This window comes from Salarias fasciatus, chromosome 4 (genome assembly GCF_902148845.1).
Source record: "Salarias fasciatus chromosome 4, fSalaFa1.1, whole genome shotgun sequence".
Classification (NCBI taxonomy): domain Eukaryota; kingdom Metazoa; phylum Chordata; class Actinopteri; order Blenniiformes; family Blenniidae; genus Salarias; species Salarias fasciatus.
The window spans coordinates 4372645-4514600 of NC_043748.1; the positions used below are offsets into that span (position 1 = coordinate 4372645).

Consider the following 141956-nt stretch of genomic DNA (forward strand, 5'->3'; position numbering starts at 1 on the left):
GCACATGAACAATATTACTTTTCCTTGCCTCTGGTGGATTGTCTGGTTGAACTGTCTTGTACTCCTTTAACAGCAGACAGCAGCTTCAGCACGCTGTGTTAAAGATGAATCCAAAGGTCGGTGTCATATTTGAAGAGCGGCTGATTTGGCTGGGTGCCGTTTGGACGGACCGTCGGCGTTGCATACTGATTATTTGTCAGCGAGCCTCCTGATTATGCAGTGATTGCAATTAGACTGCCTGTCGCCGCCGCCTCTCTCCATACCACCACCCTGCAATGCCTTCCTGCAGTGAGATGTGAACATTAAAGTGAATGTGGAGGAGGAGTTCCCCACCGGAGGGAGGATGGAGAGGAGAGAGAGGGAGGGAGAGCGGGGGGGGGGAGGCGGAGAAAGAGTAAGACAGCAGCAACACAGGCAGACGGAAGATGAGCAGTGGAGGAGCAGAGGCTTCAGTGGGAAGAGTATGAGCATCTTAACAGAGCGGGTCCGTTGGGAGTGTCATCCCTGAGCCCAGAGCAGCGCTGAAGCTTTGGATACTGTCCGCCCGTCAGCATCAGCATCAGCATCAGCATCAATCTGGTAGGTTCACAGTGTATCTGACTGATCTGCATGCTAATCCTCTCAGTAGTGAAAATCAGCACCTTTGCAATTCAGATGTGTGAAACAGATTCAGCATTGTTATTTTGGGTCACTTGCTCACAGGAGGCAGAGATTTTGACGCGTCTTTGCTTTGATCCAAAGTTTTCCTTTTGGGCTTCCCCCCCCCCTGCGACTGAAGACGCAAAATGTGGCTTTGCAACATCCTGTAATACCGACACTGTTATCGCTGAGCCACATGCCGAAGCCTGCCTGTGGTAAAATGTAGATGTTTTCCCACACATTCAGATCTAGTCTGTGCTACACTGTGCTTAGCTCGCCTTCCTCTGACTCTGCCGTTTTCATCCCTCATTGTTTCAGCTCCTAAAATTCTAATAATGCTCTCCTGCGAGCTCAGATCCGCAAATTGAATAAGCTGTCGGGCTCTATTAGCAGATCATAAAGCCTCTGTGTGTCAGCCCTGTGTTTTCTCTGATCAGTCCCCACTGAGACTTAAACATGTTCGCTGCAGACTTAAGCCTCAGCTCTGATTCCCTGCTGCAGCTGGAAATTTAATATCAGTCCAGATTGGCTTTCCCTCGCGGGAGCAAAAGCAAGAAATCTCAGTCACGCCATGAACAAGGAGACAGAACAGAAAGGAAAATTCCTCCGCAGCAGCCACCTGATGGTACGACCGAGCTTCTTGATCATTTTAACTGAGACGTACTCCTCACTTTAAGCGTAATTTACTCGCCGTTAAACTGTAACTATGACTTCCTTCAATCAGGGGCAGTTACTGTTCTCATTATGCAGAAAGACAGCCAGCGCGGATTAATAGTCAGGGGATGTTAAAAGTTTAATGCTGTTTAATAATTAAGTCAGAACTGTTTTTGCTTTGAGGTGAACGGCCTGAGGACATTTTTTTAACGAAACCCCTCTTAAATTCAGCATCTATCATCTGGAAGCTTCATGCTCTCAAACAGCTGACTGATTCCTTCATAATTTCAACATCAAGATAACATCTGTTATATATTTTTATATATTTTTTTTTTGCAGTTTCAGTTTCCACTGAGCCTATAAAATCCAAGCACTGTGAATTTCTCCTAGCCATCACATTCGTCCTGCTGGAGACACAAAGCTTGCAGCATGACTTCCACTCAAAACACCAGGCTGATCACGGAGTCACATCGTTTGCAGCCTTCATTCGTGCTTCTTCACTTGAGTTTAGATCAAGCTGTTCTCCTCCTTCAGGGTAATTTTGTTAGAAAAAAGAAATGGCATCTTGTCCCCCCCTCTTCTCTCTCTGAGGGTTGTGTTCTCGACACTTGGAACAAAAAACGTGGGCTGTTTCCCTTGTCTGTAATCAGTTTCATGAGTAGAAATTAAAAACGAAATGTTTTAGGAGAGTCATGACAGATCAGCACTCCAGCTGTTTCTTCGAGTAGCGTGTTTCTACACAAAAGTGCTGCGGTTGTGATCTGATGTGGATTTCTGTTGATCCTAGTGATTCAGATGCCGCTGCCAGACCCCCATGATCAAGTAAACAAGTGTTGCTTTGAAGTCTACTCCTCTGAAAAAGAAATTAGCTCGTCCTCATTGCGGAAATAAAAAACGGTGAGAGCTAATCGGAAGGCTCTGGAAAGAGATGCACTGCGTCTGCTTCCAGCTGCCCGTCCTCAGGCGGAGAACATGTCAGAGCAGGACGATCAAGAGTCAAAGCACAGACGTAGCATGGTAACACGTTTCGTACATATATGAAGAGATTTATTGTTTTCGTATAGCTTTTTGTCTTCTCCTTGGACGTGTGAGCAGGGAAAGATGGGGGATCGAACCACAGTGATTGGGTTTGGAATATGACCCATTCTTCCAGCTCAGCCAAGAAAATTAGTATTGCTCATCAGAAACATGTTACCATGTAAACACAAAAACTCAATCATATAAATGCAATCAAACATAACAAAGCCATGGCCTTTGGTATCATCACTCCCTGTGGCGCCTTTTAAGTAAACAATATTCAAAGCGTTTATTCTATTTCACCCTGGATGATTGATGGGGATCAATAACATGTTTATGGACATTATCTTTCCCTGTGTGTCGCTGTGACTATTCAGAGTGCCTCTCTACTTCCAGCCCACTCTCAATAGCGCCGTACGTCTTTCTGACACACACAAAACAGCGCCCGCTGGCGCCGTCGGAAATAATCTGTTTTCATGAAGCGGAACACCTGCGAAGCTCAAGTGTAAGGTCAGATATGGACATTAACCAGCCCCTCCACTGCAGCTCATCACAAATTTCTAATGCGATTCTGGCTGCAAGTGAAGGTTCCCCATGAAGTGGAAGTTTTTCCATTTGGTTTCCAGTAATTGGATCCAACTTGAGTGCTGCAAAAAGACCGTCGAGAGCCGGACGCTCAGAGGTGGGATCAGAGAGCAGAGGACCTGGAGGGGTTACTCTGAGTGATGTCTGTTACAAAGCAACAGCGAATTATTGTCAGATTATAAAGCCAAAAGAAAAAAAAGCTCCTCTCTGTTTGTTTGTATGAGGCTGACAGCACAACAACAAAACAATCCACTTATGAGTGTACTGCTGCTTTTGCAACCTTACTTTCAATTAACTAGCAAATTATTCGCACTACGTTTCACAAACAACTTGAGCCAATTAAACTATTCTTGTCCTATTGCAGTGCATGGCCCCACTCCAAAGGGAATTATTTGTCTTTATGTGTATGCAGGCCTGTCACTGATGATGAAAAACTGCTAATGATTTAGCTAGAAGCTCTTTGAATTCATGTTTTTTGTCCTTCTGTCAACACTGAGTGCCAGAGCATGAAGCACAACTCCTTCAATCCCCAGAGGTTTCGATCTCTATTTTCCCGATATGAAACGTCAAACGCTCCAAATGCTCCAAATGCATTTTTCTGATATATGAATCCTCTCTTTTCTCTCACTCAGTCCAGACCTGCAAAAATGTCAGACTTTGAGGATTTCAATTGGCCCGGAGGGCAGACCAACGTATCTGAAGTCTACCAGCTGAACCCCACCAGCGTCATCGTCTCGGTGGTCTTCTCCCTCATATTCCTGCTCGGCACTGTGGGTAACAGCCTGGTGCTGGCCGTGCTGCTGCGCAGCGGCCAGGTGGGCTACAACACCACCAACCTCTTCATACTCAACCTGAGCGTGGCCGACTTCTTCTTCATCATCTTCTGCGTCCCGTTCCAAGCCACCATCTACTCCCTGGAGGGCTGGGTCTTCGGCTCCTTCATGTGCAAAGTGGTGCACTTCTTCATCAACCTCACCATGTACGCCAGCAGCTTCACGCTGGCCGCCGTGTCTGTCGACAGGTACTTCAGTAATCCCTGCATTTCACTGCAAACACAGCAATTATGTGCTTTTATTTTACATTTATTCTCATGTGTCTTTGCTAGAACCTGTTTAATTTCTCATCATACTTTACTCTGACTAAATGTTTTGACACTTTTTCCTGAAGCTGCTGGTTGTCAAGTTTAACTTTCTTATCATCTTTTGTCCCTTGAAGAGCGACTTGTTACGCAGCAGTTACAAGAATGGAAACAAACAGTAAAAACAATGAAATATCCCACAAAACATGAGGAAGCAATCTTGGTCATTTATTCGGGTGGAGTTCAGTGCAAACTGTTGCTTTGTCAGCAACGTAAAGACAAGATAACATAAAGTACAGCAGCGAACAGGATAAAGTGCAGCACAACACAGCACAGTACACGATAAAGAACAGCTGGAAAAACACAGTGCATCACCTCCTGCTCCTCTCGGATGGAGGAGAACTTATTCCTGTTTTTTTGTGTCCTGGGGTGCAGCCAGATGAAGGCTGCAGGGGGAGCAAAGATATCGCATTCACTGGATGGAAACTGTGCATTTTTTTTTGAAAAGCCTTCATGGGAATATAGTGTAATGTATTCCTGCTTCTGTAGAAACGGCTCCAAACGCTAAAGCTGGCTTCCACCCTGCGTCAGCCTGGTATTTTGAAACATGTCACATTGTTCGAACATGTCCAGGCTCAGGACCCCGGTGAGTGACTCACACAAGGCAGCGGCGGAATCACGCCGTTCATTCAGGCCGGAGAAAAACAGGGTTCAGTCCAGAGGAAATCAATCCAACTGGCAGGAACAAAATGAGACTTGGTCAAAAACAGTCAGAGACGAAGCACTTGGTAAAAAAAACTCGAGAAGAAACTGGACTTCTGACTATTATATTGTTTGTTTGTTTTTTATTGACTCACAGGTGATCATAAATGTTGATTATTGATTGGAAACGACTTCCTTCATTGACTGATCTATTTTAATTGTCACTTGATAGTGACAAATAACTCAAATCAACTCACCTTCAACCTTTATTTTTCTTATAACGCTCATGTTTCGTCAGTTATTCCAAACTGGGATCTATACAGATGTAGTAAAACCCAAAATGAAATATGTATACATTATTTAACATTCGTGAGCTCTCCATCTTGGTTCCAATAAGCTGATATCTCAAAGGCATTGCGCATTTTCAAAGACGAGGGGAAAACAAACATTTCACTATTCAAGCACACGGGTCGTTAATTTAAGAAAATTGTGTTAGTTTGCTCCAGTGTATGCCTCACTTAAGAGAGGAAATGAGAACAACGCTGAAGGCGCTAATTTGTGGGGAATAAATAGTAATTGAGGAGGGAAATTTAAAGGTTTTTATTTGGACTAAACAAAACTCAAAGTCAAGACTTCTGCTTTCTGCTCATGTGAGAACAGAGAATGTTGTCATGAATATAAAGCCACTCCAATTTGTCATCAGACATACAATCTCACAACAATCATCATCATCGTCAAGGTCTCCAGCTCCAGGTGCTTTATTTTTGCTTTTTGTCGTGGCGAGGAGAGGAGCAGGGTGGCGAGGTTAGCTGATGACAGCGGGAGGCGACTTGTGTTTATCCGGCCATAATGGACGGACGTGTCAGAGAGTCACAGCGGCTGACCCGTGTTTCTTCCCTGATGTGTTTCTGCTCAGGTAAACAAATCTGCCAGGCTCATTTGCATGGAGAAGCCCTGAGCTGTGCGGCTGCATGTATTTACTTGAATCTGATTACAAACGTGATCAGATTAGCCACGACTTCTTCTACGGCACCATTAAAAAAACATTCATCGAGGGCAAGAGTGTGCAACCTGCGGCCCTGGAGCCACATAGGTGACCATAGCTTCTGGATAGAACTTAAAGTATTGATAACTTAAAGTATGATCAGTTCGACTGCCTCATCAAAGTGAAAAGAAGATCAGTTTGCGCCTCTGGTGGTCAAATCCATGTATTGCAGTGAAGGTCATCATTCCTCACAGTTTGCAAATTTCATCTTTCAGGTTGGATTGAACTCTGGTGGGTCAGTCGTGTCCCCTGGTTCCTGCGTTTAACACCCCTGCTCTAACTGAATATGCCTGCCGGTGAATGATTTCCCTCAGAGAGTCAGTGCGAAGCATCCATTGTCCTCGTTTGGCAGCATAATCATCTCGGTCAATGCGGCCGGTGTGCAGCGGGCTCACTTTGCTCACTTTGACTATGTTGACTCTCCGGCGGACGCACGAGTCGTTTCCTCTTCACTCTGGAACATATGAGTCAGGGAGGTTAATGAATTTCTGTTGTTTGTCCTTCTCAGTTCCTGAGTGAAAACTGAAAAAAGGAAGGAAAAAAAAAAAGGAAAAGCAGTAGCACACAGTCACACTTTACACCAGGAATTCCCAGCAGGGTTGAAATCACAGTTCAGCCTGAATGAGCAGCATGAAACGCTCAGACTGTGCAGACGGGAAACATGTGACGCTGTGCAGAACCTCATCGTGTGTTTAGCGCGGCTTTGATGCGGCGAAGAAATGCTGTTTGGTTTTATTCAGGGTTTCCATTTGCATAGCAAGAAAAGCAATATTCAAGAGCTGATGCACGCATCTTAGGATAATAGTACAAACAAAAAACAAAAGAAAAAAAAAAACACCCACACAAGATTATAGTGGGTATTCATGCATATTTTGATTTTTTTTTTGGTGGTTTTTAGGAATAAAAAACTCCAATCCTGATTCACTTGTGCACAAGGGATGCTTTGAAATGCATTCATGCTGAAATGCTGCAGACACTGAGAGAAATCTGTCTCGCATTCAACAGATGCACCAGGCTGCCTTTCAGCAGCTTTAATTGGTCCCTGACTTAATAAAGCACAAAGGAGAATTCCTCCTCTGGATTCGACACATTGTGTTGACACTAACAGGCTCCATCCTTTCTTCCATACCTGCTTTGTCCAGCTCGGCGGTTTGCAGGGAGCTGCGGCGGATTTGGCTTGATTGGAAGGAAAAATGGACGTTATGCAACAAGTACAACACAGAGAGACGGAAAAATCACGCCGACATTCAGAAACGGCAAATAAATGACCAAGAATGATAAGAATACATTCTTTTATTTGCTGTGTTGGGGAACCCACAGAATCCACCCATGATCCTCTTGTTGTGACAGAGAATGGCGACCGCTACACCACAGTGTCAGCCTTTTTCTTTTTCTGATTTCTTTCAGTCAGGGTTCTACGCCTGCTTCGCCACACATCGGTTTGCAGTTTTCAGCAACGGCTCATTCTTGTGTTAACGTATTCCAAAAGCTTGACTCCGTCTGAGGCAGGGTCACTGACGCGCTTCCAAATCAGGTTTTCTCATAAGAGATTTGCAATATTCTCAAAACCAAATGAATCGCTCACCGTGTCATTTCAGTAGGGAAAAGAGGGAAATATTTGCGTCCGGACAAATTACAGAGATTTCAGTGATGCGCACGCTGAAAGCGTTTTGATTTTTATATTTAATATGAGTGCATCATTTCATTTTGATTGCGATGAGCAGAGAGGCTGATTCCTGTGTCTTTGGAGCGTGGGCTGGAGTGTCCATGAAGTGCTGCGACCAAGGATGTGGATTGACTGCCCCGGGTAAACAAGGCCGTAAGCCTCCACTATCTGCCCCTCAGAGATCAAACTATGCATGTCAAACAGAAGAAGAATATCATATATTTGACCAGAAGAAAAAAACTATGTGAAATAGTGTGTGTGGCGTCACTTTCAAGAAAATTGCTTCCTGTAAATGTTTTTTTTTTTTTCCCCCTTTGGATTGGCAGCTGGTGTCTGCAGGGTTCAATCGAAGCGCACTCTGCTGTGTTTGTGTGTTTATCATGCACCGCCTACGAGATCCGATCCCACTGAAAAGCCCAAAAACCCCTCTGTTTATATTGCCGGCAGTTTGACATATTTCCCAGAGGTGCTTCCTACTCAATAAAACCAACTAATACCTGTAGAGTGAGTGATTGTCAGTGTAGGAACCTCCAGAGTGAGACATGCTAATAGTACACAGAGGATCCTCTTCTCAGCCTTATTATCACCTTTTTCATCAACAGTTTAGGATTCTGGGTAAATGGCATTTACTTTTTAAACCAAAAAAAAGAAATCTAATCCTGCGATCCTCATATTATTTATTTGTGTGTTGCTTGTTTTCAGCATCTGAGCATTTGTTACTCAATTTTTTTTTTATTGTCATCTGTTTCTAATAAGGTCATTATACATTATATAATAGCAATTTCTGATTCAGTTCAGTTCTATTCTACTCTATTGTTAGATTCAGTTTTGGTTAAGGTCTCATTAAATCAATCAGAAATCCAAATTTAAGAAAATTGGCCATAAAGACAAAACTTGAAATGAAATCAGCTTTTAAGGATTTTTCACAGAACATCTATTTTATATCCAACACCTATATTCTTCACCATTAAATCAAGAAGGAATAAATTATTCAAAATAGCTCTACAGTAAAAATTATACATGAATTTATTAATAATAAATACTGAATATTTGATCATACAAAAGCAATGTGGTTTATCATTCTTTCGTAATTACTTGATTTCGATATTTTACTCATGTTCACGATGCCTATATCTTTAACCTGTTAGTTATGTGGTGAAGAATTTTTTTTCCGCTAAAGTTGTGCAGCGTGCCGCAGCAGCGTGGTGTCAACACTCGGAGTCACGGCTAATGAGAAGTGAGCCGTCTCCCTTTTCAGGCTTTATTACAGCAGGCAGCGCAGTGTAAACGCAGATTCCAGTCCGGGCCTCGTTGTGACACGTCGGCTTGATTTTAATGAGGCTCCTGGAACACCTGTCACGGTGTCTTTTGCGTACAGTCGTCACCTTTTAGCGCGCCGGCTCAACGTGCTTCAGCCATTAGCGGCCTTCATATGTTCGGCACGACCAGACGCCGTCCTCATTCTATTCTCCGTCTTTCAGGTACCTGGCCATCCGCTACCCGCTGCGCTCCAGGGAGCTCAGGACCCCGTGCAACGCCGTGGTTGCCATGGTGATCATCTGGGGTCTCTCCCTGGTCTTTGCCGGCCCGTACCTCAGCTACTACGACCTGGTGGAGTTCTCCAACAGCACGGTGTGCATCCCCGGCTGGGAGGGGCAGAACCGCAAGGTGCTGGACACGTGCACCTTCCTGTTCGGCTACGTCATCCCCGTCCTGATCGTGAGCCTCTCCTACACCCGCACCATCAAGTACCTGTGGACGGCCGTCGACCCCCTGGACGGCATGTCGGAGTCCAAGCGGGCCAAGCGCAAGGTGACCAAGATGATCATCATCGTCACGGTGCTGTTCTGCATCTGCTGGCTGCCGTACCACGTGGTCATCCTGTGCTTCCTGTACGGCGACTTCCCCTTCAACCAGACCACGTTCGCCTTCAGGCTCCTGTCGCACTGCATGGCCTACGCCAACTCCTGCGTCAACCCCATCGTCTACGCCCTGGTGTCCAAGCACTTCCGCAAGGGCTTCAAGAAGGTGTTCAGCTGCATCCTCAGCAAGAACGGGAGGAACAAGGTGCACGTGGTGCACGTGGCCAACACGGTGCCGGGCTTCGAGGCCGCCTCCACCGAGGTGTCGCAGATGCATGAGGAGCACGTGAGACAGAACGAGTGCGAGATGATCAACAGGCCCGTAGCCGAGCCCAGGGAAGCCACGGTGACCCTGAATCTGCCCTTTCAGCCGCCGAGCTGACGAGTGATCCCGCTCCGCTGACGCGCCCGGAACAGACTGCCCTCTGGGAGAGACGCTGCAACCTCCAGACCCCCTCCTCGCTCACACGTCATGACAAGATTCCACCGTGTTTGCAAGAGACAGATTATTAAAATGTTCATCTGCTGCAGAATGTATTTATTCTATAATCCATACATTAGATTCCATCACACTGGCAGAGGGACTGAAAGGTTGCTTACAAACAAAAAAATCTCATTTTTTTTATTTGTTTCCACTGTTTGCCTTACTGACGGCTTGCACTTTGGTTCAAAGTCAGGTTTTATAAAGTATTCCAACAGCGCTGTGTCTGTCCCATAACGGTTGAGAAGTTTGTAGAAATCCACGTTTGTCAGCATCATTGACTTCAAACAGGGTTTAATGTTCAGGTCTTTCCTCCACTTTAATGATAATTACATATAATTGTGTCTTATTAAGCTGTTTTTCAATCGTCCCGCTCGCTCATTATTAGGGCTGTAATGTCTCCAAGCGGGACTCAGAATTAATCGGTCTGCTTGTTCTCTATCTTGCATGCAGATCCATTTCTGTCCTGCCAAGACATTGTTTGTATTATCAACATAAATACAGAAATGATGTAATGCTTTCAGAAAGAAATGTACAAAACATTTCAATCCCATTAAAAAAAAAAAAAAAAAAGACTGGCGGAAGAACTTTAAGAATCAGACGGAAACAGGAGGAAAAGGTTGAAAACGCTGGATCCACTTTCATGTTTTACTTGTGTTTTACATAGACGGTATTTACGGCATGTTTCTGTTTTATGTAAATATTATATATTTGAATTCTATATTTATCAGTGAGTGCTCTTCTGAGCTGATGCTGTGTTTTAAAATAGCGTATTTTGTGTGTTTCCGTTGAGTACTAAAACAGCTGATCTGATCTGTTTCCTGTGAAGTTGTGTCCTACCTCAGAGCTGTAATAAGGACCTTGTTGTGTTCCCTTCGGGTTATATAAGACATCATTTTCTCTTCAGAGAGCACTCTGCGAGCAAAACATTTTCCTTTGCACAATTTCCCTCCTGTGTGTTTACTGTAATTTTGTCCATCTCATATATGCTGTATATTGAGTATCTCTGTTATGCTTTCGAAAACAGAAATTTACACACACACACACACACACACACACACACACACTCACATATATATATATATATATACAGAATGTTTTAGAAACAAATGTATTCTACACTTATTGCCAAATAAACTATTTTCTGTGAACACATAACTGCAAGATTTGATTCTGAATTCTGTATAGCAGTTATTTTCGGAAAAACTGTTGTTTTGCTGGCCTTTTTTGTCCCTTTCAGTGCGTCTTTAGGATAAATCAGAATGTTATTTTAGATTTATCTGAAAGTTACCGTGTTCCAGTTAAAGATACCGTTGAGGGCAGTGAGGCAGTCGGTAAGATAACCAGACTCTGAGACCCTAAAGAAATCCTGGGAGAACTGCTCATGTGCAGCAGCTGTGTTTTCAATCAGTTACATTAACCTGAACCCTATACTATTTGAAATTGATTTATTCTTAGCACTGAAATGCATTTTGTGCTATAGATTTAATAATTCGAACAATAACAAAACAGGAAGTGTACAGATACACTTTTGAAAAACTGCTCCATCATTCAGTTTGAGTGAAATGTGTGTGATAAATGCGTTAAGAGTGAAACTCGGTGATCGTGACTGTGATAAATGGGTCCATTGCTTGCAGAAACGCAAATTGTAGTGAATCATTTCACTCCAAAGCACAATCCTGTCACCACCTCCGTTCACAAATGATATTCATTGGCTTTGGATCGGCTGCCGACAAAAAAAAATCAATCTGAAAATACAGAAGATGAGGTTGTGATTTAAAATCCACGATTTGGTGTGAGGTAAATGTGTCTGACATGAGCTTCAAGTTAATAGAGTTTTCTTCTTGAGGTAAAAGCTCTGCTTAATTTAAATCCTAAAATACAGTGATTTGATGTGTTTTGTTCAGTTTACTGAACAAGTAGCTATGATCGCTCAGCAGGGGAGATAAACTGTAAGAAAAGGAAGGAAAAAATGAATCAGAAACGCAGATGTATGCATATAGAGTGTCAACTTCATAAATATGTGTGTCCACAACATGGATCAGCTGTTCCTCTAAATGACTCCTGTCTGTCTGTGGCAGTGGTGGAGAGAGAAAAATACACCACAGGAAAGAGGTAAAAACGTTCGGCTGTGAGATTTATTCAGAACACGTTACTGATTTTAGGTGTTTTGGTTCTGAATAAATGCTTTTGTGTCTGTAATTGTGGTGCAGCTGTGCAGGGATCCACTGCTGAGCCTCATATTAGTTTTAGATAATCCGGAATTGCAGCTTTAGTTCAATAATCAGAAACTGTGGAGACAAGACAAGATTAAAAACAGTCCTGTTTTTTTAAATATTCAATGGAGAAATTTGTAAGTAGTAATTTCCAAAACTCCAGCTTTTGTTTGACATAATAATACATATTTTAAAGCTTGGTTTGTACAAACAGTGATAATTTGAAACCAAACCTTCAAAATGGTTTTAGTCACAAAAAGGAAAAGTATTCTCTTGTCTTTTTGTCTGTTAAATAGATCGTTTGGCAGTGAAATGTGCTGTTATATTGATTCTTTCAAACAAAGTTGATTTAAACCAAATTCCTGCTGATGAATGAAGTTAAATGTAACTTCTGCTCTTTTTAGCAGTCCCATTTTAACTTTTTAATTCAGCACAATCGAAGCAATCAGACAGTGCTGATAGATTTCAGGAGGTTTTATCAGTTCCTGGTTCACGATGCAGCTGATGCAGCTGCTCTGCATCTCATCTGGTTTTAAAGGGACAGACTTTGTTTCATTGCTGTGTTTAAAGTGCAGTGTCTTTCATTTGGGGACACCCGACCTGAGGGACCGTCAGTCAGATCAGGTCCATATCGGCCACACACACGCACACACACACACACGGGAGAGATCAGGAGACATCCACTGCATTTACTCGGCTGCCTTGTGTTGCCAGCCGCTGCAGAAGTAAGACGTGGTTTTTAACGAGCGCATCCTGCAGAACAAAGGAGATTCCTGAGAGACCGCCGCTTCTCTGGGAGGCCAGTGCAGAGCCAGAGGCGGAACAGACAGCAGAGAACTTAAAAAAGAAAAAAAAGGAGGGTGGGGAGGATGCTAATGAATAAACTACAAGTACCGTAAGGTCAATCAATAACCCGGGATGCTGCACTGATATCTGAGCAGCAGCTGCATGTGGACGAGGTCTGGTTTCAGACATGTGACCTGACAGCCCTGACAGGTTCATAAATAGCAGGAGGTGAGATGTGAACCACGACGGTGAAAACTTCTATAAAGCTGTCGGTGCCAGAGTCCAGAATGGAAATCCAAAGAAAGAGACCGGAGAGAAAGCTCTGTGATGAGCTGGAGCAGGAATTAATGCTGCAGTAAAGGATATTTTACCCCACATCTCCCACACGTCCCTAATGACATGCCTCAATTAAATGTTCAGACAGGAAGTGAGTTAAAACCTTTTTTCTCTTAACGTCAACTTTGTCTGATGTGTGGGATCCCAGCCGAACAAACAGAATACTTTAGATTTTTCGCTGATAAAGATGTTTATGTAACACTGCAGCACTGGGTGCAGCGGGCAGAGCAGCCTCGTTACAGATGGTCGCCTGGTCTGAACCTTCCTGAGTGGATGTTTGTGGTTTTCCTCTGTCACTGCTGCAGCTCCCCAACACAACACAGCGGCTACATGTTAGGTTAACGCGGGTTTCCTATATCACTTGGTCGTTAAAACCTGTCCGCACTTCTCTCTAGAAATACTCACTTTTTTCCAACATGGCTTCTTGGATGAAGTCACTTTGGGTCACAAGAACCTTACTCAGTCTTTTGATTATGAGCTTGATAGACGATCCCTCACGTTAGGATGATAACAGGAGGGGAAACGAGGATCCACAGCTGTGTGTGATCATAATGAGCTGGAGATGAGAAGCTTTGATCCTGTTCTGTTAAAAGACGCTGAAAACCGCCTGAACACTGATATGTGGCTAAGATTCACAGAATGGGAAAGAATAAGGAGATCATGGAGGAAATCACATCAGTGGAGGACTGTTAGCTTCTGCTGGTACACCAGTTCGATATTGTACTGCATCCATCCGTCCATCACAAAGAGAATTTTAATTTTGCGCTGCACACATGTCCTTTTCTCCATATAAATGTGAAGGAGATGAACTCTCAACGCACCTTCTTCTTTGGCTATTCAACGTTTGGATTTTAAAACTAATTTTGTATTATGAGATTCATGATTTCATATTATTCAGCTCCAGGAGGGGCCGAGGAGAGGCCGCCGAGGAGATTACTGTGTGGCGAGTGCTCATCCGGCTGGTTTGATTTGCGGATTTTGAAGAAATAGAAAGGCTTCTCTATAAATCTGAAAAATAAATAGAACAAAATTTTCCAAAGAATATTTTGCCTATTGTTACCTCTTGGCAAGGATGACATTAAATTCTACTGGGTACATACAGCATACTGTGTTACAAAAGTGAAGAAAGAGTACATGTACACATTTATTAAAGTTGACACTTGATGTGAAAAAGCCACAGAAATGATTAGCCCCCCTCAGTCAGGAGTGATTCCAGGAAATTCACACTTGCGTCACTGCAAACCTTGACCAGGTCTGCGGCTGTGTTGTTGCTCTGGAAACCGCTGTGCAATTTGCCCCGCAGAATGTTTAAAGGGTGCTAAAAGGCAGCCGGCGCAGCTGAAAATGAAAAATAAAATGACGTGTGGCGACTTCATCAAGCTTTACAGGGAGGAGGTTTTTGGGGGTTGATTATTTCAGTAAATTTGGTTTATTTTTCTGTGTGAATGAGAATAATTTTGTAAGAAATAGTGGCCAATATTAACAAAAGTCTTCTGACTTAAGATTATAAAACACTGGCAGTATGACTCCTGAGGATTCATGGTGTCCCTGATTGTTGTGAAGTAACTGTTACTGAAGCTCATACACACACCGCAAGGTGTGTTAACTGTATGTACTACAAACAGAGTTAACTCCAAAACAGCGGAGTCCATGGGTGTTTCCTTGGTCGGACTCCAGGAGGTGATTTTCAGCCTGATAAACTGGTGAGTTAGTTTCTCCAGAGGAGCTTTGTTTCCATCCTCTGACGCAGAGACCAATTAGGAGCCCACTCAGACCTGTGGGTACCGACTGAGTGGCATGAAGGAGGGGGGGGGGGGGGGGGGATAACACAGCACTGCTGATACGGTCATTTAGCTCTAATTGGCTCAACTATTGTGACTTTTTTAAAAGTAGGAAGTGTGGATTAATTGGCATGAGTCCATTTGGAGACCAGAGACACGGAGAGTTCTGATCCTGTAGGATTTTTCGGGTCACTGCAGGATCTTTCACCAGATTTCGCACAGTGTGACTTTCCTCTCTTCATTTTGAGAATCAAATCTTCTCATTTCTGTATTTACATCCAGAACACACACCGATCCATGGCTTCTTTTTCTTCTTTTCCTCCCTGTCCATCACTCCACATGCACAGCCCCTACCCACCTCTCTTCAGAATCACCAGGATAACCTCTCTACATACACAGAGAACAGGAAGAGCTCCACCTGCAGGCTGCAGACAGACACTGCATCTGGCCTCCAAATGTATCACTACTCATCTTCTTTTTCTTGTTGTTCATGCAGTGAAAATACATCAACTAACAGACGACTCACAGTCGGAATGCTGGTTTATTGCATGTATTTATTGTCTAGGTACCGTTAACTGGTTACCATGCTAGTTAGTGAGCAGGAACAGGTCCGGGGCGCTGTACGTTACGACTGGGCTGCTGGTCGATGACAATGGAAAGTTGTACATATTTACATAAATAAAGTGGAGCAGTGACAGAACATTACAGTGAAAACACATAATAAAAAAAAAACAAAACAAAAAACACACATATAAAGCTAATCCCTGGCATTTATGTCCACATATATTGTCTGTAAGTCAAGACATCATTAGCATAGTAATAAAGGCACTCTGCTGTTTATTGTCCGCATTTCATTGATTTTAAATAAGACACGTTCACTTTTGGGACTTTCACAGTACAAATCATAACAGACATGACAAAAAAAAATCAACATGACGCCTGCCAGATATAGCTTAGGATCACTGGATGATACATATATTAATCTCATTTAAGTTAGGGGCCTAAAAAAAAAAAAGCAGCTTCTCAAATCAGAAAAGATCATTCGCTGGGTTTCTATGCAAACGACACACAGAAAACGCCATCATGCACTCAAGGACAGCACAGCCCGTCTGTTTTAAAGGGCTGCATATTTACTACACAGCTCCTCTCTGACGAGCGTCTTCGGCACAATTATGAGCCGCAGAATAGAAAATGGATCTTCTCGTCACCCGGCGATCCCCGCCGACTGTCTTCACCGAGAGCCGCTGCGGTGCAAACGCCTCCATTACATTAGTGAAATAAAAGGAGGCGGCGAACGCAAACCCACTGAACCATGTCTTGTTGTTTTTTTTTTTTTTATCTTTTCTGAGTTTGTTTTAGTGCCATCAGGAGACGTGAGCGCACGTGAGCGAATCACGAGCCTGCTTTCCATTCAGCTCACGGCCTTCCTTCCATATGGGAGCGTTATTCCTTTAATATAAAAGGAGGAATAAATAGAAGGTTCCACGTGCGCGCCGGAGTGGACTGGAACAGGAAAGGGGCTCGTCGAGGAGCGCGTTAACCACCTCTTTGGTGTAATGAGATCTATCATAAATAGATCATTTGCACTAAACAACACCTGTCAGGCACAAGGTGTAGCTGCGAGAAGCTGGAGAAGGCTACGGATTGATCGTCAGCTTCGCTCGAGAACGGACAGCGATCACAGGGATGAGGCGGTGTGAGGAAAAAAAAAACAAGAAAAATAAAAATTAGTACGTGTCTGCATCATCAGCTCTCAGAAATACAATCTGTATGTTTTCAGTGCACACACACACACACACACACATGATCAGTAGCAACAGGATGACATTCATGGAACAGGTTGAGGACCTCTTGACCTGCTGTGTGTAAGTCACCAGGTGGAAAAGCTGCTTTTTTTTTTTCCTTTTTATAGCTTGTCTCTGATCATAATGAAGCTCCAGACGGCGTCCAATGAAATGTTCCTCCAGAGAGCGGCTTGCTTTAGAAAAGGTCAAATTATTAATTTACAATCAGAAAACGATCAAAGACTTTATAAAACCCCATCTTACCACAAATTCAACTCAATTAAGTATAATCAAGTAAATGATTTATTCATAATAGTCTCTAATGTTACTTATTTATTATACTTGTAAAAACAAATGTGGTTTTTGGATCGGGGTGACTAAATTATCAATAATTTTGCATAGATATGTTCACAATTCAAATTCTGATTTCACACAATGGATTAGTTTGAGTTTCCAATTTAACTCCAAGTCGCTGCTACATATATGTGGAGGGCAAACAGAAACATTATACAGTGATGCAACCCAGGAAATCTCAGCAGGAAATAATTAGGTACGAATGAAGCAGGAGTCAGAAAGTGAACTGTGAACAGAATATACATGCCTGCAACAAACATATATATGAAATAATAAATAATGAATCATCCACATGTCTTCCAACAAGCACGCCTCTCATTACTGAGCTCAACTATTAAAAAAAAATAAATAAAAATTTAATGGCAAATTGTGCCCGGGTTGCAGTACTGGAAATGTGTTTCTGTTCACTCCTGATTCAGTCCTTTTTAAACAATGTATGCTGAGACCTGGTCAGTAGTATTACAATATGAGCATTCTGACTCAATGGCACAAAAAAGAAGCATTAAAAGCACTTAGAAGAGCAAAAACACGAAGCAGGAATGAAAACAATAAAATAAAACACACACAAAACATCCAACAAAAATCAGCCCTATAAAAAGATTTTCTTCAAACAGGGGAAACACTTCAGTAAGACTGAAATTCTTAAATACTTAAATAGATATAAAATTTAGTTTTCTTTTAACACAAACTGTACACATCTGATACCAATACATAGAAAAATTGCAAGTGCTGTTACTTTAAGAAAGGACGCTTTCTTTTACATCATTATCAAAAATATGTAGCTTTAGTAGCACTTTTGTTCTTCATTTATCTAGTAAACTTTACAATGCTACATCTCACTCCACATGAGTAAACGAGTTCTTTTTTTTCTCCTTTTCTTCCTCTTCCAGTTCAGCAGTAGTTAAAGTCACGTCTGTCTCCGTCGGCCACGCCTCCGTTCCAAATCACTTCCTCTTCTCCATCCGATCACTTTATTTTTTTTCCCCAACATCCAGCTCCAAAACCTGTTCAGTCCACTTTCTCCACTTTCCCGATGATCTTCTCCTCGAAGATCGGCAAGACGGCGTCATCTTCCCGTATCTCCTCAAACACGACCCCGCACTCAAACTCGTCGCTCACCTTCTTGAAATAATACCTGGGAACGGAAACGACGGGGTTAGGGGCTCGGATGTGCTGATCAAAGCTGGCAACCTTCTAAAAATGATCACTTTTAGTCCTCAATATACATAGAATATGCAATAATGTTAACTGAAAGAAACTTTTCCCGAGAAATCTGTGACTTTAGGTTTAAAATCTGAGATGTGATGTCGATCAGAGGGATTCTGGCTCGGCTGTCTTCGTGTTTGAGTGATCGGAGACAGCCGTCACCCCGGCTATAGCGACTGATATGCCGGAGAAAAAGGTGTGAACATGACAGCAACGCCAACGCTGCAGCAAACTGTGAGCAGATTTCAGACATGCCACTCTGCATTGAGCTATTTCCCTCTGCATAAATACTCATCAGCAAATCCATTTCCTGTTTATTTATCTCCTGAAGGCAGCAAGTGCTGTGCAGAGATGGCGCACACGCACCATAATGTGTAGTTTTACAACAATTGTAACAGCTAATAAACTAAAATTGCATCGTCTACAGCAGTATTTATATCTAAAACAGTCAGCTTAGATTATTGTGAAGGCTGCAAAAATATTAATCCTGATTACCAGAGAGCCAAATTGTGACCAATTACTATAAAAAATTCAAAAAGGGACAAATCTTTCAACAAAAATGCATTTGATTGTTTTGACATTTTATTTTTACCATTAAATAAACATAATAATGCAGTAATTTGAGATCATTTTAAATGACATCTAATTCAAATGTCCTGAAAAAGCCCGTCATCCTACTATGACTTGTGATATTCAAATTTTTTTGAAGCTCACCTCAGCCGGAAATACACTTTACCATTTGATTCAGCCTTCATTTAACTGGCTTCCAGCTAACATTCAGCCGCACACATCTCTCTGTGGATTATAGCTCGAAAAATACAATGATTCCAATTTTCTTTCTTTTTTTTAAAATTCTGATAGACAAGACCATAAATTAATACCTGTAATTTCCTTTCTTTGTTAGCAGTTCTTTGAACTGTCCCAGCGTGACCACCCTCCCTCTGACAGTCGTCCTGTACGGAATCAGCTCCTCGCAGAAGTAGTACGCCACCGTGGTGTTTTCGCACGGCTGCTTTTTACTGGCTTTATGTCTGCGAAATGGAAAAGACATTCAACAAATTACGAAATGTGAGACTTATTCAGTCCATTAGCTTCACATCTTCTGTGGTGAATGAAAGAAGGGCACAAAACAGGTGGATGGACCGATGAGAAAACCATAAAAACATTTTTCAATGTAACGGTAAGAAACACAAAAATGCACATTTTGAAAATACAGAAGTACACTGAGCATTCTTGCCTCAAAGGCTTAGACCTGTTTTCCTGTGTGAAGAGTGCATGTTAATGAGAGAATGAAAATCGCTCGTGGGGTTCCTCAAGGCTCCATCCTAGGGCCTCTTTTATTCAACATTTAGGTGCTCATTTACGTGCTCCATAGTAGCTCTGATCATAAATATGCAGATGACACACAGCTCAAAGGACCACATCCTCTTACGCCTGCTGAGTAAGTACATAAATGAAATCAATGTGAGGATGTGCCAGAACTTTTAACAACTTAACCCGCAGAAGAAAGGTTAAAAGTCAGCGTTCATCTTGATTTCAGATCACTTAAAGGGGACATATTATGCTATTTTTCAGTCATGACACATAGGTCTCAGAAGCCCAAAAACATAATATTTAGGTTTGTTTGCCCCAAATTCATCCTTTGTTCAGAGTTTCAGCGGTCCAAAAAGTGGCTCTGAGGATCCCTCCTCGGAACAGGCTGTTTCTGAGCCTGCTTCCCAGTATGCACATGAACGCATCTGTCCACGCCCACTCTCACACACACACACACACACACACGCAAACACACAGAGGGTGGGGGCACAGTCAGGGGGAGGAGTAAAATCTGCTTGTTTGAGGATAAGCCGACCAAACTCAAACTCCGACCGTTTCAGCAGGCATTTTCACAAAATGTGGTGTAGCAAGACAGGGAGGAAACAGACAGTTTTTAAACCTGAACGTCATAATGAGGCTATGACAACACATACTACTATAAGAAACTCTTCACAAAGTGAAAAAAGCATAATATGTCCCCTTTAATACAACAAAACTAGTGTAATTATTGGCTCTAACATGAAATTTAACAGCCACATTAAGACAATAACAAAATTAGCCTAATACTCAAAAAAATATATATATATATTAGTTTTGACTGAACAAGATTCAGAGAGACTTGTTTATGTATTGATTTTCAGCAGGCTGGATTATTCTCAGCAAAAAAACTGCAGCTCACCTCGAGTCCTCACCAACACAAGGAGAATGGAGCACGTCACACCTGAGCTTTAATCTCTGCACTGGCTGAATGTGTGTCAAACTTCAAAATGTCACTTTCCGAATACAAAGCTTTAAATGGTCCTGGATCTGAATACAGCTCAGATTTACTTGTAGAAACTGAAACATTGAGATCTGAGGAGCTCAGGAAGAGATTTACTAAATACTCCCAAGGTCAGGAGAAATGTGAAGCAGCTTTCAGTTCTGACATTCACACTTCTTTTAATTCAGGACTTAAACCGTTATAATTTCCTCAGACTTTCAAATAAACAGTATATTTCACTCAATTAATTGTCTTTGTTTTAATAAAGTATTTGCTTAACTGTATTTCTGTATCTAAACGGTGCTATATGAATAAAACCTGCCTTGCTTAAGGTACCTGCTCGCGTCTGTTGGGTTACCTGGTGGCTCTGAACGGCTCGTGTGTGTGTGTGTGTGTGTGTGTGTGAGAGAGAGTGTGTTTCTCTGTTTGCTCTGTGCTGGACTGGCCACCCATCCGGGGAGCAGCTGGGATTGGCTCCAGTCCGCTGTGACCCCCAAATTGAAAAAAAGCAGGTAAAGGAGATTGAAGGATGGATAAAGGGGCTAAAAACAAGTTAAGACCCAAGAAAACCCACAAGTGCCACACAGTGTGTGTTTGTGACACTGACAGGGTGTAGTTTGTGGTAAAAGCAGAAGAGGGAATGTTCTGGATGGGGGGGATAATTATTGTCCCACCCTGCAGCGAGAAATATATATAGCGGAGGATGGAGGCAGGGAGGAGACATCCCTCCTACGCCCCAAAGAAATCCTGAGAAAACCAAAATACAAAGAAAAACACATCTGAAAGGATTTCAGAAGGACTGAATGTTCATTGTGTTTTTGAAAGCAAGTCAGGATTTTGAATGTAATCATTCTGAGCCTTCGAATTCTCTGGAGCTGGATGAGTCACAGAACCTTGAGTTCTGCTTCATTCCCCTCAATATGAATACATCGGTTAATAAAAGCAGTGCGTTACACACTTTAATGATCCAAGGCTCCAGTCAAGAGCTTGTATTTCTTTGCGTCTTTTGTTTGATAAGAATGTTTCAAATTGTAATCTTTCAATACATCTTGTAATTACATTCATAATTTCGGTCAGGCAGGTCGGGGACGACCAAAAAGCCGCATGTGGATGCCCGACACAGTGACCGCTGCCCGGCAGAGCGCCGCACAAAAAGACGCAGAAGCGTTGTAATCAGATAAGGTCTATAAGTAGTTGCTTATGATCAATCAGTAAATATACGATTCAGCTCATTAACTTTCTTATGAGTGAAATAATCTTCAGGCTGAACGGATCGATTTTGATTTTACAGTTTCATAATTGTCAGATTTGTATTAAGGGTAATTACCTTCCCTAAAAAAGAAACTTTATCTGAAGGGATTTCAAATAAAGGCACAAGCACTTAATAAATTGACTACTACCCATCAGAAGCATTTAAACTGACCAACTGCAAACTCTAGCTCTCTTCTCTGACTCCTGCTCTCTAAAAGGAAATACAAACTATTCATAACATCGAAATGTTAATTTGAAAACAGCCTTTACCCCAAAACAGCCAAACGCTTGATTTACATAGAGTCCCCTGGCTATTTGCACAAGTGATTATTTATAGTCTGTGTCGTTCTTCTTGCAAATTTTCCTGTTGTTCATACAAACATACTTTCTGCACCAACAAACAAAAAGACGCTAAAGTTTAAATTTAAAGGTCGTTATTAACATCATTTTACCGGTCTGATCCATTCAAGACAAAACTGAGCTGTACTAAAATGCATTTGACACTGTTTCTATTTAATTTCCTTGCCTCCTGCTGAGTTATGAATGATTCAGATATCTTGAATAGTTCAGGAGTTCAGGGTTTATATGTGAGAAATTCCGAAACCGGAATAAAAGGGTGAAAATCTCCCGTTGGCTCATCGGCGTTCTTCTGTCAGCGGTTAAATAACAAGTCTTGACGGCAGCTGAGCTCCGGAAAGTTTCACATGTAAAACCCGTCGTGCACAGCTGAGCCGTGTCGATACATAAACACTCCCCGGCACGTCGGCGTGGGCGTGTGCTCACACAACACTGGCCCATCTGTCCTCCAGCAGATGGCAACAGACACTACGCCAGTGTCTCCTCTGCCAAGACAAGCGGGGAATTCTCATGATGAAGCATGATAAATGTTGACAAGTTCATTAAAGTTTTTTGCAAGTTTTGGATCTGAGTTTGTGTTCGATGACTACAATGTGAATCACAAGACAGGAGCATGATCCACTGTCGCATTTCATAAAGATATCAAATCTCAATGAAGATGCATAATTTTACTCAAAAATCTGACTTTAATTGTAGTAGAAATTTGCTAGAAAGCAAGAAAAAAAACCCTTTTATTTGTAGATTACAATCTAAATCACTACATCCACAAAGGCTTTATGTTTCCCTTTGACATCCCAGACTGCAGCCTGACTCCTGCCTGAAGGCATCAGACTTTGATCACAGCTGGATATCAACACATCGCAACAATAAATCACTTCGACGCTCCACAGCTGGAAGCCAGCTTTAACTTCAACCAGCCAGCATCCTTTTTTCTTTTCAGGATTCCAGCGCCGCGGCTCGAAGCGTGGACACTGCGGGCGCCGGAGAGTTCAGTCGGTAAGTGCAGACCGCTGCGATGGAAGCACACACCAAATGCCGGAGTCCTCCGCCGCTGGAGCCATAAAACCTGCCCTTCGGTGCTCACGCACCAGACAGAAACCCCAAACCTGACCCCGTCCTCAACGCTCCTACTGGTCTGCCTCGGCACAAACAGAAAGCGCTCAGTTCCCCGCGTGAGCCTGTTCTTTCTGGTCCTGACGAGCAAAAAGACGAGATGTTTTCAGCCTTCAAATCTGATCTGACATAAAAGATTTGGCAGCACGCCCGCTGAAAACAATATCTTCTTGTCGTCTTCAATCAATATGATAAAATATTTCAAACTGAGAGGAACAAAGATAACACTAGTTGCAAACAAGTGCGAACTCTGCCTCATGTTTGATTTGGAAGAACATAGTTTTGTCTGAACGAAAGAGCTTTGTGGTTCATATTCACAAATGTCGCATTTTATTGCAGGAACTGTAGACTGACGGAACGACTGACGGTAGATACTTACTCCGGCTCGGAGAACTCGCTGTCCGACACGGCGGGCACCACGCTGAGCGGAGGACACTGAGCGGGCCTGACGGCGGTGCGACCTCTCTGGATCACCTCCATCACGTACCTGAGAGAGACGACCACAAACCGCTGCGGTTAAGACACAGACCGACGGCAGGAGGCAGCGAACGCTGGAGCAGCCACGACAAACGGATCTCGCCTTTGCTTCGGCTGAAGAGTCCCGGTCTTAATCTTCTCCTCTTCGAGCCGCCGGCAGACCTCCTCCAGCTGGATGAGGGGGCTGGGCGCCGGGTTGGGGGGCATGGTGGGGTCCTGGATGAACGGGTGGGACGGCTGCACGTTGTTCCGCAGCGGGCCGCCGATGCAGGGGTGCATGAAGCCCGAGCGGTCTGCCGAGCCGAGGCGGGACGCGTCGTGGCCCGTGGGCCTCTTGGATCCCGACACGCTGCTGGAAACGTAAAGAAAAGGCAAATAAAATAAAATAGGAAGGGACGACCGATCCGGTTTTCCCCTGAGAGAACAACATACGAGACCAAATGTAATTTGATTATGGGATTTGATTGAAAGTTGGTTCTGAAATATTTTCTAACAAGTGTTGAAGTTCTCAATTTCCAACTATTTCAGCGCTTGTCCTTTACAGAGTGAAGCCATGTTAAGCTTGGATCGGAGAGAGTGTATATCGATGACGCCTCCAAAGGGTGTTGAGTGTGATCACTGACCCGTACGGGCTCCTCTTGTGTTGAACCATTTCTTTCTGTCCTTCCATCAACCACAGCAAGATCTTCTGGTTTTTCTCCATCTCCTCCACCGACCCCGGCACGTCGTAAGGTCGCGCTTCTTCACCTTTCTTTAACGCCCGTTTACACTGAGAGCCACTCTTGTTTCTGTTTAATTGAAAAGACTGACAGTGAGCAGCAGAAAGAAAAAAAGAAAGAAAGAAAAAAAACATTTTAATGTGAGAGAATTTCCTCACCCGTACCCGGCGTGCTCCATGGGGTTGGATCCCATTCCGTCTGCGTAGCTGCGAGACTTTGAGCCGTAATGACTCGTCTCCACGCTCCAGGGAGAGCCGCCGTGCACGCGCACGGCCGCCTCGGCCTCCGGCTGCTCTCTGGGCCTCCCGGCGCCCGGCTGGTGAAGGTGATGCAGGTGCTTGTGGTGGTAAAGGTGGCCGCCCTCCCCCTTGAACCCGTGCCTGGACTGATGCTTGCCCTGGCCCGGCGGCCCCGCCCCCCTGACCCCCGAGAAGCCGTCCGGCGAGCGCGACCGGGGCGAGTGGCGCCCGGTCCCCGGCGACTGGCAGCCGGGCGTCTTCATGACCCGCTGGACGTGGTCGTCCAGGATGCTCTCCGGGTTCTCCTCGTGAGCGTCGCTGAAGAACGGGGCACTGTAGGTGAAGTCGGCGTACCGGGAGCTGTAGTTCTGCGAGTAGGCACCAGGGGGGAATCTGTGACCGGATAATGAAGTGGCTGCAGACGCCGCGACTTCGTCACCTTCCTCCTCCTTCAACACAAAGACACACACACACACACAAAGCATGCATTTAGAAGGAACAACACAAAATATGCAGTTTCTAAATAGTGGACAACAAAAATGAGGATTTTATTCTCCACTAGGACAGTTAACGCTCTGAGGATGGATTTATTATTCCGGCCTACAGATGGCAGTTTTTCATCATATGCTAATGCGTCTCCCCCCTCCTGCTGCAGAGGCTCGGAGACGGGCGGCGGCATCAGTATTCATGCCGCACATGCTGCTGTTTTGTGTCATGACAAGTGCCGACTGGTGCGGCTTCAGCTCTGACTGACTGGGACAAAATCGCTCTGTGACAGGATCTTATCTGAGGGGGATTTACTGGGCGGGGTGCTGCTGTGGCATCAGTAATGGGTTTTGATAAGCAGGCGCCGCGGCGAGGGGGGACGACACGCAGAGATGAAAGGAAACACAGCAGAGAAGAGAGAGAGTCGGCTGCGACCGGGAACGGACGAGGCGTGATCATTACAAGGACCTAAATAACTGTAAATAAAAGAGGTGGGCTTAAAAGAGCCGACAGGGCAGATAATATATTCTTGGATGAACACTCGCTGGTATCAAAACTCGCACCGCATACTGTTCCCAGTTTTATTTCACGGTACAGATTTAAACCACAAGGAACTGTTTTAATGTAGTTGGAGGAGCAAGCACCATACGGCCGGACTTTCATCTCTCATCTCCAGTCCTGTATAAAGTTAGGAGGATTCTGGCAGGGAGGACGGGGGAGAGGAGAGAACAAAGATGTATAGTGGAGAGACAACAGTAGGTAGGAGTTCTACTTTCATTCCTCAGCCAGCCCAAGTTCAAACTTTTTATGTCAGTCGTTAATAATGAAATAAACCTTCAAACGGTCCTCTTCCTGTAAACTTGCCAAACCATCTGAGTGTTGTTATTGCCCCGCACTCACCGTCCATTTACTCCACACCGTGTGGAAGAGATTCTCAGCCTCTTTATGGACGAGCTCCTCTTTCTTTCTCCGCTCCGCAGAAGATACGACGCGCGGCCAAAAACAAAAAAAACAAAAAAAAACGCTTTTTCAATTGGCACATTTTGAAATCGTTTTGTGCGTCTTTGCATCTCTGCACCTGATCCAGATATGTGTGTCAGCTGAGCCTCCACACAGAGCCGTGACATCTTCAAGTGAGCACTTTCCCACTGGCTCGCTCTTCCTCCGTTTCAGAGTCGGAAATCTTGGCACGCGATCGCACAGGTTTGACTGCCTGAGAGCTGGCCGTGGTGCTAAATGGGATTTTTTTTTTTTTTTGCAATTCTTTGGTCTCTTCTTATGAAGAACGAGAGAGTACACGATCGAAGGTTTTTACCATCCTGATTGGAACAAAATGAAAATCCAACACGAATAAAGAGAGTATCAAGGATTTTATTGATTGAGATGTGCCGATCTGCTTTATAGTGTGTCCACGTTGTTCTAATGATGGACTGTGGCTGTGTTTACGAGTGTGAAATGAGTCAACACTGGTTTACAATGGTGTACAAAAATGTATAGAAAATAAAGGAAGTTTATGTGACTACTCAGCATAAAGAAGAGCAATGAGTCCAGGAAACACTGCTGTGGATCCCATCGTGGTCCAACTATCACGGATTCTTTGTGGCCTTGAGATTAGATCTCCACAAGATATTTAGAAAAACTTCCCTGAACTACGAACTGATCAATATGGAGAGCTGTCATCGGTGTCTGCCCCTCACCAGCTGCAGCCGTTTACGCAAAATCAATGCATTTTCTTTTTAACTTTTCCTCTGACGGCCATCTGACTCCTTGACTCTTTCAGGACAAGTTTCATTTAAAAATTCCTGGATTCATGATTTTTTTGCATGAGAGCTTCCCATCTGACGGGATTTCCTGCGTGGATCTACAAGCAGCTTGCAGAGCAGAAAGCTCATTTCTCATACGAAATGAAAAACAAGCGTAGAAAGGTTGCGAAACACACCGAGCGCAGCTGCATCACAACCATGCCTGGTGTAGAGGAGGACTTCATGTCTGCTCACATTGAAGAGGCCACAAATCACAGCTTACGACGTAAATTACCAGCATGATGCACTGAATACATTTCCTCTTTTCAATTTGACTGAACTGCCATAAATTCCATGTTTCGACACGCTGTGTGTGAACGCTCTACATATCTGGAGAATCTGGAGCCCTGCTGCCTCCGGTCGTGTTGACAACATATTGCATTTCATTATTTCAACGTTGCATCATATCTGGCAGCATCAGGCCAGATGTCAGGAGCAGAAGGAAAAATGACCAGGAACAACAAAGGATCAACACGCTGCAGCTGCATCCTGTTAAAATCATGTCAGAAAAACACATATTTCTATTCTGAAGTACAAATCCCAAAGATAAAAGATCATAAACCTGACTTTATTTATTCATACTGTGTGTTTAACGAATGCAGTGTGCTTTAATCACCGATATGTAATTCTCTTCCTGCTTATACAACATTTCAAGTGAAAATGCGTTTTTGTTTCAGAAAAGTTTCGTGTTTACACTGCAACGTTTTGAAAACGGTGGAAGTTTGCACTGAAAATAATGCATCTTTCACATTTGGCCACTAGCTCAAAACGTAAAATGAACAATCAATAGATATACATAAAAACCGCGGCGCTGTAGTTTCAGTCCTTGCAGAAATGTGACTGAGAACCTTTTAAACGGAGCTCTAAGGGAATGACATCCATTATGAGCCAGATGGCGGGTTTTTAAATCAGATTTTATGCTAAAGACGTTCTCCGCACATTAAGACCATTTCAGTTTTATTACCTCTGATATCGTACTTAAAATGGGAAAAAAAAAAAAGTTCACGTTTCCTTTTTCCACAGACCCGGAGTATTAGCAATCATTTCATCCATGCCTCTAGGTTTCATAAAGCAAAGCTCGATCTGTGTGTGTGTGTGTGTGTGTGTGTGATGGCAGCTTCCCTCCTTTCGGGGGCCAGCCACATAAATCGTCTGCCTTGAGACTTAATACTTGGCTGCGAGTACTGAGAGCGATTTCATTTGTGGTAACAGCGACCATTTCATCACCGTTCAAGTGACATCAAACGGGCGGCTCGCTGTTCCAGGCTTACAAGCGGCCGAGCGCGCAGGTGCTCCATCCGATTCATCGACAAAGCCAGGCTGCTGACAGGGAAGGACACAATCCTCCAAATGATTCATGACTCCCGTTTTATTCCCCATTCAAATGGCTGGCCTCATTAATTTCATTAAGCTCAGGCGGATTCAAGTCTCCTTTTGTTGCTGGAAACTTGAAGTCCGAGCGGCCAGACGCTCCCTCTCACTCGTCTGGCCGGGAAACAAGCGTCGGTGGCATCTACTGATACTCTTCAGCCGACAGCCGGCTTCTCAATGTCCCATCCATGGTCACTGTTTAGTGAATCACTCCTTTATTAAAGTAAATCAAAGTTGCTGAAGAGAAAGAGAACCTCTGTGATGTTAGAATTTGCTCCATGAGAACTTTGAATGAGCTCCTTAACGGCTCCGACTCACTGCTGGAGCTTTAAACTCATATTTCAATATTGTGTGTGTGTTTTTAAAGATTCAGGAAAATAAAGCTACATCCTGAGTCTGGCTAATCAGGTTTTATGGGTATTACTGTGTTTCTTTAGAGTTTTAATAATTTAAAGTCTAGATTGACAGCACTGTGTGTGAAATATTCACATTTAAATAATTGAATTACCGGTATTTTAATCTAACTTGACGAATCAAAGATAGTGAACAAAAATTACATGATTCATAAATCACGTTTTATCCACACAGTGCTTTTTGTATAGTGATTTTTTTTCTTATTTAAATTGAATGTAGCTGTCATGTTCAATAACTGACATTGTGACATATGTTTTATAAGGGGGTAAGTCTTCCTGTTTCTTTGTGTTATACAAATAACACACAATTTATACAATACAGAGAATAAATGTGCTGCAGTGACCAATAATCTGAAATGTTCTTGAATGTATTTGCGGTTGGTAAAAGAGCTACTCATGCTAAATGACATCAAAACATAAAACAACCTCACAGCAGGTCATTTTTACGTGTCTCAAACGAGAAAAGAAGCATTCAGATAAATTTGATGCTCCCAAATTGCATTTATTAACACTAAGCATTCAAGAATATGTAAAGCAAGCATCTTTAGATTGTTTGACGGTATTTTTTTAATCTTAAATTTTACTTTTCAAGTAAAAACAGAAAACTTCTGTTGCACTTTGAGTGTAGGTTTACATGTAAACGGCACCCAGAGCCACTGAAAACACCAGTTTTCGAAAACGCTCAGACTCCGTCTCCATGGAAACGGGGGGGGGGGGGGGGGAACGGAACTTCTCTGAAACACTGCAACATACTAAACGCAGCAGAAAAACCAACAACCAAAACACAGCAAATTCAAGTCTTTTTTTTGTTAGCACTGATACGCCTCTTGTCCTTTCGGTTGCTCTCACTTTGGTGTAATGAAGCTAATTATGACCCACGTGAAGCGAGCGTGGGTGAAAGCAGCCCAGACGCACACAAACAGAAACTGCTCTCCGTTTAGCACCCTGTCACTCCGCATCAAGCCAGAGTTCAGCCGGCCGAGCACAATGCTCCCCCGTCTCTTAACCTCAGCAGCAATTCCCCGAAGACGCTAACTCGCTAAATCGAATCAACCGAACACTGTGTCCGCTTGTGCTTCACTGTGGAGGAAACAAAAAAAACAAAGCGGGACATACCAGCCGTACTCTCTTCAGCCGCTCCTCCAGCTTCTCCTGAGCCTCCCGCTCTCTCAGCACGGCCTCCAGCCTCCGGATCAGATCCGCCGCGAACCGCTCCGGCTCCACGTGGATGTCCCTGGGAGCCCGGTTCGGCGGCTGGGGGATAAGAAGACGATGAAATTATTCATTAACGCTGCTGTCAACAGATTCCAGGGGAGTGAAAAAGAGTGTTTTACTGCCGCCTGACCCCCGAAATCCTGTCAGAATTTCATATGAAAGAATTAAACCAGACAGGATCCAGAGTTAAACCTGCAGAGGGACTGTTTATTCAAGTTCCTGCTGCATTTTTTGTGGAGCTGTTTGCCAAATTGACTTATCCACAAACTAGAACCTCTACCAGATTTCACCCGTGTAAAAACTTAACTTCTGCATCAAAAATGCATGAACTACACTCAATTGGACCACTTTGATTCTTTATTAGTCATTTTGGCTCACGTTATCTCCTCCAATTTATTGAAAGATAACTTAACGTTAACGTTAAAGAAATCCTCACACTCATCTGCTCTCCTTAATGAGGACGTGTGTGATATGCTACTGCGCTGCCACCATGTCTGCTCACAGTAATTAACCTCTGATTTTAAAGCTTTTTACGGACAAAAAACTGGTAAGAAAAGTTGACATTTCAAACAATAATCATCAGAGCCCTGTCGCTTTCCTGAAAGCGGCCCTGATTAATTTGTTGGGGCAGGGAAGTGTGTGCGCTCCGCTTGAGGGATTTGTGCTTTACCATGAAGTCGATTCACACATCCTAATAGGATGTTTTAATTTGACTCTTTACTCCGAGGCCTAATTAGGGGGGCCGGGGTTTCTCCTGCCGAGAGACAGCGGGAGGAGGCAGCCGGCTGTCACAGCGGAGGATTCATGTCAGCCAGGCTTCAGCGCGCCGAGCTTAGGCAAGCATCAAGCTGCATTTAGACAGTCTTCTCTTTCACCATCAGCTATTCTTATACTCCATCACAGGCCCTGTGACACAGCACGGCTTAAATATGCACATCTCCAATGGCGGGGCGGAGGCGGGGAGGGAGGAAATAAGGTAGAGACAGGCGGTTAAAGAGAGGAGGAAGGTGTAGAGAGGCAGGGAAAGTGAAAGAAGCCATGAATAACTCACTGGGATATGAGGTAGTGGCACTCGCCCATTTGCTTTGGCGCTTTCGTGCATCTCTCGGCGATGCTGTCTGCGGTATCTGTAGGGTGGAACCCCATCTCTGGAATTAACAACAAAGACATTTTCTCTTTATGAAACATTCTCATGAATAAACAACACAGGCGGCTTTGAAGTTGAAAGAGTTTTTCTGCGATTTTTTTGCCTAAAAAAAAAAACGAACACCCAGCGAGTCCCGATTCATCGGTGCAGCAGGACAGGTATTCTCTCAGGCCCGCCGCGTCCCCGCCGCACCACAAGTGGTCCGGCTGATTACGGCCACATGGCGGCACGTGCACCAGTCTGCAGCTCCGTGAGGTGTTTGGAGGGGCCGAGTTTTAACTCTGAACCAATTAGCTGAGAATCCACACTGCGATGTCCAGTTGTGGAGGTTTTGAAGGAACTTGGGATTCTTTCCCCGCCGTGCCATCCCAGCACCTTGAAGACATTACTGCTCAAATTCTCTTAATAGAGTATATAATTTACTCATCAACACAAATCCTGCTTCAGTTTTGGTCTTCAGATGAAGCGGTATTAAAATGCTAAAGTCACAACGTACGTAGATGTCAGAGCTGCGACATTAATGTTACAGGAATATAACCCCACAGAGCCTTAAATTGAAAAGCGTCTTTAAATCAGTGTCGTGACGGGGAATCCCCTTCACGACGACTTGTGTGTGTGTGTGTGTGTGTGTGTGTGTGTGTGTGTGTGTGTGTGTGTGTGTGTGAGGATACGTACACGCTGCTGTCTGTGAGGGAACGCGTGTCTCCGTCGCTGGACATGCTCTGCTGCTCGCTGTCGTTGGCGCTGGTGGCAGGAGCCATGACCTGCTCAGGGTTGACGGGCTGCGGGAGCAGCGCATGCCTGGAAATATAAAGAAACGAAAAGCGGAGCGGCTGAGAGAGTGTTTAAATTTGTCCGATTGCATCATCTGAAACAGAAAAACAAATTTTAATCTAGCAGGAAGATGCAACGTGATGTGAATGAGTGAGAAAATCACGATTATTGTACGCTACGACTCCACTGCTGCTCCTGGTTAGCGGTCTGCATCTGTCCACACCGTCCGATGCAGAGACCAGGAGACTGCAGTTGACACCATTTACATTCTCAGTCAGACTTTGCTGAGCACACTTCTTGAAGGGCTTTGTACACATGAATTATAGATGTTAGGCATCATTACTTTTTATTCAAATTGGAATTCCCCGAAGCATTTGCCCGAGCTTTCTCCCTGTTTGGAATGCAGAAGCAGCCCGGGTTCAAAATGAAACCTTTGTGACCGACTGATTTTCATTAGCATCTACATTCAAAGGCGAATAATTACAGCTCGGTGAAGAGTCAGGACAAATATGGAATAAGAAAAAAAAAAACCAAAAAAACACATGAGAAATGCAGCAGGGGGAACGAATTTCAAATGATCATATCCACACATGGAACAAATCAAGAACAAAACACACAGCTGTTTCAATAAAGGGCCAAAATTAAAGAAGAATCTCTCATTTAGCAATAAGAAATAATAGTTTAGGGAAGACTCAGTCACACAGAATTTCTATTTAACGTTTATCAGTCATACAAATGCTGAAAACAGGGTACAGTATATACTGTATGTATATATAGATGCTCAATTGTAATTTGTGAACAGCCTGCCACCCACCAAGACACAATGCATCTGTCAACAATGCATAATAACAGGTAGCTCATCAAAACAGAGCTGCATTAGATTTCCTTCCAGGGAGGACAGCCACATTATTCACTTAAATAAATAATCATATAGTCTCTCTGTTTATTGTTATTTATGTCTGGGGAAAACCTACGAGGAGCAGCACGGCGCCAAACTGAAGGGAGGACCACATGGCTTCGCTGAATAAATGCCTTTTCATTGAAATGTTGTCATGCCTTCAGACTCTCGGCAGACGCATGGCCGTCACGCCGCGGCGGCGCTCCGAATGTGGCGTCCGTTAGCGTCCTCCTTTCAGGACAGAATGTACCCGGCACGCTGTGCTGAAGTGATTCGTTCCAAACCTGCGCTGTTATCCTTATTATTATGGTTATTAGTGAGTCTGTGTGTGTGTGTGTGTGTGTGTGTGTGTGTGAGAGTGTGTATCTGAGTCTTCACACAAGCTCCCTGCACATCATGACCCACCACATGGGGTCCCAGCCCAAGGTCCTTCAAGGACATCCGCATGGATTCTAATGAATTCAACTCACAATAACGTTTCTGCTCTTTAACCAGCAGCTTCTTCAGATTAGACACACTGATTTATTTAAAGCGTGTGTGAAACCTCTACATTAAACTCCTTTTCTTTTTGCTTCTATTCTGCCCGGTGACTGTTATATAAATGCGAAAAAAAAAGTCATTTCAGGTCAAACCTCAGATTCCGAAATATTATTCAGCGGGTTCGAGTCCCAAGATCTGAATACAGATGATTCCTCATAAAGTGAATTTGATGTTGTTGACTGTTTTGCGGCAGGATTTTTCTCATGTGCAGCCTGTTAGGGAGCCGTTAAGATTACTCCAGCAACAGTGATTGAATTCACAAAGACAAGCCTCGCCTTTGAAGTTCACATCTCACTCCAATGAGAACAAAACGGGAGCCGTTCCCGTTTCAAAAAAAAAAAAAATCTCCTCCGAACATTAATGAACATAAAGGCCATTCTCTTTCAAGTCATCTCCTTCCTTAAAGCTGATCTGAAGGACTATTTAATGCCTTTTGTTGGCCTTCTCTGAAGAGATCTGACAACTCCTGTGAAATTTACTTCCCCCAAAAAAAAACCCAAAGAGCGACACTAAAAGGCTATTTCTAAAAAAAAAAAAAAAAAAAAAAAAAAAAAATGAAGCGTGTCTGTCAGTGATTCCAGCCAAGCGCCTGAGTGCTCAAATAACGATGTGAAAATCAGCTCAATCACCAATTAAAACAGGTTTTTTTATTGCTTGCCATGCAGATCTTCACACGCAGGCTTGAAGCGCCTGAGGTACTTCGCTGCAAAGATTTTTTTCACCCCCCCCTCTTTTTTTTTTCTCAGTGATATTTTGGAAACGATTTCAAACATTGATCTCAAATAAAAACGCCTTTGGTCATGTTTTAAAAGTCTTATTAGTACAAACAAGCAATCGGAGTCTGCAGAAATCAACCACACAAGCACAAACGCTGGAGGACGTGGCGAAACAGAACCAGGAGCTGCCGCTAACACAGAATCATTGTACTCGTGTTTTTTTGTAATATAGGGGGTTTTAACTGGAAGGTATTGTCTGTGTCTCAGCTGATTTGAAGTCCTGCCCTGCATCATTACGCTGCAGCGGAGGTCAGACACAGGGAAGGCCTCTGTGTCGTCTGAGCAGTGACACCGAGAACACCGATCTCTGGTGTCGACGTTAAACGGTCACATGCTGCATATCAGATGCTCGACGGCATCACTTCGCTTGTTTTTGTGCAGACTGCTGCTCTCTGCATGCGTTTTTGACCGACTACCTCCAAGGATCAGGCAGAGTAGTTAACTCACGGCGGTGAGAAATTGGTATTTTATTCTAGAAAAAGACTAATTAGAAGGAAAGTTATATTTTATATCAAGCGTTCGTATTCTAGAGTGGACAGTTTTTAGGTTTCACACTTGTTCAGTTTGATTTGTTTGGAAAAAAGACCATGATGATCCATTCATTGAAGTTCTAACAGCGATGCTCTGAATACAAGCAATTACAACTGTTTGAAAATCAGTTTCCGGTCTGAACAACCTCAGGTTGAAGTTCGATTCATGTCTGATCACAGCACAAGGTTCAAACAAAACATTACGTGACGAGTTTCAGAAATACTGTATCAAGAAGATTTCAGCGTGCATTTTATTAAATTGTCGGTTCTGTGTTAACAGTGTGGGTTATGATACGACTGCGTAACAGCAGAAGTCTGCTTTAGCGAGTCAATATGTGGGAATTAGAAGAAATACAAAGCTCTGAAATAAATTGCTACTTAAGCATCTGGAAGAGTCTACAAGTAGCTTAAAGGACAAGTGAACAAAAACCAGATGATCTCTTTCAAATATGAATCACGCTATCGAGAAGAGGAGGAACAAATATGATCCTTTAAAATCATTCATGGAGGACTGATCTTCAAAATCATTGCTGAATGTTCTAATCTATTTGTTGAGCACTAATGTGTTACTGGACTGAGTAAATACAAGGAACAAGTGTATACTGTGTAATATAGCCATTTAATTTTGCCAAGGTAAAGCAGGGAAACTCATACTGAAGTAAAAGAGAAAAATTAAAATGATTAAATATTTAATAAACCAGTAAATCTACAACTTATGTAAAGTAAAAGTATTAGCTCGAAATGCTCAAACTGCAGGAGAGGAAACAGCAAAGGAGAGAAGTGAGGCTGGCCACTGCTGCAATTAAAAACTTAATATATTCAGTACAGGTCTTTAAAATATGGATCAGTAGGTGCTTTAAATAGACTAAAAGCTAATATTTCTCGGCTTTAAACAGCGGGCTTCAGCAGAGCATTACAGAGATTACAGCAACATCTGGATGGCTCCACTTTGACCTGGTGGAGGGAAAATGGGAAGCGTTTCAAACGCAGAGGACACAAAAAAGCCCTTGAACACAGCTGAGCCTCACACTGCAGCAAGAAAAGGAAAAAGAAGCGAGTGGAGCCGCTACAAAGAAGACTGAGACTGATTCAGAAAACCACCACACTGATAAAACCCTGGGTATCAGTTCTGCTGCATCATACGAAATAAGATCACACAACGAGTCGGTCACTGAATTTAGACCATTAGTTGTTTACAACAGTGGCAGAAACAGCGTTACTGTGTTTAATTTCACGGTGCTGTCTGGGCGTGTAGTGGTCAGCACTGTATCCACACAGAGAGAAAAGCCCCAGTTCGAGCCCAGTCGGGGGTTTTCCTGTGTAGCGTTTCATTGTTCGTCCTGTGCATGTGAGGGTTCCGGCCACGTTTGACCTCTAAGTCCAAAACATGTGTCTGAGGTCAATTTGTGGTTTAGAAATTGCTCATAGAGGTGAATGTGAATGTGTTGTTGTAATTGAAGAGAGTTACATTGGTGACCTGCCCGAGTGTAACCTGCCGTCATCCAGTGAGCCTGGACTCGATGTGAAGAAATACATTGGAAAAAAAAATCATATAAAGCAACATGTTTGCATATTATGACAATTTTTTTCCAGTTTACAACACATATTAATCGTGTATGAGTTGATTCAAGCTAACTGTGAGCGAGGGCAAGATAGACCCTGGACAGGTCAGCAGTCTGTCGGGGCGAACACCCACACACAAGTCAACAATTACCCTCACATGCATGTTTGGACTGTGGTTGTAAACCTGCATACCTGGAAGAAATCTGTGCACACATGAGTAGAACGTGCAAACTCCACGCAGAAACGCCCAGCTGGCACTCCAACCTGTGGCATTCTCACTGCAGTGCTACTGCTGTATGTGGTTATTATGAATTTAAAGATCTGTCAGACCAGATAAAACGGCAGGAGGAAGCAGAGGCTCACAGGTCTGATGATTTCACAAAAGCTCGTCTCTACACGAACTCAGGATCCGAAACAGTTCCTGCACAACTGCCTCTCCAACTTCCTACAACAAACGGCATCTTTAACACCTAACACTGCCTCATTCATGCAGCAGCGCTGCTGGCCTTTGTGCTACGCTGCCTCTGTTTCAATCAGACATCGTGTTGGAATGAGGCTTCAGGTTTGTGTCTAATTCGGCGGTCTGCAGAGGGAAGCAGTGTTGCTGAAGCTCTCTAGCTGGCTGATGGAGGATTTACCTGCACTTGTCACTCTCCTGCGACCGTGCGCCGCCGACAGCCCGGTGTGACTCCGTGTCGTGAGCGAGCCCGCCGCTCGGCGCCGGCTCAAACTCGGGCTGCTCCTCCGGCCCTTGGTCGCACCGCCAGGCCTCGATATCTGGGTTGAATACATGATCCTGCCGTCCCTTCCCGCTGCCGGACACAGGGCTCTGGTCACTGTACGACTTTGGGCTCTCCCCTCCTGTCCGAGTATATTCCAAATAGATGTCAGACTTGAGGAACAGAGGATACGTGTTCTCCTCCATCATCGTCTGGATCTCTGTTTGGGCCTGGTCAAACATCGCAGGATCGATGTGATGCTTCATCACACAGTCTTTGATGAAGGACTTGGTCGCCGGTTTGATCTGTCTGGAAACAATCCCATTGCTGTCCAGGATGTATTTCTTATAAATAACCTTTGCGAGTTTCGCCGTCTTCTCCCCGTTGCCTTCGCTAGCTTTCGGCTTCCGGAAGCCGCTGCAGGCGAACCAGAAGTCCAACATGTCGGCGCACTCCTCCCGCTTGAGGAACGTCCTGAACAGGGAGATGCCGTCCTCGTCGTCCAGCAGGGAGTGAAGAGACTCCGCCCACTTCAGGTAGGGTGGTGTTGGGGAGGCGCTCCCTTCTGGCTCGTAACCCAGGTCCAGGTCGGGCCGCCTGGGCGTGGCGCCGGACGCCTCGCACTTGAGGCTGCCGCTCTTGGAGGGGAAGCCGGCGTGCTGGTGGCCATCGCTGCAGACCAGCTCTCCCTCCTCCCCGGGGACTGGAGGTCTGGGCGCGTCCTCAGTGAAGCTGCCTCCCAGGCTCGGTAAGTAGCCCCGTTTGTCGCTGATGCTCATAGTCCCAGCATCCATAAACCACGTCCCCGTAGAGCCCACACCGCACTACTATGCGATCCAGAATTACACTTATGCCACTGCATAAAAACTCCTGCAGGGAGGAAAAATACACAATGAGACCAATTTCATCACATCACTGAAAAATAAGCAATCTCCCTTCACAGGGAACTACAAAATACTAACAACGAGTCTCCCCCTCCTTCCTGAAAAAAAGTCAAACTAAGTCCTGTGGGGAACTTTATTGACAACGATAAGCACAAAGGAATTCCGGCGGATCAGCAGAGGACTGAAGCCTCTTGGGAAATCTCTAGAACTCAGCACTGTGGGGTTTCTCATGACATTTTTCATGGATTCGCAGGGAGCCTGTTTCGGGCTGGACATTGAAATTAATGCAAATTCTGCGGGAATGCAGGAGACTCGAGAACGAAACAAGAGGCACTGAAAAGCCTGAACGCATCCTCTGGTTCACCTCTCAGCGCAGAACGGAGGGAACAGCAGACCGGTGAACTCAGCTGTTTTCACACTTTCATTATGGGAGCATCTCACAGAATTTCTGGCAGCTGTGGCACACAGGCTCGGTACAGCCTGTGACATTTGAATAAGTGATTGAATATGAAAAGAAAAATGCAAAAATCTTTGAGTCAAAATTTAAAGGGGGAAAAAAAATACACATTTGCTAGCCTGAGCAGAAATCTGAAGTCATAAAATTCAAGAATAGTTTGGTAATCTTTGCCATGTTTTTCCTCTAGACAGCAGTATGAATACGGTTTAGTATTAATAAAGTATGCAGTGATATCCTGCTGATTTATATGCACAGGCATAAAATTACTTCACACAGCTATTCCAGCTTCATCCACATTAGTATTAGAATGTCATCACAGCCGTAAACTCACTTGGGGTTTACAGTGGGAACTCGGTAATGAAGCAGTCGTTCTCTTTGCACTATCCGCTATCATAAGCAACACTGAAAATAATACTTCATTGATCCCAGTGCCAGAAATTCCATTTTATTTTGTTTCCCCCTGCTCCGAGTGAAGATGCTACATCAGCCACAAAACAGTGTGCCGAATGCGTTTAGGGGATTGGTTGTCTCCATCAAGGACACATTTCGGTCCTTGTGTATTGTCACAGAGCTCTTTTTTGCTGAGGGAAGAAGCGGCGGCGGATGCATCTCCATCTCTACAGACTGCACAGATTATGACTGAGCTTCCCTGACACCCTGCACAGTGTCAGGATTCAATTTAGGAGCTAATGTCGCCTCAGCTGAGGCTTTAAAAATCACACAGATCACAATCAGGGGTAAAGAACTTTACGCTGCACTTTCAATCTAAATGGCTTCTCTATTTATGGCTCCAGGCACTTGTTAAGTAATAGGATTAAAGAATAGGTTAAATGTGGCAAAAGCATGTCTTTATGATCATAGCTAGGGTGTTTTTTTAAGGTTAATTTCCCAAGAAAAATAAAATACATTTAAAGGTTGTGACCGCCTTCCCCTGTAGGGCACACCCACTCCCTGTCTAGTCCAATGCCGATTAAAAACAATCATTTATCCGAGTAAACAAAGGCTCTGCGAAGACAAAAGTGACGACAGTGTTTATGATCTGCACGATCCTGGAGCGTGAGCAGCACGTGCACCGTGCGTAAGGACAGATGTGCGTGAAGGAAAACCCCCCCCCAATGCTGAAATATAGGGCGCTTCACGTCGAGCCCGAGGTGAGAACGGAATGAATCATGAGGGAGAAGCGGGATGTGATCACTACCTCTGATGATGCGCGAGGTGATGGGATCGCGCACCGGTGTTCGTTCGTACGCACTGGATGTGCGCTCACAGGTGTGTGTGTGTGTGTGTGTCTGTGTGAGTGTGTGCGGCACAGCGGCGGCTGGATTTGGACGTGCGGGCGAATCACAGCCGAATTCATAGGAAATATCCCAGAATTCTCTGTTTTATGATCATTATGAACACGAGCTCTTTATTTGAAGTGAGGCTGTGATCACATCCGCGTCTTGGCCTTTCCAGAACGAGCAGAACAGCAGCGGAGAGTGGGGGAGGGGAGCCCGAAACAAACTCCATACACACATACACACACACACACACACACACACACTGACACTCACACACACACACACACACACACAGAGAGAGAGAGACAGGCCTTTCAGTAGCCGACCGACAAGTGCACAACTTTGTCACACTATTAATATCTGGCCCGTTCGCTCACGCGGCCGCACAAGTGAAGGAAGGCAAAGCACGGAGCGCAAAAAAAAAAAAAAACATCCAAATTACGCGCACATCGAGGGAACCCCGCGCCGATTCCCGAGCAGGATTTACAAACCAGGCAAAGCGATGGTAATATTTCCCGAGCAGGCTACCGCAATCCCAATCTCAGAGCAAGGAGGGAGAGAGAGGGAGAGAGAGAGGGAGAGAGAGAGGGAGGGAGCGGAGGAAAAGTGACAGATACTTCACCGGCGGAGATCTCCTTGTTGCTCTCGGCTGCATCGGGCGTTTGGACCGACACGCGTGACAGCGGGCGGTGTCATGGTGACGGGCTGCAAGACTTTAGAAATAACAAAGAAAAGAGTCCGCTGTGCTGTGCCTCTCCATGGCTGTCTCTCTCCCTCTCTCTGCCTCTCTCTCTCACTGTCTGTGCGGAGCTCGGGCTGCACACAGCAGCGGATGACGCACAGCGCCTCGCCCGTTCACTACACAAACTGCCGGTGTTTGGTTTCGGTACATGTGGTGCTGCCTCCTCCTGCATCCCTCTCTCAACTCATCAAATTAGGAGAAAATAGGCCGAAGTGATCAGTTTCTTTCTTTTGACTGGCAATCCTCAAGAGGACACGAGAGATGAGGGTCAGCAAAAAAATAGTTGATTTTTTTTTTTTTTTTAACATATACCATCCATCTTTATCCAATTCAATATACCTATCCAATTCAATGCGTGCACATGGGAAATATGCAATCTCCACACAAAGAGCCTGCTCCCTAAGAAGAGTGCAAACCACTACCATGCTTAAAAGAATCCCTCTTCCACTATAAATGAAACAAAATCATCTGTATTAAAATACTATGTGACAAAGTACATCAAGAAAATAAATGCTTTTATTAAGTTCATACCTGACATATTAACAATTGAAATGATGTTCTTAAAAGCTCTTCCATTTTAGAAAATCCATCTTCCACAAACTATCCATGCTTGTCTTCAATATAATAATGCTGTCGCCTCATAAAAACACTATATTCACGATATCACAGGCTGTAAATGCAGACATGTCCAGGCCAAAAAAACGTTTAAAGAGGGTTATGATCTAATTACACATCTGAATTGTTTCTGTCAAAGACAGTTTCCACCTCCACCAACGGTGAAAATAACTATTTATCCATCACACGGGAAACACAGAGAATCAGTCACACTTTTTTGTTCACACGTACAGATAACTCTGAGATGCAACTCAAGGAAGGAAACACACACTCAGAGGACATTCAAACTTCCCACAGAAAGTCGAAATCACACTTTATCACACGGGGAAGAGGTGCTTTGGTGTGGAGAACCTTTTTCTTTACTTCTCTGCTGCTTTCAGGCAAACATCTTAAGGAAATAGCTGCGCTATACTTTTATGAATATGTGACTCATTCTGCTGCTATTTACACACACAAACTGGACAAATATCCACGAATAGACCATCCTTAGATAAATGCACACGGCGTCCTTCATGTTTACATAATTTTCTGCTTCAAACAAACTTCAAACGCCACTAAAAATGGCGTATTGGCAGGTTCAACTCCCACACAGGCTTAACTTGTCTTGCGCGTGTTGACACGACTCGAATACAGAGGCGTCAAACATAAGGCCCGTGGGCCAAACCGGGCCAGCAGGAGGCCCCAATCCAGCCCAAAGCCATGCTGTTGGGAGGAGTTTCTAATAACATGCATCATTTCTCTGTCCATAGAAAAAGTCTTAGAGAGTATCAACTTCCGCTCGTGAACAATGTGGAGCAAAAACAAAAGTGCTGCATTTGCATTTTTGTTCAGCGTTCAGTCACTCTCTTTATGGCTTCATAGTACAAACCCATGCAGCACGAAATGCAGTTATTTATCTCTCGGCTTTGAAACCAGGCGACGATTCGGCATTCAATCAGTTCTACAGCGTCTGAGATTAAAGTGTGTGCATTGTTGTAATTACAGGAAACCCATGCGAGAGCATTGCAGTGAGCATTTTCACACTCCGAGCTCTCTCGTCACCTGGAATGACTGCTCAAACCTGGAAAGCTGTGAAGGCGTTAACTGCACACAGTACTTACAACATTCATGGCAGCAACATAAAACATGGAGAAGATTCGACACGCTGCGGGTTCCTCCGGGCAAAATTGATTTTGTGCAGAAGCACTTTAAGCTTCCTGATCCACACACTCTGCTTTTCACTTTATTGCATTAATTGCCTTCTTTGGCTATGTGCTGCATCGCTTCGTGATATCTGAACCGCTCGCACTTCAAAACACAAACAAACACCAATTATTCAACAATCCTCACACATCAGCGATTTTAAGCAGGTTAAGTGAAAAATGTTTATTGAGAAAAAGCTTCTCGTCCATGAATTAAGTATTTATTTTGAGACTCAAGCAGGCTGCCACAGCTTCACGAGTTTCACTGCTGTAAGCACTTTTCAGCGGCTTTCTTAATAAATGTGTGAGAAAGCACTGAAGCATTCTGGGTATTGTGAGTGGTCTTTTTTTTAATAGTGTAAATTAAAGAGGGAGAGAATACTGATTGGCGATTGAATCCACATGTTTTACCGTGAGTGTGATCGTCTTCTTCGCACGTCCCCCGGCCGTGCACGCTCCTGCTGAAGGGTCCATGGCGCCGACGTTCATCACATGTTGCTGCTGCGATGGTAAAACGCTTCTCACCCCCGTGAAAAGGGAACGCCTGAAAGGGGAGCGATATGGCCGGAGCTGTTTGTCTTCACCATCCATTTGTTTCTGAAAGAAAGAAGAGAAAGTTCTTTAGTCCATCTGAAGGAAAAAGAAGCCGCTTTGCTTCATCTCAGGTGAAAATTAAAGGCTTCAACCGGACAATGGGTTTTTCTTGCTGCTCTACCCACTTTGAATGTACAGGACAAACTTTTCTCTTATCTATGAAGCAAAAATAAGATGGTTTACTTTGCTGATTATTTCTTAAGTTTCATAATAAAGAAGGAAGTTTTTTTTCTTGTATCTATATAAGGATATTGTTATGTCTTGCTCCATACAAAATCATTCTCAAACCCTAAAACCAACACTAACATCAAGCACGATTTTGTTTTCTTTTAACAAATTTGACTGCATGTAGTTGACTCTGTTGTGATTTATAGATGCTGTATGACTGTTAAAAATCACCAGGAGCTTCAAAGATCAAGTTAAAACAACAACCACATGTAAAATCAGTCTTATCTGAATCATAATAGAATAAGTTTTACAGGGATAGTAAATGTATTGAAAAAGCATGACAGGAAATACAGATTCTACCTTTTCAACAGTCAAGCTAAAGATATGTCCATTTTTTTCAAATAGTGATAGTTTTCCTCAAATCTGAAGATTCAATCAAGACAAAAGTTGCTACAAAAGGTTTAAAAGTCAGCCACCCCTCTACTTCAGTTTTAAAATCAAATTTTACTCATCAGAACTTTTCATTTCATCAACACTTGTCTTTAGATCTTGCAGAAACACAACAGTTTGGGCAAAAGTAACCAAGTCTGTAGAATATTTGTAAGACAATCTGTTGGTGTGACTTCCCATCATCCAACAAAAACAACATTCAGAAATGGCAACTTCTGAAGTTTAGGAAATCCACATATGAGTCAGTAAATTTAGAAGCAACTGCGACAGACAGCTATTGTTAAAATGAGCAACTATCAACATTTGGACAAAACAGAAGCAGCATTTAAAGAAAGTCAACCATGTGGATGACTTTCATGACTACTTCTCAACACTTCCTGCTTTTTCACCTGTGGCTCATCACATGAAAGACAGTTTGCTCCACTTTGTGACATTTAATCAATCAAACTGAATTAAACTGGGACATCTTTCTTTCTCCTATTGTGCTGCAGCTGACCACAGAAACACTGATTCAAGCCTACTGACAATTTAATGTCACCATTCTGCTTCAAATGAATATTTTGGGCCGTGAAAGGAAACAAGAAGAAGATGCAAACTCCAGACAGAAAGGCCTCCAGTCCTGTACTCCAAACTACGAAAAAGCCCAAACCACTACACCACAGAGCAAGAATCAACTCTTAACTTTTTTTTTTTTTTTTTTTTCATAGAAATCAATAATTTTAAAGAGGGGTCACTGCCGTGCGCATGCAACAGTAACTGCTTTGACAGAATATATTTTTATGAAGGCTGTTTAGTTGGTGCAATGAAAAATTGTTTTGGTTTTTCACACAAATTAAACAAGAATGATCCAAAATTCACAGTTGTAAATATTTCTCTCCAGCAGGAAAGTGTAACACATTTAGACTTCTACTGAAAGGCTCCAGTAACACAAAATCCAAAGGTCCTGTAACCAGAAGGCTTTCAAACTCAATCCCTCACTTTAGCTGCAAACGGTTGAGAGTGGAAGGTGAACGGAAAAAAAACAAAACAAAACATATCTTCTCTTCTTCAGGAGCAACAAACAAAAAGCCCAGAGCTATTGGCCCCGACAAGCTGCTCTGCACCCAGACGAACAATGGAAGGGGTGTCTGCGTTCGGCTCCGAGGTGCAGGGGTCTGAAATCGGTCAGACTTATGAAAAAATAACTGTGAATTGTTAAAGACGTGCAGTGAGAGGGAGAGCTTCCTGTGTAAGGAACACCATCATGGATATAAAACCTTCAATATGCACGTAAACTGATAAGAGTTATCAAGATTGTATTGAGATTTATTTCTATTTCAAGCATGAGAAGCAAAGTTCCACATGTCCAAGCATCCAGCTGTAGCTCAGTGTGACCACAGGACAACTTCATGTCTCCCCGTTCGCTCCTTTCAGCCTTTTGTTCCACCTGTCAGCGTGGATTTAAACTCACTGGCAGACTGAAACAGGCTTATCTCCACTGAAGACTCCCTGATGGACAAAAGCCCATTAAGACGTTTAAACGAATGCTCCCATTTAGCCTGCGCACAACGGGAAAATCCAGATTTCATGAAAAGTTACGAAAAGAAAACAACAAACAAGACAAAGCGCATTCGCAGGCAGAACGAAGACAGGAAAAAAACACTGAAATGTGACGGACAAAGTTCCTTGGAGGCGGAAGTAAATAGCGGCGCAGCTATTAAAGCCTTTCAGTGTTTGTTTTAAGTTCTGAAGAAAAGGGAAAAATCAAAAGACTATCAGAAAATGTATTCTGGAGTCCTGCTGATGTCCTTTGTCCAGGCTGAATAGATCATGACTAACAGGTCTTGGGCTGGATTAGGCACACAGGATTGAGCAATTTGGAGAATTGAGTTTATTTTGCTGGTTATTACAGCTTTGAGAGCACCGTGCTCCCCCGAAGAAGAGGGAAATCTTATTAAAAGGCCTACATTTCCTATGGCGATAATACCAAAGACATACATACGGAAGCATGTAGCAAACGGCGAAAGTACACCAGCAGACATCTGGCGGCATGAGAAAATTCAAATTAATCTAAGTGTTCATCCTCTCATGGTTCCTCGGTCGTCTGGTCATGGGATAACACATTCACCAGTCGAATCAAATGATGTGCTTCGCTTTTGATGAGAGGGAGGACACAACAAAACAGCATGGCACTGACATGAAGGGAAAAAAAAAAAAAAAAACGGCAGCAGACATAATAGAGCGATGCACAATACAATGGAAAGTTACTGGTAACAGCAGTTTTTCCAGCCTCGCACACAAAAGCAGACGTCGTACCTGCTGGTTTACCTTCCTGTGAGATTCTTGGTTTTGTTGTGCTGAATCGCAGGCTACTCCCGCCGCTTTTCTAGCCGTCGAATACAGTCCATCGTAGTCTGCAGTAAAGACTGCCGCCATCTTTAATCACAACAGAGTCCATCTGTCGATGGTTCTTCCCTTTCTAGCCTCTCTTCCTCTGTTCCAGTCTCTCTGTTCCAGCCCTCCGTTTGTTGTGGGGGGTTCTTATTTTCCATCCAACATCAAACCACCATATCGACAGGCTCATGGGCCGCCCAGTGGGGGGGCAGCGTGAACATGCTGCATTGGCTGTTGTCCATTTCCAAGCCGCAGATTAACTGACCACATTTATTTTTTTTTCTCAGAATCGTATGGATAGCCGGCGAAAATAAATAAATAAATGAATAAAAAAATATTTCAGCTCTTCAGGCCTTTGATTTCAACAAGCCTGGCCTCAAAGCTTCTCCCATGATTGTCCCTGAAAGCATCTTTTCTTTAGATGTTTCTGATGGGCTTTGATTGAGGCCACATCTGTGTGACTGCTTTTAAATCCACAATTCACTTAATAAAGATTAGATCACCTAAAAACTGCTTTGGTGGCTCTTTATCAACCATTTTTCCAGTTTTTTTAATCACACATATAATAAAAAGAGCATTTTCCTTTTTTTTCTCGCAAAGTTCCACTAGAATTTCTTTGATGAAGCTAAATTCAACCCCCGACACACTCAATCTACATTTATAAGTGTGAGAATACTCTGTCTGCTGAAGCATTTCATTTAAAGTGACATTTCCTTTTTGTGGATCCTGGTCCTTTGTTGCTTTCAAAGCTTGGCTACAAAAGCGTATCTTGTTTACCGCCACTGTTTTGTTCGGGCAAACTCTTTCAACACACAATAAGGAGAGTTACGTTTCAAAATGGTCGACGCGCTCACCTTCCTCTCCGGTTGTCTGGGTCGTCGGATCTTGTTTCTGTTGTCCGCCATGACTGGGCGCAGTCCCGTCTGCCACCCTGCCTCACTTTCTGTTGCTCCTGGACCTGTTTCTCATTCTGAAAGATGAGCATCTTTACTTCATGCTACTGCTTCAGCCGTGGGACCCTATTGGAGGAAACAAGGACCAGGATCATTGTCTGCACTATCATATCGTAGCTATGGTAACAGACCCAACAGGCGGATGAGGATGTACACCTAACTGAAGCAACAGGGACAAAAATGAGACATATATTGAGAATTCAAGGAAATTAGAATATATAGAAGGGGGGAGGGGAAATAAATTTCTCGACATGGAGGGAGAGATGATATCGCTTTTGTTGTGCAGCTTCATCAGCTCCTCACCTCTCAACTGGATTTCACACTGGCGTGTCGGGCGGTGACCAGGGTCAGGACCAGCGTTCCCGCCTCACAATGAACTATTTTCTCCTCACACTCCACCAGCAGGAACCCACAGGGTGCATTTGAACTGATCTGAACGTTTGATAGCACATAAAACACACTACATATAGGTTAGTAGCTTTATTTCATGGTCCAAAAATACAAAATAAGGCTTTTTGTCAAATATGTAAATAGGATAAGAAAGTATTGTAGTAACAATTAAGCAATGGTTTATGTTAGATTATACTATTCTGTGTTCATTGTTTTACAAAGGTTTCAGGTCACTATCACAGTATAACTCTGGTCAAATTAGTCAAATTCCACCCTAATATATTTACACATCACAACTGGCCATTTAAAATAAACTCAGGCGTTTTTGCTGCATTTTTAGGCCTTAAAAAATGGGTTTCGGTTTTGCAACAGACTAAAAACTGCATATATATAAACTACATGTTGTAGTCAAAAACACATTTTCAATGTCAGGTCAGATTAAGCATAGAAAACTTTGGTGTGAGTTAATACATCTCTATTGTGTTTCATGTTTTGGACAATATCATTTTAAAATACCCATAAAAAGACATGTTTAACATTCTGATCAATATTGAATAATCAATGGTACATTGACTTTGTTTCTCAATTTTTCAACTGTAAGTTGTAGTTTTCAGTTCAGTAGTGAAAGAAGACGTCAAGCTTTTTATTCTTATTCAAACTGAAATGGAGACACATTAATTCATGAAATTAGCAAGAAATTAGGATGACAATCAAAGATTAGGATGACATGATGTCTCAGTTACAGCAAGAACCCAGCCTTCATGAAATTGTGCCAATTCTCATGTAAAATTGCAGCAACACGATTCAAGTTGACTTACCGTTGTCTTCTGACATTATTGTCTCTTCTTCTTGTCAAGATGAGCAGCAGCAGTACAGCCAGCAGTATAAATAACAGTTTGAAGCTGCGTTTTAACTGAACCTTCAAGAAAATACCAGGAGAGCAAATGATGCAATGTATTGAGGATGTTCCTGCTCTTCGAGCTTTCACTGTCGACTTTCTCACACGTCAAGAAAAGAGCCTCGATTTTATTCAGCTGCCTGTTTCCACCTCTCTGCACACACGCTGCATGCTAGCTGAACCAGGACTATATGTTGACATATATGTACATTTCATCATGTTTGGTCCAGTTAAGATTAGCTGCTACTGCTGTTACATTAGTATAATGTGTTTGTGGCAGTGTGAATGCTGTTATCCAAATCAAACCCAAACAAGAGGATCCAAAGTCGCCATGTTGCCATTTGTGACTAAAAAACTATTTTGGTGACTAACAAGCACAAAAACATGCTGGTTAGGCTTCCAAATATTTTTTTGTTTTGGGCTCCAGGGCTTCAAATCCCTTCAATCCATTCAGATGTCTTCTTTTCAATTTTTGGGAATGTGATAAAATACACTTGAGTGCATCAAGTAAATCTGCATCAGATAGAGGTGATTTGAGAGATTTCAGTTTGATGGACAAAATATTAGCAAAAATATATTGCACCAATGTGCAGAAGAGCGATTCATTACGGTGGCAGAAGCAGCATTTTCAAAAAGTCGCATTTTCATTCATCTAACCAGAGATGGCAATCGTTTGCAAAACCTTGACAAGACAGTGGCTCCAAGCATCATCGTCATGTAAACAGACACTCAAAACACAGCAAAAGTTTTCTGTTTTCACTTGAAAACATTGCTGTGTAAACAGGGCCTCAGTTGAATTTTGATTGATGGCTTATTTGTGCTGTAAATGCATAACTTTGGAGGCACATCTGATTAAAAACTCTTACTGCATTGCTACTCTGCACAGATAACGGAAATCCATTATAGAGCTCAAGACTTTAATCCCAGCAAAAAACTCATCCAAGTTGGTTTTTCTCCAACGGTTTTGGTGAAAGTTGATTCTAATACTAATTTCAGCACATTTGTTTCCACCTAATTCCAAAACAAATCAAATCTCACATTTGGTGGAGTTAACGGTTTAATTTTGATGGCCAATCAGGGAGTTTCAGATTCACATTTGGGTGGTAATATTTCATTCTGAAGCTGATATTAGCCAACAATAATTAGCACCCAGTCTCTTGGACAGAGCACTCGCTCATTTTATTTATTAAACCCCCTTGTGTGACAGTTTGTTTCAGTCAGAGGATTGTTGCAGGATTTCATTTCGCTGTTCCTTATAACAATTCAGAAATCACAAATGTTCTTCAGCCTGACTTATGTTAACAGACAGTATAAACAGTGCAGAAAATGTTCATCCGCACATAAATATTCTCACCAACTCTGGGCACAAGAGGATTCATTTGCAGGCAGCTGAGCAAAATAAAGTTTTTTTTTTTTTACATGAGCAAACTAATAAATAATTAAAGGGACTGCCGGAGTAATACTTCATATTCTCCGAGGGAGTGAGCTGCTGGGTGTTCCCCTGCATGAAAAATTCTACCAACCCGTTTGATGTTCGGCTAGACCTTTTTGTTTTTCCCACATTATGACAAGAAAGTGGGTTTGTGAATGAAAAATTACATGGTCAGCACATGATAATATAAAGTAATCTCAAAGGCCCAGCAGTGAATTAGAAACTCCATCACAAAAAAAAAACAAAACAAAACAAAAAAAACAGTGGCATCTTTTGGTTTGTTTAATTGAGACTGGACTTACAAGGCTCTGAATTCAATCTACAAATACAGTTTATTCAAGAGAAGCCCCGTTTTTTTTGCTCTGGTGCTCAGCGCAACGTGCTATAAGCAGGTCAAGGTGAAGACTCCACATCTGTGATTTCCACTGCTAACTCATTCCCAATGGAAATGAGTCTTATTCATTTTTCAAACAGCCTCTAGGATATCTGATCCACAAAAAAAGAGAGAAGGGGAAAGAAGAAAAGCTGCACAGGCAAACATTCATCTTTGATGTTTTGGAAAGAAAGACAGAGAAAAGCTGCAGTCTGGCTTCATGCATATTGTATTGGTTTGAAAAGAATTGCAAACAGCCTACTAGTTCTTCTATTTATTAGATATGTAAACCCATCACTGTCAGTTTGACACTGATTGATGTAAAGTTTTGCTGCACAAGAACCAAAAAATAAATAAATGTACTTTTAGTAAAATTTTAGAGGGTGTTGCTGATTTTCTGTAACCTGCAGCCATGGCTGAATTAAAACTTATCTTAGAGAGTGGCACGTTACGGATGGTCTACAGAGAGGAAAATATCTGCACATAGCTGCTGGATTTTCTATAGTCCTCTGATGTTTTAACTACCGACATCTCGGAGAAGAGAAGCTGAAATCAGATGGATAAACTGATGCAAGAACATGCTCCAGGGACGCTGGAGCTCCACCACGACGCAGACACATTTTCAATTTAAACTGTAGGAAGCTGGCTGTGCTGACATTACGCCCGAAATGGATATATTTGCACTGATGCTGCAGTTCTTTTTTCTGTATTGACTGCCGAATAAATAAACATGTTCAATATTATAACCTTGCCATCCAGTCTGTCAAGGCCCTGTTAACGCGACCATGCTTCACTGCTTTCGTTACAAAAACAACTAACAGCACCGACTAAAGGCCTTCATACAGCAGATAAACAGCACAAGACTATAGTGGGTGTTTTAAGTTCCATCAGAATAATTCTTAATGGTATTATTTACTCTCTCACTTGCTAGTTTTAAGGGAAAGTTAGTGCAGAAGCTTGACCAAAATTTTATCGACCTGAAATACATTAAGTTAGAAGAAAAGAAGAAGGAGAAAGAGACTCACCGCCTTAATGTCCACTGCCAGCTTTGGCAGGATGAAAGTGTAAAACCTGCTTGTGACTAGGTAGACACTTGTGTTCTCCTAAGCTGGGAGTCAGATCCACCCCTCAGGATATGTTTTACTGACTTTTTTTTTAAACTAAAATTTCCAGTTAGCCTATATGACCACTCCCAACTCTGGACGGTTTGATCTCAGTGGCCAGAAAACCTCCTTTGTTTGGGAAATGTTTCTGGCAAAATTACGTAAATGACAATATTAAAGTAGTGCAACTGTATAGATTTCCATACAAGAATAACATTTTGCACATTATTGCAAAATAACATGCCACTGATGGGAGTAACAAAACAACAAAAAGCATTAAAACAAACGGCTTTACTATTTTTAGCAACAAGTAATCTAACTAATTATTTTTCCCAGCATTACATAGTTACCATTACTGACAATAATGTGAAGTGCAGACAATTGAAGCTTGCGTAAAGTTAGATGATGACATCATTTACAACTGATACATTGTTGCAAACTCCTCAGTCAGGAAAGTTCTAAATGACATCATTATCCAATTTGCATAGCGACTCGTTTGCATATCTGGGTAAAATTAGATGATGACGTCATTTAAAACGGATACATTGTTGCAAACTCATTCATACAAATACAGACATCTCTTGACATACATCCATTGTGTTTTATTATTCTTTTTCAAATGTAGAAAAGCTTATCTACAGTTACAAATCAAATTTGATTGGTGTCTTTTGGATTAATGCAGTGCTTCCTGTTTGTAGTTTATTCTGTCAAGTGTCCATTTATTTCATTGATTATATATTCAGTTTTATAACAAATAATTGAACATGCATCTTAAAGTTCCAATAAGAGGGGATCCAAATTGTTTGACATATGCGAACACATTTTATTAAAGTAAAGAAATGGTTACTTTGCCTAGTTAATAGTTAATTTAAAAATATTTTACTCAGTTACTTTGTTGAAGAAGTAACTATAAATAATTACTTTTTTAAAAGAACTTGCCCAGCAATTATCTTGAAACATAGGAGAAATTAGTAAAATTAGATTTGGGGGCTTGCTGCCTTTCTGGCAAGCACAAGGAAGCACAAGGGATTAACTGTCTGGTCAAAGATGCTGAGATGCTGTGTGTGTTTGAATGTATGTGTGTGTGCATTTATGTGTGTGATTATGGCGAAGGTGTGGGGTTTTTTTATATACTGACTTTCTTAAAAATATTGTATGTGTTGTTTCTTTTAAATATGAAAGTGCTTTGTAAATAAAGTTTGATTTGATCTGATTTGAGAATGTGCACCCTCACAATACAGCGACCCCTGTGGTGAGGAAGTGTAATTACAGCACTGGCGCTTTGGTGACCTTGTAATATGAAGAAGTAAACAGGGGACTTGGGCGAAAATGTTCACCCAGCAATAAAACCTTTAATTCAGTCCATTCAGTTCAACAGTCTTCCTCAGGATTGGCAAATTAACATCCAGGATGTTAAACATTTTGTCAAGGCAGACGATCACTGTTGTGATGCTTGTGCTTTGTGTTTAGTAGTAGTTGAACCAGTGCCAAACATTGCAGATGTTAGGATTATCTCTGGTGTTTTTTTGTTTTTGTGCTTGATTGTTCAATCCATACAATGTTGCAATGAAGTCGCTGTGTAGATTTTATATCAACTCATCTGCCTTAGATATGTCATGGTAGGCAACACCACCCTCTAGTGGTCTAATAGGAACAATACGTCTACACCGCTCGCTCGCCAACTCTACCTCATCCGAGGTCTTTAGACACGTGGTGACTCTCAGAAATATGTGCGGTGGACAGTGGAAACACAAAACTCTTTACTTTCATCCTACATGATGATAAAACATGTAGAGTACAAATAAAAATTGATATCAGACGATAAAAAAATTTCTGCATGTGGACACAGCGCAGGCGCGGTGGCCAAGTGGTAAGGCGTCGGTCTCGTAAACCGAAGATCGCGGGTTCGAACCCCGTCCGTGCCTTTTAACTTGCGTGAAGTACAATTACCAACTTGAATCTGCCTTATAAACAATTATATAAAATTACTTAGTACATGCTTTCAAAAGTCGAGCCTTATGTTGTACATTTTCATAACTGGCCTAATTTTTAGCACAGATTAACAGCTTTAGAGTATTATCTACCATAGTTTAACTTCAAACACCATTATTCTACATATTGTACAATATTCTCATATGAGGTTTGACATGCAGTCTGCTTCCTGCTTTACCATGCCAAAACAAATCCTGTGAACTCTTTGAAAAATGTGTGCTTGTTGATGGATATATAAAGATCTGACATTCTCTGTCTCTCATTCTTGCACAAATTACCACTGGCCGATTTGGTGCACATCATTCAGTGTGTTTTGGGGTTTTCACCCTATCCAGTGAAGTTTCTCATAATCATAATTTATGAGCATTTATTTCATGTCCTTATTGTCATAGATATGTAACACTGTTAGTCACCATCAGTCAGATGACACAGATGTAGTGTAGTGCAGTTTCCAGGGTAACGCTCCACTTTGTAGCATCAGGGATTCATATCTGGTTGGTGCTGAGGCATCATCACATCCATCTGTTGAAGGGGTGCTTTGTCAAAATGACGTACGTTTACAAAAAAACCGTAAGCTGCTGCAGAGGTTTTGCAAAAATCTCGATTCAGTGGTGTTCACGGCACATCACTAGTGGTTGATGTCAAAATTAGAGCTGAGAGCAAATGCTGCATTTAGCCCATAAACTAGTATCTTGGTTTCTGACAATAGGATCCAGATGGCAAAAATCACTAGTTCTGAGATTTCTTCATCAAGATAAAGCAAACAAATGTTGTCCTCAAGGCCGTGCGCACACAAAACAAATCCATCAAAATGCTGCTTTTAGATGACTTGACATTCATGATTCTATGAAGCGATGTCAGATATTCTTCATTTGTGTCCGCTGTGATTATTCTTCACCTTCACCACCTTTCCTCTTCAGGACTGGCGACACGCAGACAAGGCCATTGTGGCCGACTTCTCGGCTGTCTCTGCTACTCTATAGCAGCTTGTTTCCATAGTAACCGAGGAGATTTTTTTTCCTATTTTTTTTTTTTTTTGAACAGGGTCAAAAATAACATTTTAACATTGTTGGATTTTTAATGTACATTTCACCCTCCCTTACTGAAGACTGCTGTCACAAAACCAATGATTTCATGCACAAACTGTAAAAGCGCAAAAAAACCCTACTTAAGTACATTGTTGTAGTTTAAGGGAGATGAGTGAATCACTTCACGTTTCCCTTGACCAGCAGTTCTCAACCTCCTCCCAAATACTTTTGCCTTTCACAACCAATATTTAAACTCCACATATAGAAACAGGAAGTGTATCGCACCTTTCCCCCTATATTTTACTGGAACACACGGGGTGTGAGGGGGCTTGAGTAAGAATATTTGAGTATGTTTCCTCAGTGGGACTCAGTGAGTCTTAAACTTCTATGCACAGATTTGAAAGTCTGAATAAGAACTGTCCGTTCAATTATGAAGCACACTGTGGGAAATGCGCAGCCCGGAGCAAAACAGAATAAAAGAGAACAGTATAAATTCAGCCTCCAGTTGAAATGCTTTCACATGACGTAGAAAAGCTCAGTGTCATTTTTAAAAGCAACGGTAATAGTTTGGTCATGCCATCCAGGAGATTTTGTGGGTCATTTTTATTTGTTGTTCTTTTAGCGTAAAAAGTAGTATGAAATTATGTTTCAGATACTAAATAATAACATTATTATTAGACATTTTATTTGTCATACCTTTTACAACACCAACAGTCAGAGTTGAGTATGACAGCCAGACTCTTGACCTGGCATTAGAGAGAAACAGAGGAACTGTCGATGGTGATGAAGAACTATCAACTTTGGTGGTAGCAAACTTGGAGCCTATGAGGAGCACCTCTGTTTTGTCACTGTTAAGTTCCCATTCACAGAAAAACTAGAACATGTATATACTGGATTACACTTAATCTTTGTCATACTCACTGATAATCAATGATTATCCTTCATGGCAATACATTTGTTCTTTCTTGTGTGTCTGTATGACGTCTGTCATGGCTCGTTGGCCTCCTAAAAATAAAATATGTGGAGATGCTGCATGACAGGAGGTAGAAAAAGACCGTGAACAGTTGTATCAGGTCCAGGATGCTCTACATTATTTTTTGTTTTTGTTTTTGTCTGTATTTTCTCATCTCAAAAGTAAATTTTATGAAGTAGAGCCAAATTAGATCTTTGATTCGCGCTCTTGCCCAGCAGTAATCATTTCTCTGGTTTGAGGGGCCTTTCTGTGAAGATTTTGCATTTTTTTTCTCTGTCCAAAAACCTGTGTTTAATGTTTGTTGGTGACTCTGGTATGAATTTCACTGTGACTCCAGTGACCTGTCCACTGCCTTCATCTGTAGTCAGGTTCTTTGGTAAAATAATGCAAGTTTACCAGTATGTATAATTGTGTTCTAGTCATCCCAAGAGCATATCCATCAGTCAAATGAACAGAAAGTCTTCTACCTCATGGAAGATACACAGATCTCATGGTGCTCTGAAGTTTGTTTTGCACATGTTTACCATTGTTTATGTTCCGCGCTGTCAATGCCAACACTTCCTAGTGAGCCATCTGCCTCTCGGTTGGGGAGCCAAACATTTGATTAAAGAACTCAATTAGCATGGAGCGGGTTCTGTCAGCTCATCGGCAGGGAATAAACAACACACCTTTAAGACTGTTGTGTGCGCGCCAGAGAGGCGGCCAGCATTTCCTTTGGTTTTCTTCAGGAGATCCACCCTGCTGCTGGGGATGTGGATGTGAAATCAGGCGAGTTGTAGATTTATGAGTAAGCTACAGCCACTCACTTCTGCAGGATGCCGACTATCCCAGCTGATGACTGGACAGGTTAGCAGTTCCTCAGAGGGCAAACACACTCACGCACACATTCACACCTACCAACACCACTCATCACTGTGGGAAGAAACACTCTGAGAAAGTCCGTACACGTTACCATGCTGAAAATGATGAATCAACTCATCTCTCGTCCAAAGTATTTTAGCAGGCACTTCAAAAACAGTAAAATGTCCATTAACAGGAGCGCACTTGGTGAGTATTCTTCTGCACATTACAAAACTCAGAATACAATATGCTTGTAACTTAAAACACAAAAACAACAGCAATAATGAAAGTCTCTAATCAAGGACGTTACTATAGCCCCACTTAATCACATATATCACTGTCCTGAACTGACAAAATCACAACTGCACAATTTAATCTATGATCTATGTAAAAAAAAAACCCTTTATCACCTCAAATAAGTAATATAATGCTTTTAACCTTTGTTTTTACTGTTTTGTTCTTTTAACCTAAACCTATTTCAGACCAATGCTGTATGCTGTATTCTCATTGCCTTCACTTTCAATGAAATAAACAAATAACTTTAACACTTTCCCTGATTACTAATTAAGTACATAGTCCATCCTCAACCTACAATACCTCTGTGAACAATATGGACATTCATCACAACCTAATCACTTAATTGATCACATGTAAACTTTTTAACTCAGCTTTCTTAATTCAACAGTTCAGTCAACGTGTTTTACTCTGTTTAACATAGATTCTGGCTATAAACACATGCTTTTGCAGGAGTTATGTGCATCCCTCAGTAATTCAGTTGTATCAAGTGAACTCAGAAAGACATGAAGTTACTGACCGAAAACAATTTGTACAACTTGGAGATTTCTGTTCTTTATTGTTGGATGTTTCTTGTGGTGTCCCACAGGGGGCAGTATTGGGCCCCATTTTATTTATTCTTTATATAAATGATATATGTAAAGTTTCAGATGTTCTCAAGTTAGTTTTGTTTGCTGATGATACGACTATTTTTTGTACTGGGGATGACCTCCAGGCATTAGAGCAGGAAATGAATACAGAATTGAAAAAAATTAAATCGTGGTTAGATAGAAACAAATTGTCATTAAACTTGGGGAAAACCAAGTTAATGGTGTTTGGAAACATGGGAACAAATGATGTTGAAATTAAGTTGGATGATAAAATTATTGAAAAAGTAAATGAAATAAAATTCTTAGGAGTATTAATAGATGATAAAATTAATTGGAAATCACATATAAGCCATGTTCAAAGAAAAGTTTCAAGAAGTATTTCAGTAATAAATAAGGCAAAACATGATCTAAATAAAAATTCATTGCGTATACTTTATTGTTCATTAGTTTTGCCATATTTTACTTACTGTGCAGAAGTATGGGGAAATAATTATAAAACAGCATTACACCCTCTTGTCATTTTACAGAAGAAAGCAATAAGAATAATACATGGTGTCGGTTACAGAGAACATACAAACATACTTTTTGCAAATTCTAAATTATTAAAATTTCAAGATATTGTTGATTTATTGACTGTACAAATTGTATTTAGGGCAAGTAAGGACAATCTTCCAAAAAACATCCAACTTTTATTTTCTAAAAGAGTAGGAGTAGGGTACAATTTACGTCATACACAGAATTTTAAAGTTAGATGGGCGAATAATAAACGGAAAAGACTTTGTCCTTCAGTTCAAGGGGTAAAATTGTGGAACAACCTGGGTAGGAAGCTCAAGGAATGTCCAAATATGAAGTTATTTAAAAAGAAACTGAAAGAAATTACTTTTGAAAAATATATTAAGGGAAATGATTTTTGTTTATAAAAAAGGAAGTGTTATAAATTGTACTGTGAACACAACTGTGTAACAATGAAGGTTGTAATATCTTGAGCTAAAGAGTTAAAGTAAAGAGGGGTGGGAGATAATAAGTGTTACTTCATCCCACTCCTTTTCGAGCTAATATAAATGTGTTTTGTTATTGTATTATGCTGTATTGATTGTAATGATTTTTGTATATTGTAATGTAATTTTTGTTTACTGCCGAGCACTGTGAATGAAATTCAGCTCGAAACAAAATAAACAAACAAACAAACAAACTGGTTTCATTACCGCGGACTACACATCTACCATGGCGAGTTTCCTTCTCAAACTCAAAAAAGAATACATTCACGTTTTAACTCGACAGCTGTTACAATATAAGACACTTATTATCTCCTCCTAATGTTACTTATCATTTATATATTACTAAATACTTCTTCTACGGTATCAGCCGCTTGACGGTTAAGGTGACGCCCCCTGCTGGCAAAATCTATATTGCACTATCTTCAAATAAGTATTCCATCAATGGGACCCTAAGAATAAAAATAAAATAGGTGGCGACTATTTTCCTGTATTAAACTATATTGAAGTGCCGCACACACAAGATGAGAAGAAAGTATTATGTGAAATCCTCACAGTAAGGCCCGTACGCTCAAGATGGGAGCGCTAACCGCTGTGCCACTATGCGGTCCCTTAGTGAGATTTTACAGGACAGCATGGCTAAAATCAAAAACCAAAACCCAAGGTAACCACTGCCTCTGGAGAACCCTATGAACCTGTGTGCCAATAACTTTAACTCACTTCAGCGGTCAGCCTGTGGCCTTCAGTCCATGAACAAATGTGAGCTGAGCCGATACATTACCGGTACTCCTGTAATATTCTTTAACTGTGGTTGTAGGAACCCTATTTGTACCTCTAATTTGCTACGGCCCCTCTGCAATGCTACAAAGGATAAATCAGGTATAGAAATCAGAAGTTACACTTGAATGTAAATCTGCTGTTGAGACGATACACAAATGATAAAACTACAGAAACAAGAAATAAACACACATTTTCCAATGTCTCAAGGCTCAGAATATGGTCTTTGGTGTACTATATAAAAGGATGTGTCATTAAAAACAAATCAAGATGGTTAAAGATCATAGTCTTATAATAGTATCTGGAGCAGCAGGTTGGCAGCATTAACTCAGTGGCAGAATTGCAACGATCATCACTTCATCTTGAAAAAAGCCAGACTTTGAATAACTTTCCCTATTCTGCCAGGCAGTGTATCCAGTGTATGGCTTCTATGACCCTCAGATATACCCATTGCAGGTTGGACACAATCAGGCAAGTGTTTGTGGGCCCTGATCCAAATACTTTTTCTCGTCTTGAAGCTGGGGCGCTGCACCATGGCATCATCTCCCATTTCAGCCCACAGTCATGAGTACAACCAACAAAAGAAACTGTGTGTTCCCTGTGTGAACTCACAGACCAGGCTCAGGACAGGGAGCGCTCACTGGAGCTGCAACATCTGGGATGCAGTTTGGTTGCTTTGATTACAGGTGGTGATACTGTTTACTAGGAATCAGTCTGAATTAAGATTTGGACTTCAAATTAAGACTGGAAGAGGTTTCCAAACCAAACCAGAGTTAACTTTGGTGAACTAAAATAGGGCAATGGATTTTAGCTGGCTCAACAACAAGTTAAAAGTATTCCTCCAACTTTTTATAAGCCTTCAGGAAAAAGATGTATTTTTTTTATTATTATTACAGAGGTTAATGTGAGTATTATTGGCTGTGTTTCCAGGAGTGTTTAGGTGTGAATGTGGTGCCATCTGCAGGTGAATACCTTGACTTTACACATTGCTGCTGTTTTGATTGAGACTTGATTTCCATCCATGCATCCGTCACCATTACTCTTTAAACCTTAAAAGCAGCTGAAGTTTTGGGTTGAACAGCTCTCCCTGGGCACATTATGTGCATTAAAAATAAGACTCAGGGTTGACAGTTGTGTCACTGTAGACTTTATATAGAGTATAGAAAAACCCCAGTGTGGCTGTTAGCTCACTGAGTTTCCAAAGGCTTTTTTTAAACCCCTATGAATGAAGCACAGTCAGAAACCAACCCTGCCCGAGTGCAGGGAGTCACTCACAGAGTAATCCAGCAGGAGCTGGCAGGTAACTTTCAGGTGCACGTCTCAACAAATAGAGTAACTGTTGTGAGGACTGGTTACCTGATCTTTCCTTTTCTCATCAACATATGACCTTGAGGCTGAGCTCTGACTGAGTTTCCAAAGAGGAAATCCTTCTTTTCTACAATCCTTACTCAGGAAATTACACGGATTTAGAAAAACTGAATGTGAATTATTTTACCTTTAAAAACTCTGAGAAATATAGCACAATTTCATTCATTAAAGAGTCTCATCATGTTCTAAATATAAAAAAACACACACTGTAAGCCACATCTGACTGCATTTTATTGTCTTTTTGAAAGGCACACAGGATATGAAGGTGTGTTTATTGAATCAGTACATGCTACACATAGGGTGTTCATTACCACACATGAAATCTGGCCATAAGGTATATTTCTGGAGGAAAGGTGCTTTTCTCAAACATTTGGCTGCGTCTCTGTCGCACTTGCAAAGGAACTTTTCACATTTGTCGTCCAGATCATCTGCAAGGAGAAAAATAAATGTTTCCTCTCAGTGGTCAGCTGAAATTCCACAACATTACAGCATGTGAGAGTTTGTTTTTCCACTTTCATGTGAAACTCTTTTTGGGAGCAAGTGACCTGACAACATGATTTAACTTTATAGGAGATGGAAGTATGGTAACACTGTGGGCATTATCACAGGACTCCATTGAGCTCAGGCAGAGGTAATGAGTGGCAGATACAATAATCTGCTATTCAAAGTTTTGTTTTTATCTTGAGCTTGGCAACTCAGAAAATCTGATATCATCTGAAACATGAAGCGTTGCTATTGTTGTTTTTCAGTGTCTCTTTTGTACTTATGGGTACTCAGGGGACAATAAAAGTGATGTCCGCCACCTTGTGTGAGTGCCGTGACCCATTTATCCCCACAGTATATCAAAGCTCATCTGAGTGAAGCTCAGTCCACAGATCTTCATGTGAAAGTTTTTCTTTGGCTGCTTTATTCTTGTGCAAATACTGCCTATATGTAAAACAGATGAAAAACCGGAAGAACTGCAGCTGTTTTGACTTCAGAAGAACAAACAAGAATGAAAAAATGCCTTACCACACTCAGCTTTCTTGTCTTCACATGTCCAATGATACTGGTCTGTTTTGGTTTGGCAGCCAAGCTCTTCTGCTTTCCCGTAGCAGCAGTCATGTTTGTGGCAACACCTACAGCCAGAGAGATTAAGAACACCACACACGTATCATTTGAAGGTTCAGCCCGGTCTTGAGGAGACAAGGTTACAAAAGCAGTATGAGGGCTGCGGTTCACGTCGCGCCGCCGCTATTTTAACGGCAAGGCAGGATCGCCGCACCGGTTTTCACAACAGATAGTTAGCAGTTCACTGGTTGGAGGGGGTGAGAGGTCTTGCGGTGGAGGAGGAAGAGAAGGAGACGGTAATTAGAAATTGGGTGTGGAATTCTTGGACTATTTTAAAGGTCCCGTTGGAACCATGTGAGTCCTCAGTATGTGGAAGGCGTTACCTCCTTCCGTCCATCACACAGGGCCCGTGGTTCAGTCCACTCATTCATAAAAGGAAACTCAGAGTCGGTGTGTGTGTGTGTTTGTGTGTGTGTGTGTGTGTGTGTGTGTGTGCGCTTGTGCTTTGTGCATAAAGGTGCAGAAACAGTGTGATCAGTCTCACCAGTCTGTTCGGTCTCTTGGCCAGCCTTGACCACCCAGTCCACAGTAGCATCCGTACATCATGTAGGACAGAGCAGATCTCCCTGTGCTGCATTTGATGGCCCCCGCCAGCTCCAGCAGTCCTCTTTTAGTCCGCTGGGAACTTCGCGCCGCAGAAGGAGCAACAGCCACTGCAAAGAGGAACAAACAGTGACGGCTCTAACTTCACCTGAGTATTCATGTTGAAGTTGCAGTGAAATGATCAGTTCTACTTCGTAAGTGCTATGCCCGCCTACGGGCATCGCTAGTGGCACCCCTCCATCAGTAGATAATCCACTGAGACAATCAAAGCTCGACGCACCAATCCCCGCCGCGTAATGGCGCAGCACCACGCCCCTCGCCAAGCCTATATTACCAAGGGCGAGGCGCCCACAAACCCTTCTTCTTCCTCAGTTCCTACGGTACATTAGAAGCCGTTCTTTCTTCTCTGGATCAAGATTTTTTCGCCGTTCTACGGCAAGATGGATTCTCCAGCCCGTGACCAGCCGCCAACGGGCATCGGGCCGTTCACCTGCCGCTTCTGCGGTGCTCCGCTCTTCAAGGGAGACTGTCATGAGCGCTGCTTCGACTGCCTCGGCTGGCAGCATCACCGCCAGCGGTCCTCCTGCCCGGCCTGCCTCGCTCTGCCACCTGAAGAACTTCAGCGGCGAGCGGCCTTCATGGGTGACACCTCCCCGGTTCCTGCTCGCGAGGACAACGCCGATGACGCTGTGGACACTGCCGCCCCCGCCGCCTACGAGTGGGACGAGGTTAGCGGCAGCAGCAGCAGCAGCAGCAGCAGTGCTTCGGTGTCGCGGAGTTCGCACCAAGGCGACTCCACTTCCACCGTTTCCCACGCCAGCCATCAAGGCCAACCCTGCGAGCCTGTGGAACACCTCGCGGGGCTCTTCACCTCCGCCGCCTAGCGCACTGGCCTCGCGCTGCCGCCGCAGCCTCCGGAGCCAGTTCAGCGCGACTTTGCACTCGATCTAGCAACCCAGTCACGGACTCGATCCCAGACTGCAGTGTTATATCCCGCTGTGCCATCGTTCCAAGACAACGTGCGGAAATATTGGGGTACGCCGCTCACTGCGAAGGGCGCGGTGAAAGGCTACCGCAAATATTGCTGCATGGACGGCTAGCTGCTGGTCCCCAAAGTGCCTACCATAGAGGACTCCGTGAGATTGTGCCTTCTCCCCAAGTCCTCCACCTGGCCGGGCGGTAATAACCTTGCATAGCAGATGGGCCTGCCTGATTCAGTTCCTAAATCCTGCAGATCCCATCTTGTAGCACTCCATAGACCAATGATTTCACTCTGTTAAAATTTTGCCGGCCCAATCAGGGGAAAGAGGCGGGTGCTGCGGGAGGAGCGGAAGTGACGAGAAGACGTGACGACAACGGGAAGCGCCCAAAAGTTTGAAAACAATGGCGGCTTGCGAAGCGATCTCCGTGGACACGGCAATATCTGCAGTTTTATAAGAAAGCGACTCAATTTCTTCTTTGAAAGAGGAGCACAGAACATCACTTCAAGTCTTTTTGTCAGGAAACGATGTCTACTGCTTCTCAGCAGCAGCGCACGTAAGCTACGTTACACCGTGGCTTGATGTGGATTGGTCTGTGGTGAGTGTGTCATGTGTCGATCAGAACGGTCGTCCAATCTTCTTCTTCTTTGGTTCGAACGGTCGTCCAATCGCCAGCTACGGATTGTTTTGAAGGTCCCGCCTCTGAAATCAAATCAGAAAAGCAGCTACCCAGATGGACTTGTGAAATATTTCCGTGGCGGACATATGATACTGTCCATCTGGCGTGTCAGGTTAGGGCGGTAAGCCCATGCTGCCGTCTGAAAGAGACAGGCGCATGGCGGGCTTCCTGGATCGTGGTTATGCTAGTGGCAACCAGATGTTCGCCCTAGCTAATAACATGACCTTCCTGCTGGGCTCTGTGGATAAGATTTGCCACAAGAAGTCCCAGCTTTCTCCAGAAGACATCGAGGAGATCCAGAATGCGGCCGAGGTCCTGATACGGATGTGCAGAGCCATCGCCATCGGCATCCTTCGTACGCGGCTCGCATGCCCTGCAGGGGCGGCCGCTCTCGAAGCGGAAGTATCCTCGCTCCTCCGCCGGGGCGCGGTTACGGAGCTGAATGCGGAAGAGGCGTGCTCAGGTTTTTATTCCAGGAGACCGGTATTTCCAATATACCCGGCTCCCCTTCGGCTACTCTCTAGCTCCTCGCACAATCACCAAGTGTGTCGAAGAAGCGCTGGAGCCCCTCCGTCGTCGTGGTTTGAGAGTCTTTACCTACATCGACGACTGGCTCATACTGGCGTCCTCTCATCAGGAAGCTGTGCTGCACACGACCCAGGTCCTGCACCACATCGAGCTCCTGGGGTTCATGGTGAACCGACACAAGAGTGTGCTCACCCCAGCTCAGCACAAGGCTTCTCCTCTTCATCGCAAAGCGGTGGAGATCCTTCTGTGGGCGGACCGGCGCCTCACGTCTCTCAAAGCGTGACACGTGCCCGGGGTTCTCAACGTCGGTGCAGACAGAATGTCCCGTGGAGGCCCACTCCACGTGGAGTGGGGCCTGTCCTCGTGGGTCGCAGCCCGACTCTGGTACCGGTTCGGACGCCCAGTGGCAGACCTTTTCGCCAGTGCAGAGAACGCACAGTGCCCACTCTGGTTCTCGCTCAGGTCGTCAGACGGACCCCCTCTAGGGGTAGATGCCTTTGCACACAGGAGCTGGCCTACGCGTTCCCTCCGACCCACCTCTTGACCCTGCTACTACGCAGGGTGAGGCTGCACAACCTTCACGTGATTGTGGTGGCTCCGGACACCCTGAGCGCTCGGTGGTTTCCGGACCTGGTCCAGCTGGCGGTCGGGGACCCGTGACTGATTCCCGACGAGCCCGACGCGCTGCTGCAGGCAGGGGGCGCCCTCCGATCCCGCCCCTTCCTGGGCGGGAGGCTCCTGGCTTGGAGGCTGAGCGGGCGAGACTAGTGGAACTAGATCTCCCCCCAGCGGTGGTTTCCACCATCCAGAGCACCAGGGCCCCCTCTACTGTCAAGGCCTACAGGTCTCAGTGGCAGCTCTTCACGACGGGGTGCTTGGAGAGGGGCTTGGATCCAGTCTCCTGCACTATCGGTACAGTTTTGGAGTTCCTCCAGGCCCCCACGGACCAGCTGTTTGTGAACGTGAGCTGACCTCTTAGCGTCTCGCCCACTGGGTGGGGGGCGCTATTGCAGCTGCATACGAGGCACAGAATCTCCTGCCACCGGCGGAGATTCGTGCTCATTCCACACCACGTGTGGCTGCCTCTGCGGTCCTGTGCAGGGGTGTCACGGTGAGTGACATCTGCCAGGCTGCCTCCTGGGCCTCTACGTCCACCTTTGTGCATTCATATCTGTTGGATATTTGCACAGACTCTGTGGCCATGTCGGTTTTTAGCGAGAACAGGAGTTCAGTCATTTAACCGTTTCGGTCCTTCTGGCCTGTCCGTCGCGTCCCGGATGGGGTCGTGGATCAGGGCTTTCCTGCCTGCTGCCTGGCTTTGCCGCGATCTGCAGATGTTTGACTGCAATGGTGCTTAGCGGAAGTTCTACCGCTTGCCGTTTTGTGTGACGGCGCTTAGCGGGAACAGGGGTTCTGCTGCTTGCCGTATTGGATTATGGTCCGGCTGCCGTTTCCCGTGCGTGGGTCGCGGACTGGGGGCTTCCCACTTGCCGCTGTGGTTTACCCCGGCCGGCGTGTGTGTGTCACTGTTGCGATGCTTGTTCACGTCGCGGGCGGCGCTTCGGCGCATGGATGCCCGCCTCGTTCTTCGGGAGTTCTACAATCGTTCTGGACGTACGGTTTGTTTACTTCCGTCTTACGCACCAATCCCGTCAGCATATCAGCTGGGAGTACATTCATCGACCTACGCCCTTCGCCTTGGTGAGTACCAAGGCTTAGCACTTACAAAGTAGAATTAGTTGTTACTGGATGTAACTCCAGTTCTACGAGTAAGTGCGTGCCCGCCTACCTGCTGGCCCAGCTGTCTGCTTCCTTACTTGCTTACGTCAGAAGAAGGGTTTGTGGGCACCTCGCCCTTGGTAATATAGCCTTGGCGAAGGGCGTGGTGCTGTGCCATCACGCGGCAGGAATTGGTGCGCCGAGCTTTGATTGTCTCAGTGGATTGTCGAGAGATAGAGGAGTGCCACTAGCGAAGCCCGCACACACTTACTCGTAGAACTGGAGTTACATCCAGTAACAACTAATTATCTGTACAGGAGCTGTGATGAATTAAAGTTATATCACAAACTGCTTTATTCCAAGACTTCCTGTTTGGGGAAAAAAAAGTTCTGTAATGCAAATATCCACCCATTCTTTACTATCCAGTCTGAACAGACCAGCAGGCCAACACAGAGCAAATAGACACACACTTACATACACACCATGGGTGGATTTAGAGAAACTGGCTCGAGAGAACTCTGTATTTTTTAGACAGTGTGAGGAAATATACAGAACCTTCAAAACACACACATGCACAAGGATGCAAACTCCATACAGAAAATCCTGAATCCATTGCTAACCACTGCATTAAAATGTATTTTTTATAAACATTTTATTGAATCAGTGTTCCTTTTTTTTTAATTCAGGAAATACTTCAGTTTATAATAACGAATAAGCTGGAGAACACACACTGGTAGTCTTACGAAACATTTCTTTTTTCCATCTTTACTTAATGTGAACACTTAATCTCATCACATGAACATCCACAAGTCACACTGGAAAGCAGCACAGTTTAATAAAGTTATGTAGGAAAATTAAGACTTTATGTCACACGCATGCTGTGCATGTAAACACCAAGCAGCTTCACCTCCAGGCTCTCACCTGCTCCGACGCCTTCCTGTGTGTTCTTTAAATAACTTCCCAGCATTATTGCAGTGTTTCTCTGACAGGAACTCCACTTGAAAGACAATAATCAACTTACCAGAGAGCAGGAGAAGTATGTGGTGAAAGGCTGCCATGGCATGCAACAGGCAGCTCAGCTCCTCACGGCAAGTGTCTGTGTGACTGCTGCTCTCTGCCTGCAGCACGGGGAGCTTTTTTTAGAGTAATCTCCTGAGCATAGCCATTGGCTACAGACCGATCCCAGTGTTTGTCATGCTGAGCTCCCTCTAGAGTAAACAGCCTGTACTTTCCCAGTGTGTCTGCTAATTTTTTTTTGCTATTTGAAATTATATTCTATTGTCCACTGACAACATGTTTTACTTTGTGATCTGACATTTTCACAGTGGTGGGCCGTCAGGGCCTGCAAAGCCTTCTCTGCTGGCCTAAAAAGTATCTGAATTACAGACTGATGTAAATTATATTTTGTCCATAAATAATTAATAAATGATTCCAAACGGTATGTTCCAGTTCCTTTCATAGTTTTCCCGTGGCTGCGCTGCTTCCAGACATGTTTTTTTCATATTAAATCATTTAACCAATCAGATTTCAGGCATCATCTGTTGCTAGGGTCAAAGAAATCTGCCTGAGGCCTTCACTGTCCGTTCTGATAGCCCAGTAAAGTAAAGTGAAGCGTCAATCAGACAGTTGCTTCAACCAATCAGAATTCGAGTTGGCGACTCAGTGCCTTCTAGCTAGCGTAACAACAGCATATCCAGGCCTTCTGATTTACATTCACAAAGAGATACATGATTTTCATCAAGCACCCAAATCTCAGATTGATGGGGCTGTTATATCTGTGTGGCGCATTTATTTGGCCATTGACCACATTGTTATGACATTTGGGTTCTGTAAATAATAAAGCAACTTTCTTGTTTGTGAATGAAATATATCTGCTACTACAGTACATAGATACGAGGTGTCAAACAAATTTTAGTTCAGGGGTCACATAGGCTCAGATAAAATTGTGAGTTGGCCGGACTGCTAAAATAGTAACGTAACATTTAAACTTCAAAACTTTTCTTTTATGTGGTACAGTGTATGTATGATAAAAATGTCTATATTTTTGCAAAACCAAGCAATTATACTAATGTAAACTATACTATGTGGTTGCTACAACCTCAAAATCTGTCATTTGTTATAGAGTTACCAAAGCGATGCAGGGTTTATTGTTCATTTCCCACTAATTAATCAGTTGATGTATAACTATAAGTCTTTTAAAACAGGTGCTGAGGACTGTTGTTAGAGAGTTTATTGGTTAGTGTTCTTGCACCTTGAACATTTTTATTGGTTTGTGTATTTGTTTGTCATTCCATCCTTGCCACCCATCAGGATAAGCATTATAGACGATGGATGGATCCTAAGAATATTTGCATTGTTGAAAATGCATTATTACAATTAACTGAACACACCTTAAAGGTACAGTATGCATTTTTTCTCCACTTCAAAAACTGAAGATAAAACTAATAGAAATGAATTATGGAAAATCATTTTGCTTTATATATTGTGATATGGTACTGGAGTTAACCACCGAGCTTCAACCAGTTCAGTCTCAATAATCTGAAATGTATCGTGTGTGCAATGAAAAATGGCAGACGGTATAAGAAACACAGGCTGTGAACAAAATCACGATTATTGCTGTTATTATTATGAGACAGGCAAATCAACCACACGTACATTTAGTGCTTGCAAAATGTACCGGTTCAACAGATAACAACACTTATGGCACAGTATCTTAATCATCCCTTGTAAAGATACCAGCCTCCGGTTGGCAGCCGACGCCAAAAACCCAAATTGTCTAATCACGAAGTGAAAGTCCAGCAGATTTGACGCCAATCACCAACCCAGAGCCGAAGTTTGTTCTAAAAAATGTGTAAGATAATGTGTGTGTTGTTGTTGTTGTTGTTGTTTCTGTGCCTATCTCCTTGTTCTGCTCCAGTTGTGGTCAAGGTGACATTTGACATCTTCTGTGACGAAGACAAACTGACAACGACAGGAACTCAATACTGCCACCTAATGTACAAAAGTGGAGTTGCTTCAGTGTTACATTTTGGAAGCTGTGTGAATTCACAGGTTAATTTCAGCTGGAACACTTCTGCCTTGCTCAGTGCACGCTCTGAAATCCTGCTGCAGTTTCTACTTTCTTAACACTTGCATCCAGACTGGATAATCACAGTATTTATGCTCTAATAACACACCTCGTCTTACTTAATTATAAAGAGACGTGCTCATGATCCTCATCAATCTCCTTTTGTTTGAACTACACAGGTCAGTGAGTTGAGCAAAACACACTCAGCACATATTGCAGCTATCACCGCTGTCATGATGATTCACTGAGCAGCACTCGGAATGATTTGCTTGACAAATTTCAGGCCTGAGCTGTTGTGTGTTGCCTTTTCTGTCTTATTATGTTCTCTTCGGAAGTGTATTCCGGCTCTGTTGTGTTCCATTCTATTGCCATCAATAAGGCGGCAATGTCAGGGCGGCTAAATCACAAAAGACGCTCACTTTGAATTTTGATAACTGTAGACATTTATTTTCCCCTCTCTCTCTCTCTCTCTCTCTCTCTCTCTCTCTCTCTCTCTCTCTCTCTCTCTCTCTCTCTCTCTCTCTCTCTCTCTCTCTCTCTCTCTCTCTCTCTCTTTTTGTGGATGCATCTGTCTCTGGTGCTCCTGCACAATGTGAGATAAGCGCCTCCTCCTGGCAGTTATTACATCTGCCGGGATGACCGCGCCGCATCATGAAGCACATTCTTCAAATCGCAGCGCATCTTTTCACTCTCATCTCAAACAAGCCCATTGTCTGAAAAACATTCATTCAACATCATGATCATATCAGGATGGAAAATGTTAAAAACCTGAATTCGCTGAGCTCTTCAATAAAGTGGCCAGAAAGTAGGATCCCAGGATGCGTGTGAAGCTCAGCAGTGTTTTCTTCCCCACATCAGACTCCTTGAAGTCTGAAAGAAATAATAAATACATCTTTCAAACTCTGATTTTTTTTTTTTATTATGACTGAAGCGCAGACTGAATGTGCTTGAACAGAGAATCTATGAAGAGCACCAAATAATTGCAAAATGACGGAAAGCTCCACAGATTCAACATTTCACAAATCATTTTTGAAATGTAGAAAGAGGAAAACTCTCAAAGGTAACACTTTTCTTTGGCATTGGAGGATAATTACTGCCATTTTCCACTTATCCTGTTTAAAGAAAGCTTAGCTGTTTGTTATGAGTCCAGCTTTAATGCTGTGATGAACCTCCCTGAATGACTCAAACAGAGAATTGGGAAATGATGAAACCTGACTAATAGAAGTAACTGACTGTTGGATTCCTTGCAGAGATCTGAAGATCTGCTGGTGTGTGGACTGTCTGACAACCTAATCAGTGATTCCCTAATGCTCATACATGAGGATGGAGAATAAGAAGAGACAGTTTGAAAAGATATTTTCCACTCATGAAGGACCACAGTCACATGTACCTGCCTGTGTTTTCAAAGATTCATGTCAAAATCTGACTTCTGGTCAATAAAACTTTGAATGGTTTCAGGCCAAAATACATCTCAGATGAATATAAACCATGTTCAGAGACAAAAGAAAACCAGGTGAAGCAGTTTTTAGTTTCTACAATCCTCACCTGAGGAACAAACTTCCTGAACAACCGAAGACTGCTGACAAACACTTCTTTTAAATCAGGATTTAAACATAATTTGCTAAACAATAAATTTAACTTTTTTAATTACATTTATCTTAACAACATTTTTACTTTATTTATTCTCTTTATGCCTTTTTTTTTAATTTCATTGTAAAGCATTGTGGAGTATCTTGTGTCTTACTGGTGCTATGGTATATAAATAAATGCGCTTTGCCGTCAGATGTGAAGCTTAATATATGTAGAGTAGGAGGTTACTGTTGAGATTTAGTTCAGTTCCTCAAAGATAGTTTATGACTCAACGTCTAAGGAAAGGAGAAACAATGTTTATTTAAAAGAAAAACTTAAACAACCATTATGCAATTTATAGATATAAGGAAAATTATGTTATCTTGACAGCCCTTTAATTTAAAATCATGAAGATTTAACTTTTGCCCTTTCATTTTGTGATTGCGTGAAGTCTGTAATTATACAGTGCATTATGCGATGTTGGGTACAATTAAAAAACAAGTACATATAGATCTCATACTTTGGAAGCTTTAACCCTTTATAGGTCTCCCATTTCAATACAAGCATTTCCATCCTGAGGAGGAAGTTTTGATTCTAAACTCAATAACAGCTCTGACATATTTTAACTGCAAATCCCTCAAACTGTAGATCTAATCTTAGATCTCTCACATGTTGAATGACTCCAAGAACATTGAACAGCTCTGACAAATGCCAGAATTCCAGGAGTTCTCATCTCAGTGTTTATTGCAGCTCATCATTGTGTGAGATTGGAAGAAGCATGAAGAAATGTGGGAGTTAGTATATAGGGTCACTTATGAAAAAAAGGGTTAAGCTCACATATAAGTTTCATTAGCCTCCCTTAAATAAGCTAATTTCATTCCATTTCAAATAAATGAAGTGGCAGAATTAATTTAAGTTTATTGTTGCATTTGTTTTTATGTCCATTTGTAAATTTGTTGATATAAACAGCCCATGATGATAAATGTCTTCTGCTTGCTGTGAACTGACCTTGAAGTTTGGAGTTTCCAGTAGCTAATTTGATAAGGTAATGAAGATAAGCTATTATTCAGAATTAACACTGATCATTGGATGGCGGTGGCTTGCAGCTTAATGCCATAGCTTCCAGTGACTTGCCTGAAAAAGATACTCAGACTAATCAAATCAAATAAAATTTAAAAAATCATCTCAATGTTGATGGAAAAATCATGAAAGCGTCTGCTCTGTTTATATGAGCTTTTATGAGATAATTTGTGAAGCTTAAAAAACTGCACAGTGAGGCATTGGGATAAACAACTGTAAACATATCGCCATATGATACAATTCTTTCTTATGTGGCATTTTTCACTTTTTCACTATTTTTTTGGTTGTCACGTCTTGTAGATTTGCACAATCAGAGGACCAGCTCTCCAATTTTGTTGTAAATTTTGTCTGCAAAATATGCAAAGAAAATCTATCTATCTATCTATGTATCTATCTATCTATCTATCTATCTATCTATCTATCTATCTATCTATCTATCTATCTATCTATCCTTTTCAACCATGCAGTGTCACGTTCCTGCCGTTGGGGGGCGACGTGAGCCGACATGCGTGGATTCTCGCGCCCTTTACGTCACAGCCGAAGAAGACAGAAGAAAGGGCGGCCTTCAGCGAGCTAACTTGTTTTAGCCGGAACGGAAAATCACTTTCCCTCCATTTAGATCCCCGACGGGAATAAAGACACATTCATGTAAGTGTTGTCCAGTAATGTCTGTGATATTTACCCGCTCTCCGCCACAGGTGTTCTCCTCGCTTTTGTTTCGCGTTGAGGAAGTAGTTTAACTTGGACATGCCTGTGCTTTGTTAGGCTACTTCCTACAAACTTGGACGGATAGCGTCACGCTTCGGCTCGAGTTCCCGTCTTTCCTTCGCCTGGAGAATAAGCTGCTTTTCAGCCAGTTCGCATCATGTCGTGGTGCCTTCTTCCCAGACTGTCCGAGTCGGGGATGTTGGCCGGCGGGTGAAGACCGCTGAGCGTAGTCGGTGGTCCCTGGCCGCGGGTGCTACACGTGTGCTAACTCCAGTGCATCCATTGTCGGACAAGTTGCTACACGACTCTCTCCCGCTGATATTAAACTTAACTTTAATATTTAATCCTTCACATACCTCTTGTTGTATATAGGAACACGCGAGCTCCATACATTGAGACTGTAAACATTAGCCTTCTGAGACATTTCTTTCAACTTGTGCTGACAACATCGAGCTAACATCACTCTTGTCTCAGATCTTACGCTGATTAGCAACCAGAACAGAAAAATACATAGTAAATAAAATATTCATATATCTGAAACTAGTTAAGTTTTGTTTATTTTGTTTAGAGTGCTGAAATGATCATATTCATCTGAAGCCGCGATGACCATCATGATCTGTGCCTCAGTTCGACCCGTTTCGCCTTAAACATGCGGAAAATATGTTGAAATCAAACCAGACACAATGAGAAAGTATGTCGGTGATGTGTGAAGCTGCTGTCCGATAATGGACCTCTAGCTTTCGTATGCTAAGTTTATTTATCTCCTTATCTGTCCATCAATTTCCCACCGCTTGAGAAGTGTGCGTTACGACGCTGTGCTGTCATTTTTCTAACGAAAAGTAAATAGATTTTAAGAATGTTATAGCTCTCACGATGTCAATAAAATGTTCAGCCCTGATATTTCCGGAACTGTTCGTGTGTCGTCATTACTAAATACGGAAGATGGATAGAAGCAGGATGAAGCTTCTGAAGACTTTCTGTCATATGACTTTTGCTCAGCAAGCTGCTGCCGGGTCAGAATAAAACAATCTGCTTTTTCATCTTTGACCAATCAATGAAATCCCACTAAGGAAGTGCATTGTTAGGTAGCTAGATCTGTATGATTTCACAAGTACTGTCAATGGCATCAATCGGTCATGTTTAGGTTTATCTAAAGAAAATATAGGTTGAAAACCCCCAGAGCTGTTTAACTGTCCAAATTTATCAAGACATATCACAACACTTGCATTATTTTCCTCATCTGTGTTACCTTTCTCTCTCTTTAAAGGTAAATATAAACCTTTATCTAAGGTCATTTGTGCAGGTCATAGTACACTTTTTTATTGGATGCAGCTCTATACAAATAGAGCTCGATATAAATTGAATTCAGGTCACATTTTCCAGCAGGTCTTAAAGTTGAGATTGTTTTTTTCATAGTAAATTGTAATTGAAGGAAACATTTTTCAAAAATGATTTAAAAGTTAAAATGAGTTCATTTTTATCTGCACTCTTAAATCTGTACTGTCTACATGACTACCAGACCAGATTAAACTAACTGGCCAGTAATACTTTATTAATCTCCTTAGGGAAATTCCTTTTGTTTTATTTACCCATCCTATTTCAAGAATGCGGTGGGCAACTATATCAACGCGGTCCAGGGAGCTGATGGGGGTTAACAGTTATGCACAGAGACCCACAGTGGGTTACCTCTCCACTGTGGGATTCTTACCAGTGAACTCTCTATCCTGAGGCCACCGCTGCCCCATTGTGTATTCTATAGCCTGAAGTCACTCTTTAACACAGTCACCGTAAACCTTTAGTACATTTGTGATCATTGACATCAAATCGAAATGTGTATTGAAAAGTTCAGAGATTTTGCTTCTTCACACTCCAGGTTGTTACGGATCTCTTTACCGTCTCGTATAATTCTGCACACTGATTTGGCTATTCATTTGCCTGTGTCCTATAAACAGGCACGGACATATATGGATCCCAGTCACACCAATATGTATATATTTGTGAATCATTAAGCCTGTTTTATTCATTTTTTGGGGCTCATTTGATGGCGCCAGATGTTGTCTTAATTTCCCATACGCTGTATAAATAACTTTTTGAAAGACCTTCAGTGAAAAGATTTAACCTCTGGTTAAACAGTTGAGCAGTCCACATGTGTCACCTTTGCACTGTTAATGTGTCGTTGCTATTTATTATGATTTTAAGTGCTGATGAAGTGTATGTTTTCAGGTGCTGACTGGGGTGAGAAGACATTGAAAAAGGCAAACATGTCCGGACCGTGTCAGGACAGAAGGACTCGCTGGCACGAGATTCAGAAAGGCCTACAGTTCATCCAGTAGGTGTTGTTCAGATCATTTCTTGCTCAAGTAGGACGCACTCACAAAATGTGTCATGAATATTTCATCCATGTTTGGCACACGCTGTCATTCCCGCAAACGTTTCTCCCTCGAGGTGCGATTCATTAATCAATTAGCCAATTAAGGGGAACTGACAGCCGATGATCAGTTTGTGTTGTTCCAGTTGTTCGTATCACATCAAGTGTAACAGAACACACCGACCGAATAACGGAAAACATCAGTGTAGTCTGCTAAAGATAAAATCGCACTATTTACTCAGTCATACGTCATTGTCTTGATCAAAAACCTGAAATTTTAGGGATTTATTAGTAATGACGGTAACCATTAGTGTGAGTCTTGTCTTTGAAGAGCAGGAGAATAAAACCTGAGCCCGACCTGCTAATGAACCCCTTTCAAAATTATCCATCCCCTGCTGATGGGATTTGGCATGATTACTTGTCATTGGCCATTTATGATATCTAGAAAATTAAAAAAAAAACTGCAAGTTCTGTTTCTCTGTGCACAGAGACAAAGCTTTGTGCACGGACACAAGGACTTCAGTGACTTCTCAGAAGAATTAAAAACACAATAAGGTTGAGAGCTTAACAGACATTGAATGATAAAGGTATCAATTAAAAAAACTAACTGGTTTTATGGTGTTTGTGCAGCATTTACCTCAATATGTCATGATATCAATTAGCAGGAGGTGTAATAAAAGAAATACTGTATTATCTGCATCTGTTTTATTCAATCTAACATACAATGTCTTTCAAAGAGACATTGTTTAGACAAGCTGCGCGTCGGTGAGACAGCTGCCTACTGTTCTGACGTCAGTTCAGTTTTTAATGTGGCATATGTGTGCTTTGCATTAGTGGATCAGGCAGATTTGTGGTTTGTCCGCATGTTGTTGCCAAGCCCTGCCAGCCAGCTCAGAGTTGCGTTTCATCTAATATGACAAGAGCCTTTATTGTGAAAAGAAAAGTGATGCTTATGATACTGCAATGCTGTGTCATGTTGTTGTAAGTTGTCATAGATGAGTAGGGAGTCTGTTACTCAAATTATGTGTTGGTGTAGCATTTGAACCTAAACAACTCTGAAAGAGAGGCTCAAACTGAAAGAAATGCGAGTTAAGAAATAAGTTTTAGTGGATCTTGTGACCTTTTTGGCGCTGTCTGCCCTTTGTAGTCGTACACAGTGCCGCTCAGCTTGTTTCAGTTTAAGTGTGACCATCTAAAGTGTATTTTCATGGTTCAGTGTGCATGATAGGAAATACAACTTTACATGGCAGGAAATAGCTGAGCTGGAAAGCTGCATAACAAAAACTATTTTCATAACATTTCGCTGAATGACCCCATCATATGATTGACTTTTGATCATTCTTTTCATTTATTACAGTGAATCTTTGGGGAAACTTGGCTCGCTTAAAACAGCATCAGTCTCACATAGAAGTGTGTTGAGAGTGAGACTAACTTAGTTAGTTTCAGATTGAAAATGTGGCCAGTGTTGAGTTTTTAGAGGTTTCGTAGAGGAATTAGTTTGACTAAAACAGTTGGCGCCTGCACACACAACTTCTCAGAACAATTTAAGTCACATTCCAGGTAAATTATATCAAAATCACAATAGAAAAACACAAACATATCAGTGTTATACAAATAAAATTATTTATTTTAGGAATGATACCTTTTTTATAGTGGCTTTGAAAAAAACAGACATGTTTAGACAGATGATCATAGTTGGTATGAAAACCTAAAATTAGAAACAGAACAACAAGAAAGTGATGCATCAGTAGAAATGCAGCAAAATAAAGTCGACTGAAGGCAAATCTCCAAATCATATCATGGATAATTCATTACTATTGAATCAGTTCAATGAGGAGCATCTTCGGTGTCTGTATTGATGTTTGTTTTTGCAAGTTTAGCTGCATGTGTAACACAGAGAGAAGGCTATTAAAGACAGCTAATACTGTGTTCTTTTTTTTTGCAAAATGTTTTCATTTAGCTGAAAATGTAACAGTTTGTAACTTTGCACTTCATTTGCTTTCAGATCAACCCTTCCATTCCCTGGAAGTCAAGATCAATACGAGGTAAGCCACACTAACTTAAAATTTTTTTTTCTTTTTTAATGGAAATTTGCCTGTGTGGGTTTGTTTTAAGCAGATTTGCTTCTGTTGAATTTGCAGGTGTTCATGAAGGACCTCGTGTGGAATCTGTTTGGAGAGGGAAATGACGTGTTTAAAGAAGGAGATTGGACAAAAGCCATTGAGATGTACACCGAAGCCCTGAGCATAGCAGAGTACGCTGACTCCGAAGAAATCTGTGTTCCAACAGGTTTGCTGGAAAAGCTGTATGCAAATCGAGCCGCGGCATACTTAAATATTGTCCCGGTGAGTAGACGGTGACAAGCTTTGAATTTCCTCTTCCATCACAGTAAAGACACGCAGGCAGGGTGCCTTTCCCAGTAAATCTTTTTTTCTATAGAGCAAAGTCCTGAGTATATACTCAGATATTTTAAATGAACGGCATCTGACTAGAAAGAGGTCTGGACTGACTCCTGACATGTACTGTGCGCTTTGGTCCAAGCTGAATGGCTTCGACCTGATTCAGGAGAAAATAATGATGATCAACAAATAATCAAATCTGACGCAGGACCCTTGATATCTTTGTATCCAAAAGCAGCAGAGCTTGGCCCATCAGCCCTGTTATTCTGGTTCATTTGTATTGAGAAGGCTCCTCAGTGTAACCAAGAGGTCTTTGTGTTTGTTTGTTTTTTGTTTTTTTTTTTTAACACCCCCTCATTGTCCTCGCTGCATCAGACATTGCTTTTCCGGGAGTCGTGCTGCGTCTGGCCCCCGAGGCAACGTTAACTATTACCTTGTTCTGCAGCGGCTTGCTGCCGGCAGGTTTTCTAATGGATGTACATTAGTTCAGGGAAATGTCAAGACTGAGACGGCCGACATGTGGCCTGTGTGTGTTTTTTGTTTGTTTTATTTTTGTATCGATGCTTAATTTGCATTGGGTCTTCACCCCTTCGGGAGCCGTGCGGCATTAGCGGAGGCCGCGCCGCCGTCCGCAGAAGGTCTTTGACGTCCCACTTTGACACGACGCTCATTTCCAGTTTGACGGTGTTGTTTGGCCCGAGGACAGGCAGCTATTTTATTTGACATGATGAGGTGCGGCCGACTTTTGTAATAAGAATGTTTCCTTCTTTGACACTTAGTGCATGCTTTCGAAGAATTTATCACATTATGATTGTTCTTGTAGGGTGATGTACATGTAATATCTATCTCTTTTTGGGGAGTTTGATAGCTGAGAATGAAGTTATCCTGGTTTCTTTGTTGGTGTTCTTGCTTGTCAGCTGCTGGTTTTTGGTTTAAGCGTTGGTGAAAGGGCCTACTTAAACATTTTCAGAACTTTTAAACAGGAGTTTAGGGATTTCCCTAAAAGGCTGTTTGAGTTTGTTGTAATCTGTGTGAATGATTAATGTCTGAAGTTTATCTGTTAACTGTAGCTCATTGTTTCATAAAGTCAAGCATCAATAATCGGATTTGTATGTAATACTCCAGATGTCAAGGTTCTGTTAAATTAGTTAAGACACTGATCCAGTAAAGTTCTCAGTCCTCCACCTTCCGTCTCTGTGCACTGACTGGTGTTATAAGGCAGTAAAACTTCCTGCTGCCTTCCAGGAGGCCACACCCATACCTGTCTCAACTCACTGAACACGTAAAGCCGATCTATGATCACAGGTTCTTTGTCCCGCGTTCACCGGCGCGCTCTGGTCATAAACGCCGCTTTTTCAACGCCGTTTAATTTCCCCACAGGGACTGTATGACCAAGCACTTGAAGACTGTGAAAAAGCCCTCCATTTGAATGAGGGGAACTACAAAGCACTGTATAGAAAAGCAAAAGCCTTGAAAGAGTTGGGGAGACATCAAGAGGCCTACGAGGCTGTCGCCAAATGCTCTCTCGCAGTGCCTCAGGTGACCTTTGACACCTCTTCATACTGTACTGTCAACGTGGAACAAAAAAAAAGCTAATTGATCATCCAGCCCAACACATGCAATGTCACACACATAATGAGTGGAAACATTAAAATAATCAGATTTTCTACCATTCGAGCCTTTACTATGTTAACTTCTAGATTTGTGTTTCTGTAGGATCCCAGTGTCACACAGCTGACTCAGGACATTGCCAAAATTTTAGGGTTGAAAATCCGTAAAGCTTATGTGAGAAGTAAGGTATGTGGGCTTTTTGTTAAGTTGCTTAACTGTGATGTTTTTCCAAGAACCTTGAATTATGAGGTTGAATGATGCTAAAAGAATAAAACTTTAGGTTTATCTGATAACATTTTAAGGAATTCAAAGCACAGTTGGTTTAAACGTCACTTACGAATAATCCGAGTGTGATTAATGTCTATAAGGTTGGTTGTGACACATAATTAACTGGAAATGACCACTATTTATTTTTTTGCCACAGCCTGCCTTGAATGTTTTACGAGCATCAAGTTATCCCGATGCGCCGTGCGATAAAGTAAGCAGCGTCCGCCGGCCGTCACTCACAATGTGTCAACTGGAAGAATTTCTGTGACCACTTTCTCTTTGTTGCTTTCTAGTTTTCTCTCGGTCCGGCCTCGGTAAAAGAAATAGACGTTGGTGAGTTTCAGTTTTTGGAGAAGCTTGAACTTGCTTGTGAAGCGGTGCTAACTTGGCTCCTTGGTGCAGATGTGCCTCCGCTGACCCTGGACAGCGTTTTGGCTCCGGGCCCGTCTCCGGTGCAGGCCCCGGCGGCCGCGTCCTCGCCGCTGAGCGACGTGGCGGTGGACGAGCTCTCCCCCAACAGCATCTCGTCGGTGACCCTGTCCGAGCCCCCGGGCTTCGAGTCCGTCCCGCTGCCGGCGCCCGTGCCCATCGCCGCCCCCCTCCCCGCGCTCGCCTTCGCAAACGGGTGCCGCACCAGCAAGCCTTGCAGCATCCTGGACACCACTCCGGACTTCGACGCGGACATCATCGGGGACGATCTGGACGACCTGCTCGACCAGGCCGGCCCCGAATCCAACATGGTGAGCGGAGAGAGCGAGAGCGGCGGGAACCGCCGAGCGAGCGCGAAAGACAAGACGTCTGAAACCCCGGTGGGGCTCCGTCTCTCTCCCGGCAGGTTATTCCCACCGTCAAGGGGCCGCTCCCGCTGCCGACGAGCATCGCCCCGGGCAGTTCCATGTCGAGTCCATTCCTGATGCCCTCCCACATCAGCCCGTTCCTCCACGGCAGCGTTCAGCCGTGCACGGTCAATCTGCCGCCGCTGTATCACCAGCTGGGCTCCAGCACGCTTTTTGGTATGGACGCCTTTGACACGCTTCCACCGCTGGACTCCCTCGACAGTCTCAACCTGTCAGACTATAAAACAGGTGCGTTTGTGCTCTTCTTCACATAACGAATATGTAGTTTTACTTTCAAATCACTATGACAATGATTAATCACGGCTTCTGTCAAAATTTCAGATTTTCCAGCTAGTCCGTTCATTCCACAGGTAATTCTTGTTTGATAAAAGACTAAATATCCCATCAGCACTATGTCCCAGTCTCAAAGTGTGTTCTTTTTTAATTTAATGCAGCTCAATAATAATAATGAAGCCCCGATGGGAATGGCTGTGGGTATGCCCGACGTGAAGGGCCTCCCTGCTGCTGTGGATTTAGCGAAAAACCCCTTGGCTGAAACACACGAGTTCAAACAAGCCTGCTCCATGTGCTACGTCCGAACCGGTGAGAACGCAGACCTCTGCAGAGGTTTGATTTGGTCAGTGTCTTTCAGGAGATGGAGGTAGGAACGTGTGTTTTCGTCTTCCCACAGGGCCTGGAGTGTTGGATTACGCACTTCACACTGAAGAGCATAAATGCAAAAAGGATGTATTACTTGGCAGAATCAAGCAGTCGCCGGACAAAACGTGGAAGCTCATTCGGCCCAGACCAACAAAAACCCAATATGTTGGACCTTATTACATTTGCAAAGGTTTGTAATCACCTCCTTGCATGTTGAACCAATTGTCTTAATGTACTCAAATGTACAGTTTTTATTTAAATTACTTTGCTATCCGTATTGTCTCACTGTCCTCTTTGCTTCGAGTGGCGTCTGCTCGCATTAAACAAAAGGTGACGTTGCCTGTTTCAGAGGTGGCTGTTGGGAAAGAGTGCCTGTACCCTGGCCACTGCACATTTGCATACTGCCAGGAAGAGATTGATGTTTGGACGATGGAGCGGAAAGGGTTTATCTCCAGAGAGCTGCTCTTTGACCCTTTTGGGCCAAACTCTAATGTCAGGTTGACTGTTCCCAAGATCCTACAGGAGCATCAAGGGATATTCATGTTTCTATGTGGGGTGAGTGTTTTGGTTCCTGAAAGAAGCTGTGGGACGGTGAATTCTTTCGTGCATGTGCTGTAAAAACAAAAACAACCTCTATATTGTTGAGCCAAGTTTCATTTTCATGTTAAGAAATCAGCTGTAGTGAATCCCTCTAAATAGTTTCTACCTGAAATGTCTGATCTATAAACACAAGCATAGTTCTCGGTGGCTTCTTTCAGTGATGCATTATCGGGACCTTAACTGCTTTCAGTTTCACCCCTCATCAGATCACTGGATCCTAATCTGGTTGAAGCGTCACGTCTTTACCTCCAAAAAGCTCTTTGTCCATTTAAGATTGTTGTTCAGACAGTTGAGGAAACGCAAGATTTGATTCAGATCTGTCGGAGTGCGGTCGCTTGCGTACTCACTCGTAGCGTGAGCTGCTTCAGATGCTTCAGCCTGGGGGCGGCAAGCGTTTTTCAGAATAATGGAGGAAATCCCCTGCGATTCCTCAAACTTACTGCTGTTCCTAATTTGTCCACTGGGGACAGTGGTGGTTCTGTTTGAATAGATGATCCAACCGATTTCAAGAGATCAGGAACATGTCACAGATAGCTAGCTATCTCCAGAGATCATACTTTGACGCTGTAAAGATTAAGAGAAAGACGGAGCCTCCTATCGGTCCCTCCCCTTTTAGATTCAATTGAGCTGTTGGTGACCTTTGGCCAAAAATGACTTCAACACCTCTGCCCCACATCAGAGCGACTTCCTCTGAGCTTTTTATACGTCGTCAATATCTGCCGCCTGTTGTGTTGGAGCGATGCCTGTCACTAGCTTTAAAAATAAATAAATAAATTTAAAAAATGCAAGTTGAGAAAGTTGCCAGCGTTGCTTTATGTTGTGTGTTTAAAGAGTCAGTAGAAGTTGAGCACAGTACAGTAACTGTCTGAACTGTGTGATGTGTGTAATATGAAAGGCACTCGGTGTAAAAACAAGAGCAGCAGTGTCGGCTGTGATCTGCCTCTGACTCCGCTGTGCCATTTTGTTTGTTTTGCAGGTGTGCTTTGACCATAAACCCAGAATAATCAGCAAAACCAACAAAGATGACGCTTCACTTTGTTCCCATCCTGTGACAAAGCATGACTTTGAAGTTCATAAGTAAGTCCCTATCAAAAGTGTTTGGAAATGTTTTATTCCCTCCAAAAAAAAAACCCAACATAATTTGTAAAGGAAAGGAAGAGAGGAGAAGAAATTGTGGGTATTTACGGGTCTGTTTTGTGGTTTAGGTGCCTGGTACACATTTTGAAGGAGAAGACTGTGCGCTATTCCAAAATCCGACCGTTGAGTCCGCACAGTCAGCTGGACCTCTGTCGCCATGAAGTCCGCTACGGCTGCGTAAGAGAGGACGACTGCTTCTACGCCCACAGCCTCATCGAGCTCAAGGTCTGGATGATGCAGCATGAACTCGGTAAGGCCGCACTTCAGAGCGGAACCGCGCCGGACTCTTTCAGTTCCTTCATAATTTTGTTGTATTGGTCCCCCATTACACAGGTATCACTCATGAAAGTATTGTTCAGGAGGCGAAGAGGTTTTGGAACACAGATTCATTTCAGGGACCTCAGGTGAGACCGATGTCTTTCTCACAACCTCCTCCCATATTAGGGTGGATTCACATCAAACTAATGTTAAGTCTTGTATCTTTTAGAAAAGGAATAAGCTGATGAAGCTAACAAGTGACCAATGTTTGTAGTTTATTACAGTTTTAAATGTGACTGTGTTAAATCTGTAAAGATGCACATCTCCGTTTCCTGTTTTGAGAACCACAGACTGAGCAGTCTTGTTTAAATATTCCAAATTGCGTGAATGAACTGAGGTTGGAAAGTGTTTGAAGTCGTTGCAGATGTTATCTCAGCTCATCTTATTAATCTGTTTTGATAATCAGGTGATTTTATGCAGAGTGCTGGTGCCAGCGAATCACACCGATAGATATGATCAGGTTCTTAATAGTATTGAAGTTCAGGTGTGCTGTGAAAAATGTCTTCCCCCTTGGGGGTCTGTGAAAGATAAAAGCCGAGAGTAACCCTTCAGTTATCGTCTGCAGCTCTCCACTGCACAGAGACGGTTCGGCCCCCCGAACCTGAAGATGATGTTTGTTTGTGGCCAATGCTGGAGAAACGGCCAGCTCAGTGAAGCTGACAAAAACAAGAAGTATTGTTCCGCCAAGGCGAGACACACGTGAGTACTCGGAGGGTTTTCTCGGTCACAGAATGACGAAAGGGCTCCTCACTGAAAGCCGGTTGTGTCTCAGGTGGGCCAAAGACAGGCGGGTGGTGCTTGTAAGCTCCCATGAGAGGAAAAAATGGACAACAGTAAGGCCTCTTCCAACCAAAAAGCCCATCCCATCTCAGTTTGAGGTACGGAAGCCCACCCAGTGTTTTTAACCACTAAACGCCTCCTGTTGAAGCTCACTGAAATATTTTTCTAATTTTCTTAGATTTGCATGCATGTGACAGCTGGCAAGAAGTGCCAGTACGTCGGGGTTTGCACATTTGCTCACAGCGCAGAAGAAAGAGACCTTTGGACCTACATGAAGGAAAACAACAGTGAGTTTTGGGGATCTTTACTGAGTTGACGGTGACCTCTGTGTGCTGCTGCTGCTGCGGCGCTCACCCCGCCCCTGCCTTCAGTTCCAGATATGGATCAGCTTTACGAGCAGTGGCTGCTGTCCCAGAAGCCCGGCTGGGGCGAGGAGACCTCCAGTAACTCCGTCAGGGAGAACGGGAGGCAGATCCACATGCCCACCGACTACGCTGAAGAAGTGGTGAGTCGACAGGCCGCCAGACTCATCCCACCACAGCTTATTCGTTGAGGCGTCTGCCGGTGCAGAAAAAAACCCCGTTCGAGCGAATGTCTGTCGGAAACAGATGGCCCTAAATCTGATTCCTCTCCTTTGCAGGCTGGCAATCATTGTTGGCTGTGTGGTAAAAACTGCAACAGCGAGAAGCAGTGGCAGCAGCATATAACCTCAGAGAAACACAAAGACCGGGTTTTTAACTCCGAGGACGATCAGAACTGCTGGCAATACCGGTTTCCCACGGGCACTTTCAAAGTTTGCGAGAGGTGAGTTGATGCGACGACGACGCCGGGTGGGGGGGAACACCGGACCGGCGGTTCAGCGAGGGGCCTGACGTGCGGTGGTGTTGTTCCGACAGGTTCCTAAAAGGCACGTGCACAGAGGACGACCTGTGCAAGCTGGCTCACGGAGCGCAGGAGCTGAAAGAGTGGATGGAGCGCAGGGAATTCCTTTTGTTGAAACTCGCCAAAGCCAGAAAAGATCATCTTATAGCACCAAATGACAATGACTTTGGAAAATACAGTTTTCTGCTTAAAGACATTAAATAATGACGTGATGACAGTACTCGTGCTTACTTGCAAGTGATCCAGTATTCAAACGGTCGTGAGTCAGGTTGTCCTTGGGGGAGGGGGGGGGCCGCTGAAGTGCACAGGCCTGATCGCGGCGTGATTTTTTTTTACAGGAGGGGCGTTCAGGACCGGCCCTCCAAAACTGGTGGCTGGGTGTCTCTGAGCAGAGCTGCTGGAGTGTTATCAATATTAGCGAATCCTGAGTGGGAGACACCTGCAGCTTTGCTATGCACCGATTCAGTAGATGAAACCTGAAAGTGGTGGCGATAAAAAGCATGTGTAAACCATGATCACAAACAAGTTCAAATACTTAAAACAGTTGACTTTGGAAAAAAATAAATAAATCTAAGTAATTTCTTTTTCATGGGCAGATTGTGTATGATGACCATTGCTGTTTTCAGTGTGAATTAAACGTTCAGTTGACATTCTCTTTATTTTAATCAGTCAAAATAGGTCATTTTCACTTTTCCATTTATCTAATAGTGTTACCAGTGTAATGGCACAACACCAAAATAAAGCATTGTTTTCTAATCTGCAAACTTCTGTCTTTCATTGAACTGGAACATGTCTGATGAATCCCGCAGCTAACTGAGAACAGGATCTGTCACCGAAAAACAGACGGACAGCCACTCGTACACTCTCACACCTGGGGGTAATTTAAGAGTTCCAGATTCTTCTGTGTCGTTGAACACCTGTTTCCAAACAGGTCAAACACACACTTTAAATCCGACTGGATGCTCAACCAGCGCTTCTTCAGATTTTAGCTGAAGTACAGGAGGGAAAATGTCCTGTGACAAATGATGCTGTAATTCATTACACTACTCTTGGCATGCGCAATATAAGATTACTCTTGTTTCAAGTGTAAACAAAGAGCTGCTGGTATGCAGTTTGTCCTCTTCTGTAAGAATTCCCTGTTGTCATTTCAAACATAACTTACCGTATAAAGTCCAGGCTGCATGTTCATAGCTCATCTGGATGGTTTTTTTTTTTTTTTTTTTGGTGCTGAACATGAGTTTCTTTAAATGCCGCTATCGTTCAGATCCCAGAGCATCTTCATCCCAATAATATAGCTGAAGTTAGAGCAAATCAGACTGACACACGTCACAAAAATACTGTCTCATTGGCATACAAAAGGGAGTTTATTGTATCAAAACTATTACAAATAAATATATTGTGCACAAAAACAAAGTGTCTCTCTTAGATCCCTCATGGAGCTGACATGTTGGACAAAGTGGCGTTGAGGCCCTTGTAGGGAGTTTCTTCTTCTTCACTCAGGCCAGCACGTGCTGCAGGTCCTCCACCTCCAGCTTCCACATGCGTCTGTGAAGAGCGGCGAGCTCCGAGAGGTCGGCCATCTTCACGGCACGGATGACTGGCTCCGGGGAGACGGCCTGGATGACGCCCATCACCATGACATATTTCCCTGGGAAAACAGCAGCAGGCGGCCCGACTGGTCACTGACAGCAGGTCCAAGAGAACAAGCATGTCAAGAGATGCAGCAGTTAGGAGACAGACATCAAAATATTATTGTGTGGGTAGAAATGTTTAGCTTTTTTCAGTGATTCTCTCTGCAGGATGTAAGAAATGATGCAATCAACCAACCGATAATCTCATAAATTCTATGAATTCCCAAACAGTGCAGTAAGAGAAGTGATCCTTAGAAATTAAATGAAAAAGCAAAAGAATTTTGTATTGAAGTGAGTTTTTGCAGAACAGTTAATGATTAGCTTGAAATGTTTTTAGTTGCTTTTGAACAATTGTGCATTGTTAACATATTATGCTTTGTTTCTTTGGCACATTAAAAACAGCTTTATAAACCATATTTATTGATCACTTAAAGGCATTAAAATTTGTGTTTGTGAATTATTAAAGTTAGCATTAATAACAGAACTGGATATACAGTATATCAGGGGTGTAGTACTTCAAACTACAAACCGAAAGGAACCCAGCCAGTTCGAACAGGGGATTTTCTGTTGTGAGGTAAGAATGCAAATCACTTCACCAATATGCAAATGAGCTGACATCGCGTTGAAAAACAGAGTCCCTTTGCCCCGCTGGCTATTCTTCACCTGGAGACAGGCAGGGCTTCCCTCTGGGCACGCTGCCGACGCCCTGCACCGTGAAGGTTCCGGTCTCGTCCATGAGAAGCACGCTGTCCGCGTGCAGCTGCACCTCCATCACGGTCCCCTGCATCCACACCAGCGACACCGGCAGGGAGCGGCCTCCGGCCAGCCTCAGCACGCAGCCCTCCCCGCTGCTCGGACCTCGGTTCCCCGCCGCCCTCAGCTGGCCCGACAGCACCTTCACGGGAGGGGGGCGCTTCTTCTCCACCTCCGAGCTCCCCGCTTCCGACATGACGTACGCGTCTCAGGCTTGAAACTTTTCCCGCGAAACGCCCCGCGTTAACCGGAAATGACGCAGTTTTTTGTCGTCAGCATGTTTTTCTTTCTTTTTTTTTTTCACTTTTCGCCTTATCACTAAATTATTCAGCTACATCGTTTACACTGTACCAGAATGTGGTTTAATTTTGTTATTTGTTTTTCCCTTATCTCACAATTACGGTATACATTATTAAAAACATTTAGTTATTAAAGAACTCCTGTGGAGCTTATGGACTGTTTCTCAAAGTGAGGGGAGCTAGGGTTAGGACATTTATGGATCCTTTATGATTCCCTCTCAGAATTTAAAAGAGAAAAAGCTATTTTTTGGGTTAAAATTTAAATAATCTAATTTTGACACAACTTATTGTAATTCAATTTACTGGAAGTGCAATGCAAAGTAAATAATAAAATGCTCCTAAAACTGTCAGTGTGACAACAGTTGCCCACTTTCTGAAGATTTACCAGAAGACATAGAGGCCTCTATCACAAGAGGAGTATTTTTTTTATTACGGTATTATTACCAATGGATATTAACAGCTGTTCATATCTTATGCTGTGAAAAAGGTGAGCAAACCCACCGCTGAACTACTCAGCTCATTGTAATCAGGCAATATTGCCTTGTATATATTTGTAGGATCTAGTTTGGTCAAATACAAACGTCATGCTTGTGGTGAAGAAGAAGCTGAATTGAACTGCAGTACATTTTAGCTGATTAATTTGACAGGGACTTTCAATCAAGCTCAGGTAAATAGTCTTTACATAAGAAGCAGGGATGATTAACTATTTATATCCTATTCAGGGTTTCGAGGCACAAGAAAATCATCCTCACTGTAGGGATAAATGTGACCAAGCATTTTTGTCACTAAGATTTATCAGCATAATGGATATCCATCTGATAAAAAATTAAACACGATGGAATTTATCCGCGACACCTCCACAGCCAGCCAGTTGAGGTGGCTCGATCACATGATTAGGATGACCCCTGGTCGTCTCCCATCAGGTTCACCAGGCACTGTCTGAATGGAGGGAGGCCCTGAGTTCGGCCCAGGGGTCACTGGAGAGATAATATCTGTGGTTTGGTTTGGGAGTGGCTGAGGGTCCTCCCAGAAGAGCAGGAGTAAGCTGGGAGACAGAGATGACTGCTTCTTTGCTGCCACTGAGGGTCCACCTGAACTAAATGGTCATGAAAATGGAAGGGATTTGGCCTGCGGGAGACAAAGAACTGACACGGTGGCCACCATTATAGTATGAAACACCAAAGTATGACTTACATATTTAACAACCATCACCTCTAAGAGCTAGTGTCTATTGTTAAAAGTAATTTGAGTTAGATTGGAAATAACCTGTTAATCTTATATCCTCTTCATGACTCCCAAATCATTAGCCCTCAGGTTTGTCCCCCTTCTGATACCAGATTGTCAAATCGACCATTTTAAACAAGATCAGCCAAACCCAAAATAATATTAGCAATTAACAATAAAATAGAACAGCTTATTTCAAAGCAATCAATAACAGCAAAACAAAGCAATGATAATTAACAAAACCACAGAGTTCAGGAAGCATTAAAACAAACAAACCCAACAATAATTGAATAGTCCTGTGGAGCAAATATTGATGTTAGAAGTGAAGTCAACAGATAATTACGTGGGTGTGCGTTCTGTATTGACTGTTACGAAGAACAGCAGCTAAATGGAAGTCTTTTTTTTTTCCGACTGGAATAGTCATCTTTTCTTCAGATTCTGTCACTTCTGTTGATCGCAGGGTCTGTAGTTTGATCCCCTCCTCCACGTCTCTGGCAGCTGTGACTGCATGCACGGCTGAAACTGTAAAGTGCTGAAGGGTCACTCCGTATACCTGCTGTGAATATTAGAACAGCGACCGACGCTCAGAGGGCAGCAGGAGACCCGAGCGTCCCGCCGCACTCCAATGAATCTCGCTGCTTCACAGGAACTCGGGCGCACCGCTCCTGCAACCTGCGTGAAACTCACACCTTAAATTGCTCAGTTGGTTATTAAGAGCTCATGCTGTGTGGAAACTCATTAAAATAATCCATGTTGTAACTACAATTTGATGAATGATTGTAATTCTGGAATTCATTAGAGAATATGCCTAATGCGGTTTGTATCTTAAAGAATTCTCTCCATTATAACCGCTTGCTTGTGGGATACTGGGGGGAAATAAGAGTTCAGGAGTTTTATGGTCTGAGACTAAAATCATTTTGTAATTTAGTTGTTCAATGCGAGGTGAATCCCTTTCATTACAGCAGGGCTAATAGGTAAACAGAGAAACCCTGGAGGAAAATGTGTTGTAAACCAAAAGCCCAAATCACACAGGAACAGCTCCACAAGTTCTGAGCTTGTGTTTTCCAGACTCCAAACTGATCCACAGTATGCAGAAAACTTTCAAAATATTCACAATATAGACGCAGTTTGAGTGGATTTAATATGGGAAATATACAAACAACACTGAGCTGGCGAATTCATTTCATTAAATAACTTTTATTTCTTTAAGAATAACTGAAGAAAAGTTGTTAGCAATTTCTGTACAATTGTTTTTATCGTTTTCCCTTGGATTTGCTGAAAACCTCTGAATGATCAACAGGGCTGAGAATTGTTACGCTGCCACATAGTGCACTTTTAACCTAAAAAGATTATTATTAGTCCACAGGCATCCGTCAAGATTCCTTCCAATAAATTCCTTAATAAGTTCCTTAAGCCTCGCTCCTTCGCTCCAGTTTCTGTTTCTCTCGGCTTCTCCTCTCCGTCCAAGTTCATCATTGTCAAAAAAAGAGGCACATTAAAAATACTGCCATTTTCCAAGGACTGTGTCTTTGATTGCATCCACAAACTGTGCAGGCACCCAGTAGACCCAATATTGAGACGCTTCCGTTGGACCCAACTGAAAAGCCTGAGGAGGAGGAGAAGAGCTGGTGAGTATGCTGAGACTAACACAGTTTAAGAAAATTCAAACCTCAATAGCTGAAAAAAACTTTCAATTCTATATTCTGTTCATTACAACACACAGATTGGAAGAGTTTGATGGTTTGGTGGGCCAAATTTGGCCCGCGAGCCTTATGTTTGACACCGCCGCCCTAAAGGAAAAACTTCTTTGCAGAAGAGTAAAGGGTGTGTGAACTGTTTGGGGGTGAATACTGCAATTTACCATAACTCAGCTAGAGAAGTCTCTTTAATCCGACTCCAAATACAGCACTGTGCACGAGGAGTGTGTTACGGCCCAATACGCTGTGCAATAAAGAGTCACACTGCTATTAAATAATGAATATGACCAAAAAAACAGGTGAAGGAGGAAGCGTTTATCTCAAACTGAATTCCTTTCAACACTCAAATCGTCCCTCTTTTCTCTCAAACCTCCGCCATCACATCTTCTGTCATTGTCAGCACTGCTCAGCATCACGGCTTCACATCCCTGCTCTGAAGAGGTAGGGTCGGATTGTGCAATGAAAAAAAACAAAAAGAAAACAACAACCAAAAACTACACCCAAGTCCCTGACAGACATCACATTAGGACAAATGCACTCAACCAACTGCAATAATAGAAAACAGCAGTATAACCATAGATTAAATCATGGCTAATAAATAATGCAGGTCACACATCCGACTGCTTAAAACCTCCCTCAGCGTGTACACAATAAAGACGCAGCGATGACACACCACGCCGGCGCTCCTAAAAGACAGCTCCATTTACTTCAAACTACCTGATTCCATTAAGCCGCTCGTCCCCGAGCTTCCATTTCAAAGACAAAAACAAGTGCGTTCGACAGAAAGGTTAATCTAGAGAAGTCGCTGACATTTCCCGGCTGGGTGACGACTCCATCACGTCAGTGCGCCCTCGCTCACTCCAGTCAGCAGCTACACCCGCCCTTTACCTCCACGGCCGGGCTGAACTAACTTCCACTTTCCCCAAACATACAATACGAGCAATGTGAGTCTTTCTTAATAATGCACCGTTTCCAAACCCTTCTCTCTAGTTAAATCAGACAATGGAGGAAAAACAGGGCATATTGTTTTGTAAAACCATGGTGTGTGATGTACAGGAAGCAGCAGCAGTTACCATCATGTGATAGTCCTCGTGGCCTTCGATGGGTTCAGACACTACATTTTTAATGGAGCCCATTGGGACTTTCTCTGTTCTCTCTGCAGATAAGAAAACACACAAACGGGTTGACAAGTGTTGATCGTCGGCACCTCCGCACTGCGCTGAATCTTTTGTCTGAAAGGAGGGCCGGCCGTCTCATCTTACCTTTTGTTCCGATCCACAGCTGATCCTGTTCCAGTTTGAATGTGAGTCTAACTTTTCCTCCGGACTTGTTGAACATCCCGGATAAAGGCACTGTTGGTAATCGTTCCTGCGTCGGGGGGGAAGAGCAGCCGTCAGCGTGAGGCAGCATTGATTAAAACTCCTGGCTGAAGGCGTTCTCACCTTTGTTCCTTTGATAGCTGGCATGATGTCGTCTGGTTTACCCTTATCCAAAACTTTCCTGTGTTGCTGGAAGAACAGTGGACCCTTTAATCACACTGACTGAAAGAAAATCTATGTTCTACAGGAGTGGTTGTTGAAGTGTTTGGCGAGGCGGGGAGATGATCGAATTTCTCTTCATTTTTGAGAAGAAATCATATGGTTTAAGCCAGGGGTGCCAAACTTATTTTAACTCAGGGGCCACATACAGTCCAGTATCATCTTTAGTGGGACAGACTGGTAAAGCAGTGCTCTAATAACCTTTAAATTAAAACTTCTAAGTTTACAGTTTTTTGCAAAATGTTAATTGTAATGATAACTTCTGTGCTGGATGCACGTGTTTACAAACTCACTTTGACAGCTTGGCTTTGAGGTCAACAGATATCTGCCAGCAATAAGGCAGCTATCTTGAGCCACAGTGTTGTGTTTCCTTGGCAAGATTGGAACCTCTTGCAGGCTGAGTTTGGCCCGCAGGCCTCATGTTGGACACCCCTGGTTCAAGCTCTGTGAGAAGTATGAGGAATCGTACCTTTTGCCTGCATAAAGGCTCCTTCTTGTTTTCCTCAGCCTTCACTTCCTGCTGGATGACCTCTTTGGGCGTGTTCACAGCTAAAACGTCGTTTATCGTAGAGCCTACCACCATTATCTTCGCACCGTTCGTAACCTTGATTTCACGTAGCGTCTTGTCCTCTGGAAGCAACCCTTTGTACATCACTTTCTGCATTGCCGGCGGAAGACCTGAGGAGACGGAGGAGAAGAAGAGCGAGCTGCAGAAAACATCCGCTGTAGTTTCAGGTTTCCAGTGACTGAGTGCTCTTACCAGTGAGGGCGTGGATCTTGTCTTTTAGCTTGGCGCCCGTGCTGTCCACGGGAATTTTCAGATCATATTTGTTTTTGTTCCAGATGATCTTCAAGTCCACTGTTTCCTGCGTGTCGTCCGTATCGTCCCCGTTGCTAATACTAGAGTCCTGAGTTGTGGCATTTCCTGCATCTGTTTGAGATGTAGCTTCTGCGTCACCTCTCTCGCCATCTTCACCCAGTGATTCGGTCTCTTTTGGCTTCGTTTCAGTTTCCATTATGACTTCTTCACCGCCTGAAAGAGCACAAGATATTTGAATGAACCAGTGCAGCTGATGAGATTGTTATCTCTCTAAAAAGTCTGTCCCTAATCTTTTGTTACTTGTTTTAAGCATTTTACTGCCTCATAACAGAAATCAACAACAACAACAACAACAAGCCGACAGTATCACAGTAACAACATATTGTTTTCATAAGTGAAAGGTTTGGGATTTTTTTTTTCAGTTCAATTCTTTGTCGAAAAAACTGGGTAAACACACAAACAGAAGGAGAATCCATTGAACCTTACTGGCTTTTACATCTTATCCTTTAGATTAAAGGGTTAAAATTTAACTTGATGGACTAAATTATAAGTAAAAATTCAAGTATTGTTGTACTCAGAAGTGGCTTTAATCTTGATTCAGTCTTGGGTTCTAAAAGTCTTGGATTTGACTCGATTCTGTCTTGGGTAGAACACAAAAAAACCCTGCACATATGATATCAACAGTAAATGAACTAAACTAAAGCTGAGAGTTCATTGCATTTGAAATTAAAAAAAGGGACTGCAAAATCTCAAAGTTTTATTATTAATAGCTATGACCCGATTGGTTCATTGATACAGTATTGGTAGCATTTCTAACCATACAAATTCAATAGAACATGACAGGACATGTTCAGACTTGGATTACTTAAAAGAATGCAACCGTATAATTTTGAATTCGAAAACGTGTCAAACATAAGCTCGTCATTTCAAAGCTGATGATAGTTTTTTATACATATATTGCTACAGATTAGATGTCTGTCATGCTGAGAGATGATAATAACCAGTTTAAAACTCCCAGTCACAACACGAGAGCGATAAATGACGTCTGGTTTCTCTAGTTTCACTTTTACTGCCGCCATACATTCTCTTTCTAGTTCTTTCCATCCTCATCTCCGTTTCTCCACTCAGAAACTGTGAATGTTTAGAGGGTGGGGGGCAGAAATAAGAGCGAACCACGCCTGAAGACCACCACAGACATGTTTGTTTCAACCACAAAAACACCGCATCTTCTCTTACGTCTGGCCTCACTCGATAGTCATCTGCTGCCGTATGACAGAGTATTTCACCACCACATTTATCATCAATCATTCATATCAAATCGGCAGCTTAAAAACCACCGTCACGTCTTAAAACCCTACATTTGTTCTGTTCTGAATATTAACATTCATCAGGCAGAGCTAAACTGATGTTAGCATCAACGTGCGCTAGCAGCAACACTGGTCAACATTTACAGAATAACGTGACGGAAAAAACTCGCAGTTACATTACAGTCCGTCAATAACGTCACACGATAACTCTTGTATTACACCGACGTGGTGTTTTACTGTTAATATTTGCCCTAAAGACGAAAATATGAAGATAATAGTGCTGAATATTCTCAGTACCCACCATCCTGGGTCGCCATGATGATTGTGTACAATCCGTTGTAGAGGAGCGAACAGGAAGCGGGGTGAATCTGATAACCGGGAAACAAAAGTCAGCTAAAACCCGGCAAACCCTCTCGCTGGCGTGACAGGCTGGCAGAATTAAATCAAAAACTTAGCGTTTGAAAGTGGTGTCACGACTAAAGCTACAGTCGCCGGCACAATTTTAGACTGTTTATAGTTTTATTCAGCCGTTACACTGACGGAGAGTTAAAATGCGCATGCGCACTAGAAAATCGGTGCACAATCAGTTGTTTTTCTGATGTTTTCGTGAAACTTCAATGATTGCAGGGTCATATTTCAGACAGAAAAGTATTCATTAAATAACGATTTACATTAAAATGTACCAAAAATTGAACATGTGATTCGTAGCGATGAAGCAGCGATAGCGAATACGGAAACGAGGAGAGGTGAAACATCTTGGCTGACTGTAAGTCTTTGGTGGCAGCACATGCAGCAGACGAAGACACCAAGAGGAGGATTTTCATTTTTTCCTCTTGGCCGCTCGTCTCTGACTAGCTTCAGCTCTGGTAATAACATCAAATCTGTCTTTCTCTCAAAGAACATATCTTATCTCATTTTACAACTTTAATAAATGAATTTCTAGAATTTAATAGAAAAGAACATACTCTTTTTTATCCCACAATGAACACAGGATACTACTAGATAATACTCTAGAGAACTAGAATAACATATTTTAAAGATATGTTCAATGCTTAGTGGTGAAGAATATATGCATGAAAGAATATAACTGAGAATAAAATACATTACAAGGAAGCACTATCCAGTCTGATGAACACAGAAATGAAGGATTTCCATAAATGTACATTCCATCAGAACATTGAACATAATTGAACATAATACCTGAATTTGAATTACAACTGCACATTTGTTGGGGGATAAGTATCTAATTATTGTGATCATATTTTGTGTTGTATTACATTTGTTATCTTTGTGTTTTGGCAGTATTCATCCCTTATTTATTTATTTATTTACTTTTTAATCATTATGTATCTTTCTTAGGTACCAGGCGTTCAGTCATGCACCTGTCATCTACCATCAAAGCATTTTCCATCAGGACACCTCCGCTGAAAGGGAGCCCTGTTTCTGGAAATCCACAGCACTTCAGCCATTTCCACCAATTTGCAGAACTGGACTAATTTACCTCCCATTGTCTCCACTAGCAGCAGGTTGAGCTCATTAACAACGAGGATGGCTCCAGCAGTCATGATTAACTGATTAGGTCTGAAGCCTGTCTGGGGACAGTTCATGAGTATAGTCTCTGTCATAATAGTCTTTATGGAGTGTCTTTCATTGGAGAAAATTTCCACAACAGTATTCTGCATGCGTTCCTGCTTGATCACCATGGATTTCCTTTTTGGAAATAGATTTGCCTTTTTTTTTTGGAGAGCACACTTTTGGCAAATACTGAAATTGAACCCAATGTTTCTTACATTGCAACTGGCAGGAGATCACTGAACCTTTCACATCCTGTCTTTCTACGCTCCACCAGTCTTGGTCTGACTCCCTGATGTGTTTTCAGCCAGATTTTCCAACATTCCTTTGATGGTCTGGTTATTCTTCAACCCTGTGAAGTTAACCGAACCAAATGTCGTAACTGACGTCCTCACTAAGATCTCAGGCTTTGTCGATGACGCACTTGTCAGACTTGTTAAAATCTGAATTGGATGCTTTCACGAGATCTTCAGATGTAGGAAGCATTTGCACATATATTTGATTCTTCCAGGACTCTTGTGATGAGTCTGCAGTTATATAGTTGTTCACAGATGTTCCTCTGAAATGATTACCTTCACCAACACTAACCAGGGAAATTAATGATTTAGCCGCCACTCCCATTTGGTTCCTGTATTTACAACCTCGCCTCAGCATTTATAAATAATAATGTTGCGTTTTCCACTCGTATTCTTTGTGGAGCTATGACCATGTAATTTTGTTATGTTCATGTTTCAAGCTTTGAAAGCCTTTTCTCTTGTTTTTGTTGTTGTTGTTGTTGTTGCTTTTCCAATTTCTCCTAAAAACAAAATCAAAAACTTTGAATATTAATTCAAATAGTTGGTGTAGTAAAGTGGATTACTCGGTCTACTTAAGTTAAAGACTCAGGAAGCAGCACCATTATAAAATGTTATTATTGGATATTGGAGATGGTGTAGGATTAAGCAAGTTTTTTTCTTTTCCCTACCCTTTTTTAGACATGTAACACTGAATATTTTTGTGTTATATGTGCATTTCTATTTGTATTGAACTTGTACTTGAAGAATGTGTGAATGAATGATTGAATTATCTCTATTTATTTATTTATTTATTTATTTATTTATTTATTTATTGTCATGCCTCCCCACACCATGTTTTCTTTGGGGGGGTGCAGTTCTCGCGGTGACCTCTGGGGGGCAGCAGAGCTGAAGAGGAAGGTTTAAAAAAAAAAAGCGGGTGACGTCACCCCGACGGGGAAGTGAAGACCACAAACATTGTTGATAATTAAAGTCACAAGAAGTCATGAGTACTTTGTAGAAGAGGAGGGAAGTGGAGCGTCCTCATGACTGTTCCTGCCTCTGTGCTCCTCCTCTCCGAGCGCTTTTGTTGAAGAGCTACACCACAACTTCTCTCTGAAGTTTCCTTTTCCCCGGCGCGACTTCATCCAAATGGGTCTATTCCCGTCCGCACCGCGGTGCTGATTCATGACCCAGATTACTGTAATCTGCAACATTATAAGGTGGCGTATGTTTAAAATGTGCCGTTTGGACGATTAAAGACGACACCATGGTGGACAGACGGACTTTCAACGTTGTGATTTTGGGAGTGGGCTTTCTGTTCATCTTCACTGCCTTCACCACATGTGGGAACATTGAAGTAAGTCACACTCCTAGGTTGTGTTCCTGTTCACTGAGATCTTTCTGTCCTCTTCTTCTTTTGATGAATGGATTGAACAGATTTCCTGGCCCATTCAGAAATCCTAAAATAATCCATCTCACACCCACAATAGTGCGCTTCTAAATATGTTTTTGGCAACATGTGTATGCTTACCACAACTGAGATATTTTTGCTAAACCTTAAAAAAAGAAGAAGAAAAAGAAATCCAACCACAGATGACTGTATGTGAATTAGGAAAGAGGCCAAACAGGCTGCTGCCTGGAGAATCTCGTGTTTCTAATTTCCCCTGACTGGTCAATGAAATGATGAAGCCTGATGAATCTCTTTAGGACCTTTTCATAACTTCAGCATCATCTCCTTCATTTCAGCAAACTGTGGTGAAAAGCCTGGAAAATGGGACTTTCTCTGGAAGCGGCTACCACAGGTAAAACACAGCATAACACTATGATTATTATGCAGTTTTTATTAAAACATGTACTGACTGTGTTCTCATTACTTTTCCTTCCACAGCCTTGGGATCATCTATGGCGTCTTTTCATTCTCCAACCTGCTTGCACCTTCAGTTGTGACTGTCATCGGCCCCAAAATCACTATGTTTTTGAGCGGCATGCTGTACAGGTGACTTTATTTATTATTGATGAGCACTTGGAGCAGGGTTTCACAGCCATTTCCCCTGCAGACATGTGAAGCCAGAAGGAGCTGTGCATGAAAAACATACAAAATCAGAAACCAATTTCCTAAGTCTGCTCTATAGTGTAGATCAGACTTGGTGCCAATTTCCCCCCCAAGAAAGCACAGATTATTGGTTTTGCAGGTGATGGGGGGAGGAAACTCATTTTGACCAGGATTGAATACAATATGAACTGCAGTCGCTGCACTGATGAGAGCATTTAAGGTGAAGACGAGCAGATGTGTGCATAATTTAGAGACAGACAGTTGTCTCCAATAGATCAATAGACAGCGCTGTTATTTTACTTTACAGGAGAAGTGTTATTTCCCCCTGCAGACTAGATATGCAGAGCTGCAAACTGTAGATCCAGATTTGCACAGATCTGTGACGTGCAGATCTAGTTTGTTGCAGACAGGGCCTTAAGCTCACCCTGCATGACCCTGCACGGTCTCCAAATATCCTAATGCATAAATAATCCTGGTTTTGTTTTTTTTGCTCAGTGGTTACATCGCTGTGTTCATCAACCCCTCAACATGGTCCCTTTACTTCACTTCTGTCCTCATCGGCATCGGAGCAGCCTGTAAGTTCCTCTTTCATCAGTTATAATTTAATGTCCGCTTGAATTGTTGTTTGTTATAATAGGGATGTTGATAACCTGTCATCTGTTTTTTTTTGCACCAGAATCCAAATTTTCTTTAAAAGGGGCATTTATTTCTTTGTAAATCTACAAAAAAAGAAAAGGAAAAGCTCAAATTAGAAAGAGTGAAAGTCACAAGACGACTTGTCTGCTGGCCCTGTGTTTGTTTAATTTACTCATTCCTTAATCTTATGACACAAAGATTTGTGAAGCAAGCGGTTATTAATTAAAAAAAAAAAAAAAGATTCACTTTATTTCAACTGGTTTGATTTGTTTTTTGATTAATGCACTGGCTCGTTTGTGTGAAACTGTTAAAATCAGGAAGGATTTCAATTTCATTTCACTGATCTGGAGCTGGAGATCTAACCTTATCTGATCAGCAGCCCAAAAAGGGAAACGCAGCGAAAGATCAAGCAATTTTTGAAGCAAAACCAGGGGATTTTTTTTCCCTTCTTCTTTAGCCTATTTGTAATGCCTGTTTTATATTCAGGAAAGGCCGGGTTCATGTTTTTGTTTGGCTCCTGCTGAATCACATTCCATTTACCAAAATGTTCAAATGATCAGTGAAGCAGGATACAGTGTATTAACAATGGCTCAAGATATTGAGGCACATAAATACTTGAGTGTGGTTGCTGTTGGTTTTTTTTTTTTTTTCTTTGTTTTTGTTTCCATTGCCGCCCATGCAAGCTGAATTTCTGTGTCAAAATACAAATAGTGTTTAATCATGCATGCAGGGATTATCATGGCTGGGCTGAGATGAGGCGTATAAACACTATATCCCAAATTAGACCTTAAATGGGTTAGGGGCTGTTTCTCCAAATAGTGCACTGCACCTTCAGCCTGCTCATACATGTTAGTGAAAATACGAAGGGGGCGGTCTTCTGCTGAGCGTTTACTGCAAGAAACGAGGAGAAATGATTCAGGGCTGTTTTTTTTTTTTTTTTTTTTTTTTAAATGCTGCCTCAAATCGCAGCAGTGTGATGAATTTTGATCGTATCGCGCGGCCCCCGTATGGTTAGATGCATTATTTACACCCGGATACACTGAGGATTTCTCGGCTTTGCGTGTGCAAATCGACTGACCGGTGGTGTTTTTTTTTCTTTTCTCATGTGGAATGACTCTCTCTCTGGCTTTGTGACAGTGCTTTGGACGGCTCAAGGACAGTTCCTGGTGGAGAACTCGGAGGCCTCCACCATCAACAGGAACACGGGGATGTTCTGGGCTCTTCTGCAGTGCAGGTGTGCAGAAAATCCTACGTTCCGTCCCTCCATCCATCATAAGGCCCGTGGGCCAAAAGGGGCCCGCTTGAAGCTCCAATCCGGTCGCCAGACCAAAGAAATTTTCCGAAACTACGATTTCAGTAAATAAAAACTATAATTTTTCAAAAAATGTGACAATTTTAGATGTTAAGATTTCCCAATGAAACCCCGAGGCCCGTTCAGGTACAGCTAAAGGGCCACATGTGGGCCCCCGGGCCTTATGTTTCCCAGCTCTGTTCATGTGCAGTTTCAACGGTCCCTGCTTTATTTGAGAATCCTAACAATCCTCCTACTCACCTGTGCTCAAATTCAGCTCAAGGTTGTTATTAAATGAGCCTCATTTCATTATTCCTTCCATCACAAACACACTTCACCGCGTTTTTGTTCAATATTTTTGTTTGATGCAACTACTCCGGCTGATCAAAGATGTGATTGCACTTCAAAATCCCGTCTGTATTTTTAGCCTGACAGCAGGCACTATATTACTGTAGGCTTTAATTTAAAAATACATTTGTTAAGCCCGCTCAGAAGTTGTCATTCTTCCACATGAGTGAACCTAAAAAACATCCCCTTCCCCTCAAACATTTCTGTTCTGGCCTTTTCGTCACTTGTTTCTTTTGGCCCGTTGCCGGCTCGGACATCTCATTTGTGTTTGTTAAAATATGCAAATTGAATTAGTGTGGCAATTGCGTTGGCTGTCGCTAAACCCGACGCCGCCGCGGTGGTCGGCGCCACGGCGAACTCGGGAATCTCTTCCTCCAGAGCCTGCAGACACAAACACAGATTGCTGTGGTTTTTTTGTTTTTTTTCATCCCTTGTTGTGGCTCTGGTGAGGAACTAATTGCTCATCTACATTTTTTAGTTTAGGTAGATCAGTAATTAAAGACAGAAATAGATCATAGTATTTTTATTTTTTTTCTTACGGAGCTGCAGTGTTAACCATGAATGGCAAATAAGCAGCTTCAAAAAGTGAGAGAAACCTCCCCCAGAGGCAGAAATGTAGATTATAATGTTTATAAAACCAGTGTTTGATCCAGGAAGAAGAATAAAAAACAAAAAAAAACAAAAAAAATGTAGTGTACTTTTGCTGTCTGTCAAACATTGTTCCTCAAATGGCTCAACTAAACGCAGACCCGGCCTTTCTTTTTTAATTACACTGATTGTCCAAACGGGAGCGCTTTAATTAAAGGTCACAGTATGAAGCTGTGAAAGGCCCCCGGAGTTCTGATCTACGCCAAACTTGCTCCACCAGACTAAAATCTCTGATACCACGAGGATCGAACATGACAGCGTGCAGGACCGATAAGGAGGACATTACTTTTACTAAAAAGAATAAACGGGTATCCGGTGTGCAGACTTTAAAATGTTCATAATGTGAGCTTTCGGTCTACAGCTGGATTCTGAGTTGACCGCAGCTGATGAATTGTGTTTTTGTGCCGGAGCAGAAAAGAGAGTGTCACAGCGGCGTAAGCAGCAATTTACAAAGGAGTGCAGTCGTCTCTGTGGTGCTCGGAGAAAGAGGCTGAACTCTAAATGTTTTCCAGGAGATAAAATGCAGCCTGTGCAGCACCTCACACACACACATACACACACACACGGAGCCTTGAAAATAAGATCCACGTCAAAGATCAGTGCGAGGTGTTCCTGCTTCCTGGCTCGGGTTCCGTCCTCCTGTGTTTAGTGCGAGGGCCAATTTCAGTCTCCGAGGCTTTGATCAGGACAGCGTATTGCTCTTATCAGTTGGAAACCAGGCGTAACCAAAATGTCAACTAAGAAAAGAGGGTTTGCTTGATCTAGTAAAAGTGTTTTCCAAGTGGGGGAAAAAAAAAAAAAAAAAAAAAAAGGGGTGGAGGTGGAGGACCAGAGACTTCTAGAAGGTCTGCAGTGGCTTATGCGGGACGGATTGGAGCCGGTTTTGGCCCACGGGCCTCATGTTTGACACTCCTGTTGGAGTAGCTGTTAACGTCGCCTTAACGCCGTGTCTTTGTCCCTCCTGGCAGCATGCTGTTCGGCAACCTCTACATCTATTTCGACTGGAACGGAAGGACGGAAATCCCAGGTATGGCGGCGGCGGCGGCGGCGCTGCCAAAGTTAAATATCAAGAGGATTAGAGGAGCGATCTCTCTTTTGGAATACGCCGTTGATACGTCTGCAGCGTTCTAATGAAGCGGTTCCTTCTCAGACGGCAGCAGGAGGAGCGTCTTCCTGTCCCTGCTGGTCACCTCCGTCCTCGGCACGCTCAGCTTCCTGGTGCTGAGGGGCGGCCGCCGCGAGGAGGAGCTGCTCTCCGAGGAGGAGGGCCAGTCGCTGCTCTCCACCCGCATGATGTAAACGACCGTCTCTTATGGCGTACTGTCCGTTTCTCCCCCGGATCAATGCGGCTCCGACAGAGCCGAGCCTAATCACGGCACTTTGCACGAGTGGGCTGCAATCAGGCCGAGACTTTCTCTTCTGAGAGGGACGAGGGTCTGAACCCCCCCCACCACCCCCGAGCCTCTCCAGATTGCTTCAGACAGACGCTGTGTACGTTTGTGAACGTGGACGCAGTTTGATCCATGAAGAAAAAATATATAGGTTGGCGTAAAAGGTCATGAAAGTCATAGAAAAAGTTTCTATTTTGATCAAACTGGGATCTCGGTAGCGAGCTAATTTTTTTTTTTTTTTTGGGGGGGGGGCATTATTTCCATCTGTTTCTGCAGATTGTGTTAGAAACAGTTTGGAGTATTTGATCCTCGCTTTTGGCTGAGTTTCAGACTGAACAATTACTCTAACAGGCGAACATGGCGGCCTTCAGGGAGGACTGCTCTCCCGCTTTGATTTGTAAATTACTCCACCTGTTATTTATAAGAAAGCTTGTGAGTAGAGTTTATCGCTCTCGAGCAGCACCGTAGGAGTTAATACTGACTTAGTGTCTCCTGTTTAAGGTACACGCACAGAGCAAACACCGCAATCCAAGACACCAAGTCCGAACTGGGTAAGTGTTTGAGACGCGATTCTCACTGCAACCTGAGCTCAAGGTAGGAAAAAATCAAGTTCAGGCTAATCCAGCCGTAACAAATAATCAATGAAACTTTTCCATCTCTGATTAAACTTTGTAAAACTTGTCATTTGGAGTATTCTAGTTTCAGGCTAAAAAATCTAAAATGTGCATGGAAGTTTCACATAAATGTAAGAAAAAAATGAACTTTTTCATTGTTTTCTAATGGTTTGAGGTGTGATTCCATTAGACTGAAGCTGCCATTTATTCTGCTGGAAATTCCCAAACAGAATAATAATAATAATATTGTACTTTCCGCTGTTAATATATCTAATCTGTCGTGCTGTTTTGATCGCTCCTGGAAAAGACAGTGAACAAGCCGCCTTTGTGGTTATTCCTGCTTTCTCTGCCTTTTCGCTGCTCTTCGACTGAAATTAGCAGGCGGTGTCGGGCAATTTTGTTTTTCCTAAAGTAAAAAAATTGCCTTTCATGCGGATAAAAATCTTCCAGCATCACAACAGAGTGCGCGGCAGCTTCCTCCTGCTCGCCAGTTTATTTCAGATTATATCTGTGTTTGTCATCGGGAAAGTGTGCTGAACTTGCACCTGCCTTCAGTGGCGCCCGGAGTTGTTTGCATGATCAGATTGCTCTTTGTCTCGCGCGTATCCAGTGTGCATGTGTACACCTGCCTTAAAGGTATCTGCTTTATCAAAGATGCACGCTGATTCATGTCAAGAAAGGGCATCCAGGCATATATAAACAAACCGAGTGGGATTTCTTCCCTTTACAAATCTGAATTTTTTTTTTTTTCCCTAACAGCTTGAGTGAAAGTCTCTCCTGGGTGCTTCTGTTCTCTCCATCTGCATTTCAATGCGGCTCACTGACATTTTCCCATATTCTACTAACACTGAAGTTTAATTGTCAGTGGAAAATTGGTCCTGGATTTTTTTTTTTTTTTTTTTTTTTTTTTAAGAGCTTAAAAAAAAAAAAAAAAGAATATTAATGTGACAAATATCCAGTCTATTAGCATTTGAAATCCATACGCGTTGCTTCGCTTTCAGCAACCATCCTGCAGCTGCTGAAGACCAAAACGATGCTCCTGCTGAGTCCCTGCATGGCGTACAGCGGTGAGTCGGATGCATCGGAGTGTTTCTGTGGCCTCGGGTAAAAAGGCTCGCAGCTACAGCGTTAAACCCCCCCCTCCCCCCGCCCCGTTCTGCAGGCCTGGAGCTATCTTTCTACAGCGGAGTGTACGGGACGTGCATCGGAGCCACCGCGCAGTTCGGCGCCGCAGCCAAAGGCTTGATAGGGATCTCGGGGATTGTGGTAGGCATCGGAGAAATAGTAGGTAAATTGAGTTTTTTTTTTAATTTACTCCTCTCCCAGAACACGTTCGGATGCTTTAAGGTGCCGGAGTTGACACCGAGTGTGAACTTTCCCCCCCCTCCCCCTGCAGGAGGAGGCTTGTTCGGGCTGATGTGCAAGAACAGCCGCTTCCGGCGGACCTCGGTGGTCTTCCTGGGAATGGTGGTCCACTTCGTGGCCTTCTATTTAATCTTCATTAGCATCCCCAGCGACGCCTCCGTCGTGTTTGAAACCAACACCCAGAGGACGCCGTACCTCACTCCCAGGTAGACACGGCCTTCGACAGATTCACCCGGTCATTCTCCAAATTCTCGCGATTGTGTATTTTTTTTTTGGATGTAAAAGCCGTGCTTCTCCGCCGCCAGCGTGTCCATCGCCCTGCTGTGCAGCTTCCTCCTGGGACTGGGCGACAGCTGCTTCAACACGCAGCTCTACAGCATCCTGGGCCACGTGTACGCCGAGCAGAGCACGCCGGCCTTCGCCATCTTCAAATTCATCCAGGTAATCCCGCCTTGCAGATTCTCTGACGCCGTCAAGCAGAGCCGAGCAAAGCCGGGGTCCGGACGTCGCCCCGTCGTGTGTGAAATAAATTCACCTGAAGCCACATTAGAAGGGGGGGAAAAAAGGCAGTGGCGGACCGGCGCCGCTAAACCTCTCCTTCTTTTCTTTGCCGCCAAATTGATCTCTGACAAGAATTAAACCTGAGAGCCTCATAAATATGAAACATTTTGGGTTCTGAGAGGTTAAAAAAAACATATCTAACGCTGAAACTTTGACTTGATTTCGGAGAAATAAAGCTTCAACAAGTAAAGAGAGTTTGATCAGAGGTTTTTAAAGAGTGTTGAGGGTGATCTGGGGGTCAGGGGGAAGCTTTTTCCCATCAAAGTACGAATTAAAAATGATGGCAAATACTGAATAACGGCATGTATTGAGTGAGGTGGAGCTCTTCCTCCCACACCGGGTGAAATAGCAGCAGCCTCACAGATCAGCGGTGTGTTCGGTGTGGCGGCGCCACTTCATCTCCAGCGCGGCTGAAACCTGCGGCGCTCTCAGTCTGTCTTCGCAGCGGTGGCGTTCTTCTACGGCGGCTACCTCCTGCTGATGTGGCAGCTCCTGCTGATGGTCGTCCTGGGCTTCGCGGGGACGCTGTGCTTCTTCGTGGTGGAGAGGACGCAGAACTTCGCCGCGGACATCCAGGAGTACTGAGACGGCGGCTCAGACGCGTCTGGAGGGCAGCCTCGGAGAAATAGGAAGCGACGCCTGATAGTATTACGTCGTCGTTCTACATTTGCACATGATTGGTCCTAATTACACAAAACAATCATTAATTTTTTTAACATTTTTTTTTTTTATTGTGCTATTAAACTCTACCTGGTGTTGCCTTCGCAATTTAATAACTACTGACGTGTCGCTTCCAGCTCAGGTTTTTAATAATTATAGCATCATTATTGATATTTTTTACCTTTTCAAAGCTGTTTATAGTCTTTAATTAAATATGATACGTTTTCATGCATGACAATCACTACTCCTCTCTTATTTGTACATTTTGAATACTAATGTCAGTGTATTTTCTCTATTTTTGAGAATATTTGAATAAAGTTTGATGCATTTTCACAGTTTTTCATGTTGTATGTGTCACACAGCTAAGGGAAGGTTTGAAAGTATCGATGTGAATTAGACAAAAGGAGAATCCAGGCTTTTTTTTGTGTTTGAGATTTAGAGATTTCCACTCGTTCTGGTCAAAAAGTTCTTCTCCAAGTCACTCCATTGTATCGCAAGATAAATCTGATGGATTTATTCCTAATTTGCCTGATTTATTTGAAAAAGCAATGAGGCCATTAATCAAAAAAGAAAAAAAAAAAAAAAGGAGCCGACGAGGTCCAAGTTTAAGAGTATGGGTTAGAGGCCCAGAGGTCCCACATTACCTCACTGGTAATTGAGTATTGATTACATTATAATGAGAGTAAGCAGTTTTGTGTGATCTTAAGTCAATTGTGCCACTTACTTGACAACAACAAAGCACTGAAGGGCCAAGTGAAGTATACAGCGTTTACTCACAGAATTAAACGCGGGCAGGGTTCATATTATCGGCGTGGGGAGATAACCTTGTGAGGAAAGTAACTTTATTTTAATCTATTACTTAAACGACGCAGTACTTTCTCTGCAGTTGCTGCAGAAACAGAGAACACTAAAATAAGAACAAATGCTCCTATTTTTGGATAAAAATCAGCATCTCAAAGCAGGACAGCAGAAGGACGGCACGGTGGCGTAGTGGTTCGCACTGATGCCTCACTGTGAGAAAACCCTGGGATTATTGGCTTTTTTTGTTTAATAGATCACATGCAAAGATCATCGGTTATCTGTGTTTTATCTTGCAAAACCTATGAAAAGCACTGCAGGTTTACCTCAGTGAGTTACAGGTGATTTTTTTTTTTTTAAATGATAATTTATGCAGTTTCTTTCCAGCCGTGTTTCTAGATATAAAGGTTTGACATTGAAGAAATCGCAGAAAGGTTGAGGACTGTTCTATTTGACCTCAGTGTGAAACTTTAATTTCAAGATCATTAAGCTTTTATTGTACTTCTAATCTGTTATGCTTTATTCAAATATTACTTCTTCTGCCCTTCAAACTGTGATTTGGAGATGATGCTTCACACTCATCACTGCGGATTTCATGTCTTCCCCTTCAGCTCTCTGTGTTTTATTCAGATATTTAAACAACTTAGATAAAATCTCTTCTTTCTTATTCACATATTTGTAACAAACATTTAAAATGGACTTGCTGTTGCTGTTGCTGTGCTGCAGTGTTTCTGGTGCTGCTCAGGAATCCTGCGGCGTCGGCGTCTTTAACCAACGAGACTGTTTCCATTTCGGAGTCTGCCTATGCTCAGGGGATTAATTCATTTATTAATTTTCATCTGTGACCTGTTTGATTGCTTCAGACTGTCGGTTTAACCAGCGAGCAGGATTTATTATCACGTCCCCGTACCTGTGGCTGGCTCGGTTATTAAATTTGAAGACTTGCCTCATTTCCATGAATTATGGAAATCACACATCTGAGAATATTTGTAGGAATAAGGTTGAGAAGACAATTATATAAGCCAATTTGAAAAGAGAAACATATCCTATCAAATTAAAAGTCTAACAGCCCTCTGTGAACGATATGCAGAACCAAATAAGCACAAACTGTTCAAACTGATCATTTGTCAGGGTTTTTTTGTTGTTGTTTTTAATCTGCTGGTAGCTTTCCACACAATGGATGCTGCTGCAATCATCAGCAGCACAATTAAAGTAATTATTCAGCAGTGTGCGTTCATTGTTCAGGGATCAAAGGTTTGTGTGATCAGCAGTTGTCCTTACATTTTCCAGAATTAGCCTCACATTAGTTAAAAACCGAGGATTGATTTCCCCTCCGCAGCAGCAGGAATCCAGCTGGACTCGGGCTCGCTTCTACAAAGAATCCTGTTTTTTTTTTTTTTTTATCATTGATATTATAAAATCTGCAATCAGGACCACCAGAAGCTGACGGAGAAGCTGAGTTCTAAGGCTCGGACGTAATGCCAGTGCTGGACGGGGATGAACAGCACGTCTCCGGGCCGCAGCACACACTCCAGGTACGGCGCCTCGGCGAACCGCGGGAAGCGCTCGCCGTCTGGATTCTCCACCTCCACCTGCACGGAGAGAGGTGCATAAATATTCTGCGGGTTCACCGCATGCGTATTATCTCCATGGACTGTCAATCCCCACCTGACTGGTGTTGTGAAGCAGCTGTGATTGATGAGGGTACAGCTTGTCTGAATCCTCCGGGGAATATAGGCGAATGTATTTGCTTCCAACCACCTAACACACACACACACACACACACACACACAGAGGTGGTAAACAGTCTGCGGCCGTAGTGACAGATCTCTGACATTAACTCCGCCATTGGGGCGACCGTCAACCTGAGCCAGGAAGTTCTGCTGGGGGTCCTGGTGGAGGGGCGACACGGTGCCTCCGGGCCCGAACCAGGCGTTCACCGTTATATGGTCCTCATCGGCTTCACCCAGACAGCAGTAGTCCGGCAGGCGGATGTCTTCTTTCAGCTCCGGTATCTGAAAAAACATCAAAAAAAAAAAAAAAAAAAACCCAAAAAAGAGCAGTAATTTTGGTATTTAGGACCAATTTCACTGACTAAATATTCTTTTTTTCCATCCCAAACTGGGGCGTTTGCCAACATTCCTGCAAGTTAAATTAATTACTAATTATTATTCTTTTTACTCTGTTAGGCTGTGATTAAAAATACATGGCTCGAGGGAAGGCAGTTATTTACTCAGCATGCAGCGTTTGTGTCCACACAGCTGGGTGGACTGCCATGAAACCTGAGCGCAGGTTTTCTGAACAGTTGGTTAAAAAAAAAAAAAAGAAAGAAAAAAAAAAAACCAGGATACCGTTTAACTCTGATGATCCCTGGCATTTCGTCCACGCTTAATCGTTCGCGTTTCACTGCCTCTGGCTCTCCGTCCCATCCTCAACTCAATATTTCATGTCTGGTGAGAATTTCCTCTGATTTGACACACACACACTTAACAGTAACCCGGAGATGTGCTGATACAATTTAGAGGACAAAGGTCAAAGGTTAAACTCTGCAAGGTCAACTTGTGGGCCTTGTAAAGCCGATTTCATTGAAAGCTTTGAGGTAAACCTGCGCAAAGGTCAGTCTGACTTTATGCTGAACCTTTTAAATAAGATGAAAGATGTTAGGAACGAGTGGATTTTACCATATTTTAATATGTTTCTGAACTCAAAAGTTCCAATGTTTCATGACATGATCTCCTTGCCATGATCATCACTCTCAGAATTTCAAAAAAATTACATTTTTTATGTTGAGAAAGTAAAAATAGGTGAAAAAACAACTTCCCAACAATATTCTGATGCTGGATCTTTCAGAACCACCAGTAGGGTTTTAGACTTTATCTTATTTAATCCTGGTTTTGTTTGTTCACCTCCATCGTACAGATAAAGCCCGTCTGCTGAATGTAGAGAAACTTTCCGGCCACTGATCATCTTCGCCGAGTCCTCAGTTTAAGTTTTACTCAGTGACTCATTTTCAAACCAGTTTGTCCGACGTGTGAGAAAATAAGCGTGCATTATGAAAACTTAGCCTGATTGGCAGCCTCTCATTCAGCGTCATTCAGAACTATCAAACTGTGCAAAATATCAAACTTTTTATCCTGACAAGGTGCCCTTTTTGGAAAGTTCACTCCAGACAAGGCGCTGACGTCTGCGGTGAAATTAGGGCGGAAAAAGTCAATATTGTCCAAAGCGATGTGGTGTGAGGATGACAGCCGGAAAAGAAACAATCCCATTCGTCAAAGTGCTGAAAATGTCATCTGAATGCTAAATTGCTGAGCTGACAAAATTAATAGATTGTCACTTTTTTTTTTTTTTTTTTTTTTTTTCCTAAACACGGCGAGGAAGCTGAGCTGCTGAGCTGTACCTGCTCGAAGAGCTGATGCTGAGCCAGATAGCCCGAAGCTTTCCCTCCATCCTGGGTCATAAATCAAAATATTGAGTTAAAATTCATGCGGACAAACCTCCATTAGCATTTAATGTACGCCGAGGATGCACTCACTGCATTTAAGACGTATTTATCAATGAATTCATTGACTGTGAGCAGAGTTTGGGACCAGTCTTCGTCCGTGTATCTGGATCCCACCTCGACGGGGACGGTCCGGCAGCCCGCCACCGACCGCAGGTACTCGATGCTTTGCAGGAGGGAGACAAAACACTGAGCGTTTTAGAATTCACACACACAACTAATCTGCACCGCTAACATTAAAACAGAACTGAAAGGTTCACTGCTGTTTAACAGTCTGAACAGGAAAGTTTACATCTCAGTTTGTTTTTCTATTAGTTGTGTATTTCAGCGCTGCTCTAAAATATGCCCCGTATGCACTTCTGAATGCGAATGAGGGGCGAGGAGCCGTTTGACGGATGTTGGAGTGAACAATCAGCTGTCAGGAGGCGGCGGCGGGAGGGAGGACAGTGAAGGATATTCCTAAATTGAAAGGAAGTTTTATCAGACTGGTGTCAGGCTTAAGAGTCGGCAATCAGGGGGGAAGTGATCAGTAAACTGACCTGCACTTTTTTCTCGCTCTTTTTTTTTTTTTTTTTTTTTTTTTAACAAAAATCATCACAGTGATTCACAGTGATGTAGTTTTTCTGGCCTCTCAGCCGGAGGAGAGCACTCTGCTGTCATCACAAGTGTAAATCAGTCTGATTACAGTCTGACATGAGCCGGATTCTGTTTAGCAACACGCCGATGCTGTGAAGCCGTGACTGGTTTTCTAATTGACTTTACGCTTCTGCAACATAAAATCCCACCTGAGGAGAGCGATTTTGACAAATTCATGAAGGAAGACATACATTAAAAGGAGCAGAAAGTGAGACAGACCTCCAGGGGTGTTGGCTGAGGGCAGGCCAGTGGTCGATGACTCCTTCTAAAATCACCGGTTTGAGGGGGAGCAGGTAATCCGTGTTGAAGCTTTCTAAAGACGGACACTTTATCCTGGGAACTGCGAACTCCTCTCTGATCGCAGGAACAAGCGAGTCAGCAATCTTTGTTTTCTGCTCATGAAATTAAAAGAAAAATAAAGTTAGTCATGTTTTCTTATTAACATTTATACTGCCTTTCATTCTAATTTTCACTTTTCTTAAAAAAGTTCAATGATAATCTCAAATGATAACTTACTAAATCAATTGGTCAATAATCGCTTAAAACTATGGATTATGAAAGTATATATAAAACACATTTTTCAAGGGTGATGATTAGCTTAACATAACAAGGCCTTTTATTATGTTGAGAGATTTGAGCGATTCTGCAACCGGTCTGACATTTCAGTGGCCCGATAACCACAAAAATAAAAAAAAATGTCAGGTTGAAGGAAGTCCTTGTGCTCTGGCTTCAAAGTCTCACTGTTGTGGAGTTTCAAAGTGATCTGATAGAGATTCTGTTGCGCCACATCTTCTGTGACATCTGATGGAGTGAAAAATAATAGAGGGCAACATACTTCCCAACAGCTTATCCTGACACGTTTTCATTCAATATTGTTTGTTGTGAGTTTCCAATCTTGGGTGAATTTAATCTAAAATGACATCCTTTGCTTACACTGGCACAAAAAACTATTCATGCCTAGTTTCCAATAAATAAAATAATAAGGTCACAAACTCACAAAGAATGTGTATTTCATATAAAAAGACAGCCGACCTTGACCTTGTGTTCATTTTCATCCTCTTCTCTGGAAAATTTTCCTATTTCACTCTGCAGAAGCCGAACAATAGTGTGAAGTATGTCATCCATGATGGCTGCACCCATGAGTAACCCCATGTCACAAGTCCTGACAGCCTGCAGGATCTCATCCTCTGATGGATTTTCACGGCACAGCGCGGCCACTTTGAACAGGCAGCCGTAGGAGTAAACGCGTCTCCACTCTTTGTCCACGTGCCGCCACGTTCCTGTGTTGAGTCTCTCCCACGAAAGATCCAGGACGATCTGGGCGGTCAGCGCGCGGCTGGAGCGCTCTGTCTCGCCGTACAGCTGCCGCCGCGACCGCCTCAGCATTTCCACCACGCTCGACTCCACTTTGTCGCTGAACTGCAGGGCGAACTGGTCTTCGTCAGCAGGCAGAACAGCAGAAATCTTTGACCACAACGATGCCATCAACAAGAAGGTCTTTCTTTATTTAAGCTGTGGGGTGAAAACAGAGGTCAGTCAGTGCTACACAGTTCTGTTGATGTGTGGGCATATAATTTTAACATTAATTTACATGATTAGAGACAGAAACGGCTGCAATTTAATCACATGTTCAATGTTCAGCTGGACCCACAATCTGCTGAAACTACCCACCCTCTCCTCAATCACACTCTACTACATGTGTTTGCTCCGTCAGCGGACAGCCTTTTTCTGCACTGAAGCAGATGTATACACCCAATTTCCAAATTGGCAGCCACCGGACGCAGGTGAGAGCATCCTGAGCCAGAACCGTGGACGTGACACATGCACAATGACGACACTTTGGTGGCGTGGATTTCGAGATCTGCCAGCCCTGCCTCCATGTGACTCATCCGTGGAGGGGATGCCAAAAGCAGGAGGCAGCCAACTCTGAGCACCTGATTCATTTGAGTACAAGAAAAAGAGCCGTGCAAAGTCACACTAAGCAGAACGGGGCTGAATGGTTGCTTCTAATAAGTTGTATAGACGAGAGCAGTGTTTTCCCACCAGGGATTGGGAAAAGACTCATTTGGGGGGGTTGCAGAGATCTCTTGATTTGAAAAGGTATAACCTTTCTTTATGTTTTGAAAATAGGTGAGACAGCATTTAATTTATTTATGTCACAAAACTACTCAGTTTAGACATTTACAATGGTGTGTAGTGAATCATTTGTTTAAAAATATTCTTAAAAAAATACTAATTAAAGGTTTTAAAGCACTGCGAGGTTGTGGACATATTCTGTCTTGCAAAGTAAGCAAAAGTGCCGGTGTGCCAGGCAAAAACAGGAAGAAGGATCGGTCAAAAGGAATAAAACAATGCACCAAAAAAGTTACACAGAATATGACTTCATTGAAGCAATGGACAAAATTACAGCTGAATTTATCTTTTTAGGTGAAAAACTGCTGAATAAAGCTACTCTGCTCCACCAAACACCCTGAGATGGAGTGTCAATCCAAAGAGTTAATCCTCAGAGAAGTCACTGTTACAGAATATAGCAAAGGAATTGTATTTCATATGTAACGTGCTATGAGGTACCTTTAACTTTTTTGTGTCATTGTACAGAGTGTGGTGTTAGGTCCTGGGTTTGTGCAAGAAAAATCTTCAGCTATTTGTTTGTGTTTGGGGGAAGACAGCCCTGTTGGAGTTCAATCTGAAAGTTAATACAAGTAAAATTACTCTTTCACTTTGTTGCATTCTTTTAAAGTACATATTCAAGGGACAAACACATACAAATGAGCGATGCAAACAATCTTTGAAAGCAGTATCAAGATGTTATTGCTAAAAAATAAACAATATGAAGCCCTATAGCATTAGAACAAATGTAAACTTACCGCACATTCATTCAAAATAACACGTTTAAACTACATTGTTTGACGAAACGCTGCAAACTGGAGCTAAATATTGTGCCGTCGGAAGTTAATTTACCTGCTACTTTCACATTTTCCATGTTATTCCATTAAAATAAGACGAATTTTAAAGCATTCGAGATGCTGCAAACAACCAAAACAAACCTGCTGCCGGTGGGACAGGAAAAAAGCACCGTGTGGAAACACGAGGAGGAGCAACATTTAGTTCCACACCGTGTTCACGGCTGTAAAAACAGCGTGGAAAAAACGGCCGATTTCATAACATTTTCAGAAAATTGAGCATTTCCCAGTTTTTATTCATATTTTTCATTTATACAGCATCAGCTTTAATTTGCATTCACTTTGCGGTCCAGTAGAGGGAGGTAACATCTGCACAGGCAGGCTCCAATCTGTGAAATTACTGTCACACCATGCTGTGAGAGCCAGACTGGCACACACACTGGCGCGCACACGCACACGCACACACGCACACGCACACGCACGCACACACACACACACACACACACACACACACACACACACACACACACACACACACACACACACCTGTTTGTAATGCTGCGTGTTGGCAGTTTTTCTTACTATGCATACACTCTCCTCCTACACTGGACTCCTACACAGTTGCTTGTGCCCACAGCCTTTAAAAAAACCTGTTAGCCTCTCATCTGAGCTCTATCTTATTAGATTATCAACCAACTGTGGCAATACTCGGGGACTTATAACTAAAGAAAATACAAAAAATCTCAAACCTGCCCAGCATCTCTCATTTTATGTGTATAGTACTCCAAAACTCCTCTTGTAAATCGTGCTTTTTGTGTTTCTTTGATAATTTCACTCTTCTATGGTTATGCAAATCAGTGCTTAGCCCTGGATAGACATTTATTTAATACAGTTTTGGCTTTTATTATGTCTTACTGCTATTTTAGCTTCTGTTTTTATTTTTTGGAGCAATGCTGCAAGTTCCCTCTGGGTTTAATGAGGTATTTCTATTCTATTGTATTCTATTCAAATTTTTCAAATCCATGTACTACAAAAAAAAAAACAAAAAAACAAAAAAACACAGACAACTAAGTCCATGGCACTTATAACTCCACTGTAATGTGTAAATTATCAATAATCGCAGTAATTTACAAGCCTAATAAAGCCACAGTGTTGTCACAGCAAAACACAAACAACACATTAGATGTTGAAAGAAAGACATTTGACCATTTAATGGAAGAATATTAGATCAGACTGAATGTGACAAACATGTTGTTCAAGGAAGAAAAGCAAAAGTCTGGGTACCAAACCCTCCTGAAACAAACAGCTTTTCTTTCTTCAGCATTTTGTATCCAGGCCTGTAATGTCAAAGGCCACAGAAATAGTTTCCTACATAAGTAGAGTATCCTACTCGATCTGTTTCTGGGAGAATGGTGAGCCTCAACCCTTCAAAATGCTCTTTTTGTACCCATGTCATGTTACTGACAGCTTTATGGAAATTGCTAAGGGGAATTGCAAACCACTGCATCACATTTTATTTACATTTTGCACATTGTTCCGGCCTTTTCGTCAATGAGGTTCTTCTGCTGATATAAATCATGACTGGTATCAGTGTTAGAATTTACCGCTGTTCCGGAATATGCCATGAAGTCTGAATGTGACTGCTCTCGCAAAGCTAGAAAATAACTGGAGTTGACATTCATTTGAGATTTTTGAATCTTTCATATTCATTTGCATTGTTTCTTCTTTCTTCTTTCTTTTTTTTGATGGGGGAGGTCGCCTGAGCAAACATGATAGGAAACCTTCGGCAGGGATGTCTAGAATCCATAAACATACAGCACCATTATCAAATGTCAAACACTCCATGAAATTCAAATAATCTCAGCGCAAACTGCAGAGCTGCTCCTGTATGTAAAGCAGATGGAAACAAGAGCGAGACAGCCAGCCTTTTCCACGAATCACAGGGGATTTTCAAATGTTTCAGGCATTTCTGCTCATTCTCAGAGTGCAAACAACAGAATCCTCGTGGCTCGATCCTTTCACTTACAGGCACAGAGGTGAGGAATTACTGTGAGGACCAATAATACAGTGTTATTCATGTTTTTCTTTTTTCAAAGCTTCTTTCATTGCTTTGAGGAAAAAAAAAAAGAGATTGAATGCAAAGAAATAGAAATTACATGTACAAAGCAAGACATATGAATGCTTTTATGTGAACGTTGACACTTGGTGTCAACAGTACACTGACGTATCATGTATCCCATAAAGTGTAAAAATTTGAGAAATGGGTTAGTGCCCATTTCTTTAAAATTAGCTTTTTTTCTGATGGATATTTTGGGTATTTCAGTGTTTCGGTGAGAGACAACACTGAGACACGAGTTGATACATCAGTAATGCAGCAATAAAAGCAGCAATATTAACAACGCCATGCTCTGACAGCAAATGCCTCATTTTATGCATACTGAAGGCTGCAAAATGTCACAAATGGAGGACCTCTGACATTTCATTGTTTCACGCACCAGGTTTCATGGCTAAAATACGTTCAAATTACGATCGTATTTATTGAAAATGTTCAACATATTCAGGCTTTTTCTAAAACGATATTGCACTGGAACAAAGAAGACCACTTAAAACCACTCATGATGTTGTATCTGAAGGTTATTACGCTGTTATTTTACTGGTTTGGCCTGCTTGAGGTCAAATTGTTTTGCTTGTGCATGAATTTGACACTCCTGAGCTACAGAAAATAACCTTGTGCGTTGCATTGAAAATGATTACGAATAAACTATATGTCAAGAGTGCATTGGCGCTTACAGGTCACTGTGCCTGTAATGTATACTGTAAGGTACCGATACTCTGTGATTTATGATTTTTAATCACGTCGGGAATTTATTGATGCAATGTGATTAATCGATAACGCCGGGCTACTTATATTTCAGAGCCATAGATTCTAACTTGCACAGGCCTCAGTCAGATAGACGATCAATGAGTCAGGCAGACTGGACTAACATAATCAACCAAACAAGCCCTTTATTCATGCTCTGAGAGGGGGTGGGAGGAGAGAGAGAGAGAGAGAGAGAGAGAGAGAGAGAGAGAGAGAGCCTTCAGATGGTCTGTGTTCATTATTGTATGGGATTTTGAGTGAGACAGACCTCCCGTCATGTTTGTGTATGTCTACTTGTGTGAGCGGTGAGGGTGGTCCCAGCAGGAGAGGCTGATGTATTATTCACACGCGCCTGACTCTGTGGTTGTAAGACAGTGCAGGGCCGCGCTGAAGGTCACGGGTCCTCGTGCTCTGAGGACCGACTCGGAGAGCCTCATCGGTGGGTGTCAGTGACCCCCCCCCCCCCCCAATGCTCGCGTGAAAAGAGAATAGTGATCACACTCTGATGCTGCAAGCTGTTGTCAGTCAGGAAGCATTTCACCTCAAAATGATGTATTGTGATTAAAAAAAATACACAGACAGTACGTAATGACGATGAAGCTGGATGTCCATCACTGCTGGACTCCCAGGATAATATGGACTCTTCACTCCCTTCGCTTAAACAGTTTTACATCGATCAACACCATTTCTGTAATGTTTATTTTGTATATTTTTTTGTTTTTTAGCAGCTAATACCACAAAGGCAATTCACACTTGTGCTGATTATGTACAGATTAAAGCCAATTCAAAGGCTCTTGACGCATTTCCAGCATATTAAAGCTGGAGTGTACTGATGGTGTGAGCTCAGATTATTCCTACTTAACTCAGATCAGAGGCCTCTGGGTTACAAAAGAACACTCTTACATTGAAAATTATCTTAGTTCTTTAATCTTATTAATTAATTCCCTCTGACAAGTTCCTAGCGCTTGCTTGTGTTTTGTTCATGTTAAATTGATGCAGGTTTTCTCTGGTTAAAGAATAATTTAAAGCCTAAATTCCTCTCCATCAGATTGCACTACATGCTTAGATTGTCTTGAAATGATTCAGTGCCGTAATTTATTTTCATTTGAAGAAAACAGCTTTCATTTATCGCGTTTGCCAAGAGTCTTCCTTGATGCATTGTTTGGTCTCTCAACTGTGTCTACGTTTGAGTAGTAAACAATTAATTTAGTTTGTATTATCATAAATCCCTTTGAACCTGGGCCTGTCTCAGCAGTGCTGGAGCAGCAGCAGCAGCAGCAGCAGCAGCAGCTTAAGGTTTGGCAGCAGTCAAACGGGGGCAGCGTGGACCGTGACTGTCGGCGCCGTGTTTCCCGGGGGTCTGCGAGGGAAGAACCGTCGGGACACCGCGGGAGGGATGTAATCACCGCCATTACGCTCCAGGTGTTGCTGAAATAAAAGATGGGAAACAAGCCTCCGGTGGTGTTGCCATGGATCAGAATCCAATTAAACACTGTTTAGCTTGACACAAACTGCCAGTCGTAGCCTGTTGACTCATGAAATTAATGTATTGTCGTGGCACAAAGAAACTGTTGCCACAGAGAGTGCGGCACGACCCGAGGCGGTACCCGCCTGAACTGCGGCGGCTTCATTCTTAGGCCATGTGAATTTCATTAGGCAATCGAAGTGTCAGAAAGACAGCAGTTCTTTTTATTTGTCGCCGCAGATTCCGGGGCCGTGCGTTTGCTTAACCTTGCACACAGTCACACATCCTGTCAGGGAAATCAGAGTCACACCTACCCCGGTGACTATTTATGCATACATAAAAGCCAGTGGAGTTTGAGGTTTGCCACATTCTCTGGGAACCCGGTAATGGATATTTAGAAATACCCTAGAGAAGTAACAAATGAGAGGTGTAAAGTTAAATGTCCTGTGAAATCATCAGGAGATCTGAAACAAGCTGGCTTTACGGCCTCGGGGAGGTTTCCACAGACAATTATCTGCGGCGCGCTCGGCCCTGCGCTCGGTGTGACTACAGGTCGGCGTTGCGGGTCCGCTCGCTCGCTTCGCAGATGTCGTTCGGGAAAGTCAGGGGCGAGGGATGACGGGGCCGTCCCTCCGGGTCGCCGCCGAGACGCGGCGCTCCGCTCGGCGGTGTTAACGGAGGGCTCTCGCCTCCCCGCTCCGAGCAGGTGCTCAGTTCCAGCGGCTTAATGCGGGACGCGGGAGTGCAGGCAGTCCGTCAACACCACTTTGGATCAAATTAATGCAGCCAGGTGTACCCCTGCAGTCGGGGCTCAGGTGACACCTGCTACTTCCCTTTAATTAGAGCTCAAACAGCTGTTTCAGGAAAGACAGCGGGGGGGAGGGTCCCCGGGTTAGTCCGCCGCCTCAGTCACCACTTGATACTGGTCACATTTGATTATTACTGCAAGGTTCAGGCAGCGCCGATGCTCAGATCAATGCCGACCAGAGGGGATTTACACATGGAACCTCCCCCCCAAAAAAGTGTTAATGATACTGGAAATGTTTGCCTGCTTGAAGAATTTCCTGTTTTCAACCCTGCCTCGGTGCATTTATAATAAGAGTATGGCACTTCTGGCCAAAAAAGATCCACTTCTGACAAATATGACTCACTTGCTAAGCAAGGTGAAGATAAAAGTGGAGGCAGTCTTCACCTCGTTATTCTAGCACTGTGGAAAATCTTCAGTGGGCTGCAAGCTCTGAGGGTAGTTTAGGTAGCTTTGATCTTTCTTGGATGCAGTAATAAGCATGGTGCAGATGAAGAGAGAGGGTATCATCTTGAAATATGATTTCCCTTTGGTTCTCTAACAAGGCTAAAAAGAGGTGGGTGGTCAGCTCCAGGGGCTCCGCAGGAAATTCTTAGCTCCCGACAAGGTGCAAGTGTAGAGCTCATACATACAACCGTAGCATTTGAACAAAGTGATATTACTCCAAATGTCTTGGAGGCCCCTGCAGCTTGGGAGCCTGTGAATCATTACTAAAACTGCCTCCGCCATGCAGTCTGTAAATCTGCGACTCACAAGGTGGAGGGTCTGCATGGAAGGAGCGAAGAAAAGAACATTTGCCTGTAGTCTAGTCTCCTCGGCGTCTGATGCCTGATTCACTCCACCGGAATGGCGAAAGATTATTTATTACACTGGTTAGATGGTTGTTCTGTCTTCATACATATGCAAATGCACGTGATATACATTTTTAATATCCTGGCAAAAAGACTCAACCATGTAAGGATTGAAATTTACTCCAGGAAGAGATACTCTTTCAGAAAAAAATTGCCTCGGTTGTAACAGTATTTTTCCCCTTTCTTTGACACACACAACTTTAAAATCTTATTCTCCTCACTTGTGTCCGGCAGCTGTTCAAAGGTCAGCCCGGCATTAGAAGTTCATTTACCAGCAGAGAGCAGTGTTGTGGCAGCAAAGCGCTCCTCCGCCTCAGCTTAATAATTTAGTATGCAAAGAGGAAGACAGAGATAGTTGAGCATGTTGTACTTTCTTTGTTGACAAAGTTGACTCCAAAGGCCTTTCATCAGGTCAGATTTATGAGTGACACCCCCTGACATTACAGAGAGCGGCTGTGGAGCAGAGATTAGGCCTTCAAAACTCCAGTCAAGACAAAAGGAAGGGAAAAAAAAGCTGTACTATATACAGCAGAAAACCTACCAACACCCAGCTATCAAAATATATAATACTTTAAGTGAAAATCTTCACAATAAATAAAATAAATTTCATAAAAAAGACAAATTTTTAATAAAATGCCTTTTCATTGTTGCAGTCATTCAACATTTGCTTTAAAGGCTTTTTAATGGTGACACCACTATTTCTCTCTTATGTAACCTCTGTGTACATATGTTGATAAATTCAGTTTTCTTTGAATTACATAAGGTGACTCAAGACACAAAAGTAGTTATATCTTATCAATCTCTTTAGTTAAGTTAGAAACACTCATATCTTCCAATATGAAAAGGTTATCACTACGAATGTTCACGTTCTTGTCATTGTATGCCTGCTGCTGAAGGAGACCTTTACCTCGATGGAACTCCCACTTAAAATAACGGCGATACCTGAAAATAAACAGGCACAATAACAGTCCCTCCGCCCGAGTCAAGAGCAGCTTCTGCATTTCCTGTGTACAGAGACATAAGCAGTGGGTGTCTGACCTTGGCACACATTAGCAGTTTCAAACTGGGACAGCAGTCACCTCCAGTCCTGAGGAGGAGTCCCTTTTTCATGTGTGCAGGCTGGAACTTAATGCATCCGCCGAGTTCTCTTCCACTGTATGGGAGGGTAAATGTTTGCACTTGTTTGCGGGAGACGGTGAATTTCCACGGCACCTGTGACCTGTCACCGTCTCTGTCACAAACAGCCGCCTCTGGAAATGAGGGGGAGGGAAAGCAAAATGCACGGAGGCAGAGTCTTGTCTTTTCGTCCCGGCAGTCCTGGGCGGAAGCGCGCGGGCTGCTGCCAAAATGTCATCCCATCGTATTGATTTAGGAAACCTGAGGTACTGATTGATGATATCCACTCTGGGAAGGACAATGAGGCATCTCCCCGACTCTCACTTTGTTCTGCATACGCTCAGAAGTCTCCATTTTTCATCTTTATCCCCGCAATCACTTCTACCGACATCATCATCATCATTAGTGTTCCCTCTTAAAACGAAAACTACATACCTGCATAAACCTGATTTCCTTTCATTAAAGGCTGTCTTGAAAGCTTGAACTGAAATATAAAGAAAGCTAAGTTATTCAGCTCTTCAAAGCACCTGCCTCTGCGATGAACAAACACGTGGACACATCTCTGAACATGCCCAAAGGCTCTCACCACATCCAGCTGTCAAACGGGGGCTGATCCATCATCCAGCTTCCGTGTTCACGTTTTGACACTCTGACCTCTCTGAATATCCACTGTTTTGTCTTTAAAAATAATCACAGGGAAGAAACTTCCGTGCAAGATTTTGGTCTTTTCTTTTGGAGAAACATTTGCAATTTGCTCTGATTGTATCTATTAGTGTTATATTGAAGCACGATATGGATGTTTCCAGCTTTCCTTGTGTCTATTTCTTTTCCTTTTACAGATTTGTTCTTTTCACTCCTAATCAAAAACAAATTATGATCTATTCCCATGTCCTGCTACCTAAAAAAAAAAAAAAGAAATCAACAAAGTCGGTATCCTTGGAAACTGCAGCCTCATTTAAAACGGCTGACTGTAGCAAAGGACGCTAAAAATCGTAGTTTATTCAACCAACATTTGCAAAATAAAAAGCGAATAAAATGATTTGGAAATTCCATAAACCCACCTTGTTTATAAACAATATGCCAGATGTTTGGTTTACTTTAAATCTGCTGAGGCTCAGGGAACAGTGTGTTCGGCTTGTAGGCATACGTAGTTTCTTAATTTCTTTCTTCTTTTTGCTTCATACACCTTTACTTCACATTTGTGGATTTCTCTGCTTCAGGACGGTAGTTTTGTTGAAGTGTTTCTGAGTCCATGCAGTGGTCACAGTGCAGAATCAAACATATTTAGAGCAATATGAGCAATATGCCCAATCAAGTTCTTGACATTTGTGGATCTACATTGTGTCCTTCAGGATTTAATAGAAGTGGGGAGAAAAATGAAACATCTCTGACAATAATTACACCACCCCGTTGAACTGGTTGAAGGACTGCTGTCCTCTATAAGCTCCTTATATTTCCTTTGAAATCAAACCCCAGCGATTCCTAAGCCTCCTCTGTTAGTTCAGAGAACAGTTATTCCAGAGAAGATTTGCCTTAAGGGAGATTTGTGCTGCCCAGTCTGTGGGCCTCACAGATTGCATTTTTCACACTGACATTTGAAAAAAAAAAAAAAGATTCAAGAAGTGAACTAACTCGGCAGCTTTTTAATTCCCTGCAACAAATGACTTCAGATATCATAATTCATAATGTCTTTTTTTTTTTTTTTTTATTGGCTGCTCGGCAGTAATCAATACTGCGCTTTGTGTTCTTAATACATAAAAAGCTAAACTATGAGTGGGAGGACCCTTTGGTTCTCTGTCTGGCCACTGAAAAGACTTCCAGTTGCAATATTTCCGGCAGTTGAAACCCTGTGATGAATCCTGTGCTTGTAGGATGTGAAAGATTTGGCAGTTCACTGACTCCAGGCAAACTTGGCAAGCCTCACTAGGTTATATTTTAGCTCAGATAGAGTGGAGTCTCAAACTGGAGCCTCTCCCTTGATATGCCCCTCTAATCTTGATGGTAATGCTAAGTAAAACATAGAAATAGTGGAATTCATTATGGTAATACTGCAGCAGAGGGTAGTCTGTGTGAAATCATGAAAATAATTCAAGCTGCTCACTTCATCCCATTTCTCAGTGCGGGTGGTTGGTGACTCTTCTTCCACAGCAGGAAATGGGAAAATAATCAAACCACATAATACATTAAAACACATGCTCACTTTAACAACATAAAATACAGTCTTGCCGGATTTTGCCAGCATCAAAGTCCATTTTGTATTTATTCCCGTGCGTGTGTGTTTTCACTGCAATCTTTTTCATTTTCTCCATCACTGGCATCACCACAGTGCATTTATTTTAACCATATGGTCAGACAGCAGCATAAACATTATAGCACATACTGGAGCTGATGCTGAGTGAAATATCCATCATGGCTGCACCTTGTTTTCACCTCTGTTCACGATTTTCCCCTGCAGAATGTCTAAGGATGCAGAATATCTCCTATTCACTGATGATGTTATCCTTTACTTTCCAACTTGTGATGGTCTACAACAGCTCCAGATCAGCAGGTCCAAGTCTGAGTCCATGCCTCAGGTGAAGGAGGGGAACCTACCCAGGTCATCGAGTTCAAGTATCCGGAGGTCTCATTCCCAATAGATGCGATAAGAGATTGTGAATTGGGACGCAGGCTCAGGTGAGTGGCCACAGAAACGCAGTCACTGTACCGTACCAGGCTGTTGTGATGAAGAAGGAGCTGAGCTGTAAAGCGAAGCCCTCTCTCCGCTTACCAGTTGGTCCACTTTCCCCTCAGCAATGGACACTTTGTGTTATGACCAAAGGATTTAGATCGCCGATACAAGTGGTTCAAATGGTTTTTCTCTGCAGGGTGTCAGGCCTCGCTCTCTGAGATGGAATGGAGAGCTCAACTGTTTGCGAGAGGCTCGAGTTAATGCCGCTACGACTCCTCCACCTCGGAAGGAGCGAGATGAGGTGGTTTGGGCATATGATTAGAGGAGATTGTGTTTCAGGGTTGGTATGGGGGCGACTCAGGACAGACCTAGATAAGCTGGGGGGAAATTACTGGGGACATTGATATCGGTGTCTATTTGCTGTTTGTGTTGCCAGAGCTATTTACAGCATACGTGGACGAAGCAGGAAATAATATGGATGACTTTACAAACTGCATTTACTGATTCGTATGTGTACATAAACATATAACATAAATGGAATCTAAGATTGTATGCTAGCAAAATTAACATAAACAATTAAAACTCCTATCACTACTGCTACTCCTACAATATTGATAATAATACATTCTGCATCTGGTAATAATCTCAGCCCAAGACTGCAATTCACAGTCTCAAACAGCCACTGTGCAAAAAATTGATTTTATGGGAATTTTCCAGAGACACTCTCACAAAATTAAATTTGGAGACCCTCCAACCCCGCTTGATTTGAAAGAGCAAGACGACTTCCAAATCTCTAAGAGGAAATATAAACAGCGAAGGCTATTTCCTGGGAAGAAGAACGATGCTGATCTCACAACTATCTTAAAGTGGAGGAACAAAAAAATGGAAGAGCTGTTGAGACAAAATGTCTTTCCCCCACGATTGGTTCGTGAAGTTATTAAGCCTCAAAGGAAATGTCTGATAATGATCCTGTTTAATATTTTCAGCTATGTAATCAGTTACATAGTAAACACGAGAATTTTTTTTACATGTTACTTGTAAACAAAATATTATAAAAACTATATTATCCTGCAATTCATTTGTTTTCTATCTTCTATGGATGCCATGGCCTTTTAATTTAGCGTGTTTGATTTTATGTTCTTATACATAATGAGTTGTATTCAGCATCGGTGCAGCTGTTGGCTGGTACTTATCAAACACCAATTAATCAGCACATTAATCACTGATTGCAACTTGGCTGTGTGTGCTGCGTGCAGCGATGGCACTCATGTGCTCAGAGCTTCTCGGTATACAGTAAAGCGTACATGAAAAACTCAGTTATTTTCCAGTCTTTACTAAACATGGAGGATTTTTTCATACATGTCGGAATATGTTTGCTTTTCTTGTTGTAACACTTAATAACCATCAAGTATAAATAAAACATGTATGTGCTGCATGCAAGCGCACAAATATGTTTAATTATTCATTCTAGGTCTCATACTATGTTGTTTATTGCTGTTTTCCTCTGCAAGGACGAATCAAACCACTTAAGTGACTGAAAGTGAGCATTCGAATACAGTTGCTGGGCTCACACACACTTTATTAGTTAAACAAAAATCACAAAGTCACTTAGAAAAGTAACTTGTGTGCTACTTTTAATTGTCTCTCTTAATTAGGATGTCTTAATAGTGTGCACGTAGTTGCGTTGCTGTGACACATTAGCTGAGCGATCAGCGCTGGGTGGATCAGACAACTGACTGATTCACTCATTAAATTCAGTTGAAGTCACATCAGTTAGTTGGAAGTGTGTGAGAGTTAATCAGTCATGAATGAACTGCAAGCACTTCATGTGCTCTGCTAGTCCAATGTCATTTTAAACAGTTATGCAGAACTTGGCATGAAACGTGTTTTTTTTTTTTTTTTTTTTTTTTTTTTGAAAGGAAGGGATTACAGACAAACATAAATAGAAGAAGCAGGAACAGAACAGCTGAGATAAGCTGATTATGGGCACGGTACACCCTGGACAGGATGCTAGTGAAAACATAGAAAGAGAGATGATCACACACTCACATTCACGCCTATCTGCAACTGAGTCATCATCAAAAAACATGAAATGAATGTTTTTTTGGCTGTGGGAAGAAATCAGACGACCCACATTTGACCTCAGAGTTATAATCTCTTTTCTATTTAAGAGTTAAATGTAACAAAACACATTGACAATTAAAATTTTTTAATGTATTATTTTGTGTGACTGCTGTTATGTAGAATACGACAAGTCTCACTTTCCATATATAAATCATTCAACTTAGTGTGACGCTACATAAATGCTGAAATTATAGCAAATTACCATCCATGTTATGATCATAACCTTATGGCGTTTCATCACAGAGCTGCAATGAATTACGATTCATCCATTTTATATATATACAGTATATTAGGGTTGCCAGAAGATAGCTGTATTTTAATCGTGATTAATCGTAGAATTGCTATAGTTGGTTGTTATTTATCTCATTTTGAATTGCATGTTTAAAGTTATTTTGCATTTCAAGACAGTTGTAGGCCCATAATAACAAGCGTTTCTTAACAGAGTGTGTCAAATGGAAATCAAACAAACACAAAGAAAGAATTTCACTTTTGACCTTTTGTATTTTCTTTCCAAAAAAGGCCATGTAGACCGACTTTATACAATGTGTACATAAAAACAATTTTCAAATTGCAGACCCACTTCTGCTTTAAAAATTCAAGTATTAAGGCGAATAAATCAAGGCATAGGGATCATGTCACTCTCTTATGCTACTTAAAAAACTAAATGATGATCAAACTTATCCTAACTTCAAGAGGAAAAAAACCCCTGCACTCATTAGACAAGAGATTCAGAATGTTTGAGCCTGTTGCTAACCCTAATCCTGGTTCTGTGATATCATAATTAAAAAAATAATGTTTTTACAGCCCTACAATAATTAATAATGCAATTAACACTGACGGCCCTTTATATATATTTGCCGTGCTAATTTCATGATGTAGAAAATTGAATTTACATCGGTTTTGTAGGCTAATGTAACTTGCGCTTTATAGACATATAGCTAAAATAGTTCATAGCCACTACAAGGCACCAAAGTAACTTGTTGTATATTTTCTCTTGCATTAATATATAAAGCAATACAGTGAACCCTCTAATGAGGGACACCCTAAAATCCAAGCCGTAGTGTCCCCTGGAGACAGGTGTCTCTTTAAAGAAGCATGCCATAAGGACTCCATAGAGGACATGTCGAAAACAAAAGAGTTGTAGCTCATTGCTGATAATGAATGGTCAAGAACAGCAGTGGAGGCATGAAAAAAGCTGCTCACTGATTCTAGGAAGAGTTGGATTGCTGTATAGTGATGTGCAGATGAAGCTTAATGGACCACTGTCTATTTTCCGAATCCACTAGATATTATTGAAAAATGTGTGAATAATTTTGGAGATGCCACGTTTGTTTCAAATGTAAATAAAAGCTGAAAAATATTTTTTTCCACAATGGTAGTTGTTGTACATCATTTCAGTGACTTTTGTAAGAATCCTGTATCATTTCTGGTCATTTTTGGTTGGATAAAAGTCACTTTGAGACTAATTTTGTTGAGAATATGAATAATTTTGGGATAAAAACATCAAAAAGCAACTCAAAACAATGTCATTCATATGCCAGGACACTAGGGGGCGCTGTAACTTTGAAGCTCTACTCTGCCAGAAATACAACTAGAGAAGAAGACATGGCACGCTGACCTATATGCTCCACCTGCGCTTTGTAAACAAGCAAAACCTGAAGCTGTGGGCTTATTAAACCGAATAACATCAGAAGCTTCTGCAGGACACCCGGAGACGGACCTCAGAAATGTACTTTGACCGTACTCTTGGCCATTTTCCTGTCCGTTGTCCACGTTTTCAAGGTGTCCGCTCTTCAAAGGTGTTGGCACTTCACGAGCTTTAGAAGTTTCACTATATATAAAAACTAGGGCTGAACGATATATCGTTATCATATCGATATCGGGATATGAACATTCAGGACATCAGTTTCTCAAAATCAACGATATCAAGATTTCCCCTGCTTGGCCTGCATGTAAGCTAGCCCATGCACAGGTAAGGCCAGCCAACCACAAATCTGTTTACTGGTCGACAGCTGATGGCAGAGGGTGGTTGCAGAATCTGCACAAACGAGTTTGGTGGTAGTGGCAGTGAGTTCTCATAAATAAAACTGCATTTTTTTTTTTACATCCTTTTGTATTATGATGTTTTTTATTTTTCTGAAAAATGCTCAACTTTCACAGAATCCATTGTAATATATCGTATTGATATCGAGATATCTGGCATGGATATCGAGATATGAAATTTTGCCCATATCGTTCAGCCCTGATAAAAACAATATTTTGACTTGATGCTTAAAGACAGAGTTGGCATTGCAGCTAAAATCAAAGTCTTTTCAAGCTTAAGTTTAACTGTGATTAACTATTATATTTCCACTTTACACGTGAATGTAGCAGTTTAATGTGAATTTTGTATTGAAAAAAGTGAGTTTTCCAGGCAAAGATTGCCTTTCTGCACATTTTGCTTCCTATTTTATTTTGAAGTCCTCGTGCTGTGTCTCCTTTCAAGCTCATTGACTTCCCCTCCTTCACTCTGGTTTCTGTTTGGTGCCGTGGTGTGTGTCACCTGTGTGTGATTGTCTTCACCTGGGAGTGGGAGATGTGTTGGGATTCTTGTGTGTGTCTGGTTGTTCCTTCTGCGGGTGTTTCAGTATTTGTTCCAGTGGTCTGCAGTGGAGTTGTTTGCACTGCAGGAATCTCAGCATTTCTTGTGCTCCAGGTTTGGATTTCTTTGCTTGAACCCTGACAACAAATGTCTTCAACTCATCTGGAATTTATAATGTACTTCATATTTGGAAGAAACAACAAACAACGCGGACTGTGTCAAGTGTGAAGAAATGGGAAAATTATTTAAAACTTAAAGCAGTTGCTCATGTGAAGCATTTTAACCTTAACCTTTTCACTGCAGACCTTTTACTTTGATTTCCTTCTTTTCTTTAGGGAGCTTGGTGACAAACATCTGCACTAAGGACCTTCCATGTTCTTGGTTGATCCATTCCTTTGTGGTGCTGTTCAACTGGGACTGCAAGACTTTATAAGGTGAGTGAACAGAACAGATTTCTTTTTCTCAGAGGAGATGATTTTAAAAAAGCAAACGTGGGTTTTAAAAACCGCAAAATGTTTGCTCGCAACAGTGACTTGTTTCAAGATCATGAAATGCAGTTCAATTCTTTTTAAATGTCTTTGATCCATTAAGGGGAGTGAACATACTGGTTTTAGAAAAAGACGTTCCAAGAGGGAGTAGTTTATTTACTGGCTTAGATTCTAAATCAAGAGTCTTGTTCTTCTTTAAACTAAGAATTGAAATTTAAATTCTTGCTACTTACTCGTGTCCTTCTTTTCACTGTCTCCCTTCTCTTGTGTCTAGATCAGAGTTTTCCTCAGCATCTGGATTACACTGCCAATGTTCAGACTGCAGCAGGTAAGATGATTATTTACTGTTAATATATCTGTGACTCTGTTGAAAAAGGTGAATGTCAGCTCAACTGTTTTCCAACTATTAAACTAACAAACACCCAGAAACCTCTGATAATCTAATCAAAAGCAATCTTAATCTAAGTTTACACGAAAGCCTTTTTCAAATGAAAACAGTTCGTTTTGGTGCTTGGAGTCACTGAAAACGCTCCGTCTCTGTGCAAACCGTGGAGACGCAACTTTTCTTGAAAAGCTGCTACTGTGCATGCGCAGCATGGTTTCTTGTTGTGTCAACAGGGCCTTGCAAAAACTGATGGTTGTTTCAGGTCAGTTGAGAAGATGTTTTTTTTTTTTTTTTTTTTTTTTGTAATCCAGTCTTCTGCTCACTGATGTATGTATTTTTCATTTTGTTGTGACAGAGGCACATTTGCACATTGGAGGTGGGCTATTATCTTATGTCATTATGTTCTGTTTGTTTCTGTAGCAGCGGCATAATGATCGATTCGATGGCCGCCGCCACACCTGTGTGGATTAAATCCTGCAGCGATGTGACTGACAAGGGGGCCCTTCTCTAAAAAACGCCATTATTGGCTTAATATGACTTCTCCATTGAGAACTATGAAGTCATGGTTGGAGGCTTTTGATTGTTTTGTGACTCTTAGTAAGCTAAATCTGTGAAAATAAAGTTGTGTTTGCATCTGCACTGTTTTATCTTCTGTCTTTTAACATGTAGTTGCATTTGTAGTAGTGTTGTTTAAACTTCTTATTGTTCTCTCCTGAAAATCCCATCCACAACACCTGTTCAGCCAAATTTCTTTCTTTACCCAGCCACTCTAATTCAATCTTTTTTCAGCATTTGTAAGCCGTGTTTTCATCCCCACATTTAAAGTCAAACAAAAATAAGCAAATTACTGAGAATATTCACAACAAAAGTCCTGCCTCTTTCAATTTATAAGCTTTGCATTGTTTCCACTCATTTCTTTTTTTTTTTTCTTGGAGTACAGTACACAGGGGCATGATTGCGTCTCTACCTGTGTGATGGAGACGTTTCCTCTGTGACTTGGGGTCCCTTCATGCTTTCATTACAACACAACCATACATCTTCCCCCGTATCTTGATGGTGCTCGGGGAGTGCGGCAGCCATCTGGGGAAGCATACAGACATACGACACTGTATCATTTGTGGCAACCTATCAACACCAGCCTTCCCTTTTTAATTCTGATTTAGAGGGAGAGGCGAGCGGTTAGGTGCTGGTGCTGATGATACAGTCCCCTTCACACTAGGCCTGCTGAACAAAAGAGACCACGGAGACCCACTCTCCTCCAAGAGATACATGAATCATCCCTGACAGGGCTCCTCCCCCCATGGTGTTGCCGCCATGAATTATCTACCTCTGTAAAGGCCTTGATCAATTAGTCAATCTCTCAACTGCGGCCCTCAATTAACAAGGTGATTCCCAATGCTGCTGGTTCCTAACATGTTGTGCATTACTTGACGCTGCCAATTAAAGCCGCGCCTGCTCCGCCGCCGCTCTCGCAGCCGATATGGGTAAGTATACGGAGGGATTCATCTATAACCACTCTGAGCCTGTGAAGCTGAAAATGAGGGGGTAGAAAGCATCTTTCTTAGATTGATGTGCTCAGGGATGCTGTTAGAGAATTGATTTTGTTATAAATTCAGAGAGAGGGTGCCAATCACCTGTGTTGGCAGCCAAACACAGCCAGTATGAACAGAATCTGAAATGAAAGCGGGGCTAAAAGGAGATGTCTGCGGGTTCAAACAGAATACAGATTGGCAGTGGGATGTGTGGGGGCCCCAATGCTCCGAAGCAACATGCCACTACCCTAAGTCCACTCCAATAGACCGTTGCATGTGTCAAGGGGACTCTGGTGCGTGAGGCTGGCTGTAATTGGAGCAATCTGTTCCCATGGCCTATAGCTGCCGAGGCTGTTACATGTTTGAAGTCATAACCCTGGCAAGATGTCCTCTATTTCCCACCACCCGTGAGCTGTTCTGCTGCGTGTCTGAGAAGCTTCGGCCTGCGACTGCGCCTCGCTGAAACCCAGACGACATTTGCACCCCTGAACTCGCAGACGACTGCTGTCATGTTCGACTGCTAGGTCTCTCTCAATTCCCTTCGCAATACCTTAAAAGCCAAAGAAATATCTATTCATAGTCAAGGTGTGGGTTTCTTCAAACTCTGATCCACCCAGTCGTCTGTACCTGCGCCATTGGGATGAGGTCATGAGATCTGGGGATTGTTGAATAATGATTCGCTCCACAACAAGTGACCATCTGAATTGTAGGAGGAGTATCTGAAAGAACTCACACTTGCACAGGTAGAACATGGAAAAGGAATTAAGAACCCACCAGTACCGATGAGTGTTTTTTTTTTTTTTTTTTTTTTTTCAGCTTCAGTAATATAACTGCAGCAGGAATCTTATTCATGGAGTCCAATCAGCAGGCAGCAGAAGAGGTGGAACAATCAGGCCCTCCGTGATCCAGTCCACCCCGACACTAAAAGGTGAGCAAGCGCACATCCCTGCCTCACGGCGCCACACACTCCGCTGCTTCCCGGAGCCGAGCAGGACGACAAGGCCATCCGGCGCGTGTGATTTTTATACAGCTTCCTGTAATGGAGACGGGATAGAAGCACGGTGTTTATTTCATTAGAGACACGTCAGAGATTGGATGACATGGAGCCTGCATTCAGTCTGTCACTTATATACAGAGCAGTGTGAAATTAAACCGCGAGCGCACCAAAACAAGCAGTGTTAAAGAACCCGTCTTCGTTTATGAAGGACTCTGGTCTGAAATGTGTTTTTGTTAATTGTGCAAAGATCTTAAAAGTTCTTTAACTTGGGTATAATTTAGAGGGAAAAAAAGACTGAAAGTGGGATAATTTATGGCGGTTGCTTATTATCGGTACGTCATGTGAAGTCGCCAAAGACAGCTTGATATTTCAGAGGGTGGAACATTTAGGCAGAGGGGTTTGTTCAGGTTCTTCCGTCTTGTTTGCCGTTTCAAATCGGCAAAAACGTCCCCAGAGTCTCTGTGTGATGTCTACAAATCGGTTTTTGATTCACTGGCCATGAAAACTGCACATTTGACATTTCCGCTCTCACCTACGCACTGAAGGCGCTTCTTGCTTGACCTGACGTCACTCCGCTCAGCGGTCACACACACGGAGCGGGGACATGGAGGTGAAGTTTCCTGCAGCATGGAACTCTGCCTGTGTTCCGTCTCGGCCGGAGTGCCCGGCGCGTGAACGGCCGCCCCGATCCGTACATTCGTATTGGAGTAGATAGGCTCCCATCAAAGCTGCCGGGCCAGATGCATTACATTTCTTGGCTCATTTGAAATTGCTTTCCACCCTTCCTCCAACACCCGCCGCAGTCTTTTTTAAATTAGACATGCTTTGTTGGAAAAGTGTCTTCGCTCAGATGAGGGCTGTATATCTTCTGTAGCGGCGGCTGCTAAAACAATCCAGTCTATATTGTGATGCATCTGCCTTTGCATTAAGTGTCTCTGATTTTTTTTTTTTTTTTTTTTTTTTTTAAAGGAGCTCAGTGTAATCTGAGATAATGGCTCGCTCTGACACCACAGTCTGCTCCTTCAGAGAAATGAGTCAGAAGAACCCTGTCCTCGGATCTCGGCTTCATCTCTCCTGCTCTCAGTCACGGTGATCTATAGGGCGCCTGAACAATTCAATTCCATTTCTAATTGCGTCAAAATGCCGGGCTAAACCTCCGCTGTGGAGTAAGCTGTCATGCTGTGGTGCTGTTCAGCCTGTCTCCTCCTCCTCCGATATTCCTACATTCGCGGCGGCTGACGTTGCACGGCTCCGCGTGAGGCCGTCACACTCATTTGTACACGGATCCGTCCCCACGTGGCCCGGACCGAACCCCGCAGGTCTCCTCAGGGTTTTACATTCTGACATTATTTCTTTATTAAATAGGGAATATTACAGGTGCGTAACATGTCGCCCTGAAGTGCTCTCTCCAGTCATTTAGGACACCGCTGATGCTTTTCATCCACCATCTCTAAGCCCCGCGAACCATTGATCTCGTATGTCAAGGCTGAAACTTGTTAAATTTAGCCGCGACAACGGCCTGATCACATAATGAAAAGCCTTAAAAATCAATGTCAAATTAAGCTGGGCATCAGACAAGAAGATTGCATTACCGAGACATAAAGAACAAAGTTTAGATTTGACTTGAGCTGTTCGATTCCCTCTCAAGTCTCCCTCCGCCGCCGCGCGTTGTTTAATGCGTTCAGAGCCGCAGTGTGTTCACCCGCGTGAAATGTTGCCAACAAAGGAATAAGAAAGGGGTGATTAAGGAAATAATGAAATGAATTTCACTGTGCTGCAGCAAATATTTATGAATGCAAAGTTAATGTTTAATTCATGCACCAATTAGATCTACGAGAAATTAGGTTTAAAAGTACGATTCTGAGCTCCTATATAAAGTCACTTTATTGATATTTGTTTGTTTTCAGACTTGAATGTACCGTGTTGTCTTCAGATTACAAATTGATGTATGTATTTATTTTTTTTGGTGATCTGACAGCATGTAATACTTTGTTTTGTATATGTGAGCAAGCGACAGAAGGCGGTGAACACTTCGACTGACTGCTAATTTTCCTCTCTTTACCGCTTCTATTACATCCAGCTGTGTGAGACAACAGCACTGATGGAGTTGATGCTGTTCAGACTCATACTGTTATACTTTAAACTCATAATTGACATGTTTTTTTAAATGGTAATTATGAGGGAGACGAGACGCTTCAGTTTTAATATTATACAATATATATAATGTAATAATGTTCTGCGTGGTTTTTTTTTTGGTTCAAAGAAAAATGTGACTGAATGAAAGCTGTAGAATATTTCTCCTTTTAGACGGTTTATGTAAGAAGTTTCTGAGCAATACTGTCAAGTGCAATATTTTAGTTTATCACCAACATTTTGTCGTACATTTCTGAAGCATATTGAACTTGTTTTTGCCAGAATTCAGTGGCATTAGTGCTTCACTTCTCTTTTGGCAGGTCTTTCCTGACTGCTACTAAACTAAATTAGTGAAATTCTAACCAACTTTTTAGAGGAAAAGTGGTAAACCTGCTGGTTCTCTCTATATTTTGCCTGCTCTTTGGGGCTGGGTACAGTTTTAAAGAGTCAGCTTTTGACTCTGATGTTGGCCACATGATTGCTTCAAGGCTGTTGGTTCCACTGACGTAGTTCCCCTAAGCTGCAGCCACTTCCTCTCTTGTATTTCACCCAGGTGTATTTTAAGCTGCTGCTCAACTTGTGTGTACTCTTTGCTCAAAGGCAGAAATTCCCTGGTTTGAGTCCAAGTTGGAGTTGATGACTCTTTTGTGCAGTTTGGATGTTCTTCCATCATTTTTTTTTTTTTACGAGGTACTTCTCTGCTTTTTGCCAGTCACACACATTTCTTGGACACACTGAAATCGTTTTGATGCTCTTTTTCCCCGCTGTGTGGACAGATTTATTTTAACTTGAAGCTTAAATTTTGCTGTACAGCTTTTACATTTTTGTAGTACGTGACATTAGAATACATCTGTTTAGTATTGACATCTATAGCATGGAAACTGTAAAAGGGAGAAACTGAACAGACTGTATGAAGATGGTCGTAGCATCTGGCTCCACAAAAGAGGCGATATCACAGCGTCCACCAAAATGGCCTTGGCTCCATCGATTCCAGTTCAAAATGAAACGTTAATAAAATTGAAATAGCTGCCTTTCTGTAGCTCAGAATAGTGTTTTATTTCATTAGATTTCGTTCTTTAGAAGAAGTTCTGTGGAACTTAGTCGGGTCGCAAAGGTAGAATAAAAAGTGTTACATTTCCGTTTGTTGGTATTGAGTTTTATTTTGAAAAACACATCATCTCAGTCATTGCGTCTTTCCTGCACTGAACTCGTCCCCCCCCCCCCCCCCCCCCCCCCCCCCCCCCCCCATGGATATAGGCATTTCTATACACTGTCCTGCTGGTCTGCAGAAAAATGATGTTCACACTGGTCCGTGGTGCAGAAAAGGTTGGGGAACACTTCTAATTGTTGTTTTCCACAGTTACTTGTTTTAATTAGTTGTTGGTTCACTGAAACAATGGCTGGTTCCTGCATTAACTGCACTAAAACACGCTCAAACGACTGTTATCCACTTTTTCCCATACAAAAATATTGACCTGGTGGTGTGTTACCAGTGGGTGTGCTGGTAACACACAGCCTGATAACTCTACTGTAATCATAATAGTGTTGAAATACTGATGATTGGTTTGACACAAATTAACATTCCCGCTTTAGGAAAAACGTGCAGCGTTTCATGACCTTTTTTTTTTGCAACGTATCTTCCCTGAGAGGATCTTTTCGAACATAAACCTCTATTCTGAAATTGCTGTCCAGGTGAGCTACTACCCTTCAGGTTTTAGTTGTCTCCCTGCTCCGGCGCCAGCAGAGTAAAATGAACGTGAGGCCATAAAACTCCACGTTAACCTGATAACGACCCGCTCATTTGAATCGGTCGCGCCGCAGCGGTGGGACACCTCCAACACGCAGGTATGTAGCCCCTCCGAGGTTGAAAAATGCTAATTTATATTGGCGTTTCTATTCTCAGTGCACACTGGGAGACTTTGTCGTCGTAAAATGTAACTGCGGGTTTTGATATTCTGCCTGCAAACATGACCTATCGGCTCATTTCTGGCTTAACAATGAGTTATGTCAACAGACGCAGTAACATCAATTTATAATTATTGCAGTAATGATTGCTCATCAACAAAAATGCTGCAAAAGTTTGGCAATTGTAATGTGAAGCATTGCTTTAATAGACTATTGATCATTTACACAGGATGGTGACACAGAGACCTACCTGTACTCTGGATTCTCATTATTTTTATTAGCCATGTTTTGACCAGCTGCAGGTTTCTCTGGGAAAAAAAAAAAAAAAAACCCAAAAACCCAAAGAAAGAAAACAAGCCCTTTAAACTAGTGAAAATGACCGTACAGCAACAGCACAATTATCCCAGGAAGGCGAGGGATATCCTCATTAGGGTGAATAGGGAAATGATAACAACATAAATACGGATAGACGGGCAAGAGTACTGCATGAACTCCTGCAGGAGAATTCAATCAGAAGGCTAACAAAGACTACGACACGATTTGATGCATGTAACCTACAGAGCTCACAGGATGTAAGGAAACACTGTTTATGCAGCCATTGTCTCCCCTGAAGGATGTGAGAAACGTTTATTATATGTATTTTCTTCTGCATTCAACCACAATCCCTCTTTCCTTTCAAGAGAAAACACAGTAACAGCAGGCAGAGAAGCGTTGGTCAATTCCTGTCACTCGTTAAACGGTATTATTGCTGATGACATGCGGTCTACGGTGAATTGTGCATCACTTTTAACCGACCGGCTTGCAGTGTTTTAAAGTCACTGTTGCAGCGGATGTGGCAGCATTTCTGTTTTATACCACAGGGACTGCAGATTTTCACACTCTTTGCCCTTTCTGCGGCTCTTTGGACCACAAGGTTGTCTGATGAATGGATTCCTTGGGAGAAAAAGCACCGTAAACTTCACAAACCAGCATAATCGTACAAATGAATACCTCATTGCCACAGCTGGGGGTCAATCCAAATTCTAATCGCAGTATTTTACCGCGTGGTGTCGAGTGTGTGGGCGCCAGGCTAATAAGTCAAGACTACAAAGCATTTAAAGCATCCAGGCTTTAAATCTGCACACGTGTCTGAAGCTCTCGGAGCTGTATTTCCAGGTTCCTCTCATATTTATGATACTATTATCTCTCTCTTTTTTGACATTATCTCTCATATAGAGTCCCTGTTGTACAGCCAGCTGTCAGAGGCAGGGAAATGTCTCATTTACAAGATTCCCCAGAGTCTTCCTTATTTTTACACGTTATCTTTTTTTTTTTTTCACTTGGGCTTCCTTGTCTTCTCGGAGAGCTGGCTTGAAGGTTGGGAGCCGCCGTGAGCCCGTGAAGCCCACCGAGACACTTTATGTGATATCGGGGCGTACCAAATAAACTTGACTTGACTTCACAAGGCTTCTCCTCTGGGTGCTCCACTTTCCCTGCCGCCGTCCAAAGACATGCGGGTCAGGTCGACTGCAGCCGCCGACTTCCCCAGACGTGTGAATGCGAGTGTGAAATTGTGTTATTCTGCGGCGGACCGCTGACCTGTCCTGAGTGCTTTGTTGCCTTTAAAGCGGTGCATCCTGGGACGCGCCTCGGCGTTGAATGGAGGCCAACAGGTGCGCACGACGGACGGACGGGCGAGCAGGAGCTGCGGCGCTAATTGTCGGTGTTCTTCCCTCTGTTGTGAACTCGGAAGAGACTGAGATCAGTCGTGTTTCGCGTGGCAGATGGTGAGCCGTGTTAACGGGGGGGGGAAACCCATGAGCTGGAAAGCAAACCGATTCGTTTGGTTCACAATGAAATGACTAAACAAATCCGGCTCGCCGGCTCGGTTCAGCAGGCAGGGCGTTGTGATTTAGACACATTTCAGTGCCGTTCCGACTGCCGCACATTTCTCACACGTCGGATTATTTACTGTGAGTCGTCATCACACAGCTGTCTTCGAGTAGATGTTTTTATTTATCACATAACGGGGAAATGCGGCGCTAATAAACACGTGTGACAAACGATGGCGGCGAACGTATCCGTTCTCCTTTTCAGGCAAGGTAGATAAATGTGGCAATGCGACGCTGGCATCAGTCATATTTTCCACGGCATTGCGGAGGCCCCATCTGCAACAGCTCTGCACCAGTTAGAGACACAAAGATGAAATCAGCACACACATTAGCGCCAATTACCACCGACACACACCGACTTAGCTCTGAGCTGCGCAATCGAGTTGAATTATTAATCTGCAGTTTGCATGCAAACTGGATAAAAATACAGATCTTTGGTTCTTGCAACTGAGGTAAAAACACTGGAGACTCTTGTTCGTGTGAATGTGGGTTCTGTCCCCAGTGGAATCATCTTTATTGCTGTCCGGTGTTGGGAGAGCTGAGCTGGTCAAGAAAGTGCTGAAGCTGCAGGATGAGGTCCAGACTGACAGCCGGAAGCTCATTTCTGCAGCTTTGTAATTTCTGACAACAAAATGGAGTACAAGGATGTGAAACACATTTTAGTTCAGTGGCCACATGCAGTCCAATTTCATTTTGATTGGGCCGGACTGATAATAGTACCGTCATAAACTGTTGGACCTGTTAATTTTTTGAAAAAGTTTGTTTTCATAAATCTTAACAGTCACTGTGACCAGTGTTGCCAGATTAGACAGGTTTCTAACCGATTGGGCTTTTTTTTTTTTTTAACATGCTGGGCTCCAAATAGTAGCTGGATTTAGATGTTTGTTTGCTCATGCTTTTTTTATTTTAATTTTTTTTGCAATTGCAATGATCCAGTGGTTGAGAAGGCAGTCTGTGTTGGCTGTTGACTGGTTGCTCTGTTTGTAGGGAGCCTGTTTGTGTTGCCTTTTGTCTTCGATTATTTGGCACAGTTGTGCGCTGATGCCGTGTTTTTATTCTTAAAAGTAACCCCTTGATCCCACAGCACGCGTCTACCTGCGGTGCGCCGCTGCGCATTCACGTCTGTTTCTGTGTGCGCGCGTCAGCGCTCACTGCACGCGTTCTCCTGCGCTCTGCTCCGTCAGAGCAGAGCGCAGAAACATTGTGAAGCGCATGCGCGAGATGTTCAAGATCCCGCAATATGCTGAGAGTACTAAAAGCCGGAACAACAACAACAACTCAATCATTCGTCGTTTTTTTGCCAAACAGTTTCTCAACTTCCACGACGAGTCTGTCTTCATCCATGGCGATAGTTTAGCTGCGCATCCGGAAGTAAACACAGACCCGACCCACTCCATCTGTGCTGCGCGTTTATCTTCATTACCCTTTCACAATAAAATAAGTACACAAACGAACTGTATTCAGGGGACAAACATTACCACTACATGGAAAACAAACCATATGCTATTTTTTTAACTCCACAAGTGTATTCTAATATCAAAATATGCACATCTTCAGTTTTTTGGATATTTGTAATGAGCTTTATTTATGACAAAATGCATAATATAAAACAATATTGTTACAAATAGATGTATGACTATGCATGACTAACCAAAACTTGTGACCTGGCACAATATAAGTACTGAAGATTATACAAAGATACTTCAGTAAACATCTCTGACAATAACCAAAAATGTAAACGTTTCAAATTATTTAATTTTGAAAACACAGAAGTTGTTTCAGTTCTCTTTCCTGTTTGGAGTTATCCAAACAGCGGAGCTTGATGCGCTCGCGTGCGGCCGCGGCCAAAAATAGGTGGGACGCGTATTTTTATCCCGGACGCGGCTGAGCGCGCCGGTCGCGTCGGTGACGCACGCGAGCGAACGCTGGATGTGGAACTGCTCCCAACCACTACAATGGCAACGTATTTGCGCGACGCGACACAGCGCAACGCGGCCGAACGCTCCCAAAACGCGTGCTGTGGGATCCGGGGGTAAGAGTTGAGTAGTGGACAGTTTTCGTTGTTTGTGCTGGAAATGGAGTAAGATCTGGCAACATTTTTACAGGAGGAAAAATGCATTGCATTTCAGATTGTTCAGACATGTTCCAAATTGAATTGACATTTGCCAGATCCTGTGACTTGTAAGGAAGTTTTGAATCCCTGCAACAGCATCAAGATATTTTATACACTCCTTTGCAAGTTATTTAAAACAATTTCCTGCATTAAAATGTTTTGGCAAAACTATAATGCCTCTTATTATTCTTGGAGAATACCATAGATTCTCCATTGTTTCACATCTCCACATTCAGACTACATTCATGTTTTTCTTTGGTGCCATTAAGCATTTTGTTTCTCATTGCTTATTACAAAGCCAGACGTTGATTCATCAGCAAGTGTACACCATATTGACAACAGGTTGAGCTTTTGAAGCATGACTGCTGCATTTTCAAAATGTGAAATAACCTATTGTGTTATTACGGTCTGTTGTCACTAATGAATGTGAAACCAACTTAAGTTAAATTCAATTAGGTCAGGAAAGCAATCTCTTGTAAAGAATCTGGCAATTTGTAGAAAATGTAGAAAAATTCACTGAGGTAGATGAAACTAAACTGAAGCTGAAGTATAGAGGATTGGTCTTTGCAGAAAATATGGTCGTTTTAAGATCACTGGAAGTGGATTTATGCCTTCAAATGTTATCCTTTACATGAATATATCCTATAAAAGGATGAATCATTGTGCTGGTAGCAGAGGCCTGTGCAAGATCACTCAGGATCAGCGGCTCTCTTTCTGATTCCTGAGGTGTAAAGCTACTCTAATAGCCACCATGACTACAGCAGCATACTAAAGAGAGCCTTTTATTCATCCAAATTACTGTGCAGAGGAATTCAACAGCTCAAATTTGCTGTGAGTGATAAGCTAAATACACCACCCAAAATATAACTGACTTATCAGTAATCCATTTAACAGGCCAGACAAGATCCAAGGTGCTAGAGGATGGCATGACCAACGAGCCATGATAAGAATAAGTGCTGACTCTCAACCTTTATCCGTCCCAGAAAAATCCCAGCGTGCATTCCTGCGCTATTTAAATTTCGCTGGCATATCGAGCAGGTAGGTCTCAGATTCAACTCCAATTCCTATTTCAATCAGGCGAATGAAACAAAACCCAAGGCTGAGGCGATCATGAGCGAAGAAACGCCATGAATATAGCGGCATGCATAGCATGGTTAAACCTCTTATCGCTCCTTCTTACTGGGTTACTTCAGGGCACGAACTGAGTCCTGTTCACATCTGAAGTAGAATTTTATTAACTCCATTTATATTTTTCCATTTTTTTTTTAAATCAAATCAGCAAATCAGATTTTTACTGAATTTGAAGTCTCTCCTTTGCACAGGACTCACATTTATTAAAAATATGTGCTTTGTATGGTCGTAATTGTTGACCAAACCTTGAATCTCAGGGCCTGTTTACACAGCTTAACCTCTTTCGTTGCGTTTTGAGGTCCGTTTACGTGACAACTCTGCCTGAAACTACGGAATTGCAACTTTTTGAAAGCTTCTCCTAAGGTGTAACTTTTCGAAAAGCAAGTTGTTCAGTTTCATTACCAAAACAAACAGCACCCTCTAGTGGCCCATCATGAAAACTGCATCGTCTTCAGCGTTTCTGCCGTTTCCGTGTAAACGGACATCGTTTTCAAAACGTTGTTGTGTAAATGTGAAACTGCCCTGAAATGAAAATGCATAAACAAAGTTTTTTAAGCCCCTTGTGAACCAGGAAGTTGTTTCTGGATCTTGTTTTGCTTCCTTACATGCATTAATTGGAAATCATGATCGTTGAAATTAATGGACACTGTCCAAAAATTTCTTTTTGTTTCCCACCAACTTAAGCTTCCCTCATTCATCCATCCCTCCCTCTTTTATAAACCTCCTTTTCCTGCTTGCTGGTGCATTTAGTTTATTAATGCGGAAGTGCTCTGGTGTTTGCTCGGCGTTGTTTTGTGAGTGCAGATTTCTGCCACAGTCCGACATGGAATAATTAAAGTCATTCAATTTACTGTCACAAGCGTCGACATAAATGAGGTTGTGAAATGGAAAACACCATTTGCATGGCTGCCGCACTCTGTGTATTTAAAAGAGCAATGCAACTTGCTTGGAAATTAAAAAAAAAAAAAAAAAAAATCATGGCTCCCATATGTACATATTCAGCTTTGAAAACAACACAGTTTAGAATATTATTTACAGGTCATGAAGCCTGAACACTGAGCATGAATAATAACTAGCAGCACCATCTGGGGAACTTCAAAGTTTCACATTAGCTAGTAATGAGCATTAGCTTTACGAACAGGGTCACTGAGCAAATCTATCTCGCGCAGCGTGTTCCGCCATTCGCTTCAGCCGCCGAGAAAGCACCAAATGCCGCAATAAACCAGCGAATATGAGCTTTTATAGCATGTAAATGAAACTGCATTCATTAGGAGGAGTGCAGCTCCCTGCATCCATCTCAAACTCTGGAAATCCAGACAAATGTTTAAATACTCAGAGCAGGCATATATGTGTCATACAGTTTGCTAAACAAACAATGTGAACAGTTTTAATTCACAAGTTTTGAGCAGTCGAGCGTGTAAGGGCATAAAAGCTTCAACTCTTTCAATACATGTGCTTTTCTCGTGTATAATATGAGGAGATACGATTCTCATCCATGGCATCCATAAGTAATAAAAAGTGTCTTTCTTGTTGTATGTTTTCGAGTAAAAGCGTTCATTTATCGTGGCCTCAAGGTCAGAGAAGCACTTTGGATCAGAGGTCCTCAGGTTATCAGACCACCCGGTCGCCGTTCATCACAGCAATGACGCCACAAGATCTGCCTCCACATATCTTGGTTAAAGGTTTAAAAGGTCATGACGAGCCTTAATAAAGTGTTTGGATGCTCAACGCTGACCTCTAGCTCTCCCTTTGCTCCAAGCAAAGCGACTTATATTTCAACTGCAAATCTTTAAAAGGCTTCAAATGCATAAAACAGGTTTGAGGAACAGTTTAAAAAATGTGGTTCCTTTTAGCTCCCACATTCTGATCATACAGAAGCATCCGTACTTTGTTCAGAGCCACATCCTGTTATCGCTTTGCGAGCCGATGTCTTGTTTCCCGGTGCATCCCGTTGGCCGTTGCGGCACCGAGGCATCTGATAACATGCCTCTGTGTGGACAGCAGCTAAGAACAGTCGCAGGTTGTGATGTGACGATGAAAGAGATGAGAGCGTGTTGTTTGGCCTGTGGATAGAAAGTTTCAGTTAAAAAAAAACAAAACAAATGTGGGATGGAAAAGCGGATAAGAGCAGGGCTGCTTGTAAAATCTGCAGCAAACAAAGAATCTGCATCACTGAAGCAATTCCAGCCTTTGGTAACGGCTCAATGCTAAACGTGTAGCCATGAGCAAAGACCCCCGAGCTAAAGTTAGTTATTCCAAGTGTTTTAGTCAAACATGGTTTGTCACGTTGGAAGTAAAAACAAAATTGGAACAAATAAATGTAAATGTATCTACTACATTTACTTTGAATAGAAAAAAAAAATCCCGAGATGTGATTAAAGTGCTTTTGAATTGTAATTTTTTTTGGAAAACTTCTAATAACGTTCCTTTAACCGAGTCCGATCATTTATCTCAACATGGCCTCCACTGCAAACAGAATCTGGACACAAAGCTGAGAACGGTGGCTCAGTGATTTTTTTTTTTTTTTCCCGTCTTATGTAAGCTCTGCACACTGACACATGTGCTGGCTCTGATGGCGTATTGATTAATCTAAGATGCTGTGAGAAGCAGGAAGAGCCCCTGTGCATGAACGCCGTGCAGCAGCAGATTGGGCCATAATTTATCGCTGCTGTATCGCCGGACTATTTTACTCGGTCTTGTTTGGCATCATAACTCTGACTTGAAGCCTCTCGAAGCAGCAGACGTGTGAAAACAGTCTCCATGTCGTGAGAGAGCCGAGCGAGACCAGGAACAAACTGTAATGTTTCTAATATGTCGCGTTTGCTTTCCTCCTTTCACTGAGTGCTCTGCAACATCTCAGAACAATGTATTATTTATGTGGTGTTATTTTTTTTTTTTTCGTCCCTTGCTGAAGAAAGATGACTTCATGTACAAACACGAGGT

At 42.7% G+C, this 141956-nt stretch overlaps 8 protein-coding genes and 1 non-coding gene across 13 annotated transcripts; 4 read left to right on the forward strand and 5 right to left on the reverse strand.

Moving 5' to 3' along the window:
- Positions 1-3535: 3535 nt before the first annotated feature.
- galr2b (galanin receptor 2b) lies at positions 3536-9645 on the forward strand. Its single transcript, XM_030089827.1, has 2 exons — positions 3536-3916; positions 8868-9645. Exons 1-2 carry the CDS (start codon positions 3543-3545, stop codon positions 9628-9630), a joined length of 1137 nt encoding a protein of 378 aa, XP_029945687.1. The 5' UTR covers positions 3536-3542; the 3' UTR covers positions 9631-9645.
- A 1052-nt stretch (positions 9646-10697) lies between these two features.
- Positions 10698-42609, reverse strand: axin1 (axin 1). 2 transcript variants are annotated; one of them, XM_030089950.1, is made up of 12 exons: positions 42446-42609; positions 36795-37745; positions 31751-31876; positions 30980-31076; positions 29830-29967; positions 24561-25090; positions 24307-24471; positions 23787-24035; positions 23586-23693; positions 19074-19223; positions 17976-18121; positions 10698-10708 (listed from the first exon to the last, which is right to left on the reverse strand). In XM_030089950.1, the coding sequence occupies exons 2-11, from the start codon at positions 37667-37669 to the stop codon at positions 17995-17997; spliced, it is 2565 nt and encodes an 854-aa protein (XP_029945810.1). In that variant the 5' UTR covers positions 37670-37745; positions 42446-42609; the 3' UTR covers positions 10698-10708; positions 17976-17994. The 2 variants fall into 2 exon arrangements, with proteins under 2 accessions (XP_029945810.1, XP_029945809.1); XM_030089949.1 differs by lacking the exon at positions 42446-42609 and adding an exon at positions 40119-40274.
- Positions 42610-52621: 10012 nt separating this feature from the next.
- Positions 52622-52693, forward strand: trnat-cgu (transfer RNA threonine (anticodon CGU)). The gene has a single exon. It is a non-coding gene; the product is annotated as a tRNA-Thr (tRNA).
- A 7151-nt stretch (positions 52694-59844) lies between these two features.
- On the reverse strand, positions 59845-66307 carry pla2g10 (phospholipase A2 group X). The gene is made up of 4 exons (XM_030090128.1): positions 66206-66307; positions 61220-61388; positions 60637-60743; positions 59845-60053 (listed from the first exon to the last, which is right to left on the reverse strand). Exons 1-4 carry the CDS (start codon positions 66240-66242, stop codon positions 59905-59907), a joined length of 462 nt encoding a protein of 153 aa, XP_029945988.1. The 5' UTR covers positions 66243-66307; the 3' UTR covers positions 59845-59904.
- A 5134-nt stretch (positions 66308-71441) lies between these two features.
- Positions 71442-84230, forward strand: zc3h7a (zinc finger CCCH-type containing 7A). The gene is made up of 23 exons (XM_030090127.1): positions 71442-71548; positions 73832-73937; positions 75982-76021; positions 76118-76321; positions 77756-77914; positions 78092-78172; positions 78411-78464; positions 78547-78586; positions 78656-78993; positions 79089-79338; positions 79432-79460; positions 79545-79692; positions 79781-79939; positions 80099-80304; positions 81326-81426; positions 81555-81736; positions 81820-81890; positions 82370-82503; positions 82577-82682; positions 82763-82871; positions 82956-83089; positions 83225-83388; positions 83481-84230. Exons 2-23 carry the CDS (start codon positions 73870-73872, stop codon positions 83668-83670), a joined length of 2967 nt encoding a protein of 988 aa, XP_029945987.1. The 5' UTR covers positions 71442-71548; positions 73832-73869; the 3' UTR covers positions 83671-84230.
- Positions 84231-84830: 600 nt separating this feature from the next.
- rmi2 (RecQ mediated genome instability 2) lies at positions 84831-86046 on the reverse strand. Its single transcript, XM_030090148.1, has 2 exons — positions 85761-86046; positions 84831-85114 (listed from the first exon to the last, which is right to left on the reverse strand). Exons 1-2 carry the CDS (start codon positions 86044-86046, stop codon positions 84963-84965), a joined length of 438 nt encoding a protein of 145 aa, XP_029946008.1. The 3' UTR covers positions 84831-84962.
- A 2577-nt stretch (positions 86047-88623) lies between these two features.
- On the reverse strand, positions 88624-93210 carry ubfd1 (ubiquitin family domain containing 1). The gene is made up of 7 exons (XM_030090576.1): positions 93037-93210; positions 91369-91641; positions 91078-91286; positions 90513-90578; positions 90333-90438; positions 90144-90226; positions 88624-88979 (listed from the first exon to the last, which is right to left on the reverse strand). Exons 1-7 carry the CDS (start codon positions 93050-93052, stop codon positions 88869-88871), a joined length of 864 nt encoding a protein of 287 aa, XP_029946436.1. The 5' UTR covers positions 93053-93210; the 3' UTR covers positions 88624-88868.
- Positions 93211-95551: 2341 nt separating this feature from the next.
- On the forward strand, positions 95552-104455 carry LOC115387548 (UNC93-like protein MFSD11). Of its 2 annotated transcripts, XM_030090303.1 has the most exons (13): positions 95552-95939; positions 96329-96384; positions 96471-96578; positions 97131-97210; positions 98409-98505; positions 100527-100585; positions 100709-100853; positions 101451-101500; positions 102565-102630; positions 102726-102851; positions 102960-103134; positions 103234-103369; positions 103922-104074. In XM_030090303.1, exons 1-13 carry the CDS (start codon positions 95850-95852, stop codon positions 104072-104074), a joined length of 1341 nt encoding a protein of 446 aa, XP_029946163.1. In that variant the 5' UTR covers positions 95552-95849. The 2 variants fall into 2 exon arrangements, with proteins under 2 accessions (XP_029946163.1, XP_029946162.1); XM_030090302.1 differs by having other exon boundaries at positions 102726-103134; positions 103922-104455.
- Positions 104456-106083: 1628 nt separating this feature from the next.
- Positions 106084-112136, reverse strand: kdm8 (lysine (K)-specific demethylase 8). 3 transcript variants are annotated; one of them, XM_030090307.1, is made up of 8 exons: positions 112047-112136; positions 110124-110597; positions 109305-109477; positions 108483-108615; positions 108348-108398; positions 106813-106962; positions 106616-106708; positions 106084-106539 (listed from the first exon to the last, which is right to left on the reverse strand). In XM_030090307.1, the coding sequence occupies exons 2-8, from the start codon at positions 110568-110570 to the stop codon at positions 106375-106377; spliced, it is 1212 nt and encodes a 403-aa protein (XP_029946167.1). In that variant the 5' UTR covers positions 110571-110597; positions 112047-112136; the 3' UTR covers positions 106084-106374. The 3 variants fall into 3 exon arrangements, with proteins under 3 accessions (XP_029946167.1, XP_029946164.1, XP_029946165.1); XM_030090304.1 differs by having other exon boundaries at positions 110118-110597; XM_030090305.1 differs by having other exon boundaries at positions 110118-110597; positions 111953-112087.
- Positions 112137-141956: the final 29820 nt, after the last annotated feature.

Bases quoted from the DNA above. Each gene is read 5' to 3' on its own strand.
- galr2b (XM_030089827.1), top strand. From the start codon at position 3,543: ATGTCAGACTTTGAGGATTTCAATTGGCCCGGAGGGCAGACCAACGTA. The intron at 3,917-8,867 runs GTACTTCAGTAA...TCCGTCTTTCAG, and splicing joins GCCGCCGTGTCTGTCGACAG to GTACCTGGCCATCCGCTACC.
- axin1 (XM_030089950.1), bottom strand. From the start codon at position 37,669: ATGGATGCTGGGACTATGAGCATCAGCGACAAACGGGGCTACTTACCG. The intron at 25,091-29,829 runs GTATGTCCCGCT...TTTGTGTTGAAG, and splicing joins GGCTGAAGAGAGTACGGCTG to GAGGAGGAAGGTGACGAAGT. The intron at 19,224-23,585 runs GTAAGTATCTAC...TCCATTTCGCAG, and splicing joins AGCGAGTTCTCCGAGCCGGA to ACATAAAGCCAGTAAAAAGC.
- pla2g10 (XM_030090128.1), bottom strand. From the start codon at position 66,242: ATGGCAGCCTTTCACCACATACTTCTCCTGCTCTCTG. The intron at 61,389-66,205 runs GTAAGTTGATTA...TCCTCTTTGCAG, and splicing joins CATACTTCTCCTGCTCTCTG to TGGCTGTTGCTCCTTCTGCG. The intron at 60,054-60,636 runs GTAAGGCATTTT...TTCTCCTTGCAG, and splicing joins AGACAAGAAAGCTGAGTGTG to ATGATCTGGACGACAAATGT.
- zc3h7a (XM_030090127.1), top strand. From the start codon at position 73,870: ATGTCCGGACCGTGTCAGGACAGAAGGACTCGCTGGCACGAGATTCAG. The intron at 79,461-79,544 runs GTAATTCTTGTT...AATTTAATGCAG, and splicing joins CTAGTCCGTTCATTCCACAG to CTCAATAATAATAATGAAGC. The intron at 79,693-79,780 runs GTGAGAACGCAG...GTCTTCCCACAG, and splicing joins CATGTGCTACGTCCGAACCG to GGCCTGGAGTGTTGGATTAC.
- rmi2 (XM_030090148.1), bottom strand. From the start codon at position 86,046: ATGTCGGAAGCGGGGAGCTCGGAGGTGGAGAAGAAGCGCCCCCCTCCC. The intron at 85,115-85,760 runs GTGAAGAATAGC...CTGTTTTCCCAG, and splicing joins GAAGCCCTGCCTGTCTCCAG to GGAAATATGTCATGGTGATG.
- ubfd1 (XM_030090576.1), bottom strand. The intron at 91,287-91,368 runs GTAAGAGCACTC...CCGTCTCCTCAG, and splicing joins CAAGATCCACGCCCTCACTG to GTCTTCCGCCGGCAATGCAG. The intron at 90,227-90,332 runs GTAAGATGAGAC...TCTTATCTGCAG, and splicing joins GCTGTGGATCGGAACAAAAG to AGAGAACAGAGAAAGTCCCA.
- LOC115387548 (XM_030090302.1), top strand. From the start codon at position 95,850: ATGGTGGACAGACGGACTTTCAACGTTGTGATTTTGGGAGTGGGCTTT. The intron at 96,385-96,470 runs GTAAAACACAGC...TTCCTTCCACAG, and splicing joins TCTGGAAGCGGCTACCACAG to CCTTGGGATCATCTATGGCG. The intron at 96,579-97,130 runs GTGACTTTATTT...TTTTTTGCTCAG, and splicing joins TTGAGCGGCATGCTGTACAG to TGGTTACATCGCTGTGTTCA.
- kdm8 (XM_030090304.1), bottom strand. From the start codon at position 110,570: ATGGCATCGTTGTGGTCAAAGATTTCTGCTGTTCTGCCTGCTGACGAA. The intron at 108,616-109,304 runs GTCTGTCTCACT...CCTCCTGCAAAG, and splicing joins CTCAGCCAACACCCCTGGAG to CATCGAGTACCTGCGGTCGG. The intron at 106,963-108,347 runs GTACAGCTCAGC...ATGTTTTTTCAG, and splicing joins AGCATCAGCTCTTCGAGCAG to ATACCGGAGCTGAAAGAAGA.